Source organism: Podarcis vaucheri (assembly GCF_965113315.1).
Source record: "Podarcis vaucheri genome assembly, chromosome: Z".
Classification (NCBI taxonomy): domain Eukaryota; kingdom Metazoa; phylum Chordata; class Lepidosauria; order Squamata; family Lacertidae; genus Podarcis; species Podarcis vaucheri.
In genome coordinates, this window is record NC_138758.1 from 33,751,496 (window position 1) to 33,871,807 (window position 120,312).

Sequence of the window (120,312 nt, forward strand, 5' to 3'; positions counted from 1 at the left end):
CGGACACTGCAACAAGGAGATGGCTTGTCTACACCCAAGCAAACGTACATACATTCTTTACACACAAAGCAGCATACATCACAAGACTGCCCATCACTTCACCTAACTAGATGAGGGCATAGGTGGCAAAAACTCAAGTCTTACAGATGGCTTCCCTTTCTGGGCTCAGAGCCCAGCACCCCAAACCCCACAGATAAGGGTAACATCAAAGCAAGCCAATTAGCTTATATCAAAGCAAGCGAACGTAATATATATGAGCTCATTGCTGCAACAACTACCAATTAATTGTGGGCTTACCTTGACTACCAAGATGGCGTTAGCAAAGCTTCTGGAACAGTTCAGCTTTGGTTCAATGCCATAAATAAAAAGTATCCCACCCCTGTTCTAAATAATAAAGCATTTATCTACTGCCATTATTTGCATGCTGCCCAACAAAAGATCTTGCAATAGATATAACCATTTGGATGAAAAAATAAAATATAAAACTGTAAAATCAAGGCAGGTGTCAACACTGATGGCATTCTCTTATATCTGCCAGTAATCATTGCCAACTGGTGTGTGTTTTGGCCTAACACACCCCTTCCCACCTTCTCACTATATAGAAGGATCTGGCAACTTCTGTTTCAGTGTATCTGAAGAAGTGTGTATGCACACGAAAGCTCATACCAAGAACTAACTTAGTTGGTCTTTAAGGTGCTACTGGAAGGAATTTTTTATATTGCCAGCTATTTTATTCTTTCTGCTTCCAGAATTTCTTGCACCTAGGTCCCACCTAGTGTTTGGCAAACACTAATAAAAAGTGAAATGGGAATTCCCATTTGCATGCTCCCACTTATATGTGTGTAGAAAATGTTGCTAAAAAGGGACAAGGGCGGTATGGGTGGGGCAGAATGGGGGAATTCCTACTTACGTGCATCCCAGAACGGGACCCCCGCATAAGTGAGGATTCCCTTGTATCCCGCAGGGATGCCTCAGAAAGAACGTGGTTGGTCAAGGGAGCCATGGACTCAAAAAGATTGAAAACCACTTATTTACACTGTTGGCTGGTGTGAAGTATTTGGATCCCTGTTGCTTGGGCAACTTTTGCAAGGAGGTTGACCACATCTCACAGCTCTTGGGCTGGCTATTGCACCCCCTCCCCTCCCCAGGTGGGCAGGATGTTTAATTTTGAAGAGCCTTTTGCTGATGGCAGACTCTCGGGAGATGAGATGCTAGCTGTGTTATGTTCAGACATATAAATTAACAGCTGGGCCATAATGAGTCACAGGAAAGTGTGTGTTGATGGGTTGGAGGGGGGTGGTGGTCTTATTTGACACATGTGCTCAGCTTGGCAGGACCATTGCTCATTCCAAATATCTGTGTGCCTCTTTCTGGGAAGGGTGCTTGATACTTGGCGGGCTGTTGGTGTTGTTCCCATGCCCCTGAACTGAACAGCCTCCCTCCTTTTTTCTGCCTGGCTCCTATTTCCTCTCTGGGGCGAGTCACAGGCCACGAGGTATCAGTGATTTATTAAAGGGGATGAGTGAAGCACAGCCCAGAGGAAACGTCTGCTCCTAAAGATTGGACAACTCTCTCTGACCATCTTCTCTCTCTCTCTGTGTGTGTAGCTTTCAAATGGGGTGGGGTGGGGGTGCTGGCACCCTGTCCCTAATAAGTTGGATGTGTGCGTGCAGGGAGGCACTTTGTGCTGTTGTTTTTATGGGCATGTTGGAGGTGCAGAAATCATTTTGACTGCTCAGGATGCTTCACTGGTGAAAATGCCCTCACTAGATTCTAAGTACTCATTTCCACACACACCCCAAGTGGAGGGACATTTTCGCAGCTGGAATGTGTCCCACTGTACAAAGGTAAAGAGCTACATGAGCTGCCTCAGCCCCTTTCGGTTCTGACCCCTAGAAGTTTTCCTACAAGGGACTGAGATCCCTGGACTGAAAGAGATCTCTTACTCCTGGTTGACAAGCTTTAAGATTCTTTCTTCACCCTCTTGTACTCTCAGAGATAAGAACATAAGGAGAACTGTGCTGGGGGGCCCTCCATCTAGTCTAGCATCCTGTTCTCACAGGGGACAACCGAATGCCTCTCTGGGAAGCTGGAAACTGAGCACAAGAGCCCTCTTCCCTCCTGTGGCTTCCAGCAACAAGTATTCAGAAGAACTGCTGCCTCCAACTGTGGAAGCATAGCAGGGACATCCTAGCTAGTAGCTATCAATTTCCCCTCCTCCATGAATTTATCAAATTATCTCTCAAAGCCATCCACGTTGGTAGTCATCGCTGCCTCCTGTGCAAGGGAGTTCCATAGTTTAACAAAGCACTGTGTGAAAAAGTCTTTCCTTTTGTCTATCCCGAATCTCCCAACATTCAGCTTTGTGGGATGTCCCTGAGTTCCAGTGTTATCATGAGAGGGGGGAAAGTTTTCTCTCTCTCCACTTTTTTCATACCCTGCATGCTTTTCTCTAAGCAAACCCTACCCCACCCCCAAACTCTGCAACCTTTTCTCATAGGGGAATTGCTCCATCCTCTTGATCATTTTGGTTGCCCTTTTCTGAACCTTTTTTCCAACTCCAGAATATCCTTTTTTGAGGTGAGGCAACCAGAACTGTATATGGTTTTATTTAAAATATGGCTGCACCATAGAGTTGTATAATGGCATTATGATATCAGCAGTTCTTCATAACATTTCTGTACTGTCTCAACCACCATTGGTTTCCACATTGTCATGTATGCGGGAACATCAGAAAGTGCTTTATACTGAGCCAGGCCAATGGTTCATCCTACTCAGGGTTGCATACACTGGCTGGCAGCAGCAGCCCTCCAGGATTCCAGACAGGGACATTTACAGCCCGATCTGGAGATGCCGCCTGGGACTGACCTGCAACCTTCTTCATGCTCCACTGAAAAATAGAGTAAGATTCTGTACAAAGGGCTAGATTTCTGTAGAAATAATGCTGCCTGGAATCCTGGAGAGATGCTGCCAGCCAGTGTAGACAACACTGAGTGGGATGGACCAATGGTCTGGCTTGGGATAAGACAGCTTCCTACATAGTCCAAAATCCAGAGTGTACCACGTTGGACAAAGCAGGTATAGAGAGAGGTAAAAGTGGAACTGTCGGCAATGAGATCAGAGGGAAATGAAACTAAGAAAGTGGTTAGAGAAAAGTTTTCTGTTCTCTCTCATAACATTAGAACTTGCGGACATCCAGTGCGGCTGAATGTTGGAAGATTCAGGATGGAGAAAATAAAAATCCTTCACACAATGCCTAGTTAAACTATGAAACTCCTTCCCACAGGAGGCAGTGATGGCCACCACTTTGGGTGACTTTAAAAGAGGATTGGGCAAATTCAGGGAGGAGGAGGAGGCTATTGATGGCCACTAACCATGATGGCTACTAGCCACAATGGCTATGCTCTGCCTCCACAGCTGGAGGCAGCAAAGCTTCTGAATATCAGTTGCTTGAAAGCACCAGGAATGCTCAAATCCTGCTTGTGGGTTTCCTGCCAGCATCTGACTGGCCTCTGTGAGAAGAGGATGCTGGACTTGATGGGCCATTGGCCTGATCCAGCAAGCTTGTCTTATAATCTCATGTTTATGGAAGCCACTGAGTCATAACTTCCCCAAAACTTCAGTGCTGTCACCTGTGGCCTGACCTGGGCTCACCTGGCGCACTGATCTGTGCTGCTTTCAGCCACCCACCTGGCCTAACATTAAGAACCCATTGCTCACTCCTCTTCCCCGTTCCTTAAAATAAACTGGGTGTTTTTACGGGTGGCTGTCAGGGCTCTATGCACTTAGGGGTCTGTGCACAATGACTTGGTGGTGGGGGGGGTAGTGGTAATAAATGCTATTGACAAGTGGGGGGAAAGAATTGAAAGGCATAGCAGGCCAGCGCATGAGGAAATAAAATTCTTTCCATGCTGGACGCTCCTGGGCAGGAAAGCCTGAAAAAATTCAGGGGACAAAAGGCGGAAGCGATGGAGGATTGCTGGGGAGTTATCTTGGGGCTGCACTCGCAAAGGCTGTTGACAGATGGGATCTTTTGACTGTTTCGCTCCAGAGAGGCAGGAAACCCTCCTTCCCTCCTCCTACAGTTTGCTTCCTGCCATGGCGTTTTAACGTTTGCAGTGAGGTTTGCAGTTTGAGAACTGGAACCCCCCCCCAAATTAGTTAGATTTCTCCAGCAACAAAAGTTGAATCAACACACACACACACACACACACACACACACGGGGGGGGGGAGCGTTTACCACTGCAACTATCTGAACACCCCATGAAACTGAACATTGGAAGATTGAAGACAGATGAAAGAGAATAACTCCTTCATTCACTATAAACTGTGGAACTCGCTCCCACAGGAGGCTGTGATGTCCACCAATCTGGACAGCTTTAAAAGAGGACTGGACAAGTTCATGGAGGAGAGGGCTTTTGAAGGCTACTAGCCACGATGGCTCTGCCCTGCCTCTACAGTCAGGGGCAGCCATGCTTCTGAATACCAGTTGCTGGAAACCACAGGACGGTAAAGATGCCCCTGTGCTGGGGTCCTGCTTGTGGGTTTCCTATTTGGGGGCAATGGGATGGCCCCTGTAAGAACAGGATGATGGATTTGATGGGCCACTGACCTTATCCAGTTCCCCACCCTATGGTATCCAGGAGTAGACTGTTCCAGGCATGGGAGTTCTGCTGTCACAGTAGACTTCTATATTGAGATACCTGCTGTCGGATAAGGTCAGAGTCCAGCCTTCTGTCTTCTCAGTGGCCAACTAGATTCCTACAGTCAGGGGCAGGACCTGAGCACAATGGCCACACTCTGCACACTCATGACTTTGAGAAACGGGTCTTCAGAAGCACGCGACCTCTGACAGGCAAGAGAAAACATAGCCATCATGGCTTGTAGCTACTGATGGCCCTCCTCCAGGGCCGTCTTTACCTGGGAGTGCAGGGGGTATGGGGCACCCAGGCGCCAAATTCTGGGGGGTGCCAGGCGGCCACCGCTGAAGCCGCCTAAGCTCTTAACTATCTACCTGTTATGAACTAATAAATAATTTTGATCAAGCTAGAAAAACAAAATACATATATACCTAGGTATTACTGAAATGTATACCTACTGTTTCACTAAAGGACTTTCGACTTTGTGCACTCATTTACCAAAGATGCGCCGCGTCAGCTTGTCATTCACAAACTGGACGGATCGTTGCACCCTGGCGGCGCTTATGTTAAAGACCCCACTGCCCTCCTCCATGGATTTGTCTGATCCTCTTTTAAAGCCAACCAGTTTATGTTTCTGAAAAGGTTTAATTTGTTTTGGGTTCTTCCTCCACCCTGCCAGCCCTGCCATGTTTTGCTAGTCGTGGCCAGTGAATGCTGTGTCCTGACTTTGTGTTAAAAACCCTCACCATTTGTCTGGAGGGTCTCATGTTGTTTATATAGCCTGTCATTTGAACCAGGATTTTCTGAAAGGCAGCAGGACAAACACCATCACCACCACCAGAACTAAACAAAACCACTTACCAAAACAAAGAGGGTAACCTCCCCTCTCCCCAGCTCAGTCTCTTTAGTGGAATTTGCTTTTCTTAGGATGCACATAGGAAGGTTCTTGGCTCAGTCTAAGACTGGTTGGTTTGTCAGGAAAGAGTCCCTGGTTCAACCCCCTGCAACATATCCAGGTGGTCCTGTGGAAAGGCTCCCTATCTGAAAGCCCAGAGAGCCGCTACCTATAACTGTGTACAGTCCTGAGCTAGACGGGCCAATGGTTTGACTAAGTACAGTGGTACCTCGAGTTACATATGCTTCAGGTTACAGACGCTTCAGGTTACAGACTCTGCTAACCCAGAAATAGTGCTTCAGGTTAAGAACTTTGCTTCAGGATGAGAACAGAAATCGTGCTCTGGTGGCGCGGCAGCAGCAGGAGGCCCCATTAGCTAAAGTGGTGCTTCAGGTTAAGAACAGTTTCAGGTTAAGAACGGACCTCCAAAACGAATTAAATACTTAACCCAAGGTACCACTGTATAAGGCAGCTTCCATTGTTCCTATTTAATTCATCTCTTTACAGTGGTGCCCCACAAGATGAATGCCTCGCAAGACGGAAAACCCGCTAGACGAAAGGCTTTTCCGTTTTTCAGCTGCTTCGCAAGACGATTTTCCCTATGGGCTTGCTTTGCAAGACGAAAACGTCTTGCGAGTGTTCCGATTTTTTCCGCTCCCCCCCTTTTTCTAAGCCGCTAATAGCCTTTTAGCCACTAACCCGCTAAGCCTTTAATAGCCGCTAAGCCTTTAATAGCCGCTAAACCGCTAATAGCGCTAATCTGCTAATAGGGTTGCTTCGCAAGACGAAAAAACCGCTAGACGAAGAGACTCGCGGAACGGATTAATTTCGTCTTGCGAGGCACCACTGTATTCAGAACAATGAGGACTAGTGTATTAACAAAGGCTCCTCCTGAAACTGTGGAGAGCTGCTGCCGGTCAGTGTAGACAATGCTGAACTAGATGGTCCAAGGGTTCTCACTTGGTGCAAGGCAGCTTCCTGTGTTCCTTTCTTCAAAACCATAAGGACTAGAATCTTACTTTAGCTTTTGGGGAAGAGCCAGAGCTCAGGGGTAGAGCATGTGCTTTGCGTGCAGAAGGTCCCAGGTTCAATCCCTGCTGGATGGGAATATGCCATACTTGAAACTCTGGAGGGCTGCTTCCAGTCAGTGTATACAATACTGTGCTAGATGGACCAATGGTCTGACTCTTTATGAGGTGCCTTAGAATCAGAGAATTGTAGAGTTGGAAGGGACCCCAGGGGTCATCTTGTCTAACCCCTGGGGTCCCTTCCAACTCTACAATTCTCTGATTCTAAGGCACCTCATGAGGCCTAGAACCTTTATTTTCAGGGGATGGGCCATAGATCAGTGCAGAGCCCACGCTTTGCATGCAGGAGGTGCCAGGTTCAATTCCTGACAATGCCCAGCTAGAACTGGGAAATATTCCCTGCTTGAAACCCTGGAGAGCCATAGCTGCTGCCAGTCAGTGCCCATGACCCTGAGTGAGATACACCAACAGTTGGATGATAAAGTAACAGCTTCCTGTGTTGCAGGGGGCCTTCTGCAAAAAACAGGGGGGGGGGCTCTGTCTGGAAATGCTGAGCTCACAGTTCCCGCTTGGGCCCTGAACACAAAGCCCTGAGCTAATTAAGGCTGGGAAGGAGAAGCAAAGCCAGGGTTGGGGGTGGGGTGGGGTGGAGGAGAGATCCTGTTTCGCTGTCCGGCTTGCAAGTCCTCTAATCATGTCACAAGCGAAGGCTTTGCTTGTGTTCAGCCAACCCTTCCTAAAGCTGCCAGGATTAAAGCTTCAAAACTCTGCCATTTTAATCATTCACACAAACAGAAACACATATTCATTCCTCGGACAGCTTTTTGTTAGTCTTATGCCCAGTCATAAACAACAGAATAGCAACTCCTGGAATTCCCTATGGCAGGAATTAGGAAAATTTTCCAGCCTGACGCCATGCCCCCTCCAAGGCAACAGTTCTAGGGGGCTGCAGGGCAGTGGTGGGAGCGGCCAGAAATGAGAGTGGGCCAAGCGGCAAATGTTTTCTGTTACCCCATCTCTTCATCCCTGCCTCCACGCAACACCTTTAAAGCAAATGGCTTCCCCAATAGAACTGTAAACCGCTTTGCGGGGTTTTTCTTTTTCTTTTTTACAATCAGGTGGTGTATAAATTTTTATAAAATAAATAAAAATGACAGTTGACCCCTTCACAGAACTACTATTCCCAGCACCGTTAACAAACTATAGTTCCCAGGATTCTTAGTGGGGTGGGGAGTGAGATGTGCTTTGAATGTATTCTGGTCCAACAAGCCAAAAGCCCTCAAGGAGGCAGCCATGGTCTGCCTCCATGCAAGGGGCATGGTCTGGGGAGAGGGAGCATGGCCCCAGGGAAGTCCAGGCAGAGAAGCCAAGGGAGCTTTATCTGCCCCTCCTTGACTTGAGATTCCCCACCCCTGCTCTAGAGAGAAGGAATGGCTGTTGTTGTTGTTGTTGCTTAGTCGTGTCCGACTCTTCGTGACCCCATGGACCAGAGCATGCCAGGCACTCCTGTCTTCCACTGCCTCCCACAGTTTGGTCAAACTCATGTTGGTAGCTTCAAGAACACTGTCCAACCATCCCGTTCTCTGTTGTTACCTTCTCCTTGTGCCCTCCATCTTTCCCAACATCAGGGTCTTTTCCAGGGAGTCTTCTCTTCTCATGAAGCCTCAGCTTCAGGATCTGTCCTTCCAGTGAGCACTCAGGGCTGATTTCCTTAAGAATGGATGGGTTTGATCTTCTTGCAGTCCCTGGGACTCTCAAGAGTCTCCTCCAGCACCATAATTCAAAAGTACCACTTCTTCGGAATGGCAGTTAGAACCGTTTTCAATATCTAGTGCAGCTAGTTTCTTCCCAAACAGCTTCCAGGGCTCTGTGAAATTTTAATTGTTCCGTTCTGGTGCAAGAAACAGGCCCCAAATTAGCTCTCAGGTCTTTCAGCCAACTGCAGCAATCAGCTTTTCTGGAATGGAAGTCTTTAGCATTCAACGCATTTTAGCCAAAATAGAGTCTAATTTGGGCCAGCTGCACCCACCCACTTAGGGGGGTCTTTAACTTCAGATTGCAATGGGGGAAACCCAGTTCATAATTAACTATCATTTTGTAACATCCACTTTACTGCTGATCTTATCCAGGAATAGTTTTGAGATCTGAACAAATATTTTCCCTGGAAGGAAAATTGCTCAGGAAATAAAGTGTTTATTGTTGCACACAACCTCAATCTCTTGAGTGCTTCCAGGTTCTGAGCTAGGGTTCGTGTTTTCTTTTGGGAATGAGGCACAGCAGAGACCGTTGTGTCTTTGTGACATATGGTTTATTTACACATATATACAACTTAATCCTATGATAGAGGGGTTTACAGCATCAACACCCCAAAAAGGTCTTGTTTCTCCTATAGCCACAGCCTTGGATTCATCAAACACTGTGCTCTCCTTTCTCGCTTTTCAGCTTTCTGTTTTTTGTTGTTGTTGTTTAGTCGTTTAGTCGTGTCCAACTCTTCGTGACCCCATGGACCAGAGCACGCCAGGCACTCCTGTCTTCCACTGCCTCCCGCAGTGTGGTCAAACTCATGCTGGTAGCTTCAAGAACACTGTCCAACCATCTCATCCTTTGTTGTCCCCTTCTCCTTGTGCCCTCCATCTTTCCCAACATCAGGGTCTTTTCCAGGGAGTCTTCTCTTCTCATGAGATGGCCAAAGTATTGAAGCCTTAGCTTCAGGATCTGTCCTTCCAGTGAGCACTCAGGGCTGATTTCCTTAAGAATGGATGGGTTTGATCTTCTTGCAGTCCATGGGACTCTCAAGAGTCTCCTCCAGCACCATAATTCAAAAGCATCAATTCTTTGGCGATCAGCCTTCTTTATGGTCCAGCTCTCACTTCCATACATCACTACTGGGAAAACCATAGCTTTAACTATACGGACATTTGTTGGCAAGGTGATGTCTCTGCTTTTTAAGATGCTGTCTAGGTTTGTCATTGCTTTTCTCCCAAGAAGCAGGTGTCTTTTAATTTTGTGGCTGCTGTCACCATCTGCGGTGATCATGGAGCCCAAGAAAGTAAAATCTCTCACTGCCTCCATTTCTTCTCCTTCTATTTGCCAGGAGGTGATGGGACCAGTGGCCATGATCTTCGTTTTTTTGATGTTGAGCTTCAAACCATATTTTGCGTTCTCCTCTTTCACCCTCATTAAAAGGTTCTTTAATTCCTCCTCACTTTCTGCCATCAATGTTGTGTCACCTGCATATCTGAGGTTGTTGATATTTCTTCTGGCAAACTTAATTCCGGCTAGGGATTTATCCAGCCCAGCCTTTCGCATGATGAATTCTGCATATAAATTAAATAAGCAGGGAGACAATATACAGCCTTGTCGTACTCCTTTCCCAATTTTGAACCAGTTGTTCCATATCCAGTTCTAACTGTAGTTTCTTGTCCCACATAGAGATTTCTCAGGAGACAGATGAGGTGATCAGGCACTCCCATTTCTTTAAGAACTTGCCATAGTTTGCTGTGGTCAACACAGTCAAAAGCTTTTGCATAGTCAATGAAGCAGAAGTTTTTACCAGCCTGCAACCTTTCTTCCTCTCAGTCACAACGCAGCCAACTCCCAACTCAAAACAACAACAACAAAAAACAACCCTCTGGCTTTTGTTCTTCTAAATATCTCAGAGCTCAAAGAGGAGCCCCACCAATTTGCCTTCTTGACATAAAGCTCCCTCTCCTTGGCTTTCTTAACGGCTCATTACCTTTGCTTTCTTCTCTTAATGGCACATTTCCCAGGTAATCTCCTGAACATGGGAAGCTGGGTCCACAGGTTAGGAGTCTGTCATCCAATTTAACTGCCCATGCAGAGTTTTGGGTAAGGCTTGGGGCAGGAGTCTTCTCTGAATAAAGTTATAAACTAAAAAAAAGAGCAGCTAGTCCCTGGCAGGGCCCCCCAGCCAAGTCATAACACAATGTAAATGGTTCTGGAATAAGGTAATGGGTAGCATAATTGTGCTTTGTTAAAGGTAAAGGGACCCCTGACCATTAGGTCCAGTCATGACTGACTCTGGGGTTGCGGCGCTCATCTCGCTTTATTGGCCAAGGGAGCCGGCATACAGCTTCCAGGTCATGTGGCCAGCATGACTAAGCCGCTTCTGGTGAACCAGAGCAGTGCATGGAAACACCGTTTACCTTCCTGCCGGAGTGGTACCTATTTATCTACTTGCACTTTGACGTGCTTTCGAACTGCTAGGTTGGCAGGAGCACGGACCTAGCAATGGGAGCTCACCCCGTCGCAGGGATTCGAACCGCCGACCTTCTGATTGGCAAGTCCTAGGCTCTGTGGTTTAACCCACAGCGCCACCTGCACTTTGTTAGAGTAGTATAATTGTGCTTTGAATTCATGGGATGGAGAAAGCAGATGGAGAACAGTGTTCCTCCCTCTTTCATAACTGGTAGACAACCACTGAAGTTGAATGTTGTAAGATTCGGGACAGATAAAAGGAAGGACTTCTTCATGCAGTACACAGTTAAACTACTGTATGGAACTCACACCCACAGGAAGCGAGGGATGGCCACCTTGAATGGCTTTCAAAAAAGGATTACACAAATTTATGAATGAGGAGGAGGCTATCAGTGGCTACTAGCCATGTTTGCTATGCTCTGCCTTCATGGTCAAAGGCACAAACGCTTCTCAAAACTGGTTTCTGGAAACCACATCACACTTCTCTGAATTTTGCAATGCAATTCCCCAATCAGAGAATATATATAAAAATGTATGCATTAGGGGGAGAAAATGTGCATTTGAAAATTATATATTGGTGAAGACAATATACAGAAATGCATTTCTTTGTCAGCCTACACATCTGGTAGAGAGTGAGATTCCTCACACTTCTCCCAACCCCTGAGACGTGGCTCTGGCAAAAGCTGGCTGGCTTCATCCAGCCATTCATTCCTGTTGACAAAAGGTCCAAGGTTCCTGTTTTGTTTCACTGAACTCAGAGGAAGTTTATCATCAACTTTAAAGACCATTATAAAAAAGAGAGAATTGGGTGGTGCCTGCTTAACTTCTGGCTCTGTGGAGGACCCGTCCTCGAACTAAGACTTTCTGGCTCTTGAAAGTTATAAATAGGGAGACAGATAAGGTTTTTGTTTCTATGTGTGATAAGCTTCATTGTCAGAGAAATATGATTTGTTGTATGTGAGCATGTGTATCCCAAGTTTTGCTTGGTGCAAACCCACTGGATTAATGGGCTATAGCTGGTCAAAACGTACAACTCAGAATCTTCTCCAGTTGGAACAGTTCTCTACTGTCATATACATACCGTCAGATAACAAGCCTGGATAGCTCAGCTGGTTAGAATGTGGTGCTGATAATACCAAGGTGGCAGGTTTGATCCCTGTATGGGGCAGGTGAATAATAATAATAATAATAATAATAATAATAATAATAATAATACCCCACCCTCCCCGGCCAATACCGGGCTCAGGGCAGCTAACACCAAATATATATCGGTAATGCATTAAAAACACAAAATCAAATGATATTCCTGAATTGCAGGGGGTTGGACCACATGACCCTCAGGGTCCCTTCCAACTCTAGGATTCTATGACTCCAGAGATATATTTATATATAGAAGTAAAGGGATGACAAAGGCTATTAAGGTCCTAAATCACAGAGATCAAATCCTTGCTCCCCTGTCAATTGTTCTTGTTGTGAAATTAGCTGTGATTCCTGCATTGCAGGGGGTTGATGACCCCTGGTACCCCTTCTATGTTTCTATGAAATGGATGGTAAAGAATGGAGGAGTTGGAAATCTTTGAGGGGGCATTGCCTCTCTCTTCAGACTCATTTCTGTTCTATATATTGAACCTTGGAGTGGAGGAAGGGGTCATATTCTGAGCCAGACCATTGTGGCCCATCTAGCTCTGTATTGCCTACACTGACTGGCAGCAGTGGTTCTCCAAGATTTCAGGTCATTCTCAGCCCTACCTGAAGATGCTGTTGGGGAGTGACCATGGGACCTTCTGCATGCAAAGCTCTGACCTTCACTCATAACAACAGAGCAAGCAGCCTTATACCAAGTATACCTTATACACAGCTGGTCCAGCTCAGTATTGTTTATGCTGCCCAGCAGTTGCTCTCCAAGGCTTCAGATTCCGGGGGGTTTCCCAGCCTCACTTAGAGATGCCAGCTAATGAAGGCGGGACCTTCTGCATGCAAAACAGGTGCCCTGCCACTGAACTGCAAGCCCTCCCCTAAAATCAAAGTGAGGTTCCAGTCCTCATGGTTCTGAAGAAAAGACTGGGTTAAAGGGGCACATAGGAAGCTGCCTCATTCAGAGACAGGTGCTTGGTCCATTTAGCTCAGCATTGTCTACACTGACCGGCAGCAGTGGCTTTCCAGGGTTTTGCGCATTAATCTCTCTCAGCCCTGTCTGGAGATGCTGCTGGGGATTCAACCTGGGACCTTCTGCACTCAGAGCAGATGCTCTGCCTCTGAGCTACCATCATCCAGTTGTTGTTTTTAGAGGTGGCATTTCTGTAGCAAATGGTCGTTTATTGCCTTGACAGCTTTCTAGAAGTCTAATTTTAAAGATAAGATGAAACAATGTTTTGTCGTTGTTGAATTTCAGGTAGTGAGGACTGTGGCTCTCCCAGAGTGGTGGGTCCTGTTGCTCAGCCCCCACCCCCCACTCCAGGAAAAAAGGCCTTTTAAGGCTATATATTTGTGCAGGGGCTCCATCAGCCTCACGGGCTCTGGACTGCAAAGGTCATTCTCTCTTCCCTGACCAACAAAGTGATTTTTTACTCCTGACGCAGTTCCCATTTCCTCTCTGTTGAGATTCTAATTGTTCTCCCAAGCAGACTTCCAAATCTCTTTCTCACATCCACTTCCTGTTTCCTGACAGAGGGCAGAAACAGATATTTCTAGGGGTACGTGAACTGTTATTCGAGCTGTAGTCGAGGGTGCAAACTAGCAAGGGGCAGGAACGGAATGAGCTGAAATCCCTAATTGCAAATCTTCATCCCTTTGCATATTTTTTTTTGAAGGGGGAAAGGCCTTGAATAACTCTAAAGCAACAAAATCCTTGTGGCTTCCAGCATAATAAAAATAATCCTTAGCAAGATTTTTGAGATTTAATTTTGAAAGGTATGATAAATTAAAGACACCATTGTTTCTTGTCCAAAATTAACATTACCACTACCGGACAACGTAGACAATACTCAGCTAGGTGGGCCAAGGGCCTGACTCTGTATAAGCCAGCTGCTTGTGCTCCTCTTCAATTCATCCCTTTATTCAGAACTATGAGGAATAGGACCTTATTATACTCGGGGGAGTGGGGGAGTCATAGCACAGGGTCAGAGCACCTGCTTTGCATGCAGAAGGTCCCAGATTCAATCCTCAACAGCACCTCCAGGTGCAAGTCATTGTAGACAGCATTGAGGTGCTCAGTGGACCTGCATTGCAGGGGGTTGGAACAGATGAGCTTCAGGGTCACTTTCACCTCTAGTATTCAGTGATGCTGTGACCAATGTATAAGGCAGCCTCCTTTGATGGGAGTTGTCCACAGCATCTGGAGAGCCATGGATTCCCCAAACTGGTACCTAAATCCTGAATATTATTATTATGCTCTTAATAATAAAGTATTTACTCTTAAGGGTACTATTATTAAAGAAGCTATTGTTTGTTGTCCGTAATTAATATCACTGAATATTTCTGATGATGCCAAAGTAGACATGTTGTAGCTAAGTTGTCAAAAAGATTTTGATCATCCAATGTATGATTTTGGCAGCTCAAATAGTAATTGCAACTCAGCAGAAATCAGCCCAAAATCTTACACTGGGTGCTTAGTGCCACTCACTCTGGAATAGAGCCAGAATGGAGAAAATTATGCATATTTTCAGATATCACAGAATCATAGAGCTGAGGAATAGAACCCCCAGGCATTTCTATATGAGACCTGACATTCTTTTATGACATATACACTTTCATGACAACCCTTGACCCAAATCTGGCAAATCTGGAACTGGAATTGATAATCTGATAACACTGATAGTCCTTACTTGGACTTTTGTCATTTCATTCCATGTGCAACCAAGCGAATTCTACACGCCTATTTTCTAATTTTGTTTTTCCATCTTTTAATTTCCATCTGTTCTTATAACAGTTCTCTCTGTTTTATATGCATTATAAAATGATTTTTTAAAAGGAATCTTTACTAAAATGCACATAAGCAGAAATAAAATAAGCCTTATCAGGGTTTGAACTCCTGACTCTGCAAAGCAACCCTGCCAGAAGAGTCCTGCTGAACCAGGAAGTTTTCGCTCCCCAAAATAATCATTGTTTTTTTAAAAATACTGACTGTGCATTCACCAGAATAATAGCATTTTCTCCTCCCCACTTTCCCTCACCCCTGATGAAGAGAGATAAGTGGCTAAAACAATGTGAGTGTGCATTTGATACCCTTGAAACCCAAGAGGTTGAGGGAGAATCAATGCATATGGCAGCAGCAGCAGCAACAACAACAACACACCCTCACTATTCTTTCTTAACTATATTTTAAGGTTGAGTGCAACCTTTAGCATGGGAAGTCAGGAAATTGGAGATTATTCCTTGTAAGAACACTTGATGGAGTCATAAAAGTGAGAAGGTGTAGGCGTGTTGTATACAGGTGGGCTTCTGGGTGTGTGTTCTGGTCCTGTTCATCTTTCAAATGAGGTTTAGCAGGGTCTAAATGCAGGGTATTGTGGTACAGGGTGTTTTTTGGCTACAAGCCCTGATGGCTATTCTCTGCCTCTATGCTTCTTAATACCAGTTGCTGGAAACCACAGGAGGAGAGTTCATTGCTCATGCTTGAACTCTTCTTGCAGGTTTCCCAGAAAAAAGGCACCTGGTTAGTCACTGTGAGAACAGGATGCTGGGCTGGATGGGCCATTGGCCTGATCCAGAAGCCTCTTCTTACGTTCTTAGAAAGCACCGCCACTGACTTTATGCAAATTTATGCAATTTTATCCATGAGTGTGTTGACAACTGTCACAGACACCACCACCACCCACAGAGGAAAAGGGTAGGTACCTTCTACTTGCATTTGGGCAAAGCACTTCCTCTGTTATTACACAATCCCACAGCCACCAGAAATAAAGAATCGCTTAGGTTAGGGGAATCTCTTTCTCCTTCCTTCATACAAACTCAGAAGTCACCCAAAGTGGTGCCCCTTTAATGTATAATTAACTTGTGGAACTCTTAAGAAGCAGAAATGGCCAAACACTGGGCAGTGGGTGGGGGCTTTTTCAGATGGCCTGCTGCATAAATCTTTGTTCCATTAATTCTTAACAGATAATGAGTTGTATCCCAGTACTTTTTACACAGAGTAGACCCATTTAAATGAACGAGCTTGGTTCGTAGGGTGCATTAATATTACTGAACACTCCCACTGAATGTGGCTACAACCCTTAATTTAAGACTGCTTTGATGTGGAATTAACTCAAGCTCAATTTGACTCAAGCTGACTGAACACCATACATTTAAAGCACACGGCTTCCCAATAAGAATGCTGGGAACCATAGTTTACACCTGGCAGAACTACAATTCCCAGCACCTTTAACAAACGACAGCTCCCATGGTTCTTTTGAGGGGTTCTTTTGCTTTAAATGTACAGTGTGGATTGTGCCTTGTTTTCTGGGGTGGTTATTTATTAAATGTATACGCTATATTCACTTCCATTCTGCATTCCTTCCTTGAACCTATCAACATCCAGCTTCATAGGATATCCACCGGTTAGGAGATAGGGAGGGAAAGTTTTCTCTATCTGCTTTCTCCAGACCATGCATAATCTTATACCAATTTAGAATTGCACTGAATTTGCTCCTCAAAAAGGTCTCTAATTTTGGTGCTGAATGTTCACAGGGTGATATAATTACAGAGTTGGAAGGGGCCACCTGGATCATCTAGTCTAGCCCCCTGCAACGCAGGAATCTTTTGCTCCATGTGGGGCTTGAACCCTCGACCCTGAGATTAAGAATCTCAATGCGCTACCAACTGAGCTATCCAAGCCTCAGCTCATTTCTGAATATTTTGGATATTCCCCAAATATTTCCCCTGCGATAGGCGCACCTAGAATTTGCTCTCGCTAAAAGAGTTCTGCAAGTTTTTCAAGCACTACCAAAACCTGCAGAACCTGTTTGAGGAGAGACAATATCAGGATAAAAGAGATGAGCACAGACTCACCACAGGAAACGATGCATTTGTCAGATGCAGCAGCCTGTTAGATATTTGACATGTGATTGTATTTGCTTTGAGTATTTGGCATTTGATTTCAAAATTTGGCCCTGGATAGTGTTCAGTTTTTAACATGCAGTATAACTGTGATCCTGATAGATAGCATTTGAGATTTCATGGCCAATGCTTGTTGAAATCAAAGCAGCCATGGTGAGATACCAACAAGCCTTTGGAAAAGGCTCTTTGTTCATAACTGTGAGAACTAGAATAATAGAATCATAGAATTGTAGGGTTGGAAGGGACCCTGAGGATCATCTAGTTCAGCCCTCTGCAGTGCAGGAATATGCAGCCATCCCATGTGGGGATTGAACCTATGACTCTGGCATTATCAGCACCCATGCTCTAACCAACTATGCTATCTCACTATATTTTGGTGAGAAGGGCTGTAGCTCAGTGGCAGAGCATCTGGTTTACACGCCAAAGGTCCCTCATTTGATCCCTGCATCTCCAGGAAGGGATAGGAACACCCCTGTCTTGATCTCTGAAAAGGAGCTGCCAGTCAGTGTGGACAATACTGAGAGGGATGGACCAAGAGCCTGACTCTTCCAGCTCTGACCAGCAGTAGCTCTTCATGGCCTCTGGCAGACGCTTTTCCGATCACCCAATCCTCAAGTGCCACCCCCCTGGGGATGAAAGTTTGGCCCCCTGTTCACAAGTCCCATCTGCCTCCTCATGGAATGATAGAATTGTGTAGTTGGATGGGATCTCCCAAGGTTCATCTAGTCCAGCCCTCTGCAGTGCAGGAATGTCAACTAAAGCATCCATGACAGATGGCCAGCCAACCTCTGATTACAAACCTCTAAGGAAGGAGAGCCCAGCATCTACCAAGGGAGTCTTTTCAACTCTCCTGTCCCTTTACAGACTGAGAAGGTATTAAATTCTTTCTCTCCAGGTCCCTCCTGAGTTGGCTTGTGTATTTTTTTTGCTTGCAAAGCTCCTTATCAGCCAGTGACACCCGCAGGGATTTCCTGCCCAGGTTGTCCATCCCAGTCCTGATTTGCACAGGAAGGCGGGAATAAAAAGGCTGCCCTTCCCCATCCAGAGGGACCTCTTGTCTCCAGACAGCATCACAGTGGGACCACGGAGGGAGAGAAAGAGGGAGCAAGCACAGAAGCAGCCCCGGCTGGGGAGGGCAGGCCTCCCGCCATGGAGCTGCGAAGGCCGGCAGAGGTGGTGCTGGCCATGGTGGCAACTGCGTTCGATGGGAGTTGCTTAGGGAGACAGAGAGTGGCCCACCTTGCCTGGCCGCCGCAGAGGGGCACAGACAGCTGACAAGGACACATAGCAGGTATCGTATGACTGTTGAGGTTCTAAGGCTTGGGGTTGTTTGGGGAGCCAGACCACAGAGGATGGCTGTCATTCAGTGGCAGGTGCGAGGTTCAATCCATTTATTCAGAATTATGAGGACTGTGGTCTTTTATTTTTAGGAGAGGGGCTGTTGCTCAGTGGCAGAGCATTTGCCTCTCACGCAGAAGGACCCAGGTTCAATACCCAATGACTTCGTCAGGCAAGGCTGGGAACATGAGCTGCCTGAATCCCTTGAGAGCCACTGCTGCCAGTCAGTGCTGGCAATCCTGAGCTACATGGGCCAGTGGTCTGGCTCTGTTATAAGGTAGCTTCCTGTGGCTTTATATAATGCAGTCCTTTCTTCAGTACCATGAGGACTAGAATCTTACTTTATTTTTTGGGAAAGGGTCATAGCTCTGTGGAAGAGCAGAAGGTCCCAGGTTTGAGCCCCCCCCCACTGGCAGCAACTCCAGGTAGGACTGGGAGTCATTCCCTATTGGTAATCCTAGAGAGCTCCTGCGGCTGCTCAGTGTAGACAGAACTGAGCAGAACATAGTGTTTGAAGGCACTTCCTATGCTGCTGTTTAATTCTGCCCTTTATTATACAGAACAATGAGGACTGGAACCTTATTTGGTTTCGGGGAGAAGGTCTGTAGTACTGTGGCAGAGCATCTGCTTGGCACGCAGAGGGTCCCGGGTTCAATTTCTGATGGCATTTCCAGGACTGGCTAGGAGAGACCTCTTCTCCAAAATCTTTCCAGTCAATGCAGGCAATAATGAACCAGATACTCATCATAAAGTGGCTTCCCGTGTTTCTGTTTAATTCAGCCATGAGGACTAGATGCTTACTTTATGTTTATAGGAAGACCCATAACTTAGCAGCTGAGTACATACCTGTTTTCCATACCAAAAGTGCCAACTTCAATCCGCAGTGGTGCTCCAGGTAGGGCTGGGAATAAATAAAGTACCTTGCCTGGAAACCTTAGAGTTTTACTGCCAATGCTGAGCTAGAGATGCCAGTGATCTGACTTGATAGGAAAATAACTTTGAGAGCAATGGAAGAAAAATGATAATATTTGAAATGGAAGAATGTGTCTTAGGTTAAATGTTTATTAGAATGCATTATGTAGATAGGATGGGATGGAGAAGAGCATGTAAGGAAAGGTGGGAAGTAAAAGTTTAAAGAGAAATGTATAAAAAACTTAAAAGCTGGAATTGGTATGTAAATATTTCAATGTTTAATAAAAATTTTGCACAAAAAAAGGAAAAATAACTTTGAGGAAGCTTTCTTAAAAAAAAAAAAGAGGACTGTAGTGTGGAGGTCTCGGGTTCAATTCTGAGCTCCTTCACATAATGACTGGGAAAAAGACTCCAGCCTAAAATCCTGGAGAGCTTCTGCCAGTCAGTGTAGACAGTGCTAAGCTAGTGCAGGTGATATATCACAGTGCTGTCTACCACAGAGCTTTGGCCCTTCCCCTAGGCATAAGGAAAGATTCTAGTCCTCATAGTTCTGAACAAACTGGAAATCAGGAAGCTACTTTAGTCAGTCAGACCATGGGTTCCTTTAGCTCGGTGTTGTCTGCACAGACTGGCCGTGGCTCTCCAGGATTTTGGACAGGATTCCAGCTTCATCTGAACATGCCAGGCATGGAACCGGGGTTCTTTTGCATGGCAAGCAGAAACTCTTGCATGACTCTTTCCAGTCATCTTTTTGCTGTTTTCAGAGTGTGAAGATTAGCTGTGATTCCTGCATTGCAGTGGGTTAGACTAGATGATTTTTCAGATCTAAAATTTGATGTTACTGTGAGATACAGTAGGGGAGCGGGCAGGGGGGCTGGCCGTCTCATTTGCATCTGGTCAAAGCAGCAGAGAGTAGGATGGTGGGTTGGAATGGGTGTGACAACCTCTGACTACCCATGCCAAGCCCCTCACAACTGTTTTTTTTGCCACCCTCTTTTGGACCTGAGTGAGGGAAGTGGCAGAGCAAATCCGCCTTCCCTGTAAGCGAGATGAAAAGGCTCTGCCAATGTTCTTGGCTGACTTTCTAAAATGCTACGGCAGATTTTGAATTCCTGACATATTCCTAATTTTCTTTAATATTTTACATCCGTGGTACAAAAAGGATGTATCGGTAGCTGAAATACTTTCCTGCATATCAGGGAAGGGGGCCTTTTGCACCCCCATATATTATTGGACTCCAGCTCCCATCAGACCCAGGAGAGAGCATGGCCAACCCTCAGAGGAGATGTGAGTTCAAGTCCAGGGTCCCCAACCTTTAATGCCTTTAATGTGCTCTGCAGAAACCAGCAAGGGACTCTTTTCACAGCTGGAATGAAGCACTGCCACCTATTAATGTCTGCAGTGGGGTGGTGGTTCAGCTGCTGTAAAAAAACCCAAACCAAACACAGGAGCAGGAGTCAGTCAGAAAGTTGGCAATCTGAGCAAATTGTATGCATTAGCCGTCTCATTAATGGATGCCTGATTAAGGCATCCCGCAAAACCACCTCTTAGACTATGCACAACTGTGCTTTTTCCTCTTGCTCCAGCAGTAAGAAGTCAAAGTGCCCTTTGGAGAGAATCCACTTTGGTTTAATGACAGATGACGGATCAAGATGCTTCAGGTGAGTCATTTTAGATGCTGCAAAACAGTCCCTAACCTTTTGCCAAGTAAATAAAACAAGGCTAAAATGATATTGTGGAGCTGGAAAAGGTTCAGAAAAGGGCAACCGAAATATCAAGGGGATATAATGACTACCCTTAGAGGAAAGGCTCCTTCATTTGAGACTTTTGGGTTTACGGAAAATGCAAGGAAGAGGCATGGCAGTTTATAAAATGACGCATGGCATGGAGAAAGCATGGGGGCTGACACCCAGGGACATCAAATGAAGCTGAAGGTGGGAAGGTTCAGGACAGATGAAAGGGATAATTTCTTCAAACAGCGCAGAGCAAAATTGTGGAGCTCACTCCCTTAGGAGGCAGTGATGCCCATCAGCTTGGATGGTTTTAAAAGAGGATTGAGCAAATTCATGGAGGAGAGGACTGTTGATGGCCATTAGCCATAAAGACTATGTTCTGCCTCCACAATTGGGAGGCAGCAATGCTTCTGAATACCAGTTGCTGGAAACCACAGGAGGGGAAAGGGCTCTTGTCTTAGAATTCCGCTTGTTTCCTACAGTCAACCTTTAGACTAATGTGAGAACAGGAGGATTGACTAAATGTGCCACTGGCCTCTTCTTCTGTTCCAAGCGAGGCTGCCATATGTAGACTCTAATTTGTGAGGCTTAAGCTAACTGTCTGTCTAGCCCGATAACATTTTCTGTGATCAGCAGCAGCTCTCCAGGGTTTCATGAGGACTAGGGTCTCTCGTGATCTGCCACAAATTGCTTATCTGTTGTCAGACACTGAATTTACTGTGCTTCAGACACATACTTGATATTTAAAGCACGTTTTACTTTTCATACGGCTACAGTTCCTAGCACCCTCAACAAACTAGTTTTCAGGATTCTTTTCGGAAAGAGGAAAGAATGTGCTTAGGACCTAACTTATTTCGGTGACAATTGTTTAAAACTATTTTAATTGTTGCAACTGGCCCTGGGGCCTTAAGGTGAAGGGTGGTTTATTATTACTATTATTAGTAGTAATAGTAGTAGTAATTTTTGGTGTGTAGACGCTTTTCATTGTGATCGCCACAAGGATCCATGCACAAGTGCTTTCAAAAATAGCTACCGGTATATATTGTTGCGAGGATGCCCTGATTTAATAACAAAATTATTATTTAATTGTATTGCTTGCCAAATGTTTAAAAATGTTGAAAGGGTGGGATGCAAGCTCCTGGTTGTATCTAGAGTAGACCCACGGAAATGAATGGGCATTGCTAAGCAGATCCATTTATTTCATGGGGTCAAGTTTGAGTAGGGCTTTGTTCATAAACAAGGGGAAATAAGATGTACTGCAAAATTGCACCCCATTCCCAGATGTCCAACTGAAGGCCCAAACCTGATACAGTGGTACCTCAATATACAGACGCTTCAGGTTACATACACTTCAGGTTACAGAGTCCGCTAACCCAGAAATAGTACCTCGGGTTAAGAACTTTGCTTCAGGATGAGAACAGAAATCGTGCTCCGGCAGCGTGGCAGCAGTAGGAGGCCCCATTAGCTAAAGTGGTGCTCCAGGTTAAGAACGGTTTCAGGTTAAGAACAGACTTCTGGAACGAATTAAGTACTTAACCCGAGGTACCACTGTAATGGATACCTTTTAAAATTTTGTTTTGTTTACAGTGGTACCTTGGTTCTCAAACTTAATCCGTTCCGGACATCTGTTCCAAAACCAAAGCATTCCAAAACCAAAGTAATGCAAAATGGATTTTTGTTAATTAAGTTCTTAACCCAAGGTACCACTGTACCTTGTTCACACGTTGTAGGCTCTCAGCGCTAACGTTCTAGCTTTCCCTTGGGGAGTAAGTCCCATTGTAACAAGGAAGAGCTTATCTGGGGGGGGGGTGGTGGACAGGATTTGGCTGTAGTTAGCAACTCAGGACCAGTTTCACTAGCTTTCTCACCTGCTGTTACCCAGACCTAAGTTTCTGGTTCTCTTGATTCCTGAAGAAGTAACCTCCCTGTTCATTATTTTTTTAAACCCCGGGGTTCAAAAACACAAACACGTGTTCAGGCGGTTTATGGAGAAGGAGGAGGCACTGTCCTCTTGGGACAGTTTTCTGAAGGCAAGTTTCTTATCTTTAATGGGAGGAGGAGGGAGAGAACAGTGCAGAAAGAATTCCTTTCTTCTTGCAATCTGCAACCTCTTTGCAAAAAAGTGGACGGTTCCCCCCTACGTCCAAGGATGGTGCAGAGCTCAAATCTTTTCTTGATAATCCTTTCCTTGAGATCAGTGGACTGCCTGAGAGACAGAAGCGAGCAAAGGCGAGGTAGACATGCTGTGTGTGTGTGTGTTAAAAAGCAATTCTGGATATTACTTTAAAAAAAAAACGGGAAGAAAAGGAGGAGAAGGAAGCGGGGTGGCAAGGAGATTTGGTTTCTTCGGGGGGTGGGAAGGAAGCGGCCGGTTTGCAAAAGCGCCTCTGCAGGAAAAGTGAGTAGCATTTATTTATTTTTTGGAAAGCGGAAAAGCGCCTGCAAGGACCGTTGCTGGGGGCTTTTAATGTTGCCCCCCCATTTTTCTCTCTTGTTTGCACGCTTTGGTTGAGGCAAAGCGAGACTTAAATCAGCTGCTGGATTTGGGAGGAGAAAGAGGGTGTTTTGTGTGGTGTTTTGTGTGTGTGTGAGATTCCAAAATCCGGTTTCTTTTTTTTTCTTTTTGCTAATGCAAGATTTTTTAGTAAAGAGGGAGGGAGTTTGGGGCGGTGGGTGCCTGTTGTTTGTTTGAGCCTCGTTCGCTCGTGCAATGCAACTTTTGCAAAACATTTTGCAGCGGGCGGCGAAGGGACCCTCTCGGTGGCGCGGGAAGCGGAATTTGCAGAGGTGGAGAAGAGGGCAGATAAGGCAGCAGAACTTAGGAGAATCTCCTGCACAGATTTGTTGCAGGAGTTGTTGCTTAAACAATAGGACTGAACCGGGGCGGGCGGGTTGTGAATGGGTTTCAAACCCGCCCCCGGAGAGAATCTCCTTCGCTTCTGTTGCTTGAACAATAGTTCTACCCACCCCGTTGCACAGAAGACTCCTTTTACACAAAGTGTAAAGCTCTTTAAATTTATATATTGTATATGTATGACAATTAGACGACCTCCCCACCTAGTGGTGGTAAAAAAAGTTTAACTTGCCGTTAACATAGAAAAGCTTCATTTTTTAAGCAAATGCATAAAGAAAAGTATTTATGCGTGTTTAAAAAATAATAATGCACAGGATATTTTAGATAGCTGATGCAACCTGTTTTGACCAATAATGTTTTTCAAACCCAATCTTTATCTATTCCTTATTTAATAATATGTATATGTACTGTATATGCATTGCAAAGGAACAGCAACCTCAAAGTGGTTTATGAAAAGAATAAAACAACGAGATTATCAGTTTTAAAAAAGTTTTTAAAAGCTATTTAAAACTTTAAACCAAACATGCTTTTTTAAAATGCTCCTTTGACCTCACAATGGTCCTGCGAGGGAGGCCTGATGTTGAGAGCTAGTAAGATCAAATTGGTTGTGGAGGAGAAGGGATGTGATCCCTTGAACCGTTGAGGGAGTTGGGCATGCTTAGTCTGGAAAAGAGGATACCGAGTGGAGATATGATAGCCATCTTCAAATCTCTAAAGGGCTGTCACATGGAAGATGGAGGGAGCTTGTTTTCCCCGGCTCTGAAGGGTAGGACTTGAACCAACAGTTTCAAGTTACAAGAAACGAGGAATAACTTTCTAAAGGCAAGAGCTGTTCTAAGAGATGTTCTGCAGCGGAATGGTCTCACTTCGGAGGTTGTGGACTTCATTGGAGGTTTTTAAGCAGAGATTAGGGACGCGGATGGCGCTGTGGGTTAAACCACAGAGCCTAGGACTTGCCGATCAGAAGGTCGGCGGTTCGAATCCCCATGACGGGGTAAGCTCCCGTTGCTCGGTCCCTGCTCCTGCCAACCTAGCAGTTCGAAAGCACATCAAAGTGCAAGTAGATAAATAGGTACCACTCTGGCGGGAAGGTAAACGGCGTTTCCGTGTGCTGCTCTGGTTTGCGGACAAACGCCGGTTCCCTCGGCCAATAAAGCAAGATGAGCGCTGCAACCCCAGAGTTGGTCATGACTGGACCTAATGGTCAGGGGTCCCTTTACCTTTAAGCAGAGGTTGGATGGCCATCTGTCATGGATGATTTAGTTAAGATTCCTGTATTGCAGGGTGTTGGACTATATGACCCTTGGGGTCCGTTCCAACTCCGCAATTCTATGATTCTGTGATTTCACTTTGCTGGCTCTGACTGTGGAGGCAGATCATAGTCACTGTGGTTTGTAGCCGTTGATAACCTCTTACTGCTCCATGAAATTGTCTAATTATCAGCTTCAGTAATTTAACTGAGAGATTCCCACTGCTCCTAGGTGTCCGTCCTGTTCAAGTGAGCTGAACGAATTTGGAAGCACTTTGCATGTGTGTAGGAGACTGGAGATAATTCTCCAGCACAAAGTTGAGCAGCTGGAATGAACTGGTTTTTTTTTTTGTGTGTGTGTGTGTGTGTGTGTGTTTGAGAATCACACTTTGAATCTCAGCCTCTGAAGGAGAAGAGCAGATCACAGGTAAAAAGATGCACCTGTCTGTGGGTTTTCCAGAACTTGGTCAAAAACAGTGTTCACTCAATGGGCAATAAAATAATGGAAAACCCATTTGAAACAGCAGGTCCCAAGGGGAACTGTCCCATCAGCGCCAGACTTCAACACTTTTAGGAAAAAATTTAGCAGCACAGGAGCAGAGCTGGTGGTTCAAAGGTCCTTCCTCACCATGGGTGGTGCTGGCTGCTGGGAGCCTTACCTGGAGATGAGGTAGGACTGGAACACAGGACATAAGCTCTGCAGTGGCGCTCTCAAGCATCTCCCTTTTGATTGCAACCTATATGAGGAACGGGTTGGTTTTAAGTGAAACCTAGGATTGCAGTTAAGCCACAGTGTGCCCTATTTACTATAGAGTCATAGAATTGTAGAGTTGTAAGGGACCCCCAAGGGCCATCTAGTCCAACCCCCTGTAGTTCAAGAACTACAGCTGCTGTGCTACATTGACATTGCTTACAAATTTTCAGAAACCAGCACTGTCCCTTCATAACGTGGAGATATTTGTGAATGTTTCCCATTATCTGGCATCATTCTCATTTAGTTAGTGGCGCTGATGGAGAGGAATGTTGTGGGAATGTATTTAGATCTGAGTCGGGCTGGCTGCTGGAATTTATCTTCCTGCAAGCATAATTTCACGACTGCACAGTTGATGGTGTTCTGGGATTTATTTATTGTTTTGGAGTGGAGGAACGGGACCTGGAATGCACATAAGGGAGTTGTGTGAGAGTTAACACAGTTTCGGCATGAATTGGAAGAGATTTTTATATCTCCAATGAGCCGCTGCTAATTCCTGGCTCTTAACCGCCAACTATGCATTATGAATGGTAATGTCCAGATCCCAAGGGGGGGGGGCTGGCTTGGATATTTGACATTTCCCAAGATGCTGTGTGCTACTCAGAATTGTAGAGATGGAAGGGACCCTAAGGGTCATCTAGTCCAACCTCCTCCAAATGCAAGAATCTCAGGACAGATGGCTGTCCAACCTCTGCTTTAAAACCTCCAAGGAAGGAGAGTCCACCACCTTCCAAAGGAGACTGCCTCACTGTCTCACAGCTCTTACTTTTAGAAAGTTTTAGCTGGAATGTTTAGTATGTTTAGTCAGAACCTCCTTTCTTGTAGTTTGAATCAGTCGCTTCGGGTTCTCCCTTTCTGGTGCAGGGTCACATTTACACCATTCATTTAAAGCACATGGTTTCCCCTCAGAAACCCTGGGCACTCTGTGAGTTTTCACCTCACAGAGCTGCAATTCCCAGCACCCTTAACAAACCACAGTTTCCAGGATTCATGGGTGTGTTTTAAATGTGTGTTAAATGCATTTTACATGTTTTAATCAAGTGTGGCCTTTAAGTAATTCCTCGTGGGCATATTTTGATCAGAAATTCTCACCAAATGCATTGGGTGGAGCAGGGTGCTATAGGGACACCCCGTTATTTGAAGAACCTCAAGTTTTCCCCTGCTTTCTATGGTGATGGCAACTGGTCTGGCAGCTGTTCCTGGGTCCAGTTTTGCTAACCAGATGTCCAGTTAGCCAGATGTCCAGAAATCAGGGTTTGAACTTCTGGACCAGAGGCACGACCACAGCTGCAGCAGCGGTTAGGGCAAAGCCAGGAGATCAGCGACAGTGGCAAATGTGAGATGCCAAAAAGTCTTTTCAGCCATCTGGTTTCTAAAAAGCATTCAGCATATCTATCTTTCAGTTAAAGTTTATTTCCATGTTCAAATCTCTTCACTTGCCTGGGGTGGGGTGGGTTAGTGCTTCTTCCTTTACAAAGCTGAAGAATTCTGACGGCTGGGGGTGAAACTTTCGCGCATTTCATATAATTCATCTATCTATCTATCTATCTATCTATCTATCTATCTATCACCACTCCATTAAGGAATATTTTGTCTCCCATGGTTCTTCCCAAGTTAATAATAATGCTTTATATGTAGGAGTGTAAATTACTCTGCAGAACAGTTTCCTGCAGATTTTCTCAGGTGCTGATCAAAAATCCCCCGTGCTCTACATTAAGAGGAGTCTGGCTGCTGGATTGGACCCAGAGCCTGCCTCATCCTGCGTCTGGTTGTCGGGCAGATTCCCTTTGGAAAACCCACAGTGAGCAGGATGCAAGCACGATAGTGCTCATGACTGAACCATCAGCTCTGTTTGTGGGTTGCTAAACTTTTCCCTAAAAGTGTTGAGGTCTGGCCCTGATGGGACAGTTCCCCTTGGGACATAAGAAGAAACTGCCTTGTCAGATAATTAAGAACATAAGCAGAGCCTGCTGGTTCCAATCTAGTACAGTGGTACCTCGGGTTACAGACGCTTGAGGTTACAGACTCCGCTAACCCAGAAATAGTACCTCGGGTTAAGAACTTTGCTTCAGGATGAGAACAGTAATCGTGCAACAGTGGCGCGGCAGCAGCGGGAGGCCCCATAAGCTAAAGTGGTACCTCAGGTTAAGAACAGTTTCAGGTTAAGAATGGACCTCGGGAACGAATTAAGTTCTTAAACCGAGGTACTGAGGTACCACTGTACACTGTTCTACACAGTGGCTCCCTAGGTGTTCAAAAGGGAAACCAGCAAGCGGGGTTTGAGCAGAAGAGCCCTCTCCCCTCTCTTGCAGCAACTAGGATTCAGAAGCATCGCTGCCTCTGTTAAGGCAGAGCCAGGCCATTGTGGTAGTAGCCTTCAATATGAATTTGTCCTCTATGAATTTGTCAAATCCCTTTTTAAAAGCCGTCCAGGTCAGTGGCTATCATTGTCTCCTGTGGGAGGGAGTTCCATAGTTTAACTGTCTGTCCTGAACCTTCCAACAGTCAACTTCATTGGATGTCCACAAGTTCTAGTGTTATGGGAAAGGGAGAAAAGGGGAGTCCCCCCCTCCCCGGTCCACCTTTTACTTGCCATGTAGTTTGTCATTCGTTTTATTTTTTATTATTATCATGTCATGTTTATTACAAATGCTGGGATCCCTGCATGGCAGGAGGTTGTACTAGATGACTCATGGGGTCCCTTCCAACTTTACAGTTCTGTGATTCTGTGTCACCTCTTGCTGGCTCTGGTGATTTAAATAGGTGCTCAATTATTTGACTTTTCATTGTTTTTGACTGAGTCCCTGAAAACCCACAGACAGGTGCATCTTTTTTTACCTCTTACCTGCCCTTTCCCTTTCGTCTACAACTTCATTGTCTACAACTTTATTAACATCTATCTACAACCCCACTAGTATCTCTCAGTATTGTGAATAACACCGAACTTACCTTTTGTTGGTATCTTCATGAACTTATCTAAAAGACTGAGTTAAGCATTTGAAAAATCTATTGAAACCAGACATTATAAGTTCATTTTAGGCTGGGTAGTTCGCAAGTCTCTGTGGCTTTGTTTAATGTTTTGTATTTTTCTCAGAAGGTTGATAAAGTATATATAATTATTGCTCTGTGTATATTAATCACCAATGTGTTGCATGAGTCGTACTACTTTCCCTTTCAGAGGCTGGGATTGCAAGTGTGACATATTCTCTCTCTCTCTCTCTCTCTCTCTCTCTCTCTCTCTCTCTCACACACACACACACACACACACACACACACAAAAACACACACAACCCCTGTTCATTTCAGCTGTAGTCTCCTGCATGCGTGCAAAGTGCTGTCAAATTCCTTCATCTCTCTCTCTCTTTTTGTTTCCAGGTGTGCGCACTGAAGAGCCCCTTGCTGTGAAACACCCCCCACCCATACCTGTATTTGCTACACTGGAGGGGTGGGGGAGAAAAGGCCCAGCAGAGGATAGGAAATGAGGAGGATCAGCTGCCTTCTGGCATTGGTCCTTTTCATCCTTGCTGTGATCAATGCTGAGTGTTCCTCTAGACCAGGGTAAGTGTCCTTTCTCTTCGGGGCCCCATTTCCAAGGCTGTTTTGCTTGGAGCGTCATGGCCAAGTGGGAATTTGAACTCTGATCTCCCAGATCCTAATCTGATACTCTAACCACTGCACCACACTGCCTAGTAGGTTGCAAGAAGGCTGGGATATTGTGTTGCTTTCTACTTGATTTCACTGGCTCTCCTTTTTCCTTTCCTTTCTAAGGAAGGCTCCACAAGTAATTTAAAAGTATGTACATGTGTGTGTAAATGCGTGCGTAGGAGGCCAGATATCAGATTCTGACATATGCAACTATTTAACTGGATTTATATACTGCATAATCATCAAAACATTTAAGTGGGTTACATAAAATACAAAAAAACGCACTAAAGCTACCAGCGAAATCGGACGTTGAAAACAAGTTTGCATATTAAAATACACATCAGCTTTTGCATGCCTGGGGAGGAAGTTTTTCACAGCTAGGCCAAAAACAGGCCCCTGCCTCAAATCAAATTTCTTCCTCGCTGGAGGAGGGATCCTTGCAAGTGCAAAACGGACAGGATGTGGCACGTGTTGCAGGGCTCGTATTGTGCTGCTGTAAACCTGATGTGGGGGTCTGTATTTGGTTTCTCCATTGCAGGCCCAGAGTGTGTTCCATGGGGCTGAAGAGCCAGGTGGTGTCCTACCTCATGTCCCATGCCCAACCTATGTACCAGCCTTACCTCACCTTGTGCCAGGGATACAGGCTCTGCAGTATGTACAGGTATGGAGTAATCCTCAGCCTTTTTAGTGTAGATAAGGGTTTCCCAATCTTTGGTCTCCAGATGTTGTTTTTTTGGACTACAACTCCCATCATCCCTAGCTAGCAGGAGCAGTGGTCAAGGATGATGGAAACTGTAGTCCAGAAGCAACATGAGACTCAAGTTTGGGAAACCCTGATTTTTTTTTTTTTAAAAGGCAAATAAGAGGTGGAAGTTTTATCAAATTAAGCACAGCATGGGGAAAATGGATAGAAGAAGAAAAAAGTTTTACTGCCTTTCTAAGTAACACTGGAAATGGCAGAGATCCAATGAAGTTGAATGCTGGAAGATTCAGAGCAGATAAAAGGAAGGACTTAATTCAGTCGGCACATAGCTAAACTGTGGGACTCTCTTCCTGCCTCTGCTGTTGGCAGCTGCAGTGCTTTTGAATACCATTTACGTGCAACTGCTGGAGGGGGAGAGGGCTCCTGTGCTCAAATCATGCTTGGGGGCTTCTCAATGAGGCATCTGGTTGGCCACTGTGAGGACAAGATGATGGGCTGGATGGGCCTCTTCTCGCCATCCAGATGTTTGTCTTACTTTCTTTTGAACGCTTTTGTTTCCTTTTTCTCGTGGAAATGGTAAAAATAGCCATTTCTTTTTTTAAAAGCCTTGCAGGCTCTGAATACTAAATCTTTGTGTTTTGGCATTATTTGCAGAACCATCTACAAAACTGCCCAGCGCCTAGCCTACCGGAAGCAGTCCTATCCAACATATGCCTGCTGTCCTGGGTGGAGACGGGCAAATAGTGCCCCTGGGCATGGATGCAGTATAGGTAAGCCTCTCATTCATTCATTCATTCATTCATTCTTCACTTGGTTTCCCAAGCATAGAATCATAGAACCATATACTCATAGAATTGTAGAGTTGGAAAGGCACCCAAAGTTCAACCCCCTGCAATGCAGGAATCTCAACGAGGTCAAATGTGACAGGTGTATGCTTGAAAACATCCAACAAAGAAGAGTCCACCGCCTTCTGAGAGAGTCTGTTTCACTGTGAAACAGTTCTTACTGAAAGTTCTTCCTGATGTTAGTTGGAATCTCCTTTCTTGTAACTTGAAGCCATTGGTTCGGGTCCTACCCTCCAGGTCAGGAGAAAACAAGCTTGCTCCATCTTCTATGGGACACCCTTTTAGTTATTTGAAGATGGTTATCATATCTCCTCTTAGTCCCTTATCCAGACTAAACATACCCATCTCCCTCAACTAGTCCTCATAAGACTTGGTTTCCAGACCCTTGATCATCTTGGTCACCCTCCTCTGCCCATGTTCCAGCTTGTCAATATCCTTGAATTGTGGCACCCAGAACGGGACGCAGGACTCCTGGTGGTGTCTGACCTAGGCAGAATAGAGTGGAACTATGACTTCCCTTGATCAGGATACTAGACTTTGTGGGTGCAGCCTAGAATTGCATTAGGTCTTTTTGTGGCTGCATCGCACTGTTGACTCACATGAAGCTTGTGGTCCACTAATTCCCCTAGATAGTTTTCATATGTACTACTGGCAAGCTAGGCGTCCCCCATTTTATATTTATGCCGCTAGTTCTTCCTGCCAAAGTGTAGAACCTTACATTTGTCCCTATTGAAATTCATTTTGTTAGTTTTGGACCAGTTCTCTGATCTGTCAAGGTCATCTTGAATTCCAATTCTGTCTTCTGCGGTATTAGCTACCCCTCCCCAGTTTGCCATCTGCACCTAGTCATCTATAAAGATGTTTAACAGCAACGGGCCCAGAACAGAACCCTGTGGCATTCCTCTTGTCACTTTTCCCCAGGATGACGAGGAATCATCTGAGGCTCTGAGATTACATCTGCAACCTGTTTAGTACCCTTGAGTTTAGCTCATCAGGATGTCGAGATTTGAATTCATTTAAATTAACTAGGCGTTCCTTTATCACCATTTCTCCTATCTTAGGCTGCAGCTCCCTCGTTGCATCTTCTATTCTGTTATCACTAGGTGGGACACTGCTTTACTTTTGGGTGAAGACAGAGGCAAAGTAGGGGTTGAACAGTTCTGCCTTCTTTCAGTCACCCAGCAGCATTTCTCCATCTTCCCTATGCAAGGGACAATACCATCTTGGGAGTCAAGATAACCCCACAATTAATTGGTAGTGGATGCAGCAATGAGCTTATATATGTTTATATTCAGTTGCTTTGATATAAGCTAATTAGCTGGCTTTGATGTTATCCTTATCTGTGGGGTTTGGGGTGTTGGGCTCTGAACCCAGAAAAAAAGAACCATTTAGGAGGTCCATTTAATCAGGTGAAATTATGTATGCTGATTTGTATATAAAGAATGCATGCCCATTTGCTCGGGCTGCAAGTGAGCAGTGAGGACACCACTATTTGCCAGTATCTGTTTATTTGTTGCACTTAAACCCCACCTTTTTACTCCCAAGGAGCTCAAGGTGGCCTGCATGGTTCTCTCCCTCCCTGTTTAATCCCCACAACAACCCTGTGAGGTAGGTCAGGCAGAGAGGCAGTGACTGTCTCCTTGTGTTATACCCACTGCGCTTCAGGGCCAAGTTGTGGTGGTGGTGGGGTTGAACCATGGTCAGTCTTGGGTCCAGTGTTCATAGAATCATAGAACTGTAGGGTTCGAAGGGACCCCAAGGGTCATCTAGTCCAACCCCCTGCAAGGCAGGAATCACAGCTTCCCTGACAGACAGGCGCCCAGCCTCTGATTAAAAACTTCCAGTGAAGGAGAGTCCACAACCTCCCAAGGGAGTCTGTTCCACAGACCACTGTGGCCTTTTACCTATTACTAATTGATTTTTGAGAAGCAACACACACAGTTTGAAAGCAGAAACATTTTCCTGGGCCACGTTTAAGGATCTTCCTTGCCACACACCCCTGTTTTAACCATGGCCTTCTCTTCCAGCAATCTGCCGCCCCCCTTGCCAGAATGGTGGGAAGTGTCTGTCCCCTAACAAGTGTTCTTGCCCTTCAGGATGGAGCGGAAAGAGTTGCCAGAAAGGTAAAGGCCACTTCCTGCCCCCCCCAATTGGTCCTTGAGGACCTTTCTAACCATTTTCTCTCCCTTTCTATCTGTCTATCCAAATACATCAGGACTGCCTTCCATGGGCGCTCAGAATGAATTTGCGGGTGCAGGTCTCTGGTGGTCACAATCTCAACTTCCCTTGCAAAAAAACAAACAAACAAAAGCAGGTTTTTAAAAAAAGATTGAATTTGTTTATTTCGTGAATAAGCCTGGCCCTTCATCCCCAGTTAGAAGCATATAAAAACAGTTTACAACTAAAACCATTCTATGATTGCAATGAGAAATATACTTGTATCTGCTCTGATGGTGGTGAAAACAGCTACATGCAAGGGAAGCTGGCTGAGATCGTAGTGCCGGATAATTGTAGGGTTGGAAGGGACCCCAAGGGTCACTTAGTACAACCCCCGCAATCAAGCGGTATATAGTTTGGGGCTTTGTGACTTTGCTCTTGTGGCTAGACTAAGACCCATCCTTTAGGACACAATTCCTTTTGTGGTTCCAGATGTGGACGAATGTGCTGGAGGGAGACACGGGTGCAGCCACACCTGTCACAACGTGGTTGGGAGTTACCGCTGCACCTGCCAGCAAGGTTACGAACTCGGTGCGGATGGAAGGACCTGTGAGGCTCTGGGAGTGCCCACGGATGCCGTGAGCCCAGGTAAGGCCAACGTAGATCAGGCGAACTCTTGGGGTGGCCTTGTAGCTTTGCCTTGCATTTCAGCCATTATTATTCTAAATAGTGCATAAGTTAAACTGTGGAACTCACTTCTGCAGGAGACAGCCATCAACTCGGACGGCTTTAAATAAGGATTAAACTAATTTCACGCATGAGAGGACTTTCAGTTGCTACTAGCCAGGTTGGCTAATCTCTGCCCTCATGGTCAGAGGCAGTAGTGCTTTTAAATTCCAGTTGCTAGAAGTCACAAGTCCTGTTTGGGGTCTTCTTCCCATGGGGACCTCTGGGTGACCATTGTGGGTTTGTCCACACTTCCACTTGTCCTGTGCCTAGAAAGCATGGGTCTGAGTGGGTTTTTTTGTTTGCCCTGCTGCTTTCCCCCCAGGGAAAACTTCTGTTTACCACTGAATCGGAACAAAGTCAAACTGCAGAAGAAACTGATTGGCATTGGTTTCGATTCAGCAGCAAACAGCGCATTTCCCCAGGGGTAAGCGGTGGGACAAGGGGAAGTGTAGAAAAGCCCTGGGAGAGCAAGATGCTGGACTGGATGGGCCGCCGCTTCCTCTTGTGGCAGTGAGTTCCCTAGCTTAACTCTGTGCTGCATGATGAAGTCCTTCTTTTTATCTTGAATCTTCCAACATTCAAGCTTCACTGGCTATCACCCAGGCCTTTGGAGTACATCGATCCATTCACACCAGTGTTTGTGCTCTGATCCTGCTTGTGGGCTTCCCATTGGGGTGACTGGTTGGCCCCTGTGAGAGCAGGATGCTGGACTAGATGGGCCATTGGCCTGATCCAGCAGGCTCATCTCATGTTCTGCCTTTTGTTATCAGAGGCATTCAAATTGCACTACCTTTTTTTTTGCTGCTGCACCACACTGTTAACTAGCAGAAAACCAGCTTTCTCCTATCATCCATAAGTTGTGCTTTGGGGCAGCCCACGTGCTCTTCGTCACCTTTGCCTACCTGTTCTGCATAACATCCATGCGTGGCCTTGGCCTTGCCAAGAGCAGTCGGCTCCGAGTGTGAGCATGCCATGACTCCTCTTAAGTGCCCAGTCTGAGCTCCAGTGGGCTGAAGGAACTGCTTCCCCCATAGTCTGTTTGCCTCCATTGCCCTCTAGCCTCCTGGAAGAAGAGAAGCACCCCGAGCCAAGGCTGACTGCCGCCCATTATTACTTTTGGTACGCGCTGTGCCACTTCAAACTCGTACCGTGAGTAATAATGCGCGGAAGCCCGGCACCTGCGCCAGAAGGACGTGAGAGGACCCACACATCGTCTTCAGATTCTCAGGTGTGCTGCAGAGGACATCCCCCAGTGCCGTGGGAACGACCCCATGCTGCCACCCATGGCCTACAGAGATGTCCTTCTGCCTGGGCGGGACTGGTCAATGGAAACCCTTCCTGTGCAGATGATGGAATTGCAGGTGGGCAGCACAGGTCCTGCTTTGGGCACCTTGTTGGCCACTGTGAGAACAGGTGGCTAGACTAGATGAACCCCCTTTGGCCAGACCCACGAGGACTCTGCATAGATCTGCTGTTACCACAGAACTTCCATGCCCAGGGACAGTCCAGCTATGAATACCAGACTGATTGATTGAATCTTCAGTTTCTTTTGTTCAAGGAACCACCGTTTTACTTGCAATTTTTCTCCCTCTTTGCCATGAAACCTGTGCAGCTAGAACCACCAACCTGATAGTGGAGGATGAAGTTCAGCAGCTGAAGACCAGGATGGCCGCTCTGGAGGAAGTGAGTCTTCTCTGCTAGTTCTTGATGGCTGGGAAGAGGGTCCCTCTGCAAGGGTGGGGAACAGGCTCCTGGCCCTTAGCTTGTAATTTACTATTGTCATGGTAGAACATCCATGCCCAGGGGCAGTCTACCTGCAAGTACCAGTTGCTGGATACCACACACAGGGAGAATTGCTATTGCATTTGGGGACTTTTTCCCATCAGGGCTGCTGGTGAGGCCACTGTGAGGACAGAATGCTGGACTAGATGGACCCCCTTTGGCCTGATCCGGCAGCCAGGCTCGTCTCATGTTCTTACATTTAACAGATGCTGTGGTGGGTGAGAGAAGGGTTCCTTGTGTGGGGGTTTTGAGTGGCTTGTTGGCTGGTCTTGGTTATGAACCTCTTCATGAGTGGCTTTCCTGTTGTAGTTATGCCTTAGTTAACCATGGCAGCAATGGTTCCTCTTCTTTTTTTAATCAAAAGCGGCAGCTGGGGTCACACCTGGTCTTTGTGGGTAGATACCTGTTGCTCACCTACTCACTAAAGGTTTACCTGTTTCTCTTCCACCATTCTCCCCCCCCACCCCCGGCCTGCCAAACTTCTCTGGGTAGAAATTTCAGCTCACGCTAGCGCCATTCCTCAAAGTGGAGGTACCAGGGTTGGAGGGGACCCCTGCTGACCCCATCACCCTCCTGGTGCAATCTCTGCAGAAGCTGGACAGAATCGACTCTCTCAGTGAGCAGATCTCTTTCCTGGAGGAGCGGCTGGAGTTTTGTAAGTGGCAATAAAGTGTGTGCTGGTGGGGGGATGGCAGACTGCACAAGCCTCCCTTTCATTAACCCTGTTTATTCCCCTTTCAACAAATGCTGGGAAATGGGAAACGCACAGGAGCGTAGTGGCAAATTCAGAAGGGCAACGTCTTTTCTTGATAATTACACCCCTTCTAAGGTGATACAACCTGGGAGAGCCAGTGGTTAAGAGTGTCGGACTAGGGATCAAGGAGAGACCATGGTTTGAATCCCCCCCAACTTGGCGCTGAAGCTCACTGGGTGTGACCTTGGGAGCCATTCACAAACCTACCTCATAGGGTTGTTGTGGGGATTAAATGAGGACTAGGAGCTGGTGGACTAGGGTTCAAATCCCCACTCGTGTTTTTATTATTTTGTCTTTTAATATATCTGCTTTTATATTGTTTTAGTTCTATTAAGAGTTTAATTCCTATTTAACAATAATCTTCTTTACGTTTGTAGCTTTTTGTATTTTTATGTGTATTGATTAAATTGTGTGTTAATTTAGCTGCCTTGAATCCTGGAAGTAGGCTGGGTATTATTATATAATAATAATAATAATAATAATACAATAAAAGCTGGCAGGGATGGGGGACAACATCTTGTTGGATTTCAAACAGATGGGAATATCATTTTGATGGCTTTGATCACTTCTCTCTCTCTCTCCGCCTTGCAGGTTCTTGCAAAAATGAACGTTAAGGAAGACAACAGAAGATTCAAATGGAGCAGGACTCCTAGCCTCTTCTGTGTCACCAAAATATGCATCTGTACAGCAGCGAATAACTTTGTGGACTAAAGAAGCAAAGTGAAGCCATCAGGTGATAATGAAACACAGGATGCCAGCTAGAAAGGAACTCTTATTGGCGTCCTGAAAATTAAGCAAGCTGCAGCTTCTGGTAATAGAGAAGCTTGCAACCTTCACCCCCAAATGTGGTACATATGAAGCTGCCTTATACTGAGTCAGACCCTTGGTCCATCTGGCTCAGTATTGTCTATTCTGGCAGCAGCGGTTATCCAGGGTTTCAGTTCTTTCCTTGAAAATTAAGCAAGATTCTAGACCTCATTGTTTTGTATAAAGGACTCAAATAGCAACAAAAGAAGCTGTCTTATACCAAGTTAGACCATTGGCCTTTTTAGCTCAGTAAACTACCTGGTTTGTTTGTTTTTTGGTTGGTGGAAGGAGAAGAGAGGATGAAGGCTGTGTTATCTTAAAGCAGCTCTGCCCAAACCTGATACCTTTGGGACTACAACTCCCATCATTCCTAGCCCTTGAGCCATGCCGCCTGGGGTGGCTGATGGGAGTTAAGCATCCGGCAACATAATCAGGCCAGTGGCCCATCTAGTTCAGCATCCTCACAAGAGTCCAGTGGCATGTTAGCTGTGATTCCTGCATTGGATTAGATGATCCTTGGGAGCCAACTTTTCAACTCTATGATACTTATGTTCTGGAGAGCTGCAGGTTCCACCCAACTCTGAGCCATGCCTCCTGTTTTCTTCTGCCACCATAAGCGTGTTCAAAACCTTCCTATTTTGAAAATAATTGCCTAGAGAGAACTTAATGGTACAATTTACTCACTCTTCTGCAAAAGTGCAAAGGCTTGACACCAGTAATGACATGATGCAATATTATAATTTTTTTCCTTTTGGAAATAAGTTGTTTTGTTTTCTCCAATAAAAGACACACACACAAAGACAGTTAAATGCTATTCTTTGGGAAGAGGTTGCAATAATGGGCTTCAGGAGAGGAGGGTGGCATAGCACCCATGTGCAGAAATAGGGTCACTGGGTGTGACCTCTCTTCAGAAGACAAGTAACTGTACTGGGGGAATTTACTGCCAGAAATGGTGGTGGCTGTTACCAACATTCAGGGCTCCAAGTAGATGATTTTAAGAAATCCATAGAGCTTCCAATTCAATTTAGTGGCTGTTTACACCCCCCCCCCTCATATTTGATGATGAGTGCCTGCATTGGAACTCCCTGTCTCCCCATGGGTGCCCTCTGAAACATTGTTTAGACAAGCCTATACAGGCTATACAGGTGCCAGTTTTAGTCTCTTTTTAATCTATTGTTATTTCAACTTTTCAAAAGACTTAAATTATCGTTGCTAATTTTTCATCTTGATAATTTTATTATTTTACCTTTTTAGTGAACCGCTTTGAGGTTTGTTTTTGTTTTCTTACACAATCAAGTGGTATATAAATTGTATGAAATAAATAAACACAGGCTAGAGGATTTTAGAACTTCACAGAGCCTCCCCATTCAGTGGCAATATATCTGCAAATTTTGGGGGTGGGGGAAGGTGGAATAAGGCTCTGTTGGATAGTTGTTGTGATAATCCTGGTATGAAATTTCAAAGTCATACCGTTTTAAGGCCAATCATTTCATCTTGAACCATTAAATACATTGCTGGGTGGGGAACATCCAGCCTAATTGTGCAAACCCCAAGGGAGCATTTGAGACCTCTTCCCGCTGCCCCAAACAGCAAAGCTTTTTCTGCAAAATGAACCACGCCACATCAGAGACACTTCTCTTTAAATAAATTGTGCTTTATAAAAATCAGACCACACATTCCCCCCCCCCTCAAAACGTCAAAACACCAACAGCATGCAGTCACTGATTGCTAGAGGCATTTATTTCTTTCCCTGTCCCCCATGTAGAGGATCTGTGCATGAACGCAGCCCCAGTCCTGCAGCCAGGGTCAAACACGGTGTCCCGGATTGCACAGTCCAAGGAGGTCCCCATTAACACCTCCCATAATGAGCACTGGAAAAAATATATTTAGCCTGGAAGTGCAACAGTTTGGCCTGGAACAAGCAGCTAGTCCCTAATCTTGTTTTCCTAACACAAGTGGTCAGAGGGTGGCAGCCCCCCCCATCCCTGGCCACTTCCTGTACATAAACACATGGATCTGACCCACACTTTGATTTGTCTTGCTACTTTCCCTCTGGAAAACCCACTCCTTATGCAGCAAAGAGCAATTTGGTTTTCTTTGACTTTTGAATCATGGTACAGTTGTACCTTGGTTGATGAATGGAATCTGTTCCAGAAGTCTGTTCAACTTCCGAAAACGTTAAAAAGTCAAGATGAGGCTTCCGATTGGCTGCAGGAGCTTCCTGCGCTCTATCAGAAGCCGTGGAAACCCCGTCGGACATTCGGGTTCCAAAGAACGTTCGCAAACCGGAACACTCACTTCTGGGTTTGCGGTGTTTGGGAGCCAAAATGTTTGAGCCGTAAGGCGTTCCGTCAACCAAGGCACGACTGTATAAGTAGTTTATATAGTGTGGACAAGTTATCGAGCTGCTGGAAAGGACAACACCTTTATGGTTATTTCCTATAGAAGCTAGTATAGAGTGGGTTTTCCGTGGAAAAACAGTGGGGAAGATAGAAAACCGCTCTGACCCATGGCTAGAAAGCCCTTTGAATGGACTATGAAGGTTTGGCCACATCAGCTGCTCATCAACATGGTACCCTCCAGGTGTTCAACAGCAACTCCAATCACCACTGCAGAACATTTGCCATGGGAGTCTGGGAAGGGCTCATGGGAGTTGGGGAAACAAACAGCATCTGACGGGTACCAGTTTGCGGACTGCATCATCTGTGCCAAAGCATCTCAGCTGCCCAAGTTGGGGGCGGTGGCGGTCCTGTGTCTTTAATCTTACCTCACACTCCTAACTTGAAACAGAGAAAACCTCTAGGCTTTATCCAACTACAGCCATGGAAAATCAAGTCTGTTCAGTTGGTCTAGGACTAATGCTGGATACAGCCCTTTATTTCCTCCCACCCAAAAATGCTTTCAAGGGATGTGACTTACTTGCAGCCTTCCCCAACTTGGCACCCTCTGGAATATCAGAGTTGAACTCTGAAGTGCTGTTGGTCCCATGGGCATAGCCAGAGAGGGTGATGGGGGCTGAGAGTCCAGCAACACCTGGAAGGTGCAGGCAGGTGGAAGTAGTTTTCCCTATTCCTCCAGCATGAGTGGGGTTATTAATCAAACTTGGTGGAAACTGGCACAGCTGTTTTGAAAGGCAGGCAGGCTGCAGAGAATCTGCTGGGTTTTGCAGTTTCAGCAACTGGGTGCCCTGTTCCACACTGCCCTGCCCCTGCCCAGCCACAGAGATGAAGACTCCAGAGCTCACCTGCCGCTAAGCAAGAGGGAGACCATGGCCACATCCTATTTGTGGCTTGGAAACAAAATTATCACTTGGAACTGAGAGCCAAAAAAGCAGGCCAGACAGAAACTTTGCCTGGGCTGGACGCTTTTGCCTAACTTGCCTTTGTGCAAAGATGTTTGTAAAACTAGAACAAGTCTTGTAATACAAACACACCCCAGAAGCAATTTGGCTTTCAAGCCTCCTTCCGTTCTTGGAGTGAGGGGGCAGCTCTGCCCAAGGGCCTATGGGATTCTTTTCCCTTATTTTCCCTGAGTGCATTCCTGCCTTAGATGTGGAACAAGAGGGCAACTGAGATAAGCCCCACTTGCTCTGAAGAGAGGGTTGAGCATGGATCAGGACCTGCTGATGGCCCTTCAAGTCCATGCTGAGGACACCCTTTACACAAAGAACTTCGGAAAGTGTGTGTGCCTTCTTTTAAGCAAAAATCCATTATTATTCCCAGGGTTGTATTTGGGTGGGAGGGTGGTACTGTGTCCTGGCTGATGACACCCAGATAGAGAAGGGTACCCCCCTCAGCCTGGATGGGGCGGGTACCCTCTGGATGGTGTTGGGATGCCATCTCCCATCAGCTCTCAGTCAAGGTGGCCAAGTTTCAGAGATGATAATAAGTGTTTGAAGTCTGAAACATGGAGGTTGGCACAGGCTGCCCCCCTTCATGGTGCAGAAGGAAGTGCCCCACCAGTCACCATGTTAACAGGAGCAACCCCCCCCCCCCGGAATGCCAACCTGTCTACAGATCTTGTGCCCCACACTTAATGCTTTGGGTTTTTCCCCAGCTGAAAGAGAAGCACCCAAGTGCCTGGGGAGATTTTGCAGTTTCTCAAATCCTATAGCTATTAACAATATGATTTTATTTTATTTTTTCATTTGGAGAAAATACATCTGCTCCAAGGTGGAGCACCTGTTACAGGCACTCTTGAAGAGCAGCTGGTCTTTTAGGAATCAGAGCGAATCTGTACACACACAGCCCTTTCAACAAAAACAGTGGCTAAAATTTCCCCAACTTGCCGTCTAAGAACATTAAAACATAGCATGACCTTGAGCAATCCCTGCCCATCTGACGAGCCAGTCCAGTTCACCACACACCTGTCCCCTATGACGATACCCAAACTGATGATTTGTGCCCAGAGATGGTGAACTAAGCAGGCCATGAACTCAGGCCAGAGGGACACACTCACGTGACAAGGCCCCCTCCCAAAAGAACACCAACAAGTCTAGTTCGTGGGCATTTCTTATGTATGAAAGAAGTGCCGAATAACACCTGTGGCCCTCCAGATTTTGCTGGAGTGGAACTCCCATCATTGTTGTTTTTGACCACTGGTCATGTTGGCTGATGGGAAGCCCCAAGAATCTCTGGTGGGTGAGCAGGGTTAGCTACCTGCATAGTGGAGCTTGCCCAGATTGTGCCCTAAAAACAGAATGGAACAAATCCTTTGGAAGTATCGCCCTACACAAGATCACAAGATCCTGGCCAACAGACGCTGGCTGTGGGATCACACCCCTGAAGCAAAATGCAACTGCAAGATTTTTGCAGGATCCACCTGCAATTGCAATTTACTGGGAGTGTTTCCCTTCCTTTAAACAAAAGAAGGCAGGCAGAGCAGGGAACTTAGCCAAATGTTTAAGAAAATGCTACCCTGCTCTTGAGTGAGTTTGAGCTTCATTCTGGCTACCAAACTCCCCTGACACGTACATCCATTTGACATCCACAGCTCCCAACAAGATGGGGAGATGTCACTTGCTTCCCATCGCAATGATGGGCCTTTGGCCTGACCTCATGGAAGGCTAACATCTGTAGCTGTTCAGATGTTGACGAGACTACAAGTCCCAGCATCCATGCTCTAACTGTGGTTAGAGCAGATGGAAATCTGACAACATCCAGAGTCCCCCAACCCTGTTAAAAAGCAAGGATGACTTTCCAAGTTAACAGAAACTCTGGAATTTGAAGCCCAAAGCTCTCCCACCTCCAATACCCCTTTCCCAGAGACATTCCCCTCCACCCACAACATAAAACAGAACCAACACAAAAGGACAAGCTAAGGTCGCCTGTTTTTGCAGCTCCAATGGAGACCCTCCATCCTTGGAGTTTCACAGAGACCGTCCTTGGTGGGGTTCCCCCTCCAACCCATCCTGGAACTCTGCACCCAAATCCCCTAAAGTACATATGATTAAAATGATACAAAGCCAGCACCTCCGGTTATTACTGCTTGTTTCTGTACAGAAGCCCATTTCGGGACATTGCTCCCACCCAATGAGAAGTGGGCCCCAGACTGTTGGAAGTACACTGATATTCAGGAAGGGAGAAATTGCGTGTCTAAGGAATGTGTGTGTGGAAAACACATACCCCAAGCAATGAAAAACCTCCACAGTATTGAGAGACATCATTTCATAATTCCCTGTCCAGTTATACAAACTTGAGGCAAAGTTGTTAACACTGTTCTCAACCTCCAAAGGGATGGGGGGAGGTGGGACCTAGAGCCCCATAGAGCCCCATGGAGATGGGGCATGGCTGAAGGAACAATAACCCTAGAACACAAGGAAGGGCTGAACAGGTGAGATCCAACCCCTTTCAAGTAAGCAGAGGAGAGAGGGAGAGAAAAATGAACACATTTCTGCCTGGATTTTGGACAGTCAAAGGGGCTTTTCCCCAAAACTCCGAAGGGTCACAGCAACAAGTTGGAGAGTTTAATCTGTGCGTTGGTGGTGGCTGGTCTGGGGAAGGGAAGCTGAAGACGAGAACAGGAATGATAATGATAGATATATGCAGAGGCGTTCCCTTCCCCATCTCCCTTTCCCTAGGACTTTGAGGAAGAGTTTGCAAACTTTCCCCCTTCGTCCTAAGCAAAGAAGAATCACCACAAAGTTTCGTTTTTGGCAACAGGTCGTTTCGAAAGGGCACCGGGGCCTTCAAAAAGTTGTCACTGTGCAAGGCTGGATGCCTCTCCGTTGACTTCACTGGGCCTCCCCGACAGCCTGAGGAAGGTCGCCCTCATGCTGCTGTAACATCTGTTGGTGAGGTCGTCAACGTCCATGGCAGTCAGACCCTGGGTTGGGATGGGGGGCAAGACTTCGACCTGGATTTTGCCTGGTGAGGGTAAATAAATCATTTATGTATTTATTTTGTCAAATTTATACATCACTTGACTGTAAAAAAACAACAAAAAAAACAAAGAGGTTGCAAAAAAAGATAAAATAACTAAATTATTGATGAGAAAAAAACAATAATTTAAGACTTCCAAATAGTTAAGATAACAATACACTAAAACCAGCTTAAAAATGGCAGCAACTTTCTAAACACCTGGGCAAGCTTGTCTAATCAAAATGTTTTTAGCAGGTGCCAAAAAGAGTACTGCAAAGGGGCCTAATGTCAACAGGCGGGGAGTTCCAATGTGCAGGTGCTGCCACATTAAAAAACGCCATCAAGTGTCTGGATAACTGGGAATATTTAAACATTCTTCCTGGAAATCAGTAGTGAGAGATACAGACACACCTTGCCAGGGAGGGCATTACACAAACAGGGAGCCAACACCAAGAAGTCCCTGTCAATGAGGCAGCCTCCAGTGACAGCAACCCCCCTGAATTAACCCTGAAAGGGCTTTGGAATATTGGCTATTTTGTGCAAGGGTCCAGACCACCAGGCAGACCTCTCCTTTTAAAAATAATGCACAGGGTCTGGGAAGAGGACAGTTTGCAGACCAGCCACTACCATACCTGATGTAAAGAGATTCTTCTCCGAATTGTAAAATGATAAGAAGGAGGAATACACCACAGGAATTACTGGGACCTGGAGACAAGAGAAGGCATGGAGGATGGTTAGTGTCAGGGGATGGTTAGCTGCTTGTGCTTAAAATTGTGCCCCTTCAGAGTTTGTGCGACCCCACAAACCTCTGTGTGTGACAGAGCTCCTCAGACATGTCTGCTCTAGTCACTAGTAGAGTCTGACAGTGGCTGTCTGCGGAAGCGCTTCCAGCAAAGAAGTTCCTTAACGGAAACGCGTCTCCTGGACTCACGACGTGGCAGCTTCCGGCGAAGCATGGGTCTCCCTGCAGTTGCTTCTGACACCTCCCCGCTATTTTCGCTCGAAGTGTCTCTCACCCCTTTCTCTCCCCTGCTGCTTCCTGCCTGGGCTGCTGCGTCTCTCTCAGCATTACTGAGATCCTCCTCCAGAGACCCCGCGCTCCCCCTGCTGGTCCCTGCTTTGGCTGTTGACTCTCTCCCAGTCTCTGGGAGCCTTACCACTTCCCTTTCCTCCGATGTCAGTTCCCTGACATCCACCTCCCCTCCAGGGCCCCCCTCTCCCCCGCCCCTACTTTCTCCTCTGGGCGGTGAGGAGCTGAAACCCCTAAAAGAATCCTCTTCATCTTCAGACGTCTCGAACAATTCCCTCCATCGGTCTTCGTTCCGACTCGCTGAATCCTCCTCCACCTCGGAATCAGCGAACCCCTCCAACTCTTCTTCGTCGTCGGTGGTGGCGAAGTATTCCCTCCGGAACCTTGCCACTGGCTGGGGTTTTCTAGGGAATCTCTGATGAAAAGTTTCAATCAAAACCTCGTCATCTACATCCTCTGCCCTGACCCAGGTGTTTTCCGACTCCGGCTCCCCTTCCCACATTACCAAATACTCTACTTGCTCTCCCCTCCACCTGGAATCGAGAATCTCCGCTACATGGTAGCTGTGTTCTTTTTCCTCCATAGCTGGTCCCCTATTGACCCTCCCCTCTCTGTCCCCTATATACGGTGACAGCAATGATCTGTGGAACACTGGGTGCAACTTCATGTGGTTCGGTAACCGGAGTCTGAAAGCCACTGGGTTGACCTGTTGCGTGACTTCAAATGGGCCCAGTCTTTTGGGTCTTAACTTCTTACAACCTCCTTTAAATGGTAACCCTTGGGTGGACAGCCACACCTGGTCCCCCACCCTAATGCTTTCCCCTTCCCTTCTGGTTTTGTCTGCCTGCCTCTTATATTCCTCCTTCGCCCTGTTTAAATTAAGTTGGAGCTGGCGATGGATCGCTTCCATTTCTTCAACGAACTGTTCTGCGGCAGGAACGCTCCAGTTCTCCCCCTCCCCCCCTGGGAAGGCTCGGGGATGACACCCGTGATTGGCCAAAAAAGGGCTCATCCCCGTGGACACATTCTCTGCATTGTTATAGGCAAATTCTGCCAACGCCAGCTTCTCCACCCAATCATTTTCTCTGTCATTCACATAACACCTCAAATATTGCTGGAGGACACCATTAGCTCTTTCCGCCTGCCCATTGGTTTCTGGATGACGGGCAGTGGAAAAATTCACCTCTACATGCAATAAGCTCATGAGCTTCCTCCAGAACCTGGAAGTAAATTGTTTCCCTCGGTCCGAAACCACCCTCAAGGGGGCACCATGCAACCTAAACACATTTTCCACAAACAATTTAGCGGTTTCTTCTGCTGTGACCGCATGTGAGCAGGCTATAAAGTGGGCCATCTTGGTTAACAGGTCTACCACAACCATAATGGCTGTCTTCCCTTTGGACCTGGGCAGATCAGTCATGAAATCTATTGCCACTGCCTCCCATGGTCTTTCCGGCGTGGGTAGTGGTTCTAATAAACCTGCCGGTGCCCGCCTCTCCCCCTTGGCTCGTTGACATCGGTCACACCCTCTCACATATTCACGCACATCTTCCCTGACCTTGGGCCACCAGAATTCCCTGGTAACCAGCCACATGGTTTTGTGTTGCCCAAAATGCCCTGCTGTGGGGCTATCGTGCAGTTGCTTGAGTACCTTTTCCCTCAATTCCCCTTCAGGTATGTATAACGCTCCCTTGTAGTACAACGCCCCGTTTCTCTCCTCAAAACCCCCGGGTTTGTCTCCCTCCCTCCTGAGACCCCTGAGTTTGTCCTGGGCGTATTCATCCTGCATCGTTCCCTCTACCAGTTCCCTTTGCCCCACCAAAGCCGCCCCACACACCCAGCGGTCCTCGGGAATAACATGGGTCTCTTCGGGTGCACCCTCTCCCTCCAAATATTCAGGTTTGCGTGAGAGAGCGTCCGCCCTAACGTTCTCCGGGCCTGGTACGTAACAAATCTCAAAGTTAAATTTGGAGAACTCCTGGGCCCATCTCAACTGCCTTTGGTTGAGCACTCGCGCAGTTCTCCAATACTCTAGATTCTTATGGTCCGTGCACACTTGCACCTTCTGTTGTGCACCAATTAGTAGGTGCCTCCATCTCCGGAAGGCCTCATAAATCGCAAGAAGTTCCCGGTCGTGCACCGTGTAGTTTCTCTCAGATTTGTTCAGCTTTCGCGAAAAGAAGGCACACGGTCGCCACTCTGACCCCTCCTTCCCCGGCTGCAGAAGAAGCACCGCCCCTATGGCTCTGTCAGAAGCGTCTGTTTCGACCCTCAGCTTTTTTTGTAAATCCACATGTAGAAGTTGTTCGTCAGAGGCGAAGGCCCTTTTCAGTTCCTCAAACGCTCGCTCCGCCTCCCCCGTCCAAACAAACTTCTTTTTGCTGCTGAGACAGTCCGTGATGGGCGCCGTCAGGTGGGCGAAGTTTCGGATGAACTTACGATAAAAGTTTCCAAACCCTAGGAACCTCTGCACATCCTTCTTGGTCTTGGGTGTTTTCCATTCCAGCACCGCTTGAACCTTGCCGGGGTCCATGGCCAACCCCTTGTCTGACAAGCGGTACCCCAGGAATTCCACCTCCTTGGTATGAAACTGACACTTCTCCAGTTTCACCCACAGTCTGTTGGCTTGCAGCCTGCTCAACACTTCTCTGACGTCTCTCACATGTTGCTCCTCATTCTCCGAATACACCAACACGTCATCTAAGAAGGCCACGCAATTCTTGTAGAGCAAAGGTCCCAGTACATGGTTCATAAAGGCTTGAAAACACGTGGAGCCTGTTTGTAATCCAAAAGGCATAACGAGGTATTCAAATGCCCCCAAAGGGGTGAACATGGTGGTCTTCCATTCATCCCCTTTCCTTATACGTATCAGGTTGTACGCCCCCCTTAGGTCCAGCTTTGTAAAAATCTTTCCTTTTCGCACCCTGGTCAAAATATCATCAATCCTGGGCATAGGAAAAGCCGCCGGCTCTGTCACTGCATTTAGGGCCCGAAAGTCACATACCAGCCTCGGCTTGTCCGTGTTTTTTTTATCCACAAAAAACACTGGGCTACCCCCCGCTGCCTTGGACTCTCTGATGAAGCCTCTCTTCAGGTTCTTGTCAATGAACGCTCGCAACTCCTGCATCTCCCTGTCTGACATGGCATACAACTTGCCTACAGGAAGCTGTGCTCCAGGGAGTAAATTGATCTGGCAATCAAAGGGCCTATGCGGGGGTAGTTGGTCCGCTTCCTTCTCGCTGAACACGTCGCTGAGATCAGCATACTGTGGTGGCACCTTCCCCTTCTCCATCACTTCCGTCCCTGCTAGGGTGGCTTGGGCCCCTGCTGACCCCTTTTCCGCCCTGCAGTGTTCTAAGCAGTGTGCGGAACCGAAGGAAACCACTCTTTGATGCCAGCCCACCAGCGGATCATGTAGGGCTAGCCAGCTCATTCCCAAAATAATGGGAGCGCCTCCCAAGGTGGCCACATTAAACGCTATCAGTTCTGTGTGCCTTGCCACCCTCATTATCATTGGGACGGTCTGCAAGCTGACGCCTCCTCCCAACAGTTCCCTGCCATCAATCGTGGTCACCTGCAGGGGGTTGCTTAAAGGGATAGTCTGTATCTGGTGCTCAGCAGCAAACTCCTTGCTCATGAAATTGCAGGAGCTGCCTGAGTCCAACAGCGCCTTTATTTTTAGGGGGTGTCCATTTTGCAACTCTAGAGACACTTCAATCACTAGAGCAGGTCGAGGAGCTTCTGGCACTGGCACTTGGGGAAGGGGCACTTTCACTGCTCTTTGGCCTGGCTGCAGTGCCCTGCTGGCAACCAGGCGTTGGCTTTTACCTGCTCCGTTTCTCCCTGCTCTTCCCCCTCAACAGCTCCCACCATCCCTTGCCATTCCTTCCTCTGGGGGCAGACTCTGGCAAAGTGGCCTGGCTGTTGGCAGAGATAGCATTTCCGGGCTCCCTTTCCCTCCTTCTTCGCCCCCTCACTGGGCTTTGAAACTGCGCGCGCGCGGGCTGTTCCGATTTCCATCGGCTCTGCCGGCGGGAAAGCTGGCTCAGGAATGTCTGGAATGCGTAACTCCTTCCAACGTTCCCCTCTCCCTTCCCGCCTCTCCAAGGCTCTTGCCTCCTGGCGCGCTCCAATGGTCAGCGCAGATTTGGTCAGCTGATCCATAGACCCCGCCCTGGGGCTCCTGGCCAGCTCGTCTTTCACAGCTGAAGAAAGACCTTCTTCAAATAGCATCTGAATGGGTGCCGCCGATAAATCCCACCCCAATCTGTGAATCAGCATGGTAAATTCAGTCCAGTACTCACGGACAGATCTGCTTCCCTGCTTGCAAGCCATTAGCTGTCTGCGTACCACCCCTTCCTCAATATCGCTGGAAAACATGATATCCATTGCACGAAAGAATTTCATAGTGTCCTTTAGGATATCGTTGTGCGTTGCCATCAGGGGTCGAACCCAGTCCCGCGCCCCCTTCTCAAGATGCCCAATTACGAACGCAACTCGCGATTCCTCATCAGGGAACTCATCAAACTGCACATTCAGAGCATATTGCATCTCAGTCCTAAAGGCATGGTAATCCTTGGGGTCCCCCCCAAACTTCTGCACCAATCCTGGTACCTTTCTGGGGAACTGAGTGGTTCTCCCCTTTTTGTCAGCATCCTGAGCCCTTCTCTCCTCGAGCCTCGCCGTCTGCAGCGCAAGTTGGACCTCCAGAGCTTGATACCTTTCTTCCAAGCTTGGACCAGCTCCAACCCCTGCGTCTCCGGTTCCGACTGGGTTGCTCATGATGCTTTCTCCTGCACAGGCAGCGTACAGAGACTGTCAGACTGCTGTCAGGGGATGGTTAGCTGCTTGTGCTTAAAATTGTGCCCCTTCAGAGTTTGTGCGACCCCACAAACCTCTGTGTGTGACAGAGCTCCTCAGACATGTCTGCTCTAGTCACTAGTAGAGTCTGACAGTGGCTGTCTGCGGAAGCGCTTCCAGCAAAGAAGTTCCTTAACGGAAACGCGTCTCCTGGACTCACGACGTGGCAGCTTCCGGCGAAGCATGGGTCTCCCTGCAGTTGCTTCTGACACCTCCCCGCTATTTTCGCTCGAAGTGTCTCTCACCCCTTTCTCTCCCCTGCTGCTTCCTGCCTGGGCTGCTGCGTCTCTCTCAGCATTACTGAGATCCTCCTCCAGAGACCCCGCGCTCCCCCTGCTGGTCCCTGCTTTGGCTGTTGACTCTCTCCCAGTCTCTGGGAGCCTTACCACTTCCCTTTCCTCCGATGTCAGTTCCCTGACAGTTAGCAACTGACCTCAACGAGATCTGCTGTTGTTGCTACTGCATGCATATTAAAAAAGGATTTATACCCCACTTTTGGCCCTAGGATCCCTCTGGGTTCACAGATTTTGGAATGGGTATCTTCTGCAAGGTGACACTGATGCAACAGCAGTGCAATTAAAAGCAAGTAAGAGGCGACATGATAGAAGTTTACAAAATGATGCCTGGCGTGGAGAAAGTGGATAGAGAAAAGCTATTACTCCCTCTGAATGAGAGAACATCCAATAAAACTGAATGAGAAAAGAAAGTCCTTCTTCACAAAGTGTACAAAGAGTTACACTATGGAAGTGGCAGCAATGTCATCAGCACAGATGCCTTTAAGAGAGGATTAGACAAATGACTGGAGGAGAGGGCTATGGAAGGGCACTAGCAGCCATAAAGGCTATGCTTCATTTCCACAGTTGGGGGCAGCAATGCTTCTGAATAACAGTTGCTGGAAACTGTTGGAGGTGTGAGTTGTTGTTGCTTGTCCTGCTTGTGTGTTTCCCATATAGCCATCTGGTTGGCCACTCTGAGAATAGGATGCTGGATTAAATGAGCTATTGGCCTGATCCAACTGCAGGAAGCATGATAGCTGAAAATGGAGCCTCCATGCTCAGAGGCAGTCTACCTCTGTTGCTGAGGAATAATGGCAGAGGAGGACTGCTGCACTCAGGACCTTCTTTTGGGCTTCATATAATGGGCTGGCCTCTGTCTGTCACTATTTCATGGGGGTGATTCCACTGCATGTACTGGAACATTTGGTTCATACACGTCCTTGGGGATCCCCAAAGGCATGCTCTCTTGGGGAGCTGGCTTCAGGCACCAGGCCTGCAGGCAGACCAACTCCACATTACAAAGATGTCTACAAACATGGCATGAAGGCTGGCAACATTAATCCCACCGTGTCGGAATCCCATGCAAATGACAGCAGTGCCTAGAGACAGACAAGTTGTGCATCCATATCAGTGACCAGCAGAGGAGAAATGACTGCTGGGATGACCACAGAGTAGAAATGCCACGCTGCACCTGCAGCATAACAACCACGTTGTTGCAACAACATGCTGCAACGAAACATGTCTCTCCTGCATCGGTCTCTACAGCCACAGCTGGCACTGTAACCCTCCAAAAGTTTGACTTCACCCACAAAAGCGCACTCTTCCATTGCCTTCCAAATTTCATGCAATGAAAGGGGGTTTAGTGGTTTAAAGGGGGTTTAAGGGTGTCACTGTGGTCTAAACCACTGAGCCTAGGGCTTGCTGATTGGAAGGTTGGTGCTTCGAATCCCCAAGACGGGATGAGCTCTCATTGCTCTGTCCCAACTCCTGCCAACCTAGCAGTTCAAAAGCACACCAAAAAGTGAAAGTAGATAAACAGGTACCGCTCTGGCGGAAAGGTAAATGGCATTTCCATGCGCTGCTCTGGTTTCAGTGTTCCGTTGCACCAGAAGTGGCTTAGTCATGATGCCACATAACCCAGAAGAACTGATTGCGGACAAATGTCAGCTCCCTTAGCCAGTAAAGTGAGATGAGCGCCGCAACCCCAGAGTTGTCTGTGACTGGACCTAACGGTCAGGGGTCCCTTTACCTTTAAAGTGTGGTAAACTAATGATTAATGGGAAGGTATGTAAATACTAAACACAAGCAAATCAGGATGAGTCTCCGTTTGCTTGTAACCACCGCTTAAACAAGTACAAAATGCTGAATAAAGATGGGGTGGGGTCTCTAACCACTGCGCATGCTTTGCATGAACAAATCCGTTGGTTACCTGTGTCTGAATGGCAAGATGAAAAGCTCCCTTCTTGAACGGCAGCAACTCCCCGTTCCCATTCCTGGTACCCTCTGGGTAGATCCACACCTTGACCTGTAGAAAGACACATACAACTCTCAAAGTCCGACAGTGTGTCCTAGTGGTTAGAGTGCTAGATCATGACCTGAGAGGCCAGGGTTCAAACCCCCACTCTGCCATGATGCTTAGAAGGACTTCAGCTTCTCAGAGCTTTGGTTCAAACCTTGTGTCTCCTATGAATTCACTTCACTTTGTCTTAAGAGAGTAAGATCCCTCTGCCTACCATCTGCTACAAGATGGGAGGCAAGAAATAATTCTGGCCCACCCTGCAGGATTGTTGTTAGGATTACTGAGATGATGTCCTATAAAGCGAGTGTGGTTAGAGTGTCAGACTAGCACCTGGGAGACCAAGGTTCAAATCCTCACTCAGCCATGAAGCTCACTGGGTGTGACGTTGGGCCAGTTATTGTCTCTCGGTCTAATCTACCTCACAGGGCTGCTGCGGGGATTAAATGTGGGCTAGGACCTGGGAGACGCCAGGGCTCAACTCCTCACTTGGCAGTGAAGCTCACTGGAGGTACTTTGGCTGCCAGTCACTGCCTCTCAGCCTAGCCTCCCTCACAGGGTCGTTGTGGAGATTAAATGAGCAGAAGGGGGAACCATGTACGCCATCTTGAGTTCCTTGGGGGTGAGAGAGGGATAGCCACAAAAGAATAAATGAAGAATAGTCAGAAGGACAGCGCTGGCCCCCGGCCTCTTAAGCAAGATGGGCGCGCAACCCCAGAGTCGGACACGACTGGCCCGTACGGGGAGGGGTACCTTTACCTAGTCAGAAGGACCACCCTGTGTGTCATTGCATGTGCTCATTGCAGGATGCCACCTGGGACCCAACGCTTGAGTTTAAGATGCCACAGTTTAAATACAATGAAATAAAGGATAACTGCCCTTCTCACAAGTGACTGATATACAGAGGTAATACTTTGCAGGTTTCATTGAGTTGATCAGTGGCATTTTAGGATAAAACCACTGGATAAAACTACTGGAGATGAAATGCCACAGTGCAATTCTCAAGTGCGTGCACATGCAAACATATTTGCAACCCGCCTCCTGCCTGCAACTCACATTGTCTTTCATCATGGCTTGGCCCACTCCGGCCATCACGGACTTGGCGTTGCTGGTTCTCTTCCGGTTGATGAAGATGACACCACCCAGGTACATGATGAGGCCCACGGTGCCGAAGTAGAGGAGCTCCCGCTTCGCGATCTGGACGCAGCGTTCTGGGAGGATCTCCATCAAGCCTAAAGGGATAGGAGAGCAGGCGGGATGCTGAGTTCTGCTCTGTGGTCCAGTACGGATCCTCTCCCTTTCCCTTATCAGGGAGTCCCCATTGCGGCAACACAGGGCAGGAGTGTTAGATTTGGACAGAGAAGACTCCGCTGGTGCCTGACCTACCTTACAGGGCTGGTGAGAGAGTTACCAATCACCAGTTCATTTCTGGGCCCAATTCAAGGTGCTCACTTTAGTGTTCAAAGACCTAAAACAACTCAGGATCCAAATACCTGAAAGACCCCCTCCTTCCCTACAGACCCTCTTGGGTGCTGAGGTTAACACAGAGGGTCCTCTTCCTGCATAAGGACCCACTTCATTTTTATGGTTGTATGTTGTTTTAAACTGTTTTAATTTTGTAACTCGTCCTGGGGCCTTGGGGTGAAGGGCAGGTAACAACAAGCAAGCAAGCAAGCAAGCAAGCAAGCAAACAAACAAACAAACAAACAAACAGGATAAACCTTGCACCTCTTTCAAAACTATGTTGATGCTTTGATAGGATCTAAACCAGAGGTTGGCAAGGTTACCAGATGATGAGCCAGTCCATGTTCTGTACGTCGGAGGATGGGCTGGAGCATGTGTGCACGTGCGCTCTTCTGGGTCAGGGGAGTGCCCGTGCACACACACTATTTCTGGTGCACATCCAGGTCAGAGGAGCACCTGTGCACATGCACACAGGCGCCATCAACCCAGAAGTCAGTCCCTGTGCCGTGCCAGTAAGAGTGGGCTGGGGGGTGGCAGGGGTTGCCATGGGTCTGTTAGACAAGCCCTGTGGGCCGCTACCGGCCCATGGGCCTTAGGTTGCCAACCCCGATCTAAATTTAGAAGATGGAGAGATGTGCAGGGTGTCCTTTTGTCGAAACTTCCAACTTTCGCAGGATTCACTGGACAAAAGGTTAAGAGTCACATCTGCTGTAACACTCAGGTCCTAGTCTATGGCTCCACCCCCCACCAGCATGCGGCCCCTTTATGGGTTTCTAACAGAATGCAGCCCTCAAGTTAAAAAGGGTTCCCTGCCCTGATTTAATCTTTAGACATCTGTGCTTGAGCAGCCAACAGATATTCAGTCAACTAATATATATTTTTAAAAATGTCTTACAGTGGACCTAGCTGCAGCCACCTGTGTTCTAATTAAATCTAGGCTTAACTTCTGTAACGAGCACTGTATGGGGCTGCCCTTATAGATGGCTCAGAGACTTCAGATGGTTTTAAAGGCAGCCACCAGACTTCAAAATGCCTTTATCATCTCCATTGTATTGCTGGTTGGTGTGCTTAGGTGCCCACTTCAAAGCACTGTGGTTTTTGTGTGTGTGTAATTCTTTAAAGCCCAAAATGCTTTGGGACAACAATTACGGTATTTGGAAGGCCATTTGTACCCATTTCAACCTGCCTGCACATTAAAGATTGGAAATGTTGGCCCTAGTCATTTGCCCTCTGCCTTCGGGTAGTGAAATTGGTGGGGATTCTAGAGAGAGGGTGCCTTTTTAGTGGTGGTTCCACAGCTTTGTAGTTCATTGCTATTCGTTGCCTGTTAACCTCTTGAACATCACCACAAACAACTCTTTAAAAAAGGCTCTGAATACCATGTTTCAGGCAGCCTGTGCAATGAACTGTATTTTATATTCTGGGCTAGGTGAGCACTGGTTGTTGTTGTTGTTTAGTTACTGCTGCCTCACTTAGCTGTTCATGTTTATACAAATTATGTTGCATTTTTTATTCTATATTTCTGTTCTACTCTGGGAAAATGTCATCAGCATGTGAACCAGTTTTGAGTGCTGGGTCAAGGGGAAGCTTCTTCTGGCTATTCTCACCTATCATGTCCAAGATGCTTTGATGGTTCGAAACGATGACGCAGGGCCCCTCGACCTCGAAGTGCTCTAGGCCCTTCTTGTCAATCCTCAGCCCATATAAGTACTTGAAGCTCCGGACAACATTTTTGATGATCCTGTAGGCAGGAGAGGAAATGAGAGGCCAGGTAACGGGAGCATTTTAAACAAATAAAATCACATGAAAAGCGACTGGCTACTTGAGGAAAAATTCGATACATGCCACCCCAATCGCCAAATAGTGGGAGACTCCAGGGATTCCAAGTGCTTGACCCTGGGTTTGGTTTCCTTGGAATGAAGGTCAGTGGACGCTGCGGTGTCTTCAGGATATGTGATTCTTTTTACACATATGCACAACCTGAGCATAGGATGGAGGGGCTCATAGCATTACCAGAACCAGTGAGGGCAGTGAAGGTCCTGTGTGAGTGCCTGGAGGCAGTTGGAGGATGGATGGCGGCTAATGGATTGAGGTTGAATCCTGACAAGACAGAAGTACTGTTTTTGGGGGACAGGGGGCGGGCGGGTGTGGGGGACTCCCTGGTCCTGAATGGGGTAACTGTGCCCCTGAAGGACCAGGTGCGCAGCCTGGGAGTCATTTTGGACTCACAGCTGTACATGGAGGCACATGTCAATTCTGTATCCAGGGCAGATGTCTACCAGCTCCATCTGGTACGCAGGCTGAGACCCTACCTGCCTGCGGACTTTCTCGCCAGTGGTGCATGCTCTAGTTATCTCCCACTTGGACTACTGCAATGCGCTCTATGTGGGGCTACCTTTGAAGGTGACCTGGAAACTACAACTAATCCAGAATGCGGCAGCTAGACTGGTGACTGGGGGCGGCCGCCGAGACCACATAACACCGGTCTTGAAAGACCTACATTGGCTCTCAGTACGTTTCCGAGCACAATTCAAAGTGTTGGTGTTGACCTTTAAAGCCCTAAACGGCCTCGGCCCAGTATACCTGAAGGAGCGTCTCCACCCCCATCGTTCTGCCCAGACGCTGTGGTCCAGCGCCGAAGGCCTTCTGGCGGTTCCCTCACTGTGAGAAGCAAAGCTACAGGGAACCAGGCAGAGGGCCTTCTCGGTAATGGCACTGCCCTGTGGAACGCCCTCCCATCAGATGTCAAAGAGATAAACAACTACCTGACATTTAGAAGACATCTGAAGGCAGCCCTGTTCAGGGAAGTTTTTAATGTGTGTCATTTTAATGTGTTTTTAATCTTTGTTGGAAGCCACCCAGAGTGGGTGGGGTACAAATAATAATAATAATAATAATAATAATAATAATAATAATAATAATTGCACCAAGAAATCTTGCTTTTCCATTAGTCATAGCTTTGGATCCAGCACAGAGCAAGCAGGTCTCTGTGTATCCAGCTTCCAGGCTGCTTCCAGCTCAGCTCATAACACACCTCTCTGGCTCTTGTTTCCCCCTTGCAAGTAGGTGAAAGGGGTGGAGGAAAGCTCACTCCCCCCCCCCATTAGTCTGGAGGGCCCCATCACTTAGTTGTAGTTCTTGCAACCTGGCTCATTCTTTGGGGATGCTGATGAGAATGTGTATGTGGCCAGCAAAGGCAAGGATTTTCAACTGGTGTGCCGTGGTACCCTGGGGTGCCTTGAATGATGGTCAGGGGTGCTGCAGGCAACACTGGCCTCTGTCCCTCTTTCCTCCCCTCCCTCCTCTGATGCCCTCTTGCACATCTGTCTCCCAAAGACTTGTGTGGCTGTTTGCTGCAGCAGCCTTGGCTATAAGCTCCACAGGTGAATGGTGCCTCTGGGGCTGGCCAGGAGCTGAGGCTGCCTCGGAGTAAGCAAGGAAGTGGGTGAGGGAGCCCAGCCAGCCAGCCTGTCAGCCTGTCAGCCCTGGATGTTGGGAATGGGCGGACAAGTGGGAGGCTTGGCAGGCAGGCCCAGTGGTGCCCACTGCTGCCACCCAAGGTGAGTAAGGTGCAAGCCTCACATTCACAGTTGCCAAGTCTCCTTTGGCGGTTCTGAGACTGAGGCGGCTGCAGCTGCTGCCCAGAAGACTCCCAAGAAGGGGGGAAAGGAGAGGAAGCCAAGTGAACACAAGGGAGGGTGTTCAAAAGGGGGTGAGGGGCTGCCGGCAAGGGGTGGCATAACAGCTTCTGAGGCTCAGAGCATGTTTCCCCACAGGGGAGCCGCAGAAAGAATGTAGTTGGTCAAGGGAGCCATGGACACAAAAAGGTTGAAAACCTCTGAGCTAAGTTCTTACGAAGAAACTTGTCTGACCTGTTCAGCAACCTCCTCCTTTAGATGCTAACCCTCACTGGGCACGGGACCCCAGAATCAGAAAGGACTTGGGGCATCATCCAGACCGACCTCCCCAACAAAAAATATACCATATTTTTCGCTCTATAAGACGCACCAGACCACAAGACGCAACTAGTTTTTGGAGGAGGAAAACAAGAAAAAAATATTCTGGATCTCAGAAGCCAGAATAGCAAGAGGGATCGCTGCACAGTGAAAGCAGCAATCCCTATTGCTGTTCTGGCTTCTGGGATAGCTGCGCAGCCTGCATTCGCTCCATAAGACGCACAGACATTTCCCCTTACTTTTTAGGAGGGAAAAAGTGAGTTATAGAGCAAAAAATACGGTAAAAGGACAGCATAAAAACAAAACAAAACCAAGATGCCTGAAAGTCAAAAGTGAGGGTGCCTGATGAATCTCTGCTGGAAGACTGTTCTGCACAACATGGGAGCGGAGAAAATAAATGGCCAACTCCTAACACTGCAGGAGTTTGGACTAGATGACCCTCTGTTTCCCTCCAACTCTTCAATTCTGCGATGTTAATGGAGGCCAGCTTGGCCTCTGCAACATACAGGAGAACTAGCAACAGTCAACCAGATGATCTCAGTAAGCTTAAAGTTTAGTGACCCCAATAAATTCACTATGCAAATCACTCTAATTTGCACATGAAAATTTCCCAGGAAATCTACACCACCCACCTTAAGAAGGTAAGAAGAGCCTGCTGGATCTGGCCAATGGCCCATCTAGTCCACCTTTCTGTCCTCAAAGTGGCCAACCCGGTACTGCAAAGGGAAGTCGCCATGCAGGACACAAATGCAACAGCAACTCTCCCCACCTGTACCTCCCGGCAACTGCCCTTCTGAGCTAGACTGCCCCTGCGGATGGAAGGCCTGCAAACACAGTAGTCCTCCATGGACAGAGTCCTGCTGACTGAACCAAAGGCCCATCTCATCCAACATTGTCTTTTCACAGTTGTCAGCAAAATGCCTCCAATGGGAAGATCACAAGCAGGAATGCAACAGCAGAAACTCTCCGCTTGTGATTACCAGCAACTGGTGTCCAGAGGCATCCTGCCTCCAGTAGAGCATAGCCATCATGTCAAGTAGCCATTGATAGTCTTGTCTCCCTCCACAACCCTCTCTTAAAGCCACCTGGTAGTTGCCAGAGCTATATGTTTGGCACCAGTCTGGCTGAAGGAGTTGCCCAAAGGAGGCATACAAGGTGCCACCCAACCGACCCAGGGACTTCACTCCGGAATTGTGTAGGGTTTACTGCTTAGTCTTCTCTTTTCCAGAAGATGTCCCACAAGGCAGCAAAGGTATAAGACCAGAGTTTTCCTTCTCCTAGATGGTCTCCCTTCAAACCTTCTTGACCATTGGACCCACTATTGGTCTTGTCCATCGCAGCCTGTCTTCACATGCAAGGGAAGTTCCTCACCTGGTTTAGCTGGCCAGTTGAAGCTGCTGTTGCATGCTGACAGCTTCTAGGGGCCACAGGTGAGAGTGGAGTGCAGGGTGGGGACCCAAGGTGGACAGACTATACCTGGAAGGAGCACAGCATGTCCCCCACCAGTGGTACTACACCTCCCCAACACCCCAGACACCCCACAACAGCTGGATTTGTGTTGAATCATGACAACACAAATTATTGCTGCATTGTAATTGCCTTTGGGATTGAACCTAGGAGATGCAAAGCAGATGTGCTTCCATCAAGCTGTAGCCTTCCCCTAAAAAGAACAAGCAAGTCGTCATGGTTCTCAATAAGGAGCTGAATTATACAGGAACATATTGATAATGGCGATGATGATGAACATAGGAAGCTGCATTGGTAAAGATAAAGGACCCCTAGATGGTTAAGCCCAGTCAAAGGCAACTATGGGGTTACGGCACTCATCTCGCTTTCAGGCTAAGGGAGCTGGCGTTTGTGCACGGACAGCTTTCCGGGTCATGTAGCCAGGATGACTAAACCGCTTCTGGTGCAACGGAACACCATGATGAGTGCCAGAGCGCATGGAAACGCCATTTACCTTCCCGTCACAGTGGTATCTCTTTACCTACTTGAACTGGCGTGCTTTTGAACTGATAGGTTGGCAGGAACTGGGACAGAGCAATGGGAGCTTTGTCAGCAAGCCTAAGAGGCTCAGTGGTTTAGACCACAGCGCCAGCCGCATCCCTAGGAAGCTGCCTTATACTGAGTCAAACCCTTGGTCCATCTAGTGCAGTATTGTGTCTACACTGACCAGCATGAAGTGCTTTGCCACCCTGGCTGGAGTACAGGGAGGTCCTCAGTTGTTTGGTTCACAAGGCACCAAGCCTCTTCCTTTCTGCACTTGGCTTCTCTCCAGGGAACTCCTCCCTGGGCACACGAGAGCAGTGGAGTGGACCCTGCCCTCTCTCAGGTGAGAGCAGATGAGTGGTGGATGAGTGTTCCAGCTAGTGTGTGCACTCTTGGGATAATGTGTAACTTGCCCCACCTTCCAGCTTCAAAAGCCCAGAACGGTTTGTTGCCTCTGTAGTGTGTTGGAGTATAGTTATGAGGGTGCCCTGGGAGACAAAAGGTAAAGGTAAAGGACCCCTGACAGTTCAGTCCAGTCACAGACGACCCTGGGATTGTGGCACTCATCTCGCTTTACAGGTTGAGGGAGCGGGCGTTTGTCCGCAGTTTTTTCCAGGTCATGTGGCCAGCATGACTAAGCCGCTTCTGGTGCAATGGAACACCGAAATCAGAGCAGAGCAAGGAAACGCCGTTTACCTTCCTGCCGGAGCAGTACCTATTTATCTACTCGAATTTCTGGCATGCTTTTGAATTGCTAGGTTGACAGGAGCTGGGACTGAACAATGGGAGCTCACCCAGTCGCGGGGATTCAAACTGCCGACCTTCTGATTGGCAAGGCCAAGAGGCCACCCACGTCCTTATGCCCTGGGAGAAACCAGGGTTTAAATCCATCCATTTGGTCACAAAGGTCATGGGTGTGACCTTGGGGGCCAGTAACTCTCTCGGCATAACCTACCTCACAGGGTCGTTGTGGGGATTAAATGAGGACTAGGCCCAGGGTTCAAATCCCTCCCAACTCAGTCCTGAAGCTCACTGGGGGTGATCTTTCGCTAGAGAGACTACCTTTCTTGTATCCTAGGACAGAAACTTAATAAACAGTCATGAAATAGTTACAGGTAGGTAGCCATGTTGGTCTGCCGTAGTCGAAACAAAATTAAAAAACTCCTTCCAGTAGCACCTTAGAGACCAACTAAGTTTGTTACTGGTATGAGCTTTTGTGTGCATGCACACTTCTTCAGATACACTGAAACAGAAGTCACCAGACCTTTATACAGTGGTACCTCGGGTTAAGTACTTAATTCGTTCCGGAGGTCTGCTCTTAACCTGAAACTGTTCTTAACATGAAGCACCACTTTAGCTAATGGGGCCTCCTGCTGCCGCCGGGCCGCCGGAGCCTGATTTCTGTTCTTATCCTGAAGCAAAGTTCTTAACCTGAAGCACTATTTCTGTGTTAGTGGAGTGTGTAACCTGAAGCGTATGTAACCCGAGCTACCACTGTATATAGTGAGAGGGTGGGGAGGGGTATTACTCAGAAGGGTGGTGGGAATGGGTGATTAGCTGATAGGTGTAGTAAACCTGTATCTGAAGTCATGTGCATGCACACGAAAGCTCATACCAATAACAAACTTAGTTGGTCTCTAAGGTGCTTCTGGAAGGAATTTTTTTAGTCATGAAATATACATGGTGCTTTGGGGTTTGGAACTGCCTTTCCTCCCTTAGATGCTCTGTAGCAAATTAACTCATCAGCAACAATGTTGCATGCCCAGAAACTGGCCTGGCTGCTTTTCCCTCACGCTTCTAAGCAGTTGAGCAAGTGGAGCTACTGTCAGTTTGGGCCCACGTATCCAATTTCTTGAATCCGGATTCTGACATCTGACATCTGTCTTGCAAGATATCATCTTGCAAGATGCTGCCAAAGTCTTGTGAAGTCTCACGTGCTCCACGAGATCTCGCAATATATAAAAGAGACCTCTCCAGAAATTTGTGCCACTTGAGGGTGACGCTTCTCCACTGAGACAGAGGCAAGGTGGGTGCCACTTCCCTGGGTGTCTGTCATTGAAGGTGGGTGTCTCCCACAGCCTCATTATTGCGCCAGGACCAAGAGGCCCTGATGGCCGCCAAACCTGTATGGCTTTAAAAGAGAATTGGATGAATTCATGGAGGAGATGAGGTGTTCAGTGCCTACTAACCCTGAGGCCAATGCTCTGCATACACAGTTGGAGGCAGTAATGCTTACGAATGCCAGTTTCTGGAGACCACAGGAGAGGAGAGTGCCCCCGTGCCAACTGCTTGCAGGTTTCCTATTGGGGGCATCTTGTTGGCCACTGTGAGGACAGGATGCTGGGCCTGATGGGCCATTGGCCTGATCCCACTGGCTCTCCTTATGTTCTTAATCTGGTGATGTGAATTTCCTGGGAAATCTTCATGTGCAAATTAGAGTAATTTGCATAGGGAATTTATTGGGTCCAGGGTCCTGGACTACTCTAAGATCCCCTTAGGCCTGATCCACCAAGGATCATCTTATGTCCACACGTAGCCTAGTACAGTAAAAGCACAACCAAGGACAAAACGGACTTCCAGGATCCGTTGCAGGTATGCTTGTGTTTGTACCTAGCATCATCTAATGGGAGGACGTCCAGTCCTAACAACAACCTTATGAAACGAACTTTTTTTCTGTTGCCAGAGGAAAATAAATAAATACAGTGGTACCTCGGGTTAAGTACTTAATTCGTTCCGGAGGTCCGTTCTTAACCTGAAACTGTTCTTAACCTGAAGCACCACTTTAGCTAATGGGGCCTGCTGCTGCCGCCGCGCCACCAGAGCACAATTTCTGTTCTCATCCTGAAGCAAAGTTCTTAACCCGAGGTACTATTTCTGGGTTAGTGGGGTCTGTAATGTGAAGCGTATGTAACCCGAGGTACCACTGTAAAGCACTGCTAAAATTTCTGCCCTCGCTTCACAGTTGTTAGCCACCCCAAGAGAAACACTGGAGGTAGTATTATTCTTTTTAGGAAGCTGCCCTTCACTGAATCAGAGCAAACTGGGGTGGGGGGGCACGGGGGGGGGTGGGGCTCACTCCCAGCCCCAGCTGGAGATTCCCTGCCTGGCAATGGTCCACTGCTATGGAGAAAGACTCCATTCCATGGTTCTGAAGTAAGAGCCAATCCATTGCAGTTTTGCAAGCCATGGCACTTCCATCTCCTCCTTTGCAAAATCAACAGAGCATGCTAGTTTTTAGTTTTGTTTGTTTGTTTTTTTGCAGACAGGGGGGGGAACATCCTCTATGGCATGCGTAGGCAAACTAAGGCCGGGGAGCCGGATCCGGCCCAATCGCCTTCTAAATCCGGTCCACCTACGGTCTGGGAATCAGCATGTTTTACATGAGTAGAATGTGTCCTTTTATTTAAAATGCATCTCTGGGTTTTTTGTGGGGCATAGGAATTCATTCATTTTTTCTTCTTCGAAATATAGTCCAGTCCCCCCACAAGGTCTGAGGGACCGTGGACCGGCCCACAGCTAAAAAAGTTCACCGACCCCTGCTCTATGGCAACCTTCTGTCCAAGAAGGACCAGGGTTCAGAGATGGAGCACCTGCTCTGCATGCAAAGGGCCCAGGTTCAATCCCTCTGGGAATATCAAGGTAGGGCTGGGAATGTCTCCAATCTAAAACCCTGGAAAGCCAGTGCTGCTGCCAGTCAGTGTTGGTGACACTGAATTAGATGGACTGACTCAGTCTAAGGCAGCCTCTCTTTGTGCCAGGGGCGAGTCCAGAGCAGACTTGCTGCCTTCCACCTCTCCCTCCTCCCCTTCACTCACACAACCTTACACACACAGAGACAGACTTTGCACACAGGAAACAGTGTTTGTCGAAAAGGAACACGGCGTTTTTGCAACAGTCAACTTCCTCTGACCTCCTCATGTCATGATTTTTAGTCACTCTCTGATTACAGCATCTCGAACCCTCACCCAGGACTGAAATGACGACAGGGTCATGATGTTACACTCAGCTCCACCACCACCACAGCCCTATCAGAAAGCATTGCAACATTTTCCTCATGACACAGATGTCAGCTGCACCAGGAAATCCACTCCCCCCCCAAGAAAACAGTTAAAAAAAAGAAAAGGCAAAAGCGTCCCTAGGTATGTAGAATGCCTTTTTTTGTTTTGTTTCCTTATTCTTGCCTGTGTGGGTGGCCTCATTCTGACAAGGCCTCAACCATAAATTCATACAGTAAGTCTGATTCAAGGCACCAAATTCTCTGAAAAACAGGAGTAGCCAGCACTGCCACACAACTTGGTCATGCACCCCTAAGGACTTTGAAGATTCCTCAGAAAAGGCCCATATGAAAATGCCACACTTTATTCATAGCATCAGCACAAAGGGAGGCCCAGGTGCCGTGAAGTCTGAGGCAACCCCTCTCACTCTCAACTCAACCTACCGCATAGGGTTGTTGTGAGAATAAAATTGGAAGGGCTGACGCAGAAGACGCATATATGCAGCCTTGAATCACTTTATATGGGACTGCCTTTCCTGGTATGCCCCGCGGAGGACCTTAAGGTCCACAAATGACAACATTTTGTAGGTCCCAGGTCGCAAGGTGGTTAGATTGGTCTCAACCAGGCCCAGGGCCTTTTCAGTATTGGCCCCAACTTGGTGGAACGCTCTGTCACAAGAGACTAGGGCCCTATGGGACTTGACCTTTCCACAGGGTCTGCAAGACAGAGCTGTTCCACCTGGCCTTTGGTTTGGACTCAGTCTGACCCTTATGTTTCCCTCCCCTTATGGTTTTGATCTATGGGCTACTTTTAAAATGAGGCTGCATTTTAAATTGCATTTTAACCTGTATTTTAAATTGGTGTCCCCCCCCATTATGTTTTTACTGAAATTTTAATGCTGTTAGCTGCCCTGAGCCCGGCTTTGGCGGCGGGGTATAAATAAAATTAAAATTATTATTATTATTATTATTATTATTATTATTATTATTATTATTATTATTTATTATTATTATTATTATTATTATTATTATTCGATCTTACAAACCACCAGCTGGATCAGTGCCCTGTTCTTACAGTGACCAACCTGATACCCCAAAGGGGAAACCAGCAAACAGGATTCAAGCACAAGTTCTCTCTCCCCTCCTGTGGTTTCCAGGAACTGGTATTCAGAAGCACCTATGGAGGCAGAGCACAGCCATTATGGCCAGTAGCCCTCATTAGCTCTCTCCTCCTTTATGTATTTGTATAATCCTTTTTTAAAGCCGTCTAGGTTGGTGGCTGTTACTGCCTCCTGTGGAAGTATAGTTTAACTATGTGCTGTGCAAAGAAAGGCTTTCTTTAAATTAAAAAGTCCCCATTGCTGCAAACTTTCTTCAAAGGGGAGCCGCTCCATTCTAGGAAGGAATCAGGAGCAATATAAACTTAACAAGATTATTGTAAAACAAGAACCAGCCAACAAAACAGGCTCCCTTCCATTGGTTGAGTGTACATACCAAACATCTGAAGCACATGGCTTTCACTCAAAGAGCCCTGGGGACTTTGTTTTACCTTTCACAGCGTTATAGTTCCCAGGATTCTTTTTTTCTTTTTAAGGGGGTTGGGTGGGTTGCTTTAAATTTGCAGTGTGTACATAGCCTTATACACAAACCCAGTCCTGGCTCTTGGAATCCAAAGTTAGCTAGATCACAGCCTTTGTGGGCAAGGCCTGATTAACCCCCTTTGCAGTTTATATAAATCTCAGGGCAGGGATATTTGATGACCAAGCAGGCCAGAGAACCACTAGCCACTAAATTGTGGCACAGGAGTAGATCAATCCCTTCTGGCCAGGGTGGCCTTCCTGGGTCAGGTCTACCCCTTGGTACACCAAGGTTGTATAACAAACAACATTACTACTACTACTACTACTTTTTTTATTTAATGTCAAACTGTATCCCCAAAACTGGCCCACTGGCCTCTCACTATTCGGCCTGGCGTCTGGCTGCTGCAAAAAATGTGCAACCCCAGAACTGCAAAACCAGAACCACACTGTTAAGTTCTGAGGCTGTTCTGGAACCCTGGTTGATAACGAACAGGAGTCTTTTCCTCTGGTGTGAACTGGCACATAAAAAGCTGCTTTCTATTGAGTCATTGGACCATTGATCCTTTCAGTTCCATATTGTCTACACTGACTGGCAGTAACTCTCCAGTCCTACCTGAAGATGACACTGGGGATTGAACCCAAAACCTTCTGCATGCAGAGCAGGGGCTCTTCCACAGAGCCACAGCCCTTCCCTAATTTCATTGGTCTACTCTGAGTAGAGTTTCATCAACTGCAGCCCCAGAGGTTGCTCTATACATAGATATACAGATATAGACATGTCTCAGTTCAGGCAGGACAGCAGTGTTGTCACAGCTCAAGGACACATTCCAAGCACACTCATGTACTCCAGGAGCAGCAGGGCCCATGGGGAGAGGGTTGGGGGCAGAGGGGTGGTCAAGGAAAGAGCACTGGAGGCTGGACAGAGAGGGCCAAAGGGCCACATGTGGCCTTAGAAGTTTCCAGCTGCTGCTATAGGACTTTAAAATTTATTGTTGTTTAATGGCCTTTGTGTTTGCTTGATGCCAGAACTTACTATGCCCTGCAAATAAATAAACTCTGCCACCCCTGGTGAATGTGCTTCTAGGATTTCTATTTATAGGCTCTAAGAGGATGAGTAAGTGTGATCACCGCCCCTCTGCATGTGGGCCACGCTGCATCCTTGATCCCTTTTTAAGTGGCTTCTGGGGCTAATGCTCACATATTAGGATGTTTCATTTGCTCCTTCTTTTGCAGGCTTCATCTGGCTGGGCCTGTGGGAAGAGCTGCTAGGAGGGGAGTGTGAGGACTGGCAGTAAGGGGTGTGTGGGGGGGAACAGATTGGTTGAGCATTCAGTTGTTTGCTGGACAATCTGAGTGAGTTCCTGTGTGTCAGAATGACCCCAAACTAGGAGAGCCAGCCAATATCTCTAGGACAGGCTGTTAATGCAGGCCCTGCAAACAAGCGTTTAGCTGAATTGTTCAAGGCTTTGACTTGCTGGCTGGGACTGATGGGAGCTTTAGTGCAAAACACCTGGAGGGCACCAAATGTATGAGGAAGGGCTGCAGCTCAGTGGCAGATCACTTGCTTTGCTTGCAGAAGGTCCTGGGTTCAACACCCAGCAGATCTCCTCCAGGTAGGTCTTGGAAAAAGACTCCCTGCCAGAAGCCCCCTCGTGAAGCTGCTGTCAGCCAGTGTAGACAGTGGACCAAGAGTCTGACTTAGTAGAAGGAATCTTCCTAAGTTAAATATAAGTAGCAAGTTCCTATTAAATTCAGCCCTTTACTCAGAACCATGACAAGAATCTTCATTTTTAGGGGAAGGTTTGCTGCTCCAAGGTACAGCCCCTGTTGCAGTTGGTTAAGGATGCTATGTGAAGGGTGAATTGCAGTTCCCAGGATTCATTGAGGGAAGTCCAAATAGATAAATATAGGGTGCAGATCTATCCTATATTTAACATGCCAGTGTTAGGCTGGGTACACATCACACATAACCCCCAGCCCACATCTCTCAGAACTCAATTTTTTCTAACCCCCAGAACTTCCTGCCTATGGATATTGGTCAGGCGCCTTTGCTATACTCTTTTCGGCACCTGCAAAAAACAATTTTATGTAGACAAGCCTATGCAGCTATTTAGAAAGCAGATGTGAGTCTATTGCTATTTTAACTTTTCGAATGTCTTAAATTATTGTTAATTCTTCCTGTTGATAATTTTGTTGTTTTGTCTCAGTTGTTAACTGTGTTAAAGTTTTTATTTCTTAAATCATGAAGCGCTGTATAGATTTTATGAAATAAAAAAGTTAAAAGCACTCAGCTTTTCCCAAAGAGTTATAGGCACCGCAGTTTGTTAAAGGCACTGGGAGCTGTAGCTCCCTGGGGAGCAAAAATACACCTCCCAAGATTCTTTGGGGGAAGAAACCATGTACTCCAAAGGCATGGGGTGTCTGCAGGCCACATTTTTAAAATTTAAACAGGTCTTCTCTGCACATGTCCTGCCAACCTAGCAGTTCGAAAGCACGTCAAACTGCAAGTAGATAAATAGGTACCGCTCCGGCAGGAAGGTAAACGGCGTTTCCGTGCGCTGCTCTGGTTCGCCAGAAGCGGCTTAGTCATGCTGGCCACATGACCCGGAAGATGTACGCCGGCTCCCTTGGCCAGTAGAGCGAGATGAGCGCAGCAACCCCAGAGTCGGTCACGACAGGACCTAACAGTCAGGGGTCCCTTTAGCTTTACTTTACTCTGCACATGACTAACTCCATATCTAACCCTCCAACTTGTGTGCAGCTGTACCTACAAGTGGCCTGTAGCCCCTAGAATGTTACCTGTAAGGGAATGCGCACCTGGGGGGATCGCAAAAGAAAGGCTCCCCACCTCTTGCCCTTTGTGTGGTGGGTGTTGTCCTTGTAAAAAGCATGCAAATAAGTGACCGTGTGGCAAAGTGTCAGGCCTCTCCACAGGCATTCCTGCTAAACAAAATTCTTGCCTCAACTTGCCTCCTTTAAATAAAGCTTTCAACATGAAAGCATCATTACAGCAACACAAACACACACACACACACACAGAGAGAGAGAGAGAGAGAGAGAGAGAGAGAGAGAGAAGGTGTGTTTGGAGCCTACACACCTCTGAATACCTCATGGGACCCAAACAATACCAGTCTGTCAGGGTGTGGAGCAACACAAGAAAGGAGGAAAGGGGTGTGAAAGGGGAATTCTGACACCCACATCCCATGCCCCACTCACAACCCGGCCATTTATTTTTGCTTGAAGGGGAGAGAAATCTCACATTTGCTCACATTCTAGTCCTCATGGACTTGAAGAAAAGGCTGAATTAAATAGGAGCACAGTCTTTTATGGAGTCAGAACACAGGTCAATTCTAGCTCCATATTGTCTACAATGACTGGCATCAGCTGTACTCCAGGGTTTGAGGCAGGGGATCTTTTCCCAGCTATATATGGAGGTTCCAACGACTGACTTAGGGCTTTCTGCAAGTGAATGCTCTGTCCCTGAGCTACACCTCTTCTCTCTCTCTCTCTCTCTCTCTCTCTCTCTCTCTCTGTTCTAGTCCTCATAGTACTGAAGAAAGGGCTGCATTCAGTAACCAGATTTCATCTTGGCAGCTGACAAAAGTGACCACAGGTTTTGGGGGGCGGGGTGGGGGTGGCTAGGCAGAGCACACTGGGGAGGACTACACCATGAAACTGGTGGTGGTGCAGCTCAAGTTAATTTAGACCCTGAACTTAATACTATTAAGGCAGCCATTTCTGTGTATTGTATCCACCAGGGAAAGGGACACACAATTCTGGATGAGAGAAAACAGTTGGCATGGCGGATGGTGGGGGTGGAACTGAGGTTCCCTTTCACACCAGCTCAGTTTTCCCACCCATGAGTGCAGCTGGGGGGGGCAGCTGCCCCTCCAAAATCAATAAAAATACATAGCTAACTGAGGTTCTGCCCCCCAGAAAACAAAAGGCCTGCCGTTTCAACAAAAATCCAGACTACGCCCATGTTCCCATGTAGGGCATTTCAGGGAAAGTGTTTAAAGAAACTTTAATTAAAGAGGTCTTTTATTTAATACAGTGGTACCTTGGTTCTCAAACGCCTTGGTTCCCAAATGCCGAAAACCCGGAAGTAAGTGTTTTCGATCGTTTTTCGGAAGCCGAATGTCCAGTGTGGCTGTTGACTATTGTTTCGGGGGTGCCTGCACCAATCATAAGTTGCGCCTTGGTTTTTGAACATTTCGGAAGTCAAACAGACTTCCGGAACGGATTAAGTTTGGCGCTTTTGTTTTTGCTATTTATTTTGCATTTTTGTTTTTGAGGCTTTTTGGGTTAATTTAGTTTTGTGACTGTGTGGAACCCAGTTCAGCTACTGATGGATTGATTGACTGTGTGACTGCGGAAATGGATAAAAGCCCCCATCCAAACAATGACTATCATCAGTACAGATTTGAATTTTTTTTAATTTTAATTTTTATCATCTACAATACTATCTTATTTATTTTACAGTAGAGTACATTGATTATTGCTTTCATTTTATGGATCAATGGTCTCAGTAGTAAAATTCATGTTAAATTGCTGTTTTAGGAGTTGTTTTTAAAAGTCTGGAATGGATTAATCAGTTTTGCATTACCTTCTATGGGAAAGTGTGCCTTGGTTTTGGAATGGACTTCCGGAACAGATTAAGTTTGAGTACTAAGGTACCACTGTACTATATTTCTCCTACACTGTTTACAAGAGGAATATGTGTGTCTATTGCATAAAAACACTTTGGTACACATGTTTGGAGAACAGCCATGTTGGTGCAATATATTTCCAGTTGCAGTAAAGGGAATGCACACACACATTTTCTGCAAACACACTAGCAGAACAATTAGCAATCACTTCATGACATATGATTGACAGGAGTGGCTTTGTTCCAATGCCCAACCTCCGAACTTCTGCACATTAAATTCTGAAATGTCCCAATAAAGCCAACATAATAATAATAATAATAAGTTTTATTTATATCCCGCCCTCCCCAGCTGAGCCGGGCTCAGGGCGGCTAACAACAATCAAATAAACAATCAAATAATAACACATTCTAAAAATATTTCATTATAAAAATTAGTTAAAATCAAATTGATGGCAACCGATTAAACAAAATTCTGTGCAGGTTGCCAGAGGAGGGAGTCAGGCTGCGCCCTGACCAAAGGCCTGGCGGAACAACTCTGTCTTGCAGGCCCTGCGGAAAGATGTCAAGTCCCGCAGGGCCCTAGTCTCTTGTGACAGAGCATTCCACCAGTTTGGAGCCGCAGCCGAGAAGGCCCTGGCTCTAGTTGAGGCCAGCCTAACCCCTCTGAGGCCTGGGACCTTGAGGGTGTTATTATTTGTAGACCGTAGGTTTCTCTGTGGGGCATACCAGGAGAGGCGGTCCCGTAGGTACGAGGGTCCTAGGCCGTATAGGGCTTTAAAGGTTAAAACCAGCACCTTAAACCTGATCCTGTACTCCACCGGGAGCCAGTGCAGCTGGTATAGCACCGGATGAATGTGATCCCGCAGCGAAGACCCCGTAAGGAGTCTCGCTGCGGCATTCTGCACCCGCTGGAGTTTCTGGGTCAGTCTCAAGGGCAGCCCCACGTAGAGCGAGTTACAATAATCCAGTCTGGAGGTGACCGTCGCATGGATCACAGTGGCTAGGTCAGGGCGAGAGAGATAAGGGGCCAACTGCTTAGCTTGGCGGAGATGGAAAAATGCCGCCTTTGTTATAGCTGTAATCTGCGCCTCCATAGAGAGGGAGGTATCGAAGATTACACCCAAACTCTTAACGGACGGTGCTGGCACTAATTGCACCCCCGCAAGAGATGGGAGTTGCCCCCTCGATCCCTTATCGTCCCGCCCCAGCCAGAGGACCTCTGTCTTCGAAGGATTTAACTTCAACCGGCTCCCACGTAACCATCCAGCCACAGCTTCCAGACATCTGGTCAGTGTGTCTGGGGCCGAGTTAGGATGGCCATCCATCAACAGATAGAGTTGGGTGTCATCAGCATACTGATGGCAACCCAGCCCAAAACTCCGGACAAGCTGGGCGAGGGGGCGCATAAAGATGTTAAAAAGCATCGGGGAGAGAATCGCACCCTGAGGCACTCCACACACCAAGGAGTGACGCGATGACAATTCCCCCCCAAGCGCCACCCTCTGTCCCCGATCAGAGAGAAACGAGCGCAGCCATTGAAGGACTGTGCCCTGGATCCCCACGTCGGCAAGGCGGTGGTCCAGGAGTTCGTGATCGACCATGTCAAAGGCTGCTGACAGATCTAGAAGAATCAGCAGCCCTGACCCGCCTCGATCCAGCTGCCTGCGGAGATCATCTGTTAGGGCGACCAGAGCCGTCTCGGTCCCATGACCAGCACGGAAGCCGGACTGGAATGGATCCAAAGCAGATGTTTCATCCAGAAACCTACCAAGCTGTTCAGCAACCGCTCTCTCAATCACCTTACCCAGGAATGGAAGATTCGAGACCGGGCGGTAATTGGATAGATCTAAGGGATCTAATGATGTTTTCTTTAAGAGCGGACGCACCACCGCCTCCTTCAGTTCCCCTGGGAATATCCCGGTGCCAAGGGACAAATTGATGATATCCCCCAGGGGGGCCCGCACCTCGTCTGGACACGCTCTAATCAGCCATGACGGGCACGGGTCAAGAGGACAGGTGGTGGGCTTTCCAGCTTGGAGGAATCTGTCCACATCGGCTGGAGATATCCGGTCAAAGTGGTCCAATACTGGACCTGAGGACAGTCGAGGGGCCTCCAGTTCCTTTATTGTATCCAAGTTGGCAGGGAGGTCATGGCGGAGCAACAGGACCTTCTCCGCAAAAAAGCTCGCAAATGCCTCACAGCTGTGTGTCAGATTGTTATTTAAATTTGGCTGTCCTTCAAGGGACGTTAAAGACCGAATTATTCTAAATAATTGCGCCGGGCGAGAGCTAGCGGATGCAATGGAGGCCGAGAAGTAAGACTTCTTAGCGGCCTTCACTGCCATCTCATAGGTTTTCATAAAAACCTTATAAGATGTTCTTGAGGCTCCGTCACGGGCACCCCGCCATACTCGCTCTAGCCGTCTGAGGTCCCGCTTCATTTTCCGAAGCTCCTCGGTAAACCAGGGAGCCCGGTTTCTGCGGGGTCGCAGAGGGCGCTTAGGTGCGATCTCATCGATGGCTGCCAGGAGCTGGGTATTCCAGCCCTCAACAAGCTCAGTCAATGAGTCGCCAGGGGGAGCAAGGTCCCGGAAGGCTTGACGGAATCTATCTGGGTCCATCAGCCTCTGCGGGCGAGCCCAAATCGGCTCGCCACCTAAGCAGGGTGGGGGTGGAAAGTCAATCCTGGCTTTCAGAGCGTAGTGATCAGACCATGGCACCTTCATCGAAGGAGACATGATCACATCTATACCGGCGCCAAAGATCAAATCCAGCGTGTGGCCTGCTTGATGTGTGGGGCCCGAAACAAACTGGGAGAGCCCTAGTGTCGCCATGGAAGACACCAGGTCCAGAGCCTGTGAGGAGGGAGTGGCATCAGCGTGGAAGTTGAAGTCTCCCAATACCAATAGGTTAGGGAACTCCAAGGCCCAGCCGGCCACCGCCTCCAGCAGGCCTGACAGGGTGGCTGCTGGTGCGCTAGGTGGCCGGTACACCAGCCAGACAGCCAAGCTCTCCTCGGAGCCCCACACTAGGCCAACACATTCAATGCCGGGGATCGATGGCGATGGTAGAGCCCTGAAAGAACAATCTTCCCGGATTAATACTGCCACCCCTCCCCCCCGGCCCACAGTCCGTGACTGGTGGAGGACGGAGAAACCCGGGGGCGCCATCTCTCGTAAGGTAACAGTTACCCCTTCGCGCACCCAGGTCTCCGTCACACAAGCCAGGTCGACCCCCTGCGAGGTAAAGGGGATCCGTATCTCGATCCCCTTCGTCTATAATATCTGCCCCCACCGCCATACCTCCCTCGCCCCTCCACGGTAGCAATCCCAGGCCTCATACTAACCTCCATTTATAAAATAGAAAACAAAACAACCAAAAACAATTATGCCCAAACAAAACCAATCCCCACCCCACTCAATGTCCGACCCCAAAACAAAACAAAACGGAACAAAACAAAATACATGGATCAAAACCAGTTGAAATGCAAGTTAATTGGGGCTTTAAAATAATAATAATTAAAAGGCTGTTGCATGAATTTCAAGATTATCTCAGTAACCATGAGGGTTAGATGCTTGAAATAATTCAAGTTGTGTCCCTTGATCACCCAAGGAAGTGAAGGTCCACAGAGAGAGGTTATCTTCTTCTCTCCACTTTCGACAGACCTAGATGCCCTGAAGCATATAAAGAAGTAAAATTTGGGTGGGTCTGGAATGCTGATCTCTGCTTGCTCAGAAGTCAGTATGTGCAGCCAGACGAAGACACCTCAACTCACACTACTGCACTAAAACACCCACCCAACACTCTCACTCTCAGTCTCTCTGAAATGGAAATGCAGGCCTAGTTATTTCATGCAAAATAATGGCAACATTTAAATTGCCATAATATTTTTGCGGTTGGTTATTCAGCAGTATGGATACTAGCATGTGTTTAAATAAAATATGCTGTGGAAATCCAGACTGTGACCTGCCACCTGCCAGGCAGGGCCTGATTCTAGAAACCACACATAGCAAGAGTGCTGTAATTAGAGTTGATTCAAAATAGCAGCTCATTATCTTTGCTGCAGCTCCCTTAGACCAGCCACTACGCAACATCATTTAATTAGGGGGAAATGTATCATGGATCTCTTGCAGAGAAAGAAATCAAGTTCATGGAAGGGGGAACTGCGACCCCCATTCTGTGTAGCACAAGCTGGCTTCCAAAACTAAAGTGTGTGCAGGGGATAGAAAAGCAATGGAGTTGTGGTCCAACTCTGATGTATTATAATTATTGTATAATTGTATTTTAGAATGTTGCTTTTGAATGCGATGAGCTGCCTTGCATACCACCTTGGGAGGAAGCAGGTATAAATATAAACACGTTAAATAATAGGTCCATTGACACCAATGGACCCAAATCAGTCAAGCCCTTTAATTCCAATGTGTCTACTCTAAGGAGATATTGTTGGATAAAACACCTCTGAAGATGTTGGGTGACATGCTGATTATTATTTTTTAAAGAAACTGCCTGCAAAGTAGATGCTGGCGATTTCATTAATGTTTCATTGGATTATGCTAAACTAATAAGGGAAGAGAAATGAGATCTCACTCTACTTTTTTTAAGAGGAGAGAGAGAGAGAGAGAGAGAGAGAGAGAGAGAATAATAGTAAGAAGCTAGTCCAAACTCACATCTCCACTTTTAAAATTTTTTAAATTCCCCAGAGTGGCTGTGGAAACCCAGCCAGATGGGCGGGGTATAAATAATAAATTATTATTATTATAAAAAGACTGAATTCACGCTATACTGTACATTTAAAAACACCCCTCCCCAAAAGAATTGTGGGAACTATATTTCACAAGACTTCAATTTCCAACACCTTTAAACTACAGTTCCCAGGATTCTTCAGGGGTGGGTGGGTGGAAATATGCTCTAAATATGTGGTGCATATGCAAGCCAGAAAGCAACTTTCATGCCCTCCAACATTTCTCCGATGAAAATGGGGACGTCCCATTCCAGAATGATAATTTTACTATATATACCCCACACATCTTACTGGGTTGCCCCAGCCACTCTGGGCAGCTTCCAACATATTTGAAATGTAATAAAATATTAAACATTTTTTAAAAAACCAACACCTTCCCTATACAGGATTGCCTTCAGATGGCTCGGGGGTCAGGTAACTCCATACCCTCCAACATTTCTCCAATGAAATTAGGGACATCCTAAGGAAAAGTGGGACAATCCGGGATCAAATCAGAAACCAGAACGGCTTCTCTAAACCAGGAACGTCACTGGAAAATAGGGGCACTTGGAGGGTCTGAACTTTTTAAACATACACAGATGACGCATCAATGCTTTGGGCGGGTTTAATTTAGACTGGAGTCAGGAAGGAATGCTGGAGACAACTGTCATAGCTGGGTGGGTGTGCACAATTTTCCAGAGAGCCAGTGTGGTGTAGTGGTTAAGAGCGGTGGACTCGTAATCTGGGGAACCGGGTTCGCGTCCCTGCTCCTCCACATGCAGCTGCTGGGTGACCTTGGGCCAGTCACACTTCTCTGAAGTCTCTCAGCCCCACTCACCTCACGGAGTGTTTGTTGTGGGGGAGGAAGGGAAAGGAGAATGTTAGCCGCTTTGAGACTCCTTAAAGGGAGTGAAAGGCGGGATATCAAATCCAAACTCTTCTTCTTCTCTTCTTCCCAAGTCTAGAGGGGGGCAGTCTTCTGAGCAGCCAGCTGCGTATTTTGTTCTTGGGGTTGTTGTTTTTTGCAATAGCAAGGGGAATCAGAGGTGCAAAAAGACACCCTGACCAAGTGGTTCCCAAAGTGTGCAGTAACATGGGGGGGGGGGGGGCGGCGGCGGGAGGAGGCTGATTCCCTGGGGGGCACTGAGAGAGACAAGAGGGGGGGCAGAGTGGCGCTGAAGGTGTAAATGACTATTACACTTTGAAAAGCTGCTATCACTGGATCAAGCTCCTCCAATTAAGCCAAAGAGTTTTAATTGGATTTTGAGTAAATGTTCAATTAATTGTTGCTGTTTTGAATTTTACTGTTATTGTCTGTTATTGGGACCGTGATTCTCCAGCAGTTCTGACTTCACCCCCGGAGGCGCATTCCACTGTCTCTCGAGACAGATGGATGCCAACAAAAAAATTCTGAACAATGTCTTTTTATAGGGTAGGGTAGCAGGCGTTGGGGTTGAGTTTATGGAGGCAAGGGGGCGGTGGCCGAAAAAGTGTGAAAAGCGCTGCTCTAGACTATGCACAGAGAATCCGCCCCACCCCCACCCCGGTGTGAGATTTGGGGCTCTTGTAAAGTGTGTGCGCGTGAGATTTGAGGAAGTGAAGGATCAAGGTTTCTTAAGAGAATGGAAAGCAAAAGCAGCCTTTCTCAACCTGTTGAGAACCGCTGTTTTAAAGCGAGATTTCTCTATCCTAGCTTGCTCTCTACTCTCCAGGAAGAGGCAGGACTTGCAAACCCGGAAGAGCGGAGGAGGAAAACTCTCCCTCCAGAAAAGGCTCGCTCCACAAGTCACCAAAACGGAAAGCTTGCATTAAGAGTTTTGCTAGAAGGCAGCAGAGAAAACGGCTTCCAAAGACATTGCATGAGCCGCGTTCTGTGGATTTTTGCAAATATTTTAAGGGCGGCAAAACATAAATTTTAAAAAAGCAGTCATTTGTATTAAGACACGTGTGTGGGAAAAACAAGGAGCCTGCCCTTGGCAGAGGTGAGCCTCCAAACGTTGCCACACTTTGCAAACTGCCTGCTAAACATCCGTGAAAGAAAAGCACGAGGAGAGCTTGCGAGCGCGCGCAGAGCTCCACGCCCTGAGTGGGAAAGGAATCCCGACCCGGGAAAGGAAATGGTGGGAGGGATGTCACAGAATCGTAGAATGGGAAAGGACGCAAAGGATCATCTAGTCCAACCCGCTATGATGCGTGTGTGTGTGTGTATCCCAAACTCTCAGCTATTATTGCAAAGAACACCCCAAATAAATAAAGGAGATCGGGGAAGCGGGGAAGCTTCCAAGCTCACGTCATGTTGTGGACAGTCCTTCCTCGGTTCCATAGGAGGCAGACGGGGACGGTGAAGGTGGAGGCAACCACGCAGAGGACGCAGTAGGAGCCAATCTTCGCCTTGAACTTGGCCCGTGGGCTGAGCTCCAGCGCCAGTGCCACCAGAACCAGCATGAGGGGCACCCAGAAGAAGAGCCACCCGCCTTGGTTCTCCATCCTGCGCGCAAAAGGGCGCCGGGGGACCGCAATAAAAAGTCTCGCTCTCCCCTTTTGCGGGTCCTGTGGAGAGGAGCTGGCGGGATTCCACGCAGCGCACAGCCCGGGAGAGCCGCGTAGTGGAGCGCGAAACGTTGTAGGCGCGGAAGGAAAGGTGACAGTGGCAGCAGCAGTGACGGCACGCAACTCCAGGCGGCTCAGCCGGGCCCGTCCCGTCCCTTAATGGGCGGACACACCCGGCGGACACGCCCTCCTTTTGCTCGCTCGCGGTTGCTTTTCGGCGCCCGGGCTTGGCTTTCCAAGAGAGGGAGCTGCTTTAGGGCTGAGTCAGAGCTTTGATCAGGTCGTTCCCCTGAAAAGAAAGAAAGATTCTAGTCCTCACGATTCTGGAGAAAGAGCTGAATTAAACAGGAGCACATGTCGATCTAGCTCAGCACTGTCTACATGGACTGGCCGCAGCTCTCCAGGAATTTCAGGCAGGAGGCATTCTCCGCCGACTAAGTTGCTAGTCCTCACGGTTCTAGACAAAAGCCTGGATGAAATAGGGAGGTAGGAAGTGCCTTGCACTGAGTCCAACTATTGAGCCATCTAGCTCAGTATTGTCTACACAGACTGGCAGCAGTGTCTTTCCGGGGCTTCTGGAGGAGCCTTTGTTAGGATACTAGTCCTCATAGTTCTGAATTAACTGAAGCTCAGGACTGGCTGCACTAGCTGACAGCAGAAGCTGCTCTCCAGAGCTTCAGACAGGGGACATTCTCTTCGGAGCTATAGCCCTTCCCCATAAGTTTCTAGTCCTCATAGTTCTGAAGAAGTTTGAATCAAACAGGAATACAGGAAGCTGGATGCTTCTGAGTCATGGACTAAATGCTGTCCATTTAGTTCACTAGTGACTACACTGACTAGCAGCAGTGGTTTCCCAGTGCTTCAGATTTAAGAGATAATCCCAGCTGTACCTGGAAGTTCCAGGGATTGAAGAGGGTACTCTCTGCAAACAAAGCAGATGCTCCAACACTGAGCTACATGGGAAAGTGTATTAAAATAAGTCAGCCCAGCAGCCCAGTATTGCCTGCACTAACTGGCAGCAGTTGTTCTCCAAAGGTTCAGAGATGGGAGGTGCCTCCTCTTTCCTTTCTTTGTCCACCCTCCCCCCACTTTCTTCTCCCATCCTACCGTTCCCATCTTCCAGGATCTCATAAGAACATAAGAAGAGCCTGCTGGATCAAGCCAAAGGGGGCCCAGTCCAGCATCCTGTTCTCCCACTGGCCAGCCAGATGCCCCAATGGGAAACCTGCTGTAAGCAGGACTCAGGAACAAGTGCCCTCTCGCCTCCTGTGGCTTTCAGAAACTGGAATTCAGAAGCATTACTGCCTTCAAAGGTAGAGACAGCATTGTGATCATAGCTAATAGCCATCAACAGCCCTCCATGAATTTTTCTAATCCTCTTTTAAAATTACCTAGGCTGTCCCTGCCTCCTGTAGCACTGAGTTCCATAGTTTAACAATGTGTTACATGAATAAATCATTTCTTTTATCTGTCCTGAATCTTCCACTATTCAGCATTGATCTATGAGACACTCACCCCACATGGAAAGGAGCTCACCAACCCCTTCTTGATTCAATGGGGATATTCCTGAGAGGCCATGCCCCAGATAACCAGCAGGGTGTGGTTATTTTAGTTAAATCCTCTCTTGCTCTTCACCTCTTGTGCAGAATCCTCTCCAGCTCTTTGCACCAGATAAGAGACCTCTCCTTTGCTGTCACCAAGACCAGGAAGGGGAAACCCTGCATTTCTCTGAGCTTGTATTTTTACTGTCTCTCTTAAAGAGGATCTGATTGCTAAGCTGCTTTAATGCTTTAGAAGAGATGCAAGTATAGTCATTGGTTCTGGAGAGCAAATTGGGGCGGCTTCTAAATCTGCAGCTTGACTCCTCCCGTTGCACATGTGCTTTCTTTGGTCCTACTAAAAATCATAAGGAAACATTGACCTATTGAGGTCTGTGGGGTGTGTGTGTGCATGGGGCAACATGATAATAGTGTCCAAAATGGTGTGGAGAAAGTGGAGAGATAAAAGTTTCTCTCTCATGTTGGAAGATTCAGGTCAGTTAAAAGAAAGGACTTCTTCATACAGTGCAAAGTTAGACTTTGGAACTCTCATCCCTAGGAAGCAGTGATGGCCTGTTGTTGTTGTTGTTGTTGTTGTTGTTGTTTGGTTGTTTAGTCGTGTCCGATTCTTCGTGACCCCGTGGAACCAGAGCACGCCAGGCACTTCTGTCTTCCACTGCCTCCCGCAGTTTAGTCAAACTCATGCTGGTAGCTTCGAGAACACTGTCCAACCATCTGTCATCCCCTTCTCCTTGTGCCCTCCATCTTTCCCAACATCAGGGTCTTTTCCAGGGAGTCTTCTCTTCTCATGAGGTGGCTAAAGTATTGGAGCCTGAGCTTCAGGATCTGTCCTTCCAGTGAGCACTCAGGGCTGATTTCCTTAAGAATAGATAGGTTTGATCTTCTTGTAGCCCATGGGACTCCCAAGAGTCTCCTCCAGCACCATAATTCAAAAGCATCAATTCTTCAACGATTAGCCTTCTTTATGGTCCAGCTTTCACTTCCATACATCACTACTGGGAAAATACATCATACATCACTACATCACTACTGGGAAAAGCTAGGTGGCTGGGAAAAGATGGCCTAGGTGACTTTAAAAAAAGAGGATTAGATGAATTCATGGAGGAGGTAGTTGACGATGGCCAAAAGCCACAGTGGCTATGCTCTGCCTCCCCAGCTGGAGAAAGCAATGCTTCTGTAACACCAGTTGCAGGAGGGGAGAGGCCTCTTGTGCTCAGGTCCTGCTCGTGGGCCACCCAGAAGAGGCACCTGGTTGGCCAGTGTGAGAAGAGGATGTTGGACTAGATGGGCCACTGGCCTGATCCTGCAGGATCTTCATACAAGTGTAGAATCTAGCTTACTGTCAAAAGATAAAATTGCATGAATTGCTCTAGCCATTTTTGCCTCTGGCTTCACCTACCACTGGCACATGGCCCCTGGAAGGTTGCTCAGAAGAGAATGTGGCCCTCAGGCTGAAAAGGCCCCCTTCCTGCTGGGCCCATAATATCATGCTGGTAGCCCTTTCCTCAGAGTAAGATCTGGCATCCAAGGGTTCCTGTGTATTGGCCTAAATTTGCATCTGTACATATCATTTATTATATGTGACAGCTCTGCTTGTGTACCGATGGGTGTGTTGGTGTGTTCCAAAGTGCACTGCTATTCCCAGGTTAGACTGCTCCATCGTGACGCTGGCAAAAGGCACTGGCAGGATCTGTCCCAAGGGCCTCTCTGTGGTGATGGACTTTGGATGCTTTTGTTGAAAGCCAGGATTATATAAACGCGGGTTGGGAAGGTGAGAGTTTTGGGTGGGAAGCTCGTTGGGTTGCGCTTTAGCTGAGATTTGGCCCCCACTGACAGAACGTGGTGGTGTTTGCTTTGGTTTATTGCCCCTGGTGGAAATATTGTCTAAGGCAGCTTATAAAGAGAAAGGGGAGGGGAGCATCAAGTTTTTGTTTTCTTCCTTTCTGTAGAATGCAATCTGCAAAGGAAAAAAAGAGTAGGTCTGTGTGGGAATTCTCCATGTTCTGCAGTGAGTCTATGTTGCTTTTCAAAATTATCCCTTGTTCATAGCCTGCCAGTATAAACACCAGTTCGGAAAATGCAGTACCTCTGTTGTACCGGAGCAGCTGCTTTAAATGCAGAAGGCCTCAGGTTCAGTCCCTTTATTCAGAACCTTGAAGACTGGAATCTATTAATTTTTAGCAGATAGATCAGTATTATAGCACCTGCTTTTCATGCAGAAGGTTGCAGGTTCAATCCCCACTGGCATCTCCACATAGGGTTGGTACAGAGCCCCCTGCTTAAAAGCCAGAACAGCTGCTGCCAGTCAGTGCAGACAATATGAATCAAGATGGCCTAGGGATATGACCTGATGTCAGGCTATGGGCTCCGTGGCCAGCAGAAATGGCATGACCCAGAACGTTTCCAGAAAACACACAAACTGTGATCCTTCTCCCTGATCCTTGATGTAAATGAGACTCTCAGTGGCTTCTTGGCAAGGAGGGAAATGCAGTCTGCACCTGGCTCAGGAGCACTGTTGTCTCTTCTTGCTTCACATTCCAGAGCCCAGATTTCACCCGGTAATAAAGAGGCTCTGTCCACCACAGGGTGCCTTCTGTACTTAAACCACCAGCAGAAACACTTTCTGGTTTCAACACAAAATTTCCCCAGCTGGGTGAAGGGTTGACAAAATCAAAAAACAAGAGCAGGGTGTGTTGGGAAAGGCAGCCAGCCAAGTTCTTTGTCTTCTGATAAAGTCAGGGGCTGGTTCTTATGCAATTATCATAATCTACAGGACAAACTTGTTATTAAAATGAGAACAATCACATAAAAGCAACCACAAAACTATGTTTTATTGACTCCATTCACCTAGGGATGTCCCCCTGTAAAGATGCAAAGAGATACCTGGCTTGTGGGCTTCCTGGAGCTTCCTGGGTTCCTGTAGAGAAGAGGATTCTGGGTTTGGTGGGGTTGCCCATCTTGGCCTGATCTAGCAGGGTGCCTCTTAAATAAAAAGATAAGGAGAGCCCTCATGGATCAGGCCAATGGCCCACCTAGTCCAGCATCCTATTATCTCCAGTAGCCAGCGAGATGCTCCAAACAGAAACCTCCAAGCTGACCCTGAGCACAGGAGCCCTCTCCTCTCCTGCTGCTTCCATCTGCAGAGCAAGAGCATAGCCATTGTGCCTACCAGCAAGATGCTGTGCTGATAGTAGGGACAACCCCAGGGAGTGGGGAGGCCAACCAGTTGCTGAGCTTGCAAGGCTGGTCAGTGGATTTCCCCCCACGCCACTGCACTCCAAACACCTAGTCCATTCATTCATTCATTCATTCATTCATTCATTCATTCATTCATTCCAGTTATGGCTGCTTTTCAGGGCCATAAACCTTTGCAAAGCCACTGAAGGATCAGACATAAGAAGTTGCATGACACAGAATTATAGAGCATCAGTCCACCTAGCTCAGCATTGTCTATTCTGACTGGCAGTGACTCCCCAGAGTCACAGGCAGAAAGCAGGTGGTCTACCACGGAGCTATGGCCCTACTCCTAAAAATTAAGTAAGATTCTAGTCTTCTGAGTTAAATAGGAACATAGGAAGCTGCCTTCTACTGAGGCCCTTGGTCCATCTACTCAGTAATGTTCACACCTGACTGGTTGTGACTTTCTAGGGTTTCAGATGGAGGACCTCTACCTGGAGAAACTAGAAGGTGAACCTGGGATCCTCCGCATGCCAAGCAGATGCTCTGTCATTGAGCTACAGCCCTTTCCCAACACAGCTCTCATTCAGAGTTGTTAGAAAAGCCGAGTGCCTCTCCCTCTCTCTGCTAAGCAGTAACAAGAGGCCAGGGAGTTCCCAGCACTCACCCAGGGTTTGTGTTCCTTTGAAGAATTGAGACACAACGGAGACTGTCATAGTTTTAAGAAATATAGTTTATTCACCTATTTACACCTTCACTCTGCAGGGAGGGAGTCCAGATCTTACAGCATGGTCATTTCAAGAGGTGCTTGTCCACCGCAGCAGAGCAGCCCTGGAACCCAAGGCATCTCTCCCAGCCAGCTCTCAGCCAGCCTGCCCAACATGGATCCCAGTCTTTCCCTCCTACTCCTCTTTCGCAGAACACCTTGCTAAAAACTCACTTTTCCTGTCACTTCAAACACACACACACACCATCACCTTGGCAACATCTGTCTCCCCAGACCAAAGGATTCCTCTCAGATGGCTCATTTGTCATGTTAACAGATTTGCTCTTCACTAGGCCAGCCAGTGAAGAGAAAAATTTTTAGTTTATTGGGTTTAGCCACCCCCCATCTATAACAAGAGTGAAAGTAGGATTGCACATTTTTGCAGGTTCAGCCAGGAACTGCTTGTGGTCAGCACCAGACTGAGCAAACCACCAGAGACCTCTGCAAAGGCATCAAACTAAGTTTAGCTGGAATAGAAAAATCCTCCACCCCCCCCCCCAAGCAATTGGAACATGCCCTTCCCTCTATCTTGGGCAGAAATTCTTCCATGTAATGTTGCCAAGGCCAGCTCAGAAACAAAAATACAGAAATCTGGATCAGCTGCCTCTTCCCAATCTATCACAAGGTTTAAAGGTCTTGCCTCAGCAAAATGTGGAAACCCGTGCTTTAAGGGGGGAAAAGGAGCCTGACTCAGCTACCATCAGGCACCCAGTTCCCTGGAGAACCAAACTCAAACCCGTGGCAACTGCAGCAGGCTGAGGAAGGGAACAATGGCAAGACAGGTGTTCTAGGCTAATAAGAGCTGAGTTGCTAGGGCTCTAGAACTGGGGCACCCTGCTTTATCTCAAGTGACTCCTGAGAGTTTGGGACCTTTTGGTTTAGAGCTGTGGTTCCTAACGTGGGGCACATGCCCCACAGGGGGGCAATTTGATTTTTAAAGGGGGGGGGGAATTCGAGAATGTTTAGACCAAGTTAATGGCCTTTTAGGCTTCCTCCACGTGAATAGGAGTTCACTTTTTGAATAATAAGAATTATATGTAACTGGGGTGGTGGTTCAGAATTTTAGAGATGCTTAGGTGGGGTGTGGCCCAAAAAAGGTTGGGAACCACTGGTTTAGAGGAAAGGCAAGTAAAAGAGAGTTCGTAAAATTATGCATGTCACGGAGAGTGAAGAGAAAGAAGTCCTTCTTCCTCTTTTGTGGGTATCCAGTGGAGCTGAATGTTGAAAGATTGAGGACAGATAAAAAGAAGTCCTTCTTCCGCAGCATGTAGTTTAACTATGGAACTCGTTCCCACAGGAGGAAGTGATGGCAACTAACGCAGATGTCTTTTAAAGAGCCTTAGACAAATTCATGGAGGAGGAGAGGGCTATCAGTGGCTACTACATGGTGGTTATGCTCTGCCTCCGCCGAAGGAAGCAGTAGCACTCCTGAATACCAGTTTCTGGAAACCGCACAAAGGGAGAGGGCTCTTGTGCTCAGGTGTTGATTGTGGGTTTCTCATAATAGGGATCCTGTTAGCCACTGTGAGAACAGGGTGCTGGACTAGATGGGCCACTGGCCTGATCCAGCAAGCAGGCTCTTCTTAAGGAGGTCTATTGTGTTTGCAGAACTTCCATGCCCAGGGGCAGTCTACATATGAATACCCAGATAATGGAGAATAACAATGGGAGAGTTGCTGTTGCTTGCGGGCTTCCCATGGGAGCACCTGATTAGCTATTGTGAGAGCAGGCTGGACTAGGTGGGCCCTCGCTGGCCTGATCCAGCAGGCTCTTCTTATGTCATAGAGCAGGGATGTCCAACTGTTCAATCGTGATGAACTGGTCAATCGCGGGGTGTTCCTGGTTGATCCTGGTTGATCACTTGATCCTGATTGATCGGCCAAAAAACCAAACCAAACCAAAAAAGCTCAACAACTTTGGTCAATCGAATGGGTAGATCACTGCTAGTGTTTTTGTAGTGGGAGTAGATCGCAGTCTCTTGGAAGTTGGACATCCCTGTCATAGAGGATGAGGCTATTCATGGAGGATAAGGCTATGCTCTGCCTCCACAATCAGAGGCAGTAATGCTTCTGAATCCTGGTTCCTGGGAGCCAAAGAATGGCAGAATGCTCTTGTGCTTGGGTCATTCCCTTAGGAAGGTCAGTGGCAGAACACTCACTTTGCATGCAGAAGGTCTCAGGCTCAACCCCTCACATCAAGTGAGACTGGGAATGCCCCCTGCCTGAAACCCTCCAAGAAACCACTTTCCCCATTGACTGGCTATGCACATATCAAGGATGCCTCCTTTGGAAGAGAGAGGGGATGTTGGAAGTGGTCCAAAACCTGCATCCATGGGGTCAGGCTAGTTCCTGAGAGCTCAGGGGCTTTTCCTCCAATGGATTGTGGAGCTAGGACTTTGGCATTGGGGTCATTTTGTTCCAACCCCCTGCAATTCAGGGATCTCAACTAAAGTGTCCATGACATATGGCCATCTAACTGCTGCTTAAAAACCTCAAAGGAAGTGAGAGTCTACCACCTTCTGAGGGAGTCTGTCCCACAGGACTGTTGAACTGCTCTTGCCATCAGAAAGTTCTTCCTCATGTAGACTGTATGACAGGCATAGGCAAACTTGGCCCTCCAGATGATTTTGGACTACAATTCCCACCATCCCTGACCACTGGTCCTGTTAGCTAGGGATGATGGGAGTTGTCATCCCAAAACATCTGGAGGGCTGAGTTTGCCTATGCCTGCTGTATGACCTTTGGGGCACAGAACTGTTGGTGACCTTAGGCTGTTCTGAATGTTACACTGATAGAGATCACAATAAGGTGACTTTTAATAAACAGAATCTTAGGGGCAAAGGGAGGCTGTCTGAGAGCATGTCAGACCCTTGGTCCACCCAGCTCAGCACTGCACACACTGACTGGCACTGCCTTTCTAGGGTTTTGGGCAGGGAACATTCCCTGCCCCACCTGGAGATGCCATTGATGAAATGTGGGGCTGACTGCAACCAAAGCAGATGATCTGCAGTGGCTGCTGGGAGCTGGAGTCTGTCTGAAGTTCCACCAATGTTCCCCTTCTTTCCTATTAACTTTGCTTTTATTAGAGATTTTATACTTCTAAGGCATAACCATCAGAAGAAGAAACAGAAAAACATAACAACTACCATTTTTACTCACATCTAATGCTCACCTTTCTTGGCCAAATTACGTTGTGGAAATTAAGGTGCACTTTAGATTCGATGGCACATTAGACTTGAGTAAATACGTTATTTCCTTTCAACTCCAAACTATCTGCAGGTGGAGACTTTATTTTTCTTGAGTTCAACATGCCACCTACTGGCTATGTCAGGTGTGCCAACCCCTCTGTGGGAGATGCGCTCCAACACAGCTGTTCTCTTGAAGGGTGGGTGGTGTTTTTGACCTATGCACCATTTCCTGGGAACTCCTTCAGTTTGTGGTGTGCAGAGATGAGACTCTTAAGTGGGCAAAAATATTGCAAAGGAAAAGAAAACATCAGACAGGATTGGCTGAGGTCTTATTCCAGAGGCAACTGAGTCTACTCAGAATCCATTCTGCTCTGGATCCATCTTATTCCAGAGGCTGGGGGAGAAAGACCGCTGCCTGAAACCCTGGAGAGAGACACTGCTGCAAGCCAGTGTATACAGTACTGAGCTAGATGGACCAATGGTCTGACTCGATAGAAGGCAGATCCCCACATTCCTGTTCAACTGAACTACAAGGACTAGAATCATATTTTATGTTGAAGGGGTAGAGTATGGCATCTCCTTTGCACATGGAAGGCTCAGTCCCCATGTTCAGTCCCCAGAGACATCTGCACACAGTACTGGTGAAAGACCCTCTGCCAAAAAGCTCTGGAAAAATCAGCCCTTCACTAAGAATCATGAGGTCTGGAACCTTAAGTTTATTTTTAGGGGAAGGGCTGTAGATACAGATACAGAGCACCTGTCCTGCATACAGAAGGTCCAAGCTTCAATCCCTGCTGGCATCTCCAGGCAAGGCTGGGAAAGAAACCCTGACAGAAACTTTGGAGAGCCACTGCTGATCAGTGTATACAGTCTTGAGCTAGATGGACCTAGTGGCCTGACTTAGTTTAAGCCAGCTTCCTCTGTTTCTACACGTGGGTTAGACTGAGCATCCTGTCTTAAGAGCATCCTGCAGTGGAGGTCCTGTTGCACACACACAAAACCTAACCATCAGGGCTAGTAGCTATCAGTAGCCTCCACCTCCAATTGGTCTCACCATCTTTCAAGCTTTGAAGATTTCTGATGCAGAAAGATTGGAAATCTAAAATATAAGCCATTGTATGGACTTCTGTTAATTCAGTGTTTCCCAACCTTTTTTGGGCAAAGGCACACTTGTTTCATGAAAAAAATCTCGAGGCACACCACCATGCCAGATGGGGAAAGGTCACTTTTTACTTATGTAAAAAAAAAATAAAAAAATAGTAACAGCATAGAAGGTAATGGTTAGGCTAGCATCCCTCTTCCAAATATGCTAGGTTTTTATTTGCAGGGACTGTTCTACATGGGAAGGGGAAAGGAAAGTTAATAGAAGGAAAGGCGGGTGGGAGAGAAAGAGAAAGAAAGAGGGAAGGAAGGGGGGGGGAGAGAAGTGGAAAGGAGGGAGACCGAGGCGGGGGAGAAGCATCTGGAGAGTTGCTCCGAAGTTTGGGGGGCCGCGGGAGTGGGTGCGCGTCCCAGGAGGCGGAGGCCAGCCCGGGCTGGGAGCCGCGCCGCGGCCCGGGGGCGGAAGGCGGACCGCGGCTCCTAGGATGTGGAAAGGGGATGGCGGCGCAGGGGGAGGAGATCCGCACGGCTAGGGCAGCGCGCAGGGGGAGGGGAGCGGGCCGGAGGCGGGCGAGGGGGGCCGCGATCCCGCGCGCCGCGAACATGGCCTCCTTCCCCGTGGGCCCCGCCGAGCCCCCCGGCCGGGGAGGGCGGCGCACCCCCGCCGCCGGAGGAGAGCAGAGGCAGCAGGAGGAGGACGAAGGCGCTGCCGAGGAGGCGTGCCAACTTCTGCCAACTTCGGCGCCCGCCCCGTCACCGCAGGCTCCTCCCGGCCGAGAGCCAGAGGACAGCGGCGGAGCAGGAGGAGGAGGATCGGGTTTGGCGACGGCTGCTGCGTCCTCTCCAAGTGCGGGGCTGGCCTCCGCCGCGCCCGATCCTCCGCGCTCGCCGCGCTTCTCGGCGGAGCAGGTCTCGTCCGTGTACGAGGCGCTGCTGCAGGCGGGCGACCCCGGCCGGCTGGGCCGCTTCCTGGGCTCGCTGCCGCCCGACGCCGAGGCGCCGTGCCTGGAGGCGCAGGCGGGTGAGAGCCTGGCCAAGGCGCGCGCGCTGCTGGCCTTCCAGCGTGGTGACTTCGCCGAGCTCTACCGCCTGGTGCAGAGCCGGCGATGGGATGTGGGAGGGAGCTCGCTCGCCGCCCCGCGTGTGCCTATGTGGGGCACGTTACAGCCCCGTGACGTCAGCGCCACGCAGGCAGCCAGGCAGGCAGACGGCGAGAGCCCCGCGCTGAGCGGCCTCTCCTCGCTGCTGCCGCCCCGCCTCTCACCGCCCGACTCGCCTGCCTCCCTCCCACGGCACACCAGGCAACGTCTCGCGGCACACTAGTGTGCCGCGGAACACCGGTTGGGAAACACTGTGTTAATTTTTATTTGATGTTATTTTTATTTAATGCTTTTTTTTTGCTATAGTACCTCTTGTAACTATAAGTTTTGGAAAACTTTTTTAAAATTTTTAAATAGTTAAACTGTGGAACTCACTCCCACAGTCACCAAGCAAGATGACATCAAAAGAGGATTAGACAGTTTCATGGAGGTGGAGAGCGCTATCCATAGCCACTAACCACAATGGCTCTGGCCTACCTCCCCAGCTGCAGGCAGCAATCCTTCTGGAAACCACATTAGAGGAGAATGTTGCAAGGTCCTTGTGCTTGGGTCCTGCCTGCAGGTTTCTCACTGGGTTGGCCAGTAAGAAGAGGATGCTGCTCTAGGTGGGTCACTGGCCTGATACAGAAATGCTATTATTTTTTCCTTTTTTAAAATTATATTTTAAATGTTTGTAACATGCCCTCGGACCTTAGGATGAAGGGCGAGTAATAAGATTATCGCTGCCCAGGTGGTTGGTCTTCCTAGCCTCTTGCAGGAGCGAGTTTTAAGGTTGAAGGATGCCAAGTGTGTTATGCAGAAGGTACCAACGCCACTTCATCCATTTCCAAATGTGGCAAGCCAGCTGCCCTTCCTGGGGTTGGGAGACCCCCTTCTCTCCTCCAGGGATTTTTTTTGGGGGGCCTAGGCTCCCCTTCTTCCCCAAAAAACCTCCTGCCTTCTGCCTGAGGATGCCACAAAGACTTATAAGCGGAAGCTGGAGACCCAATTGTGGACGGAAGGAGAAGGGGAGGGGGAAGCTCCCCCTCGGGTCTCTTTTTCCATCGGCGGGCAGAAATGTGCCTGGGCAGGCGTCCCCTTTAAGGAGCGTCTCCGCAGCATCATCCAGAGGAGGAGGAGGAAGAAGGAGGAAGATGCGGCAGAAACGGGGAGGCAGCAGGGGCCCCCACCTCGGCCAGCCTGGAAGACCCACTGCCTTGGACCCACCGAGCCCCCCAGTCCCTGCCCTGTCCAGTCTGGCGTGAGCGCAGCGCCTCCCCCTTCTTTCCAGGAGGGGCTTGGAACAAAAGAGACACCCCCCCTGCACTGCCAGAGCCCAGCATGAGAAGGGTTGTGCAGCTGGTACTTTTTTGCCCCCTCTCCATGGGGCTGCAGGTGAGAGCGAAGGCGGGCGCGGATGGAGAGAGAAACGATGGAAGGGGAGGGGGTGTCTCTCTGGCCTCCGAGCTGAAGCACAGTGCCGTTTGCAGGTACTGCGTGGGTGCGGGGGCGGAGAATTGATCTCTCAAGATGGGATGAGGCTTCGGGGCAAAAATAACGATAAAAAGGCCGCCCTTCTTGCTGGAGATTGTATACAGGGGCGCCGCGCGCCTTTGCCTCTTGTAACTGACAAGCTTGTCAATGTCAAAGGCAGCTTCTTCCCCACCACTGGACCATTTACCGCTTAAGCGCCAAAGGGGTACTTGGGCGTTACCTGGTGCAGCAGGTAAACAAAAGCAGGAGGAACCTTCTGGGGGCGAAGGAGGACCCCCTCTGGTTGGCCCCACAAGCAGGTGGAGAACTCCTGCACCAGTTCATCTGCTTTTCTAGTACACCCCCCTCCTTTTCTGGTTTTTGGGTTTTCGCTTCTACAAGCAGAAGCCCCTGAAAGAAGTGTGTTCACTGTCGAAGCACGTGTATTTATTATTTTTAATGAAGCTGGGGGACTGGTTTGGGGGGGGGATATTGAGGAAAGGCCAGAGACAGTGTGGGATGCCTCTGAGTGCTGGAGAATAATATCTGGCCCATTTGGAGGCAGCCATGCAAATCAGCCAGGCCAGCTGGCAATTGGAAAAGGGTTTGCGGGCATTCTGCACTGCAACATCACTGGTGCCCAAATGCCAGGCAAATGCTGCAGCAGGGAAACACAAAGTGCCCTTCAAGTCAAGCAAGGGTGTGTGTGTGTGTGTGTGTGTGTGTGTGTGTAGAATGAAAACTGGCTTGGAAATGGCAGTGAGACGTCTCTTGAATCCTGCCACTCTCAGGAGAGGGGCAGTAGTGTCCAGATATCCAAAGTAGGGCAAAGGAAAGAGACTTCCTGCCAGAATGGGTGGAGAGGTGCTGCCAGTCAGTGTTGAAAATATTTCCAGAGGATTTCTACTCAGTGGCAGAACAGCTGCTGGGCATGCAGAAGGTCCCAGGTTCAATCCCTAATGGCATCTCCAGGTTGGGCTTGGGAAAGATGTCCTGCCTGAAGTGTGGGGAAGTGTGAATGCCAGTCAGTGTGCACAGTACTGAAGTAGATGGACCAAGGGCCTGGCCCTGCAGATGGCAGCTTCCAGTGTTCCCAACATACATTGCAGACGATGGTAAGAAATAGTGCATGGCTGTGGCTAGGCTGCTCTGCTTCCGGCGGGTCTGTGCATGTGTTAGAATAGGGGGCATCTCTTTCCCAAGTGCAAAGGCCAATGAACCTATGGGGGGAGGGGACCAGTTTTGGAATAATTTGTAGAGTTCTGGCCTGGGAGTTGGAAAAGGTTCAGAAAAGGGCAACTGAAAGTGGACATGGAGCAACTCTCCTAGACAAAAGGTTGGGGCTTTTTAGTTTAAGATGCAACATGATAGAAGTTTATAAAATTATGCATAGCATAATTCCTCTCTCTCTCATAGCACTAAAACTTGTGGGCATTCAACAAAGCTGGATGTTGGAAGGTTCAGGGTAGGGAAAAGAAAATCCTTCTTCACTCCCACAGAAAGGAAGGTGACCAACTTAAATTGCTTTAAAAGAGAATTAGACAAATTAATGGAGGAAAGGGCTATCAATTATTATTATTAGAGGCAGTAATGATTCTTCTGAATATCGGCTGCTGGAATCCACAGGAGGGGAAGAGGTGCTCTTAGGGTCAAATCCTGCTTGCAGGTTTCCCAGAGGAGGCATCTGATTGCAAATTGTGAGAACAGGAGGCTGGACTAGATGCACTGCATACCATTGGATGATTAGCTCCATTGAATACAAGGGGATTTACATTTGACTAAACAAATATAGGGTTGCATTGTAAGGGACATTTTTTAAAAACTGTTTTGCAACTTCTCCCCACACACCCCTCACCAAATCGAGATAATCTGGGCCATGTCAATCAAGCATGTTGGATTTTTTTTTAAGCTGATGAAACAGTGACAAGGCAGATGAATTAAGCTTCGCATGGGGTCACAAAGAGTCAAACACGACTAAACGACTAAACAACAACAACAACATATTTTGCCTATTGTGAAAACCTCAGTAGTGGCTACCTTCTTGAGATGCTTTAGGAACTGCATCTGAAGAGGTACAGGTCATGGTTAAAGAGAAAGGCCAAAATCTTTTATTATACTTACCTGGGAGTAACACCCACTAAACTTGGTGGGATTCCTTTCCATTCTCCAATTAGCCAAATGGCAACGTACTTTCTTGCCCACCTGAAAAGGTTAGGCAAGGGTGCCCTTTAACTCTCAGGTCGAAAGGAAAGAGGTACTTATCGAGTAAGGAAAGAAATGTTCACAGCCCCAGAGCCAAATCAGACTTATCAGTTTGCATTGGGAGCATCTCAGTATAATATTTTGTCAGTTTAATTTCTTTGATGCCTTTTCCAGGAAAGGAATCAAGGAATCTCTGTCATTGAAATACACAAAATTTTAAAATGATACAGACAGTTAAAACCAAAGCAGCCCTCCTATTCACTAAACACATCAGGAATAATTGTCAGCACAATGCCAAGATTAAAAAACTATCCCACCAAATGTCTGGGAATAGAGGACTCCCAACCTGCTGCTGGAAAGATTATAATTCACCTTTGCTTTGCAAGACTGAGATGGCCTTTATCATCGAGAGTGGCATGAATTTCCATCCAGTAAGCCCCAAAAGAGGCAAAATGTGCATCACATAACTGCAAAGTCCACAATTCAGAGTGCTGACTCTCCACTGGGGGAGGAACCAGCCAATTCTTCCATCAGAACTTATATATCTAAGCTCAACCTTTGCTTGCCAGATGTTTGTGTGTTTCTGGCTGGTGCTGATGGGGGTTGTAGTCCAAAACATCAGGATGGCTCCAGGCTGGTGAAGGTCAAGATAGCTTGACAACCTCCCTCGCCACCGCCAGTCCCAAAACTCACATGAAGAAATCAGCACAGTCAAGTTCCTACCTAAGAGCCACAAAGTAAAATAAAGGTAAGCTGTAAAAATAAATCCAAAATCTGTATTAGAATCATAGAATCATAGAATCATAGAGTTGGAAGAGACCACAAGGGCCATCGAGTCCAACCCCCTGCCAAGCAGGAAACACCATCAGAGCACTCCTGACATATGGTTGTCAAGCCTCTGCTTAAAGACCTCCAAAGTAGGAGACTCCACCACACTCCTTGGCAGCAAATTCCACTGTCGAACAGCTCTTACTGTCAGGAAGTTCTTCCTAATGTTTAGGTGGAATCTTCTTTCTTGTAGTTTGGATCCATTGCTCCGTGTCCGCTTCTCTGGAGCAGTAGAAAACAACCTTTCTCCCTCCTCTATGTGACATCCTTTTATATATTTGAACATGGCTATCATATCACCCCTTAACCTCCTCTTCTCCAGGCTAAACATGCCCAGCTCCCTTAGCCGTTCCTCATAAGGCATCGTTTCCAGGCCTTTGACCATTTTGGTTGCCCTCTTCTGGACACGTTCCAGTATTAGGCTAACCAGAAACTTCACAACATAGTGTGCAAGCTTTCCTGATTTCAAAACGTAAATATGGTTACCTTTCCTAGGGGTGGAGATGTTAAGAGTTGTTGTTATTATTACTGAAGTTGGAGAGTTTGTAAGAAAAACAGCCATTGCGTCCCAAATCTGTCTGAAAACTCAAACCTCTAGTCTCTCAGATCTTTGTTTAATTCAACACTTTGTTTAGGACCACAAGAACTAACTGTGCTACAGTCCTCTAACACAAGAACATAGGAAGCTATGGCCCTCCCTCTCTCAATCATGGCAAAATTCTAGTCCTCAAAGTTCTGAAGGAAGGTGAATTGAATAAGGCTGTTGCCTTAAACCAACACAGACCATTGGTCTATCTAGTTCAGTATCGACTACACTGACTGGCAGCAGTGGATCGCCAGGGTTTCAAGGAGTCTTCCCAAGCATGGCCTAGGGATGCCATTGGAAATTGAACATGGGACCTTCTGCAGGCAAAGCCGGTGCTCTACCACTGAGCCTTTTACCTAAAAAATAAGGCTCTAGTCCTCATGTTCTAAATAATAAGCCAATTTAAATAAGATGCAGCCCTCTTATCAAGCTGGGCTCATTGTTCTATCTAACTTAGTACTGTCTACACTGATTGGCAGAAGCTCTCCAACATTTCAGACAGGGAGCCTCTTTCTCATTTGAACCCTGGTCTCTACCAGGTACTAGCAGTCTGACACTCTAACCAATATGCCATGCTGACTGGCATACTGGCATCCAGGCAGACTTTGAAAGAGGAAAAGCAAAAATAAACTCTGGGTTTACTCCTGAGCTGTTGTGGTGCCAGCAGGGATTTTCTGGGCCCGGGACACTGTACGTGAGTTGGGACCTTCACCTTGCCTGTAACCCATGGACAGATGTGGGTTTTGTGTATATATAGATATATCCTTCCATACCTGTTTTGGCTCTCCTTAAATTTCTTTTGCTCTCTCTTCCCAACCCCGCAGAGCCGTCTTCCTGGCATCAAGGTCAAGTACCTATTTTTTGCCTGGCTGGGCATTTTTGTGGGCAGCTGGGTGGTCTACATGCATTACTCGTCCTATTCAGAACTCTGCAGAGGACACGTCTGCCAGATGATCATCGTGAGTGTCCCCCATCCACATCTGCAAAATTATTTATTATTACTATGATTACTATGGTTAATATTACATCGGAAGGCAGTGGGGTCTCCTTTGCTGGAGGCTAGATGACCCTTGGGGTTCCTTCCAACTCTACAATTCTAGGACTGCATGAATATCAGTTGCTAGGAATTGCAGGTCCTAGGCATTCGGGTCCTACTTCTGGGCTTCCTTTCGGGACAACTGGTCAGCCCCTGTGAGAGCAGGATGGTGGGCTAGATGTGCCATTGACCTAATGGAGCTGCAGCCAGGCTTCTCTTAAGGTCTATTGTGATAGCATTTCCATTGGAAAAAGTTCCCTGTCAGCTGGGGTGCTGCATGGACTTGGACCTATAACAGATCTGAAGCCGAGTGAGCAGAAGAGAAGCCTGGAACTTTTGGCTGCTGGATAAGGAGCCTCCAGAGGAACTTCAATGGCCAGATGGCTGCTGTTTGCCATCTGCTATTTGCCCAGAGTGATGCCTTCTAATGAAGAGTTCTCTGAGCTCTTATTTAATGATGGTTCAATGAGGAATGGTCCCAGACTGCTGGGGAAAGAGCAGGAGGGGCTTTTGGCCGCAGTGAAGAAATGTGAGATTCTCCTTCCCCTGACAAATATGACATCCTCTTTCCTGCCTGGTTCAGGAGGGAAGGAAGTAACATGGGAACGCATTGCTTTGCTGAAGAAACTGAGCTGTATAATCATAGAACTGTAGTGTTTGAGGGGACACCAACCCCAGGGCATGAAGCTTACTGGTTGACCTTGGACCAGCCACTGTCTCTCAGCCTTATCCCAGGGAGGGTAAACAGGGGAAGCAGAGCCACATACACCACCTCACATTCCTTTGAGGAAAGGTGGGATATGGTAGCTAACAGTTATTGATTCCTTTGTTTTCTCCCCCTTTTCTTTTCTTTTTTAAAGAATTTTTTATTGGTTTTACAAAATTTTTTAAACAATACAAACATATAAAAAGACATACAAACATGTATAATTTCATAACCTTTTTTTCATAAACCTCGTTTCTCGGACTCCCCCATACCTCCCCTTCCTGCATCCCAATGTCCAAAATTATTTCAGCAACTTCTAAATAGTTTTATCAAACATATGTCTTCCTAATCTTTCCTTCAACCTAACCTTATATCGCTGTAATCTCCCTTTCTTTCTCAAAACCTCGGCATTTTAGCATTCATCAACTTTATAATAGTTCTTAAGGTAGATTTTAAATTTCTTCCAGTCTTCTTCCGCCGTCTCTTTCCCCTGGTCGCGGATTCTGCCGGTCATCTCAGCCTTTCTCCCCCTTCTCCTTTCCAGTGTGACCAATATAATAAAGGAATAATTTCCGGGTCGACGTGTAAAGACCTTTGCAAGGATCATACACTGGTGTTCCAGCACTGCCTTTCGTCCTCTCCCACCCAGCAGGTAGGTTGACCTTCCATCGTTGGCTAGAGCAATGGAAGGACTTCGAAGTTGGCACGAGTTGTTGGCAGGGAGCAGGGATGAGGTGGAGACATTACAGTGCTGGGCAGGCTGCTTAAGTCTTGCTGTATGCTGGTGGGAAGGTGGTCATTTAAATTGGTGAATTTGTCCAATCCTCTTTTAAAACCATGCATGTTGCTGGCTGCAACTGCCTCCTGTGGGAACAAGTTCCAAAGCTTAATTGTGTGCTGCATGAAAGACTTTTTGTCTGTCCTGGATCTTCCTAACATTCAGCATCACTGAATGTCCATGAGTCCATGAGGGAAGGAGAAAACCCATTCCTCTTTCCATGCTATGTATAATTTTGTAATTTTGTTATCTTATTGCCTATCTTTTTCTCAAAATTTAAAAGTCCTTTCCTCAGAGGGGAGTTGCTCCATCATCAACTCGATCATTTTGCTTGCCATTTTCTAAACCTTTTCCAACTCTACAATATCCTTTTTGCAAATTCCCTACCAGAGAAGAATGGCAAACCAAGCTGATGGACTATTCTGAGATGGCAAAAATGATTGGAAAACTCAGAAACCAAGAGGACAAAAACTTTATAAAAGAATGGGGAAAATTTATAAATTATTTAGGAGACCACTGTAAGCAGATGGAAACAAAGGCAGGATTTTGATTTCACTTGTAGTGTAAAAATTATGATGGATAATATGATTTGATATAAAAAATGGAGTATTGGTGAATATGCAGTAGTCGCTATTTAAAATGATACCCCATGGTGGGGATAGGGGAAGTCTTGAGATTCAGAGAATATCTTTATATATACATTTTTATTCTCTGTTTATTTGTACTTTGTATTTGTAAAGCCAATAAAAATGATTTCTAAAAAAATAACAATATACAATATCCTTTTTGAGGCAAGGCAACCAGAATAGCACACAATATTCCAAACGCAGTTGCAACTTAGATCTGTATAACAGCACAATGACACTGGCAGTTTATTTCCAATTCCTTCCATGATGATCCCTAGGCCTGGTTTGTATTTTTCATGACCACCAAACTGGCCAACACCTTCATCGAGCTCTCTGCTATGGCACCAAGTTCTTGCTCATGGTCCGCCACGTCCAATTTAGACCCCAGGAGTGCGTGTGTTGAATTAAGATTTTTTTTGCCCAAGCATGCATCACTTTACACATTGAGTTGCATCCACCTGATCATTCAGGCCGCCCTTTTTGGAATCTGTCTTCTGATATTGACAGGCACAGACTTCAGCTGGTCAACATAGCTGTGAATCCTGCGATTCAGGGAGTTGGACTAAGTGACCCTGTGTGTGTGTGTGTGTGTGTGTGTGTGTGTGTGTGTGTGTCTTCCCTTCCAATGCTACATTCTGTGAACTTTGGGCACCTGTCAAATAAATCTGTGTCCTGCAGATCCAGTTTGTCTCTCTAAGTTACATTCCTCTCCTTCGGTGAAGGTATACAGCGGCCTCTGGAAAGAGAAGGAGGTGATCATCAAATGTGGCATTGAAGAGGCCCTCAAGGCTGATGGCAACCCTGACTCAGCCCCCAGGAGAGATGTGGTCCTTTTCAGCAAACCAACACGGGGGACATCAATGGATGAGTTCAAGGAGATGCTCCTGAATTTCTTAAAAGTGAGTTTGTCACTACACCAGCAGGGTATGGGGGAAGGGTTTCTTGTTTTCAGGGGCTGAGGATCCAAAACAACAGAGCTAGCTGTTGGAAGTCCTGGAAGGACGGCAAAGGGGTGGGGCTGTCGCCAGCAGGGGTGGGGGTAGCAGCGGGAAGCCAGCGAGCTCATAACAGTATTATTTACTGTTTTTCTGCTTTGGATATGGGATGATGTAATACCCTGCTACTGCAATTTTAGGATACTTAATAATGGTAATAAAGGCTAGAAGCAAAAGGGGGGGAAAGGATAGAAAAAAGGAATGAAGTACAGTGGTACCTCTAGTTGCGAATGGGATCCGTTCCGGAGGCCCGTTTGCAACATGAGCAGAACGCAACCTGCGTCTGCGCGTGTGTGGGTCACGATTCGCCACTTCTGCGCATGCGCATGACGTCATTTTGCTCATCTGCGCATGCATGAGCAGCAAAACCCAGAAGTAATCCTTTCCGATACTTCTGGGTCGCCGCAGGACGCAACCTGAAGCAAACGCAACACGAGGTATGACTGTAAAATGAAATGAAAAACTATCTGTCTTTTGCAGTCCAATCTAGGCGACCAGGTCTCCTTCACCAACTTAGTGAACAAGATAATGGCCATGGCGGATGTCAGTCGAGATGGGAAACTGTCGTTGGCAGAGGCGAAATCTATCTGGGCGCTGCTGCAGCTGAATGACTTCTTGCTGACGCTCTCCCTGCATGAGAAGGAACACACCTCCCAACTGCTGGGGCACTGTGGGGACCTGTACGTCACTGAGAAGATCCGCCACACCTCTCTCTATACTGTGGAGGTCCCTCGCTTCCTGCAGCCTCTGCTGCCCACGGCCATCCACAGGGTCCTCCACCGGTGGTTCTCCCCAGCCTGGCCGCAGAGAGCGAAGATCGCCATTGGCCTCTTGGAGTTTGTGGAGGAGATCTTCCACGGGATGTACGGCAACTTCTACATCTGCGAGGCGGGCTTCAAGAACATGGGCTACAACGACAGGCATGACTTCAAGATGGTGGACCTCCGGAAGGTGGCGACAGAGATGACTATCCGGGGCTTCCTCAAAGGGCGCCACTGCGAGCAGAACGTGGACTGCACCTACGGGAGGGACTGTGTGGCCCCCTGCGACAAGCTCATGAAGCAGTGCAAGAGCGACGTGGTCCAGCCCAACCTAGCCAAGGTGTGTGGGCTGCTGCAGGAGTACTTGCTCCACGGGGCGCCCTCCGATCTGAAAGATGAGCTTCAGAAGCAGCTCAAGACCTGCACAACCCTCAGCGGCTTGGCCAGCCAGATGGAGGTCCACCACTCACTGGTGCTCAGCAGCCTCAAGACACTCTTGTGGAAGAAAATCTCAAATACCAAATATTCATAGGTGTGGGATGCCAAAAACCACTGCACACAGAGGATCACAGAATAGGAAGAGGGCCAGGGAGCACTCTGCTCTCCCCTCAACCCCCAAAAGTACGCAAGCAGGAAGATTTAGCACCAGGGGGGAAAGGACAAGTGGAATAACCAATGGGTCCTCCTCACTTTTGGATGGACAGACTGTCAGTGAAGCAAGGGAAATTGTTTTGGATGAACAGCTTCCGATGTAAATAAATAGTGCTCTCTCTATCTCTTTGGCCTCGTCCTTAGGTTTATATGCCCCACCTTTCCTTCAAGAAACTCAAGGTAGTGCGTGTATTTTATCCCAACAACCACCCTACAAGGTAGGATAGGCTAAGAAGCAAGCGACTGCCCCAAGGTCAGCCAGTGAGCTTCATGGCTGAGTAGGGGATTTGAATCCTGGTCTCCTTATGCAGAGTCACACCCTTGGGTTCATCTAGCTTAGTGTTGTCCAGAAGGGCTGGAAGCAGCTCCCTAGCAATTCAGACAGGGGACATTCCCAGTCTCACCTGGAGATACTCCAAGGGATTGACCCCGGGGCCACTGATCTACCACCCATCCCCAGCTTCTGAGCAACTTGCTGGCAATGCCAGGGTTTGAATCTGGGTCTTCACAAGCTCCAAGAGAGCCACAAACCTCATGGCCTCTGGACAGGGCACAGAGATCTTTTGCAAAATGCTGTCTTAGCATGGTTCACTCCTAGAAACTAGAATTTGCTAGTTTGGGCAATTCCCCAATCTTACCAGTCTTGTCACATCTTACAACATCAACACATTCTTTTCTTTTTTGATTTTACCTGGGGGTTGGGGAGCTTTGACAATCAGATCCATGCCGCACATGACACATAAACACCACCGCTGTACTCTCAAATCTTTGGGTGGCGACAACACCTCATCCTTCAAGAGAAACCCAAAAAGGGATGGCTGGCAACTGATGCAAGCAGAACAACACTGGGGGTGGGTGGGTGGGAATTCTTTTGCTAGAGTCCCAGTCCCAGTACAAAAAACAGGGAGAAGCCAAGTCCTGGGCTAACCTATCTGAGCTCTTCTTGTCTGCTTGTGATATGACCATATTCATACCAGACATTTAAAATGCAATGATACTACTTTAAATAGTTACAGCTTCCATTAATGAATTCTGGAAGCTGTAGTTTTTTCTTAAAAAAAACCTCAATCCTTTATTAGGCATAGCAAACCACACATTATCAAACAAACACCGTAAGCAAATTGTGCAAAATACGAGTTCAGCATAGAAGGTTTGTCCCAGTCAGATCTTTAACTCCAGAGAAAATCAATTTGCATAAATAATGCAATATAACATTACCACATCACCGATCAATTAGAAGCTGTAGTTTGTTCAGCGTGATGGGAGTTAAGAGAGTCTGCTATTCCCCTCCCAAAGCTACATTTCCCAAAGTACTGTAGGATGTGGGACTGCTATACCACCCTGGGAATTGTAGCTTGGGGAGGGAAGGGAATAGGGGTTCTCTTAACAACTCTGGACAAACTCCAGCTCCCAGGACTCGTTGGGGGCTCCTAGAATTTTATGACTGCACTGGATACCACTTTTAACAGTCTTGGCTTTCACCAAAGAATCATACTTAAACTATAGTTTAAGAGTATGAGAGTTATTAGGAGGCCCATATTCCACACACACTGGGAAATGCAGGTCTGTGAGGGAGACAGGTGGTCTTCTAACAACTCTCAGCACCCTTAAGTATAGCTCCCAGGATTCTTTGGGTGAAGCTATGACTGTTTAAAGTGGTATCATAGCATACTAAAGTATGGTGTGAAGGTGGCCTCTGGTCTCCCCCAGAGCAACAGCGGCTTTCTGGGATAAAATGATTGCTTATGCAACCCCACGCTACCCCCTTTTAGTAATTTTATTGTGTGTTTTTATCAGTTTACATAAGCATCACAATTCAAGACGCCGCAAGAGGCCCACCACAATTTAGGGCATGTCATTTTAAGGACTGAAAGTTAATTTTTCCAAATTTCTTCAGTGAGGGGTCTTAAAAATATGTTTTTGGGTCTGGGGAATTAAAATCTATTATTTTTATGATTAGACAACATTTAGCTTGATCAATCCACATTTCATTAAAAAGCACATAAACTGCTCTCAGAAAACCAAAGAATTTTAAGTTTAACTTCTGAAAGTGCCTAGTAATCCTGTAAAATTTTTAGTTTCTCTACATAAAACATATCCTACTAAACATACAACATTACTTTCTAATGTTTTCTAATTACAAGGTAATGACATCAGCTAATAAGAAACTTAAACAAGTTTAATCAAGTCTTGCATTGGTTCATCTATCAGTTCCAACAGGGACAAAACACTTGGGATTTGTGAAATATATATTTCTGAGATTTACAGAAAGATCTCTCAGAGTGTCATGATCTCCACCCCTCAAGTCAATCATCTTTCGGACACCAGCTCTCCTCACTGTCATCTGAGCACAAGAGTGTCTGAATTATCATCTTCCTGAATGCATACCATGCTGAGCGTTGGATGGCTGGCAAAACAGCACCCACTATAACCTTTTCTTGCAGCCTAACTCACTGCACCTGAAACAAGATGTGGGCATTCCATCCCAGGAGTATTTTATTTTGATGTTGAACCAGCATTGGTAGTACACACAAAAGATGTATTCCTCTATCAGTCTTAAGTTGTGGAGGGTTTTGCCTTTAAGGTCATGCTTTGAAACCCATATGCGACCAAGCCTGTTTGCTGTTCCTAACCACTTTGAATGACTCACTGGAGCAAGTTACAGATAGGTAGCCGTGTTGGTCTGCCATAGTCAAAATAAAAAAATTTCTTCCAGTAGCACCTATATAGAAGGATCTGGCAACTTCTGTTTCAGTGTATCTGAAGAAGTGTGCATGCACACGAAAGCTCATACCAAGAACTAACTTAGTTGGTCTTTAAGGTGCTACTGGAAGGAATTTTTTTATTTTCACTGGAGCAAGTTCAAGAAGGACCAAATATGTGGGAAGTTTTCCTGTCCTTATGTGTCATCTGATACACATCACTAGATAGATCTTTTCAAGACACTGTCACTCAGGGAAGTAACAGGCTCTCCAGTTGAGAGTTTGGTGAATGAAGTTATCTTTTCAAGTTATATTTGCTGGCTTTTCATACACTGGTCACATAGCATTGATGTATGCACTCCAATGAGTTGTGCTTGCTGAATGCAGTGATGTGCTGAGGACTCGCTTCAGTATTTTTCAGAGTGGTGGACTGCAAGTAGAAAAAAATATATGTATTTTTCACATAGTTGAAAAAACTTTGTTTGGATACTGGTCTGTGCATCATGGCATACTGAAAAATTAAGCGCATTACACAATTTGAAAAGAAAGCTTTGGGCACTTTCTGAACAATTCGTGCTAATAATAATAATAATAATAATAATAATAATAATAATAATAATTTATTATTTGTACCCCGCCCATCTGGCTGGGTTTCCCCAGCCACTCTGGGCGGCTTCCATAGAAACCAAAAATACACTAAAATATCACGCATTAAAAACTTCCCTGAACAGGGCTGCCTTAAGATGTCTTCTGAATGTCAGGTAGTTGTTTATCACTTTGACATCTGATGGGAGGGCGTTCCACAGGGCAGGTGCCACTACCAAGAAGGCCCTCTGCCTGGTTCGCTGTAGCATTGCTTCTCGCAATGAGGGAACCGCCAGAAGGCCCTCGGTGCTGGGTCTCAGTGTCCGGGCAGAACGATGGGGGTGGAGACGCTCCTTCAGGTATACTGGGCCGAGGCCGTTTAGGGCTTTAAAGGTCAACACCAGCACTTTGAATTGTGCTTGGAAACGTACTGGGAGCCAATGTAGATCTTTCAAGACCAGTGTTATGTGGTCTCGCCGCCCGCCCCCAGTCACCAGTCTAGCTGCCGCATTCTGGATTAGTTGTAGTTTCCGAATCACCTTCAAAGGTAGCCCCACGTAGAGCGCATTGCAGTAGTCCAAGCGGGAGATAACTAGAGCATGCACCACTCTGGCGAGGCAGTCCGCGGGCAGATAGGGTCTCAGCCTGCGTACCAGGTGGAGTTGGTAGACAGCTGCCCTGGATACAGAACTGACCTGCGCCTCCATGGACAGCTGTGAGTCCAAAATGACTCCCAGGCTGCGCACCTGGTCCTTCAGGGGCACAGTTACCCTATTCAGGACCAGGGAGTCCTCCACACCTGCCCGCCTCCTGTCCCCCAAAAACATTACTTCTGTCTTGATCACCTTTATGAGCTTCATAATATGGTTGCAACAATATCTGGCCAGGGCATGTGGAAAAGTCCATGCCCTGGACTAGCAATAGCTTCAGCAGTCTTATTGCTACAGTCTTCCATGCACAGAAAACACTCGACAACTCCTCACTGCTCCTTGATCTTCACCACAAAATGAAGCCAAAACATATGCTTCTCCTTGTGACCACAATCAGGTATACCATCAACTATGATGCTATAGTAGTAGTAGACATCTCCAAATCCTTTTGCAATATGCTCACCACCTTTTCCACATATGCTGCAATCAACTCATTTTGAATTCTATTTGACATATAGCTGAAAACAATAATTGTATTCTTCGTTCCTGTCTGACTGCGCTCTGCAAGAAGATGCATATCTTGAAGAATACAGGTGAGAATCTCCCCTATATCGCTTTCATCAACGCACCCATAATTACCAGAATCAGGTCTCTCAAACGGCTCCGGTTGTTCAGTAGACTCTTCATAATTAGTCCCTTGTTGTGGATCGTTCTTGGGTGCAGTCGTTGAAGTTGTCCTGGTCACACTGGTCTTGCCCATGAGCACGAATCCACTGTGAGAGCAACTGACTTGCTCTCTGAGCATCTGCTTTCTGCTTCTTTTCCCTCCTTTGCACCCCTGGTGGATGTACCTGTTTTATTGTTCCAGCTGAGCTAAAATTTAAACAGAGAAAAAATGGAAGTTCAGAAACCTTGTACATTCTACACTGATTTAACAAGTATTGTGCACTTCTCAACCATGCTTGAAAAACTAACTCTACACGCCTCATTCTTATCCAAGCCCTGCTGGTACAAGATGAATCAAACACATGGCTCCGACAAATATGAGATGTGATATTGCAGCACTGCTGGCTAATCTGATCTGATGCTACACGTTAGTACTGCATACAGTAATGCAGGTCCAGATTTTACTGTCGAAGCCTTGCAGTGCATACAGCCAGGCAGGCGTGGTATTTTGCCCATGGCTGTTTTGCCCAGCAAGTCCCCGGTTGCTTGGAAGGCATAGGGCATTCTTGGCATGACATCATAAGTCTGGCAGGCCCCTAGTGATGCCCCTGGCCAACTTAGCCCTCCAAGGCCTGGGGCAAGTGTACCTGGCTGCTTCCACTCTGCATGCATATGGGTCATTATAAAAAACGCACACACCCTAAAACCCTAAAACAAACCCTGGTATTTTTTTTATTTTACAAGTGCAAACTCTGCAAAGCTGCTGCTTGGCAGAAAAGTTCTTCAATCTGTGTCTGGAGAACCTGTTGCCATGCTTACCTCGTACATTAAAATATCTGCTGCAGAAATCCAGCAGCAACTCTCCTTTGAACGGAAAAAATAGGGTATTAAACAAACTAATCCATAGACCCTGAAATTATATGCTGAAATTGAAGGCCGCTGAAGGCTTGTGCTGCATTAAGCACACGAAATCTGCATCCCCATTCCAAATCATATGTGGTTATTTATTTGACCTGGAGCAAGCCAGATATTCCTGCTTTAGTTTGTAGTTATACAGAATGAAGCTCAAATATCCCTGGTGGATGGACTTTTAACAGCTCTGGTGCCTGCGTGAAAGCAAGCTAGATCTGCAGCCTTACATTATAAAAGGTCCTTGTTGTCTGCTCATCTTATCTACTGGAACACAGTTTATAAAAACACTATTTTCTCCTCACTAACCCAGAAACTTCCCAGGTTAAATCCAGCAACAGGCATTTTACAAGCGTGAAGAGAGGTGAACTTCCAACTTTGTCAGGCTTTGAAAGTTGCTCTACTGGGCGGGGAAATTGTGGAAGGCACTGCCTGGAGCTCATCGGTGGATCATCTCATTTGAGTGCAGATACCTGTCTCAGGTTCAATCCCTGATCATTCCAGGAAAGGCTGGGAAAGACTCCCTGCCTGAAACTCTGGGCAGCCCTGCCAATCACAGCAGACAGTACTAAGCTAGGTGGACTGCAAAGGGATGACTCAGTAGAATGCAGTTTATTGTGTTCCAATTTAAAGGTAAAGGGATCCCTGACCATTAGGTCCAGTCGTGGCCGACTCTGGGGTTGCGGTGCTCATCTTGCTTTATTGGCCAAGGGAGCCAGCGTACAGCTTCCGGGTCATGTGGCCAGCATGACTAAGCTGCTTCTGGCAAACCAGAGCAGCACATGGAAACGCCGTTTACCTTCCTGCTGGAGCAGTACCTATTTATCTACTTGCACTCTGAGGTGCTTTCAAACTACTAGGTTGGCAAGAGCAGGGACCGAGCAACGGGAGCTCACTCAGTCACGGGGATTCGAACCGCCAACCTTCTGATCGGCAAGTCCTAGGCTCTGTGGTTTAACCCATAGTGCCACCTGCATCCCTTATAATTCAGCCCTTTATTCAGAACCATGAAGACTAGAAACTTGCTAAGACCCCTCAATTTTGGACAGACAGAACATGATTTTTGCAGGAACCTTAATATCACATTTGAGGAAGTTGGGGACACCTGTCAGGCTACTAATCGTTCTGAATTCTCACGGGTTGCAGAACACTGTCTGTTCCTTTCTGCCACCTACTGACACAACTGTGGCACATCAGCCAGAGCTGCAACGCCTGTTGGGGCATGGGTGTCACAGGAGATTATCTCACCACAGCTCAGGGAACGTGAGCTTATTAGCCTGGAATGCTGACCTATGCTGTTATTTCCCATCCTGCAAAGAGAAACCAGGAAAGGCGTTTTAATCAGATCAGGTCAACTCTGGCAAGGAAACCTTTGAGAAACCAGTGAGAGTAACTTTGGAACATATAATTAACTTAAGGCGTGTTATTTGTGATTGTATTTGTGTGGCTGGTTTTTGATGCACAATCAGCTCTGCTCAGCTTACCAGTTATGCACCTTACATCTGAATGAACTTTAGGCACGAGAAAAGGTGCGGGGATAGCACAACTTTATCCTGATGAAGAGCGCTGAGTTGTGGATCAAAATGGGGGCCCCTGAGAGCTGCGAGAGCCCAATTTTAATTTCAAGGAGTGAATCTATGTATGACAGGGGAGTAGGACAACACAACTCCCTCAAACAAAAGTTTATACGTAGGATAGGAATTCAATGGATCCCTACCCAGGCAATAAAAAACACTGCTCAGAGAGGTTACTTGTTTTTTTGAGGGTGCTGACATTAAGCTCCTTATTTATCCCTTCCTGAAGAAACTGAGGAAAACCATGAATGTTGCGAGGAAGAGCCTACAGCCCAAAGTGTGAACAAGGAGACAGGTAAGGATTCCAGGACATGCTGCAAATACGATTGGTTGATGCCATTCTGGAATCCAGCAAGGCATCAAGGGCCAGCCCTGAAAAGCCTAGTAGGATGAACCAGATCTTTTCAGCCTCCAAGTTATCAGGTGGGGAAAATCTGGCCGAGCGTGGAAGACTGTTCTCCCCACCCTCTGAATTTTACAAATTTTATTTATACTTTTCAAGTTTAAACATTTCACTAGTTTTATACATTTCACTAATTTTACAATCATTTTAAAATTTAAAAGCTTGACTACCTTCCCCCTCTTTCTGCGGTTCCTTAAATTTATTTTTAATATCCTCTGCATATCCAAATTAACTTAATTTGCTCATTTATTCATCTGCTTTAAATATATACTCTTATAAAACTGCAGGTTATTACAATAATCCTGCTAATGATCTTATCTGTTATCTTCTCCTGCCAATGATCTTATCTGTAATTTATCTGTAAATATTCAATAGTCTTTTATAAAAAGTTTGTTATCTTGATTTCTTGATTCTTCTGGTAAGTTTCATCATTTCTTGCTATCCTGCATGGACTTACCTGAGGGTAAGCCCCACTGAACTCAAAAGTGTTGCACTATTATTTTTACGTGTGCATATCCCTTATAAGCACTTTCACCAGCAGGAAAGAGATAAGGCAGAGAGCAGATGAAAAGATGGCCAGGTACAGTTAATGGCTCACTATCACAGGCTTTCATCCTTTTGCTAAGCAAAACATCAGAGTGGGAAGCAAACTGGATGACCAGTTTTAGCCATTTTTTCACTAGATAGACAAAGGTGAGAAATGGGCAGGAACTGTTCATTTCAAAGCCTCTCACTTCTCTACTAGGAGGTATTAGTTCAATATTACAGTGGTACCTTGGGTTACATACACTTCAGGTTATAGACTCCGCTAACCAAGAAATAGTACCTCGGGTTAAGAACTTTGTTTCAGGATGAGAACAGAAATCGTGCTCCGGCGGTGCGGCAGCAGCAGCAGCAGCAGCAGGCCCCATTAGCTAAAGTGGTGCTTCAGGTTAAGAACAGTTTCAGGTTAAGAACGGACCTCCAGAATGAATTAAGTACTTAACCCAAGGTACCACTGTATTTTAAACCCCCAATTCCCAAGTAGTCAGTTTGCTAGCTTCAACAGAACTTATGCAAGGCTCTCAAGATCAGCATACACGTGCTTAAGAACAGGTACAGTGTTCGCTTTCCATTTCTGCTTTGCTATTTAGTGTGGGTTTCAGTGGCAAAATTGCCAAACTCACTTTTCTACAGGCTTTTTGAGAATAGGTATTTCTGTTACTCTTTCGATCAAGGTGTGTATGTATTTATTGTGAGATGTTGCCTCACAAACTCTATATTTAGCCATCTGAAGCAGCATTTATATACATTCTGTCACTTCTATTTCATATAACAAACCAAGCTTTTTATTCCTTTAGTGTGAAAGCTTAATATTTGGCATAAGGTTAAAGGTAAACACATATTCATAACAAGTGCATGTCCTAACTGACAGGATCCTAAACCTCTTGTCAGTGTGTGTATGAACACACATGAATGCTTGGACATGCAGGTGGTTTCAGACATCTACTGTATAGGTAAAAAGGCAAAGGACCCCTAGACGGTTAAGTCCAGTCAAAGGCGACTATGGGGTTGCGGCGCTCATCTCGCTTTCAGGCCAAGGGGGCTGGCATTTGTCCACAGACAGCTTTCTGGGTCATGTGGCCAGCATGACTAAACCGCTTCTGGCGCAACAGAACACTGTGACGGAAACCAGAGCGCATGGAATACTGTAACAATACCTAAATGACTCCCACCTGGAAGACGGAGCAAGCCTGTTTTCTGCTGCTCCAGAGGGAAGGACCTGAACCAACTGATCCAAATTGCAAGAATGGAGATTCCAACCAACTAAACCTTAGGAGTAACTTTCTGGTGCTAAGAGCCATTTGACGCTGGAGTAGATAAACAGAAGGCAGAGTCGGAAAACAGAAAGAGGAGCACAGGCTTCTGGTCAGCAGGTATAAAATGAGAGAAGGAACTCCAGGTAATACACAATGTTGGAAACAAGACTGGTACATCTCCCCTGCTTGCTAATTTCAACACTGCCTTGAGAAAGGACAGGGTATTTAAGAAAAACCTCACACAAACTAATTAGACTAATTATTCCAGTTAAAACTGTGGAACTTGCTCTCGCAGGAGGCATTGATAACCAACTTGGATAGCTTTAAAACAGGACTGGACAAATTCGGGGAGGAGATGGCTGTCAGTGGCTACTAGCCATGGTAGCTATCCTTTGGCCTCCATGGTTGGAGGCAGTGATGCTTCTGAATATCAGTCACTGGAAACTGCAGGAAGGGAGAGGCTGCTCTTGGGCTCGGATCCTGCTTGGGGAATCCCCATAATAAGCATCTAAGTGGCAGCTGGAAGAACAGGACACTGGACTAGATGGGCCCCTTTGGCCAGATTCAGCAGCAGGGCTCTTTTTATGTTGTTAATTAAATACATAAATGCTTCTGTTTGCAAACATATCTTTATTTTTTATAAGGGAAAACATACAGGAGGTTGAAAAAAGGGTGCGAGAGAGAAACAACTTCCAATGCAGAAGCAAAGGCAGTCTACCACTGCTCTCTACCCATACTTTGGGACAGCCTGGGCTGTGTCTGGGGAAATCTGTGGCCCTCCAGATGTTGCTGGACTCTAGCTTGCAGCAGCCCCAGCCAGAGTGGCCAGTGGTCAGAGATGATGCAAGTTGTACTTCAGAAGCACCTGCACAGCCCAGATGTTTCCCACTCCTGCTGTCCTAGGAAATGCTGTAAGCTATCCTCTTCTCACAATTAACTTTTTCAGATACACGTCCTCCTTCAGAGCTGCTGTTGCTTTAAAACTGATGATGGGACAGTCAAGACCAGGCTTCCTCAACTTCGGCCCTCCAGATGTTTTTGGCCTACAACTCCCATGATCCCTAGCTAGCAGGACCAGTGGTCAGGGATGATGGGAATTGTAGTCTCAAAACATCTGGAGGGCCAAGGTTGAGGAAGCCTGGTCAAGATGTACAGCAAAGGCGAGGCAGAATGGCATGTCTTGTGGGGTTGAAGGAAAGTTATTGCACTCTAGGTGGAAGTTTCCTGGGAAAATAACCTCAGAGTTATACGTGGTATGCATCCGTTTGCTTTCTTGCAAGCATGCTTTGAATCACAACCTGAGGCCACGCTTAAAACACACAATTAAAGCAATCTCTTGCCACTCTGAACATTCATGGCTTCCCCCAAAAGAATCCTATAAGCTATAGTGTGTTAAGGGTGCTGAGAGCTGTTAGGAGACACCCTCCACACTATTCAGAACTACAATTCCCAGAGCGATTTAACAATAAATCCTTGTTCACAGGGAACGCTTGAGAATTATAGTTCTGGGAGGGAGAACAGAATGGTCTCCTTTTATCTCGCAGCAACCTGAACACACTACAGTTCTCAGGATTTTGGGGGGGAAGTTGCAGCTGTTTGAAGTGGTGTTAAGAATGCTTTGAAATGTGTAGACAGGACCTAACACAGGCCACATTCACACCAGACGTTTGAAGTGTTGTGATACCACTTCAAACAGTCATGGATTTACTCAGAGCATCCTGGGAACTTTAGCTTGTTCAGGGTGCTGAGAGTTAGGAGACCCCTCTTCCCTCCCATAATTTCCAGACCTCCCTGGGAAGAGGGATTGACTGTTAAACCACTCTGCAAATTGTAGCTCTGGGAGGGGAACAGGGAGCCTCCTAGCAACTCTCAGCAGTCTTAACAAACCACAGTTCCTAGGATTCTTTTGAGAAACCATGGCTCTAAAATGGTACCGTGGTGTTTTAAACACATGCTGTGAATGTGGCTCAGTTGCCTGTAGCCAAGACAGTCTGACAGATTTTGCACCTGGGACCAGCTAGTGAATTTTTCAGGAGTAGGGGGAGGATGGTTTCCCACCAAGCTGCTCCGGCCTCCTTAGCAAGGCTTGTCCTGCCCTCTGCACAAGACCTCCATCTGCCTCCGCTTGTCCTTCGCTCTCATGATGGTCATCTTGAAGAGCCGGAGGTAGAGGTCGACAGCCGAGGGGGTGTCGTCATTACCCGGAATGGGGTAGGTGATCAGGGTTGGGTTGCAGTTCGTGTCTACCACGCCCACCGTGGGGATGTTCATCTTAGCTGCGTCCCGGATGGCCATGTGGGGCTCGAAGACATTGGTGAGGGTGTTGGTGAGGATGATGAGGTCAGGCAGGCGGACACCCAGCCCATACTGGACATCGGCATTGGTCATCAGGCCGCCCTGCCAGTAGCGAGTGTGAGCATATTCGCCGCATTCCTTGGCGGTGGCCTCTATCCGGTGGGAAAATTGACGGTTCCGGCTGATGAAGAGGATTATGCCTTTGCGGTAGGCGACGTGAGCCATGAAGTTGAGAGCCTGCTGGAGGTGTACCATCGTCTGTTCCAGGTTGATGATGTCCTGATCGAGGCGGCACCCAAAAATGTATGGCTCCATGAATCTGCAGGAGACAAGAGGCCAAACATGAGAAGGTGGGGATTTGTTTTCTGGTCTTCGTAAAGCCATGGGAGACTTGACACATCTCAAAATCTCTCTCTCTCTCTCTCGTGTATGTGTATCTCTCTATCTATCTACTAGAACATAAAGCCCTTCACAACTTGGGACCTGTCAACCTGCAGGGTGTCTTAATGCATGAGAACCAGTGTGGTGTAGTGTTTAGAGCGTAGGACAAGGACCGCCCCCCCCCGCACTCGGCCATCAGGTGATCTTGGGCCAGTCACTCGCTCTCAGCCTAACCTACCTCACAGGGTTGTTGTGAGGATGAAATGTGGAGGAGATGCTTGAGCCCATTCATTTCGGTGGTTCTAGGATGAGAAAAACTGCCACAGGCTGCAATCCATTAACTCAGTCTTTTACTGAGAATGATAAGAATCTTATTTAGTGTCTAAGAAAAAGACCATGGCTCAATGCCATGGCGTCTGCTTTGCATGCAGGAGGCCCCAGGTTCAGCCTCCAATGGCATCTTCGGGTAGGGCAGGGAATGTTCCATCTGAAAACCTGGCATGTCACAGCTGCCAGATAGTGTAAACAATACTGAGCTAGATGGGCAACTGGCTTGCCTCGGTTACAAGGTAGTTCTTATATCCCTATTTCATCCAACTTTTTCTCCAGAATGATGAGGACAAGAGTTTTATTTTCTTATAAGGGGAAGGGTCACTTCTCAGCCAAGAATGTCCCCAGTCAGTGTAGGCAGTGTACAGTGTTGACAGTACTAAGCCAGATGGACCTTTGCTTCTGTTTGATTCAGCCCTTTCTTCAGAACCATGAGGACTAGAATCTTATTTTATTTTTAGGAGACAAGCCATAGCTATGGATCAAGGGTCTGACATGCTATTAAACCACTGTTTACAAGAAAACTGGTAGAATCACTGACCTGTGACGGCAACCCTTCTTGTGGCCCAGGTGGACTCTGGCATCAAAGAGGTCCCTTAAGGAGAAGAGCTCTTGCACGTTGAAGAAATCAGGGTTTTTCAGGGGCTCCCCTAGGAGCCTGTCATAATCGACTGAAAGAGGGGAAAATGGCTAATTGGCTCAAACTCAGTTGCCAAATGACATAGCACAGGAGAGGAAATCTTTGGGAATTGCAACAAAACCTTGCACAAAAACATCACAGCTCCTCTTGATTTGCCAGCTATTCGCCCCACAACCCTTTAGGGCTACCCTTTCAGTGGCTTTGAAATTCATAGAAATGGCTACTAACCATTATGGCTATGCTGCTTCTGAATCCCAGTTGCTGGAAACCACAGCAGGGGAGAGGGCTCTTGTGCTTGGGTCCTGCCCATGGGCTTCCTGTTGGGGCATCTGGTTGGCCACAGAGAAGCCGGGCTAGACTTGGGCCTGATTCAGCAGGACCAGTTCTCATAGGGTCCTTTCGTCAACACCTCCCCCTCCCCGCCCTTTTCTGAATGGAAGAGAGGATTGAAATGGCCTAGGATCCCTCCCCTGTCCCAATCCAGCCACAACTTGTGACTGGAGTGGCTTTGAATCCCAGGGCCAAATCCAGGGCTCCCATCAGCAGCAATCCCACCCTCCTCTTTCCCCAGCGATGCTCACCAGTGGGAGCTTCTTCTGGACTTGTTGCTGGAAGAGTCGTATAAAGCCTCTGAAGGGTGGGAGGAGTCTTGGCCCAAGCGCCCAAGCTGTAAAGTCTGGGGAGGACTGATCCAGGCAGAGAGTAGAGAGAAACCGGGGTGGGGGTGAGGGTGGGGGGACACCACAATTTTGTAGAAGGTAAGTCACAACAAACTTCTGAAATATACGGGCATGGTAACTAGAAGGTTCAGACAGATAAAAGTACTTCTTGGCACAGCACAGAATTTATGCAGGAATCTCAACTAAAATATACATGACAAATGGTCATCCAACCTCTGCTTAAAAACCTCCAAGGAGAACCCACCACTTCGAGGGAGCCTGTTCCACTGTCGAACAGTTCTTACAGTCATAATACTCTTCCTGATGCTTGGCCAGTCTTCTAAACTTGAATCCATTGATTTGGTTCCCAGCCTCTGGAGCAGGAGAAAACAAGCTTGCTCCACCTTCCATGTGACAGCCCATTAGATAACTGAAGATGGCTATCATATGTCCTCTCGGTCTCCTCTTTTCCAGGCTAAATATACCCAATTCCCTCAACTGTTCACCATAAGGCTTGGTTTCCAGACCCTTCATCATCTTGGTCACACTCCTCTTCCTAAATGGTATTCCCAAGAACTGGACACAGTACACCAACTGACCAAGACAGAATAAGGCAGGTCTATTACTTTCTACAGTCGGCACACTATACTTTTATTGATGCAGCCTAGAATAGCATTAGTGCTTTTTGCTGCTGCATCACACTGTTGACTCATGTTCAGCTTGTAGTCTTATAAGTCTCCAAGATCCTTTTCGCACATACTACTGGCAAGGTAGGTGTCCTCTATCTTATATTTGTCCAGGTCCAGAGGGAGTCTATCTAGATCCCTAGGTTTTGAGGGAAGTTTGGCCACTGCCTGAACAGGATGCTGGACTAGATGGGGCACCCTTGGCCTGATCCAGCAGCCAGGCACTTCTTAAGTCCTCAAGTATGCATTATGGTTTGTAGTCCCGTCTCCAATTTCCTTCCCTACAGAAGAGTATGAGAACCCCCTAACCCCGATTCTGCAGTTCTGGAGCATGTACATCGTGCTTTTTTCCTTTCCGTACACGCGTGCACGCGGGGCTTGGGTTCTGCATCGCGCTTGGAGGCAGGCTGTTTTGCACCTCCTCCTCCTCCTGCGTTGCAGGCGTAAAAACTGCTTTGCGCGGGGCGCCCAGCGGGAGGAACCTTTGCCCGCCGCGTTTGCCCTTCCTTTTTCTTACCTGCCGCTGCTCTTCGGAGGAGCCTGGGCGCCGCCATCATGCCTCTCCTGGCCGCAGGAAGGAAGGAAGGAAGGTCGGAGGGAGGGAGGGAGGAAGGGAGAGAGAGGCCGCCTGTCCCTGCGCGTAGCAGCTCCACCTGCTGTTGCAAAAGCGCAAAGCGGACTCAAACGCAATTCCCTCCCCGCCAATGCAGCTTTACAGAACGAAGTGAAGAAGAAGAAGAAGAGTTTGGATTTGATATCCCGCCTTTCACTCCCTTTTTAAGGAGTCTCAAAGCGGCTAACATTCTCCTTTCCCTTCTTCCCCCACAACAAACACTCTGCGAGGTGAGTGGGGCTGAGAGACTTCAAAGAAGTGTGACTGGCCCAAGGTCACCCAGCAGCTGCATCTGGAGGAGCAGGGAAGCGAACCCAGTTCACCAGATTAGGAGTCCACCGTTCTTAACCACTACACCACCAAGGCCCCTTTTTTTGTCACGTGTGGCTCAGAGACCTAACTTATAAAAACAAGCATTCAAAACAACCCGAAAGGGTCATCAAATAATACATATTATTGATAGGAACAGGGCAAGCTGCCTTATGCTCAATCAAGAGGAACAGGGCAAGCTGCCTTATGCTCAATCAATCCTCTTCATCCTGGAGAAGAGTGACTAGTGGGGTGCCACAGGGTTCTGTCTTGGGCCCGGTCTTATTCAACATCTTTATCAACGACTTGGATGATGGACTCAAGGGCATCCTGATCAAATTTGTAGATGACACCAAACTGGGAGGGGTGGCTAACACCCCAGAGGACAGGATCACACTTCAAAACAACCTTGACAGATTAGAGAACTGGGCCAAAACAAACAAGATGAACTTTAACAGGGAGAAATGTAAAGTATTGCACTTGGGCAAAAAAAATGAGAGGCACAAATACAAGATGGGTGACACCTGGCTTGAGAGCAGTATATGTGAAAAGGATCTAGGAGTCTTGGTTGACCACAAACTTGACATGAGCCAACAGTGTGACGCGGCAGCTAAAAAAGCCAATGCAATTCTGGGCTGCATCAATAGGAGTATAGCATCTAGATCAAGGGAAGTAATAGTGCCACTGTATTCTGCTCTGGTCAGACCTCACCTGGAGTACTGTGTCCAGTTCTGGGTACCACAGTTCAAGAAGGACACTGACAAACTGGAACGTGTCCAGAGAAGGGCAACCAAAATGGTCAAAGGCCTGGAAACGATGCCTTATGAGGAACGGCTAAGGGAGCTGGGCATGTTTAGCCTGGAGAAGAGGAGGTTAAGGGGTGATATGATAGCCATGTTCAAATATATAAAAGGATGTCATATAGAGGAGGGAGAAAGGTTGTTTTCTGCTGCTCCAGAGAAGCGGACACGGAGCAATGGATCCAAACTGCAAGAAAGAAGATTCCACCTAAACATTAGGAAAAACTTCCTGACAGAGCTGTTCGACAGTGGAATTTGCTGCCAAGGAGTGTGGTGGAGTCTCCTACTTTGGAGGTCTTTAAGCAGAGGCTTGACAACCATATGTCAGGAGTGCTCTGATGGTGTTTCCTGCTTAGTAGGGGGTTGGACTCAATGGCCCTTGTGGTCTATTCCAATTCTATGATTCTATGATTCTAAGACTTTGCTCCATCTTGCTTTGTGTTGACAACTGACTGACAGCTGCTCCCCTGGGTTTCCGGGAGAGAGGTTCTTCCAGCGCTACCTGGAGATGCCATTGGGGACTGAACCTGGGACCTTTTGTACGCAAAGCAGATTATCTACCACCAAACTAGGACTCTTCCCCAAATTTAATATATATATATTATTAAGCAGATCCAATTCAACCCTGCCCCACTAAAAGATCAGCAGGAACTGGATATATGGCGGTATAGAAATTCAAACCACCACCACTAGGAAAGTCTCTGTCAGTCAGTGCTGACAATACTAACCTAGATGGACAAATATCCTGATTGGTTTAATGCAGTTTCCTCTTATTTAATTCAGCCTTTTATTCAGAACCATGAGGACTAGAATCTTTCTTCATTTTCAGTGGAAAAGCCATACTTCAGTGGTTGAGCATCTGCTTTGCATGCAGAAGGTCTCAGGTTCAATGCCCACTGAAACATTTCCAGGTAGGGTTGGGGAATGCCTTATGTCTGAAGCCCTGAGAAGCTGCTGCCACTCAGTGTAGACAGCACAGAGCTATATGGACCCATGCTCCTGTTCTAATGCAGGCTTTTTTTCAGGGCTAGGAGCTCTAGAATTTTACTTTATTTTCAGGGGAAGGGCTATAGCTCAGTGGCTGAGCACCTGCTTTGCATTCAGAAGGTCCCAGGTTCAATCCCCACTGACATCTCAAGATAGGGCTAAGAACCTCTCATCTGAAACCTTGGAGAGCTGCTGCCAGTCAGTGTCTGCAATATGGAGATAGATGAACCAGTGGTTTGACCCACTATCAATCCAGAGGTGGAGGTGGGTGGGACTTGGTGGTCCTGTCCTATGTATTATGAATTTGATTTACAGCCCATCTTTCTTCCAAGGAGCTCAAGGTGGTGTGCAACAGCCCTGCGAGGTAGATTGGGCTAAGAGTCAGTGACAGGCCCAAGGTCACTGAATGAGCTTCCTGGCTGAGTGGGGATTTGAACCTTGCTCTAACTACCACACAACACTGCCTAGTATTACTGGGTGTCAAATCCATACTGATATTCTTGGAAAGGTGTCCAAATCGGACGCTGGTCCCTTTAAGAGCTGTTCCTGTTTGGTATGGTCTCCTAGCAACCCAGTGGCTTTGTTTCTACACAAGAACCAACCACCATCTTTGAGGTCTGGGTTCTTTCCTGCCACTCCCCCGCCCTCACTGCTGGCTTTCAGAAAGAGAGTTACAACCCCCCCCCACGCCCCTACTCTCTGCAATGTCCCAGGAACAGCATTGCCCAGACACAACAGTCTCCCTTGAGAAAAAGGATGGGGAGGTGGGCCAGAGAACCTCTGATTACTACAGAGTGGAGCCAACCTTGCCTCGTCGATTCAACAACCCTGGATGGTTCCGGGGCTACAGGTGAGAGGGATGGATGGTGGGCACCTGCTTTGCAAACAGATGTGCCCTCCCCTCAAGGAATCACCAGGTGGGGGGGGGGAGAAGAACCTTGCCTCAAACTCTGGAGAGCAGCTGCCAGTCAGTGCCTGCTTTTTTCTTTTTGTAAATATGATTAAATATCATTTTATCATGTATATAAAACAAAGAGAACCGTTATAGCAGATGCAAATTAAAACATGAAAAATGGAACTACAAAGTAGGCACATAACAAATCCAGTTGCACAACTGCTAGTAAAGACTACTTCCACATTTGCCAGGCTTGTCCTGAAAATGATGGTTCTGCTGTTTATGTCATAAAGGAATGCCAAATCATATAAAAGGTGTCTGGAAGTTCTAGTCCCTGTTGGAATCACAAATCATATGTAATTTTCTCCATTTTAGCTCTGTTCCAGAGTGAGTGGCACCGTGTCCAGTGCCAGTTTTGGGGGTCCCCCCCCTGAATTGCAATTACTGTCCAAGCTGCCAAGATCATATATATGACCAATTCTTCTGCCAACATTGGTTGTCCTAATAGTATTAGGAAACGTGTGATTACCTACATTCAACTGGAATCCTGTCTTTCAGATTTAAAGAGCCCAACCCACTGTTCAGGACCACCAACATGGACTACGGTGGGAAACCCCCCACGGTGCATGAAATGCCGGTACGAGCAGTTTTGCTGAATTGTTAAGTTGTGCCCCAGACAGGTTCATGGTCGTTGTGTTAATCCAGAGCCCTAGAAATCATGAGGCCAAAGTATACTTTAAGAACCACTTGATCTCTTATGCTCTACCTCAATCACTGAGGTTATGTATTTTATTTATATCCCGCTTTTTTTCTTCAAGGAGCTCAAGGTGGTATACTTGGTTCTGCCTCTGCTCAGTCTCCACAACAACCCTGTAATGTAGGTTTGGGTGATAGGCAGGGCCTGGCACTGCACTGTACATGTCCCCGGTTTCTCCTCCTAAGGTAGGCTGGCTCAAGGTCACACCTAGTGCTTTTCATGACAAGTGGGGATTCAAACCCAGGCCTCCCAGGTCATACTCCAGCACTCTAACCACTACACCACACTGGTTCATTCAGTCTTTATTAGGGAGGCCCTGCCCTGTGTAACTCCCTGCCAGTGGAGGTTTGGTAGGAATCATTTTTTTCTTTTTTTAGATGTCTCCTTAAAATGGTATTATCCAGAAAGGCCTTTAGAGCATGGCTTTAAAACCCCCCCAATCAGTATGTATTGGTGTTTTTACAAGAAGATAAGCAGAAACACCAGCAATTTTGTATTGCTGCATTTGTAATGGAAGTGTGGCCTACAGATATTATAATAATGAATACAATATCATGAGTTGCTCCATGAGAAGAGCACTCAAAACGCAGCTAGAACTTTACTTCTAATTGTCCCTAAGAAAGAGGGAAATTGCCCCTTAGAAAAGGATCTGTTCTTTGAGAGAAGTTATCCTCATTATGATAGTCCTCTGGTGTGCCATAATTGTGGGTGAGTTGATCATTAGGGACATGGACAACAGAGTGTGCATGGAGAAGAGGGCTATTGAAGGCTACTAGCCAAAGTGGCTTTGACCAAACTGCGGGAGGCAGTGGAAGACAGAAGTGCCTGGCGTGCTCTGGTCCATGGGGTCACGAAGAGTTGGACACGACTAAACAACAACAACAACAACAACAGCCAAAGTGGCTATGCTCTGCCTCTATAAGCTAAGAGACAATAATGCCTCAGAATGCCTGTTTCTGGAAACCACAGGATGGGAGTGTTGCTCATGTGCTCTGGTCCTGCTTGGGAACTTCTGATAGTGGGCATCTGCATGGCCACTGTGATGACAGGATGCTGGACTAGATACGCCTTTGGCCTAATCCAGCAGAGCTCTTTTTTAGGTCCTTAGGTCCTACATGCTAATTCTAGTGCTGGAGTCAGTATGCATATGAACACATTGCTGGGAATTGCCAACTGGCAGAAGACTTTTCTACTAGGAATTCTGCTTGTGAGTTTCCCATAGTGGGCCTCTGGTAGGACACTGTGAGAACGGGAAACTTTGTTCTGGTCCAGCAGGGTCTCCTTATTTTCTTATATAGACTGTAGGGTGACTTCCCTGCCTTCTAGGCAGGAGTCAGTGTCCTTAGTGAACAGGTTCCTAAACAAAACTTTCATTTTGTTTGCCTAGAGGGGGTTGCCTGTGGTCTGAGCTACTCAAGTTAACTCACTAGCCTCAGGGTTCCAGATATTCACATCCCACTTTCTTCCCAACAGACCAGCTTCCATGTTTCCCCACATGCCTTCTCAAACCACTTTGTGAAGTTTGGCCCATACCGGAATACCGGGATCAACACCAACACAGAGAAGAGCTATGTGACCGGCGCAGAAAACTTCATCACCTGCTTTGACACACTGAATTTCCACCCCAGTTACAGGACTGGGGGGCCATCCTTTTGCGAGTAGGGGACATCTGGAAGCCAAGTTGCTGCCCATTTAAGCTTTCACTCCTTCATCCTAACGAACAACACCAAGGAATGATTATGGAAACTGACTATTTTGAAGCTCCTGAAAAAACAACTTTTTTTCCTGTGGCTCCCATCCCTAGTTTCAGTGAACAATTTCTGCTTACATGCTCCTCTCTATCTAGAAAACTCTTATAGGTTTCAACAAGTGGGGTTAATTGGCTTTGGATTGCATCCACGGCAAAGAGCTTGCAGAGACTATCACTGTTGGGTTTAATTAAGGTTACCGTGTAACGATAGTATTGTGTCCATCATTAAAATGTCGGGAATCTGCAGCAATCTGCATGTATTGTCTGCCTTCACACTTGGGGAAGGGCTGTAACTCATTGGTGGAACATGTCAAAGGTCCCGGGTTCAATCCCTGCTGGCATCTCCAGCTAGGGCTGGGAATGCCCTGCCTGAAACCCTGGAAAGACTTTGGAAACTCTGGGAAGACCAGTCATTGTAGGCAATACTGAGCTAGGTGGACCAACAGTCAGAGCTGGAATATGGCCACCTATGTTCCTATTTAATTCAGAACAATGAGGTCCAGAAACTTGGCATAAGTTTACCTGTGAGATTACCTTACTCCATAAATGCTCACACGACCGCGTCAACCTGTGAAACTGGCACTGTTACAGGTGCCACATAATACTCATTCCCCATTTGTAAGAAATCCATCTTTTAGTATGGCAGCACCTACACTCTGGAACACCTTGGCTATCGATACCAGGCAGGTGGCTTTCCAGCAGGCTTTCTTTTGTTCTTCCTCTGCTGTTGGGAGCTAGAATGCCTCTGAATACCAGTTGCTGGGAATCATAAGCGGAGAGAGTTGCTCTCTTGCTCTGGTCTTGCTTGTGGGCTTCTTCCCATTGGGGGTTTTGGTTGGCCACTGTAAGAACAGGATGCTGGACTAGATGGGACCCTTCTGGCCTGATCTAGTAGGCTCTATTATTGACTGGGGTACAGAATACAACTGTTCCTTTCTGCTCACACCTTAAGAGGGTGGACAAAGCCCCTTTGGAAACAGCCTGAGTAAGATAAATGACAGAGGACCAAGTGGTGGCTGTGGACCTAAATCTCTCTGAAACATCTGAGACATTAAAAAAGAAAACACTTTTGGTTTCATGGTTCAAACTCTGAACCCAGTTTATTAAACCTTATAAATGTATGAATGTACACCATTTCTTATGGTTAAGTTCAAAAGTGCTTCTTCAGTCAGACAGAATCGAAACCACAAGCTACAAAGTACTGCAATTTGACTGATGAATACAGATGCACCCTCTCCCCCCCCCCGAGGGTCCCCATAAACTGATCTGGGGGTTTAAAGAGCAATAGAAGAATGTATAGTAAAGGTTTATAGTGAGAAGAGGCAGATTGCCATGAGGTGTCAATGTAAAATGAGACGTGAAAGCAGCATTTTAAAAAAAATAATATACAGACTAGTTGGAGGGGGGGAATGCAAATTCTGAGATGCAACCACTTTCTGCTATCACGTTTACCTTCTATGAAGGAAGGCAAGAAGTAACACTTGACTCTGTGGAAGCATCTAAGACAGCCCTCGCCAACCAGGTGCCTTCCAGAAGTTCTGGACTACAACTCCCATCAACTCCAGGAAGCACAGGCCCTAGGTTGGGGAAGGCTGTTCTAAGAATAAAGTCGAAAGTCTCAGACCAGAGTTATCTTCATTGTCTGTGATAAGTGGGTGGGGAACTCCTGCACCCTCCAGATATTGTTAGATTCCAACTCCTATCAACTCCACGCCAGCATGACCAGTGGCTGGGGATGATGGGAGTCTTACTACAGCAACATCTGGAGACCCCACAAGTTTTCCAATCCTGATGTAGTACAATGAACATGAACTACAGTTCTCTGCAGTTAGGGGTGCTCTATAAACTGTTACAAAAAAGACTCACTTAAAGCATTTTTTAAATAACTTAGA

At 47.2% G+C, this 120,312-nt stretch overlaps 5 protein-coding genes across 12 annotated transcripts; 3 read left to right on the top strand and 2 right to left on the bottom strand.

The window, feature by feature from the left end:
- The first annotated feature begins 17,855 nt into the window (after positions 1 to 17,855).
- Positions 17,856 to 37,878, top strand: EGFL7 (EGF like domain multiple 7). 7 transcript variants are annotated; one of them, XM_082208688.1, is made up of 10 exons: positions 17,857 to 18,109; positions 20,655 to 20,729; positions 29,031 to 29,213; positions 29,839 to 29,961; positions 30,658 to 30,773; positions 32,876 to 32,971; positions 33,498 to 33,653; positions 35,347 to 35,417; positions 36,009 to 36,171; positions 36,862 to 37,878. In XM_082208688.1, exons 3-10 carry the CDS (start codon positions 29,134 to 29,136, stop codon positions 36,882 to 36,884), a joined length of 828 nt encoding a protein of 275 aa, XP_082064814.1. In that variant the 5' UTR covers positions 17,857 to 18,109; positions 20,655 to 20,729; positions 29,031 to 29,133; the 3' UTR covers positions 36,885 to 37,878. The 7 variants fall into 7 exon arrangements, with proteins under 7 accessions (XP_082064819.1, XP_082064814.1, XP_082064813.1 ...); XM_082208687.1 differs by having other exon boundaries at positions 20,658 to 20,729; XM_082208689.1 differs by having other exon boundaries at positions 20,662 to 20,729.
- An 832-nt stretch (positions 37,879 to 38,710) lies between these two features.
- Positions 38,711 to 76,670, bottom strand: AGPAT2 (1-acylglycerol-3-phosphate O-acyltransferase 2). Its single transcript, XM_082208686.1, has 6 exons — positions 76,260 to 76,670; positions 54,690 to 54,823; positions 52,675 to 52,850; positions 51,532 to 51,627; positions 44,069 to 44,141; positions 38,711 to 43,442 (listed from the first exon to the last, which is right to left on the bottom strand). The coding sequence occupies exons 1-6, from the start codon at positions 76,454 to 76,456 to the stop codon at positions 43,276 to 43,278; spliced, it is 843 nt and encodes a 280-aa protein (XP_082064812.1). The 5' UTR covers positions 76,457 to 76,670; the 3' UTR covers positions 38,711 to 43,275.
- Positions 76,671 to 79,710: 3,040 nt separating this feature from the next.
- Positions 79,711 to 98,153, top strand: DIPK1B (divergent protein kinase domain 1B). 2 transcript variants are annotated; one of them, XM_082208685.1, is made up of 5 exons: positions 79,711 to 79,849; positions 93,302 to 93,436; positions 94,764 to 94,871; positions 96,346 to 96,522; positions 97,099 to 98,153. In XM_082208685.1, exons 2-5 carry the CDS (start codon positions 93,380 to 93,382, stop codon positions 97,909 to 97,911), a joined length of 1,155 nt encoding a protein of 384 aa, XP_082064811.1. In that variant the 5' UTR covers positions 79,711 to 79,849; positions 93,302 to 93,379; the 3' UTR covers positions 97,912 to 98,153. The 2 variants fall into 2 exon arrangements, with proteins under 2 accessions (XP_082064811.1, XP_082064810.1); XM_082208684.1 differs by lacking the exon at positions 79,711 to 79,849 and adding an exon at positions 88,155 to 88,783.
- A 9,775-nt stretch (positions 98,154 to 107,928) lies between these two features.
- Positions 107,929 to 112,936, bottom strand: MRPS2 (mitochondrial ribosomal protein S2). The gene is made up of 4 exons (XM_082208028.1): positions 112,827 to 112,936; positions 111,546 to 111,650; positions 110,866 to 110,995; positions 107,929 to 109,932 (listed from the first exon to the last, which is right to left on the bottom strand). The coding sequence occupies exons 1-4, from the start codon at positions 112,864 to 112,866 to the stop codon at positions 109,395 to 109,397; spliced, it is 813 nt and encodes a 270-aa protein (XP_082064154.1). The 5' UTR covers positions 112,867 to 112,936; the 3' UTR covers positions 107,929 to 109,394.
- Positions 112,937 to 115,574: 2,638 nt separating this feature from the next.
- PIERCE1 (piercer of microtubule wall 1) lies at positions 115,575 to 118,674 on the top strand. The gene is made up of 3 exons (XM_082208029.1): positions 115,575 to 115,868; positions 116,472 to 116,550; positions 118,144 to 118,674. Exons 1-3 carry the CDS (start codon positions 115,723 to 115,725, stop codon positions 118,330 to 118,332), a joined length of 414 nt encoding a protein of 137 aa, XP_082064155.1. The 5' UTR covers positions 115,575 to 115,722; the 3' UTR covers positions 118,333 to 118,674.
- The last annotated feature ends 1,638 nt before the right edge of the window (positions 118,675 to 120,312 follow it).

Bases quoted from the DNA above. Each gene is read 5' to 3' on its own strand.
- EGFL7 (XM_082208688.1), top strand. From the start codon at position 29,134: ATGAGGAGGATCAGCTGCCTTCTGGCATTGGTCCTTTTCATCCTTGCT. The intron at 29,962-30,657 runs GTATGGAGTAAT...CATTATTTGCAG, and splicing joins AGGCTCTGCAGTATGTACAG to AACCATCTACAAAACTGCCC. The intron at 36,172-36,861 runs GTAAGTGGCAAT...TCCGCCTTGCAG, and splicing joins GGAGGAGCGGCTGGAGTTTT to GTTCTTGCAAAAATGAACGT.
- AGPAT2 (XM_082208686.1), bottom strand. From the start codon at position 76,456: ATGGAGAACCAAGGCGGGTGGCTCTTCTTCTGGGTGCCCCTCATGCTG. The intron at 54,824-76,259 runs GTGAGCTTGGAA...TCCTGCCTACAG, and splicing joins AGGACTGTCCACAACATGAC to GATCATCAAAAATGTTGTCC. The intron at 43,443-44,068 runs GTATGGTAGTGG...TACCCTCACCAG, and splicing joins GAAGAATCTCTTTACATCAG to GCAAAATCCAGGTCGAAGTC.
- DIPK1B (XM_082208684.1), top strand. From the start codon at position 88,730: ATGAGAAGGGTTGTGCAGCTGGTACTTTTTTGCCCCCTCTCCATGGGG. The intron at 93,437-94,763 runs GTGAGTGTCCCC...TCTCCTTTCCAG, and splicing joins ACGTCTGCCAGATGATCATC to TGTGACCAATATAATAAAGG. The intron at 96,523-97,098 runs GTGAGTTTGTCA...TGTCTTTTGCAG, and splicing joins TGCTCCTGAATTTCTTAAAA to TCCAATCTAGGCGACCAGGT.
- MRPS2 (XM_082208028.1), bottom strand. From the start codon at position 112,866: ATGATGGCGGCGCCCAGGCTCCTCCGAAGAGCAGCGGCAG. The intron at 111,651-112,826 runs GTAAGAAAAAGG...TGCCTGGATCAG, and splicing joins CCTCCGAAGAGCAGCGGCAG to TCCTCCCCAGACTTTACAGC. The intron at 109,933-110,865 runs GTCAGTGATTCT...TGTCTCCTGCAG, and splicing joins AAGAAGGGTTGCCGTCACAG to ATTCATGGAGCCATACATTT.
- PIERCE1 (XM_082208029.1), top strand. From the start codon at position 115,723: ATGTCCCAGGAACAGCATTGCCCAGACACAACAGTCTCCCTTGAGAAA. The intron at 115,869-116,471 runs GTGAGAGGGATG...CCTGTCTTTCAG, and splicing joins GGATGGTTCCGGGGCTACAG to ATTTAAAGAGCCCAACCCAC. The intron at 116,551-118,143 runs GTACGAGCAGTT...TCTTCCCAACAG, and splicing joins CCACGGTGCATGAAATGCCG to ACCAGCTTCCATGTTTCCCC.